At 46.0% G+C, this 114,589-nt stretch overlaps 5 protein-coding genes across 5 annotated transcripts; 2 read left to right on the top strand and 3 right to left on the bottom strand.

The window, feature by feature from the left end:
* Window positions 1-46,432: 46,432 nt before the first annotated feature.
* On the bottom strand, window positions 46,433-66,646 carry pax3b (paired box 3b). The gene is given in 13 exon segments (XM_067245720.1): window positions 46,433-46,467; window positions 47,565-47,844; window positions 50,863-51,010; window positions 51,012-51,037; window positions 51,039-51,076; window positions 51,347-51,512; window positions 52,778-52,810; window positions 52,812-52,978; window positions 59,706-59,714; window positions 64,719-64,862; window positions 65,306-65,435; window positions 65,644-65,879; window positions 66,511-66,646. Coding segments are annotated over 13 exon segments (1,497 nt in total). The 5' UTR covers window positions 66,596-66,646.
* A 6,119-nt stretch (window positions 66,647-72,765) lies between these two features.
* Window positions 72,766-74,313, bottom strand: LOC136952084 (RING finger protein 228). Its single transcript, XM_067246761.1, has one exon. It carries the CDS (start codon window positions 74,085-74,087, stop codon window positions 73,335-73,337), a length of 753 nt encoding a protein of 250 aa, XP_067102862.1. The 5' UTR covers window positions 74,088-74,313; the 3' UTR covers window positions 72,766-73,334.
* An 846-nt stretch (window positions 74,314-75,159) lies between these two features.
* Window positions 75,160-81,969, top strand: sgpp2 (sphingosine-1-phosphate phosphatase 2). Its single transcript, XM_067246192.1, has 5 exons — window positions 75,160-75,480; window positions 75,936-76,100; window positions 79,054-79,233; window positions 80,784-80,873; window positions 81,239-81,969. The coding sequence occupies exons 1-5, from the start codon at window positions 75,241-75,243 to the stop codon at window positions 81,782-81,784; spliced, it is 1,221 nt and encodes a 406-aa protein (XP_067102293.1). The 5' UTR covers window positions 75,160-75,240; the 3' UTR covers window positions 81,785-81,969.
* A 547-nt stretch (window positions 81,970-82,516) lies between these two features.
* On the bottom strand, window positions 82,517-89,496 carry farsb (phenylalanyl-tRNA synthetase subunit beta). Its single transcript, XM_067246191.1, has 17 exons — window positions 89,359-89,496; window positions 88,738-88,793; window positions 88,455-88,609; window positions 88,234-88,306; window positions 87,819-87,934; window positions 87,241-87,391; window positions 87,044-87,152; window positions 86,880-86,950; window positions 86,725-86,786; window positions 86,451-86,502; window positions 86,284-86,345; window positions 85,917-86,121; window positions 85,738-85,818; window positions 85,545-85,637; window positions 85,238-85,355; window positions 84,990-85,142; window positions 82,517-82,860 (listed from the first exon to the last, which is right to left on the bottom strand). Exons 1-17 carry the CDS (start codon window positions 89,414-89,416, stop codon window positions 82,709-82,711), a joined length of 1,767 nt encoding a protein of 588 aa, XP_067102292.1. The 5' UTR covers window positions 89,417-89,496; the 3' UTR covers window positions 82,517-82,708.
* A 3,604-nt stretch (window positions 89,497-93,100) lies between these two features.
* On the top strand, window positions 93,101-114,177 carry acsl3a (acyl-CoA synthetase long chain family member 3a). Its single transcript, XM_067246347.1, has 15 exons — window positions 93,101-93,235; window positions 96,799-97,416; window positions 99,287-99,464; window positions 102,467-102,576; window positions 103,061-103,199; window positions 104,618-104,768; window positions 105,515-105,638; window positions 105,945-106,016; window positions 107,800-107,939; window positions 108,296-108,468; window positions 109,441-109,515; window positions 109,893-110,084; window positions 110,635-110,749; window positions 110,981-111,138; window positions 111,446-114,177. The coding sequence occupies exons 2-15, from the start codon at window positions 97,045-97,047 to the stop codon at window positions 111,601-111,603; spliced, it is 2,157 nt and encodes a 718-aa protein (XP_067102448.1). The 5' UTR covers window positions 93,101-93,235; window positions 96,799-97,044; the 3' UTR covers window positions 111,604-114,177.
* Window positions 114,178-114,589: the final 412 nt, after the last annotated feature.

The raw sequence follows: 114,589 nt of genomic DNA, 5'->3' as shown, positions 1-114,589 counted from the left end.
CTTCTCGTCCATGATGCTCACCTCCTCCCACTGTGGGGAACACCCAGACTGTGTAGGAAACTGTCTAAGTCAACTTAGAGAAATATGGGATGTTGTTTACATTGGGGAGGCTGGTCTAGCAAAGAGAGAGATTTACTAGATTACACGAAAGGCCGTAAAAATTGCAAGACAAATCTGTCTCATTGGACCAATGAATTAACATGCATTTCAATTAATAATTCATATTAGTAGAATCTGCTTGCTTGTCAAATGCTTGTTGTGACGATGTAAATAATTGAGAGCACTAAGGGATCAAGCCTATTGGGACGATAAGAAATTTGAGTCGGCTTGTATGGAGTTTCATTAAAAGCTTTACAATAAAGAAACATGGCCTTAATATGTGACAAATCGAAATATCTTATCTATCCTTTTGTCCCAAAAAAACACTGTACTGGATCCACACTAGTCAACCAAACACTCTACTAAGAGACACAGATAGAAATAAGGGAAAGGAAATATGCTTAAAACTCAAAATGATTTACATGTGGGAACTTGTGTTATTACAATGAAATCATTTGAGAGGTTTCGATACATTGGGGACATGGTTTACGTTATGGAGGGTGGTGTGTCTTATTTTCAAAGGATTTATATTTATTTTACACACGATAAAGTTACCGTGTCACTAACTCAGAGAAGAAATCGTCATTGATTTGATTGCGTTGAAAACAAGAGAAAGACCAGCTTGGCGCTGTCTTATAGGCGATCTTGTTCTATTTAGAGAAGCGAGCTCAAATACAAAGATTGTAGTTACAACGGGAAAATATGGGGTGCTTTGAATTTGATTTAATGTGTTATCATAAGTAATCTTGAGTAAAACCCCTTTCCCTGGAGAGAGGAAGATAACACAAAACACGGCTGAAGCTACCATTTGAGAAAGTGTCTATCAGTCCCCGCTGCTCCATTCCGCTTTATTCTCCTTGCTTGGCCCTTTTATTGTGGAAATAAAACCGCGCCGTGATAAGGGCGCACCTTTCCCCCGATAGCGGAGAAAAGAGAGAATGGGGGCAATTGGTCGAAATGAGGAGGTGAATGCGGGCGTGGAAGCGTAGCCAAGACCCTGTCAATCACCCTCTCTGATGGCTGAAACGGGGACATGCGAGCAACACCCGTTAGCACGAGCCAAGTTCATATAACACCAGATGAACAAGAAAAAGACAGAGTGGAAAGTTTAAAGCCACTAGTTTTTCGTGTGCTGCTTTTTAGGCCGATACAAACGTCATGTAGTCAATGCACAGATAGTCCCTCATGCATAAATGCAAGCAACCATGTGAACATATGGTTGCCGCAGTGGCATGCATACTTAATTTTCTTAAACAATGATGGATCTGGATAATTACTCAGATGTCAGTTTGCTCCTTAACTCTGAGCCTATAGGAAGACGGACCTGCAATAATCTCAAGGCCCTTCGCGGCCATCCTCCGAACAGTCACACTCTGTTGCCTTATCAGCACTATAAATATCCCAATTAGACTGAGAATCACGCATTTAGTCCGACCGTTGTCCCTATATAGCCTATGCCAACCCAATCGTCCTACGGGCAAGGACTGAAACCCGCTGCCCTTTCCCCTCATTCATCCATTCCAGAGGGCCCTTTCTCCGCTGCCAAGTCCCTCTCCCCCTACGCCTCAATGGGGGAAAGGGATATAAAGTTTCTCCACAAAGAACGATTCAATTCGCCGTCTATTCAGGAAACCCGACGCCCGCTGCAGTATCGGCCTCGGATCGGACCATTACTGGCGAGTGGTTTGAGGGAGAGAAGCAAAGAGAGATTGGGAATGGAGGGGAAGGGGCCAGTGGTGGATGTAGCCTAAAAGACATCACTCATTTTTTACTTAACCGGGAACAACGTCCCAACGAGGAGCACTTACCCCTCCTTCTGTTGGGTTGGCGACCCATCCCAGCTCCCCCTGCACGGATCTGGAGTCCAGTAACGTCACTGAAAAACAAGAAGTAAAAGATGACCCCTCTTCATAAAGCGCAGGGCTCTGTAGGTTACAATAGCCTCTAATCAAGACATTGGCTACAGCTGTACCATTTTTGTGTTTTTGTTTCAAGTTAAGTGCTGTGAATGAGCTCAAAATGTAGGCATCCATACACTAGGCCTATACCTACATTTAATCTTCCTGTCCATAGGCCTGCACATATAGGTATGCATGTTGTGCATTTTATTTCATGCGAACTAAAACGATATTTTACGAGTCTCCTTTCCACAACTTACGAGCCCTGTGAAAATTATTTCTATTTATTCTAAAATTCGACAAAAAGTAGCCAAAAGCCTACTCCAGTGAGCATCTTGGACGTTCGAATAAATATTTAATATGTGATACTGCAGGTTCGTTTCCTCCTGTTGGACAACGATCAATCGAAGTCAATTAGAGAGCCACGGGCGTACGAACTTGGTAAAATAATGAAAAGGTATAGACTACAACAAATTGTTCCGCAGCAATCTGATATGCAAACCAGAAGCCTCAGTCCGCGATGGCAAATCACCTTCGAAAACGCTGAAATGCACACAGATTATTTTGATTAGCCCTTAAACGGTTTTTGTTGATGAATTAGAGACTGGCTAATTAATATACGATATTTTCGAAATGAGGCAGTCTGACAGAGCGCCCGAGCCTGTTGAAATAAATAATGTTATGGAATAATTATGGGATGCATTTAATATGTTCTATCAAGCTGTGACTTCAATACATGATGGTCCTCGAATCATGCTGTCTGAAGTGCCCTGGTAGACGGCATATAACACATTTTAGGCTGTTTTGTCTAAATTATGAGTATTTAATGTCACAAGTAAAACATTAAAAATTAGTCTATGTTTTGCTGTATGTTGATGAAATCGTGTAAATTGATAGTCTAAACTAAGATTTTGAAACAGGACACTTGCGCTCGCACCCCAAATGCGCCTGTTATCGGGCGCTCTAGGTTTTAGCGAAGCGCTCTTGTCAATTTCGCTTTTGCTACCCTACTAACGAACACGTAGGCTACGTATAATATTGTAATATAGTCTTTTTGAGTAGGCTATATAGCACATTGGTGGCATAATTCGGATTTTTCCTCCCATCGCCAAGTGCAGGTCTCTGCGCTATAGCCCATACGGGACAACGGGACTGGGGTTCCGTCGCACACACGGAGTGGACGAAGTCGAAGCTCCCCAAGAAAAGTCCAAGACAGGCTTCGCGGGTATTCCAAATCTTACCTTCGTTTGGGGGATAAATCCGTGCCGAAGAAACAAATGTGGAAATCCCAAGTAGAACAGAGGTCGCCGTAAACAAAATCCCAGCCATGAGTGCCATTTGTCGTTGCCGTTTGTCGTTCTCGTCGTTGTGCTCCTCACAGGTCCTGCTCTCTCTTTCCCTGTGGAATATGTGTTTGAAGCGGAGCGCATGGAACGCTCTGAACACACAGCCGGGAGGCGGGCCCGCGCGCTCTGACGAGGCAGTCAATCCAAATAGGAAATGCAGTGGACGGGAAGAGGGGCAAATAATCATTAACTGTCCCCATGTCCCCTAAAGCCTACATGAGTATTTTATTTCAGTGCAGTACAATGATTTGGCGTAGAAAAATACCTTGTGAAGTAATGTTTGCAGTCAAGTCTGGGCATCTTGTCACTTCCAAGAAGCACTTAGTTCCTTGTTCAGAAAGTTAGGAAAAATATAAATATAAGGACTAATAGCCTTTATCAAATTTTTATTGTTGTGTGTGTTGTAAATATGCTATTTTTAAATAACCTACGTGACAAAAATAAAGCCGTTTTTCAAATAGTCAACAAATAACAAAACGTAGTCATTCACTATATGGTCAGCAAAATCGAACAGTTTTGCCATAACGTTGAATGTCTGGCATTCTCCCAGAATAAAATGATGTGATCCCTGTGTGAATGTTGTCCAGAGCGGACGAGACGCTGTCCAAGGTGAATCGCTTTAGAGCAAGGTCGCCACCTGGCGGATTCAATTGCGGGTTTTCCGTCTCAAAATTGAATTATGAAACAAGAATAGACATGACCCGAGAATGCAACATGAAACACCACTTTGTGAAATTGATAATAACCATTTTGTCACAAATAGGCCTACTGGGCAGGCATCCCATGTTAGGCGAATTGGATTATTGTCTTTTGCTATTATTTTAATATTATCAAAGTTTATTGGAAATTGTGTCAAGTGTACAGTGCCTTTTATACATCAATAAACTACATTTACTTACACAAACACGTGCTAAAGGCTTTGGAGGTGAAATATATGATATATGATGAATCGACCGCGATTCAACTAAACAAAGAAAGCTTTATCCGGGTCGTTGAAAAACCCCACAGCTGTGTCCAAGTCTTTTTACGTCGGCTCGTACCTTCCCCTCCGTCCTCCTACACATAAGCAGGCCTTCTCTCCAACGCTCCATTTCTCCCGGGGATAAATCGAACTCGTCTGCCTGAGGCCAGACCTCTGTGAACCACGGAAGGAGACTCTTGTCAACTTGAAACACAATGTCAACACAATTGCCACAGAAGAAATAGATAGACAGGAAAAGGTAAATAGCCAATTTATTCTCCAAGCGTTCAACACGGCACTAATAAAGTCATCAATTATGCTTGTCCTTCGATGCTATGGTAGGAGTTAATCTGGGTTATGGGGCTTTTGTTTGTGGATAAACATGAGGGAAATAGTTTGAAATTTTGTTTCATTTGTCATTTTATCTCTCATACCACTAGCTTAAGTTTCTTCAGGTTTGGTTCATCCACATCATTTTGATGGAAAATAAATCTCACTATCCAAAGCCAACAAGAGTTTATTGCCAACTGCCATTTAAACGTTTTCTACTTCCCTAGTTGTTTTTACAAGTCCTCATACAACCCTCAGAGTCCCATGATTTTAGAGTATACCTCTTTTTTTTAATGATCTGGCTCAAACCTATAGGGCACATCACATAAGAAGTTTCTCCCTGAGGGTGTTCTCATTCTATCATAGGCCAGTCTTTGTCTTGTGTGTTTAGATCCAGACCCAGAGAGATTTAGGTTTCCCTCACAGATACCTCTCTCTCCTGAGAGAGAACACTGTTCTTTTCCATTACCAGACCATGAGGGCATCCATTGAGAGCTGCTCTTGGACCACTCAAGGAAATTGCATTAGACTAGGGGGGAAAGGTGCACTGTTTTAGGTATATTTGGGTAGAGGGAAGGCAAGGGGAGGGGTGTGGATATCGGCTTCATGGTTGGGGTCTCCAAAGACGCCATACTGCGCCTTTGTAGGGGTACCAATGACTCCGGTGAAAACATTTTGTAATGAGGGGGAAGACGCATCTGGTGCTCTCCCCAAGATGGCCACCTTTGCCCAACATCGATTGTTCCGATACCCATCAAGGTCTGAATGGCGCTTATTCCACCCCCCCTGACAAGTCACACTACCGCAGGGCCCAGAAGAACCATTGATGGACCACTTTTGCGGCAGCCCCGACCAATAGTAGCGAAGTTGGGGGTCCGCCAACAAGGGGAGTCTATTGACAAACAGGCGGGGCCGCGGGCTCGGATTGGATGTGTGGGCGTTGTGTTCCTTGTCTTCGTTCATTTGTGTCACAGTTTTTTTTTGATTGATTACACTCCGATCGTTCCCTTTATCCGCACATCAAACGCTAAGAGATGGGTTGTTGTTTTTTTTCTTCTCCGAAAAGTGGCAGCCCTCCTCCCTCTCCCTCTCCTCCACCCTCCCTCCTCCCTCCCCCTCTCCTCCACCCTCCCTCCTCCCTCCCCCTCTCCTCCACCCTCCCTCCTCCCCCCCCCCCTCTCCCCCCCCCTCCCCTCCCCCCTCTCCTCCCCCCTCCCTCCTTCCTCCCGTCTCCGCCATCCTTCTCTGGCTTTCTACAGATGGCACCTACTGCCCACACATCTGCATTGTGTGCCAATCATACACACAAACCTCAGCTTGCGCGCACACTCAAACACACACCAGCACACACACACACAGTCTGTCAACACAGGCTCCTTAGGTGGTGTGCTGCAGATTACTTTAATTGCCGACTGAACAATATCCTTCCAAAGGCCCAGTTCCTCCTTTCTCTCCTTACTCTCCCTTACCCCAGATCTTGTCATTGTCCTAGCCAGTTCAATACTGAGCCTTGCTTACTGGTTTAAGGAAGTCTTAAGTCCTGCAGTGTTGACCCCCAGGGTATGGGCCCTGCCTACCGCCTCCAGTGCCCAGCCTCATGTGGTGCTCCTTGGGCTAGCTGTCAGAGAGAGAACCCCTGGAGGTCAGGGTGTGTAGGAGTCTGTGAGACACAAGGAGGTAAAGGATGAAGAGATGAAAGCATGATTCGGAGAGAAGCTTTGAAACCACCCCGTAGTGGGTCAGTCACTGGGATAAGAATCCCCCAGTTGTCACTTACATCGTACACATTTAGGAATTGTATGTTTTACTTTCAACTGCAAACAAAGGATTTGGGGAAAGTCATCACACCTATTGGTTGTGTGGTGTCCAACAGATATATTCTGCTGGAATTTGAGCAGATTCGTAAATATTACAATTTGCCACCCACCAAACTACTTACCCTCCCACTCTCACTTTAAAGCCTTTTCAAAGACCACAAAATTGGCACCAAAGAATGTAAACAGACCCTACACGACTCCGAATTATATATTCTGCTCTTCATTGCACCAAAATTCCAGTCCCTCTCCTCTCTGCTACTCTCACCAGCGGTAGCGACTCGGCATGTGCCCCATGTTTCGGAGGCCTGCTGTGATCTAGCCTTTCTCTGCCCCCGACACATCGTCAAATCGATGAAATCAGACACACAGGCCTGCTGCGCACACACCCACACACGCCCTGCAGAGCAGTCCACGGTCGACCAGAGCCACCGCCGGCCTTGCGGTCAGACTCCGCGGGAGCCCTTCTCACTGGACTCCAGAGAGAACAGCAGAGCCGCCAGGAGCCTTTTCATGTGAGGTGTTCAGGTGTTTACGATGACCAGCTCCTCTGTGTTGTGTCTGCTTCGCTGTTATTTCTTTTTATATCAACGCCACAGGAACGAGACGGAGCGGGGGAGGCTCTTTCTCTGGAGGGAGAGCGAGTCCAGGAGACACAGGAAGTGAACAGAACTGCGTTCACTGCACCTCCTACTGCACCTCTCAGCATGCAAGATCCAGACAGAAAACGAGGAATCTCACGAGGTAATCGTGTTATGTCATGTGTAATGGCTGAAGCCACATATATACATGCACAGTAAATATTATAGATGTCAATATGTCTAAATACAGTATAAACAGATCTAAATATATACGTAAACTCTTGAGAGCAGTGCTTCTTGAAGACTGGAGTGTAAGAACGTTTCTCTACAACCCTTAAACATTGTTGCCCGGTCACAAATCACCCATCTTGTCCACGTTTTAAAACATACTAATCTGCCCGTTTGGTATTAGAAGTATCACATTGGGTTGTTTTCCAACGCAGAGTTAATGATCTGATAAATCTCTGCCGGGGCATGAGATAAAGAGCCTGTCTTTGGATAGTGTTTAAAAGTCTGTAGCTGCACATTCACTCGACGCTTAAAGCATCAACACAAACTACAAATCAGCCTTAACGCCAGGCAGCTTTTCAAGCTTTGCGTAAAAGATTACTTCGAAAAAGAGACGTTTGGCAGAGGCGTGAGGGGGGAACTTGCTCCGAAGGAGGTGATTTAAAGTGTCTGTGTGCGTTTTTATGGTGGATGTCAGACACTATGCTCCCTCTCTATCTGCAAATCGCTCAGAGGGAGTGAGAGGGGAGTTGGAGTGTGTGTGTGTGCCTGTGTGTAGTCGAGGGGTGTTTGACTGCGTGAATGCTCTGTTTGAGTGTGTGTGTGTGTGTACGTGCATCTGTGTGTCTGGTGATGTGTGTGTGTGTGTCTTCGTGGATTAGCTGCTCATTACTCATCTCACCATAGTTTCTCCATTGGAAGTGGAGTTCCAGGGTTGGAGCTTCTGTAGTGCTCGCTCCAGCGAAGTCAGACTTGGATGCCCGCTGTAAGCACCTCTCACTCACCACCTCCTGGTCCAACAGTCTGCGGTGACAGGAGTCACATGCTGTTCGGGTTGACGTCCGCCTCTCAGCGATGGGACTCCCGATTTCTCATCTCCTGATTTTCGTTGGGCTGTTTCCATCTCTCTCGTCATGGTTGGAGAGGAGTGGGAGGGTGATCAGAGATAAGCAGCGCGTGCTGCATCGTGAACCGTGAACCCCTCTCGATCACACGCTCAACGGTATTCTACTGTTCCTTCAAGCGAGAATTCCGAACAGATTCCGATGACCAGCTCGAACACAAGAGGAGCCTTGTGATGTGTTTTGAAGCGCTGCGTGTATCTGATGCCGGGGTGACAAAGCAGGGGATGAGGTGTTTCCTAAAACCTGATGGGGATTTGAAAAGGTTACAATAGTTTTGTGGGTATCGGCCTGTCTTTGGTTTCATCGCCCTCTTAGTCTGTCTTCTTTCACACTCTCTCTCATTCTCGCTCTTTCTCTCTCATTCCCTCTCTTACTCTCTCTTCTCATTCCCTCTCTTACTCTCTCTCTCATTCTCTCTGTGGTGTCGGTGGGCAGGGTGAGTCAGAGGGGGTCGAGGGAGAGTGGATGGGTAGGTGAGCTGGCGCTGTGCATGGTAATGACCCCAGGTGAGCTGATTGAAATTTATCAGGCGTTGCCATGGCGTCCCACTGCACCATGACAGCAGTGAGGGCTTATTGAGTTGCACAAAGGAGGAGAGAGCTGTCTCGAGCACTGACACGCACGGACCCAACGCACACGCACACACACGATCCCACAGACAATCACACACATACACGCGCACACTTGAGTTTGTGAAAAGCACTTGCATAGACCTTTCGTTAGAATAAACATATGCTCTCTCATTCTCTCACACATACACGCACACACACATACACGAACACGCACGCATACATTCAAACCGACGCAAGAAACACCTGCCAACACATTCTTTCAAAATAAACATACTCATAAACACACACCACACACTCTGACACAAAGTCTCAGAACACACACACACTCCTAACACACACACTCACATATAACCATACAGTAATGCGCCAGGGAGAACCATAACAAACACAGTGTGACAACACCAGTCTGATGAGCTTTGGTGCACAGATGCCGTCTCCCCCCTGACCCACACCAACACTAAGTGGTGGACGTGTGGGGCAAATAGAAGAGTGGTTTGGTATGGGCTAAACAGTCTCAGGCAGACAAACAACACACACACACTCTCATGCACACACAGACACAAAGGTAGCTCCTTGGTGCCAAATTAGCAATTACCAAGCTCACACAGTGAGATTGGAGCAACTCTGTTGACTAGCTCCCCTGAAGCCTGATCTGTTATTACTTATGTAAATATCGCGTAACAGTGTCTCTATCCAATTTAGAGGAGAATAGCTGAGTGTGTGCGTGTGTGTGTTTGTGTTTGTGACAGAGAGACTGAGGCTGGGCAAATGTCAATATCTCTCCACTGAAATTGGAAGGCTGGAAAACGTCGGACCTGAGTCTGGGAGCAGCGTGCTGTGCTTCAATTATTCACGCAAAAACAATTACGAGTCTAAAAAGAAGAAGGGTCAATAGAAAATGACGACATACCTTTCTTTTCTACAGGGAGTCGGAAAAGACTTGCAATGACGAGGCGCAAGAAAAAGAAGAACAAAAGAAAACACAAACCCAACAGGAGAAGTCCTTCCCTCGGCATTTTCAGTAGGTGCGAATAGTGTCAACGGAAAAACAATTGCCTTGGAGAATGATTGACAGCTCCTGTGTCCCAGCTTAGAGGTGTGAGTGATAAGCACTGATAAGACCTTTCCTCCCCACCTTGACCATGACCCCTACGCCCCCCCTCCCCACCCCCCTCCCCGCCACACACACACACACACCGTTCATGTGACAGCCATTAGAACAACCAGATGCGTGATGCCAATCCCATGATTGCTATTCTTGAACGAGCCTCCATCACGTTGTACCTGGGATGCACATGCATAGTGGTGGGACGACCAGGGAAATGCTAGCTGGAACACAACTGTGTGTTGGCTTGGCGTCCTGTGACTGTGGGAAACTTGCCATAGGAGTGTGTGTACCACAGTAACTTTGGTTGTGTATCTGTGCCCTCGTACACAGAGAACTGCGAGCCCTGAAAGTCTGGCAAATGTAAATATGATGCTATTAATGTGGGTTTGTGGGTTAGAAAGCTAGCCTAACCACAGTGTGTGTATTACAGTACCACCTCTAGGGTTGTTTCTTGGGACTCGTTAATCAGCTAAAAGTAGGTGGGACCCCCTTCCGCCCATATGAAGGGATATACCTCTAAGTAGTGTCCCCTGTGTCCTCTCACAATCCTCCCCCCTACACCACACCCCACCCTACCCCACCCGGCTCTCCTTGCTACTTTTGCACAGTAAAGGTTGCAGGTAAATGGGGGATAATCTGCTGGCCCATCGACCCCCCTCCTCTCTCTCTCTCTCTCTCTCTCTCTCTCTCTCTCTCTCTCTCTCTCTCTCTCTCTCTATGGGTCTCTGCATGATGAAATTCAAGCCCCCCCACCATGGCGTTTTGATCCCGCAAGCCTACTCATCTAGGGTCCACCACTCTTTCTTTCTCTCTCTTTCTCTCTCTCCCTCTCTCTACCCCTCCATATCTAATCACAGTCCATTAGTCGCCCCATTAAAATTCTTTTGTCCAATTTGGGAGGAATGCTACCCTCGTGGAAAAACAGAGCGCGGCCACAATAGGCCCTTTTCACGGCGCACTCGACTTTTATTACCTGAAGTCGGTGAGGAGCACCACCCACCACCACCCCAGCCCCTCCTCCCGTCTGTATCCCTGGGGTGTGTGTGTGTGAGTGAGTGAGTGTGTGGATGCATAGAGAGGCTCAACTCGAAGATCACTTTTCTTTTTTGAGTAGCAATGCCAGGGAAAAAAGCGAAAGTCGGTTTTGGTTCATCATATAGTTTTTTTTATGCCACAAATAAACAAGAAAAATGGTCTGTTAGTAAATTGTGCCATGTGTCTTTATCATCAAATGTATTTTCAGTTATGTGTTATTGTCTCCACTATCGTATTCCACCTTTATAACAGCCTGACCACCTGCCGGCCGTGTCTGATAACCTCATGTGGTGGATCTTGTGTTTAGCTTGCATACTTGCATATACGTGTATACGTATATACGTGTGTGTGTATGATTGTTCCAGATGAATGTGTGTTGTCTGTGCAGGTGGGTGCATGCGTATATGTTTGTGATCCGGGTGGGTGTATATCTAAGCAGGCATATCTGAATGCGTGAGTGCGTTTCTGAGTGTGTGTGTGTGTGTGTGTCTGTGTGTGTGTCTGAGTGTGTGCGTGTGTTATCGGGGAAGGGGTGGGGGCTCTGAGGAGGACCAGAGTGCTCCAGCTCTCTGAGGTACACAGGCACTCTTTGTCCCTGGTGGAGTGTGTTGAGTGGTGGGCTGGCTCCTGGCTGGGGCCCCACCTCCGCTCCCGACGAGGGGGACGTGGGAAGCTCTCGAAGGGGCTGAAGGGGTCTGAAAACACACCGACTTCACCCCCCCACCACCACCATCATCACCACACCCACACACTCAAGCGGGGGGGGGGGCGATCTCTGGAAAACAGATACACACTGACTCTTAATCATATAGACGGCCCCATGCCATGAAACATACACATGAACATACAAAAAACGAAGACAAGCACAAACAACACTGAATGCGTGTGTGGTAGAGAACAAACACATGGATACACACACACACAGGCAAGCATGAACACTCACATTCAGTCACACAAACTCATGTTCAGTCACACAAAAACACTCGTAACCTTATCGCACAGCATTCTGGGACAGGGGCTGGAGATGACAGGTAGGAATGGCAGGGTAGGACTTTCTTGTAACACATTCAGTACAACTGAAAGTCATTTTTCACGTTTAGCTGTGTGCGTGCGTGCATGTGAGTGTATGAGTGAGCAAGCACTACAAAGGCGAGACACGTGTGTAGTCACCAATAGGTGTTTGTGTGTCAAGTGTGTGTGTCTGTGTTTTAAAGGGGTTGGGCCACCGTTTACACACCTCTCACAGTGATATCTCAAATTAGGCCAATGCTTAAAGGGCCCTTTCCTCTGTTAATGCCCTAATAAGCAAATGGAGGGGCTGTGTGTATGAATGGCATTTAGGAGTGTTTAAGTGTGGGAGCCTAGGGCTGAGTGGTATGTTTGCTGTCTCACTAATGCTATACCTCCAGGTGTTTTGTTCCTTTGCAGCCAGTCATTAGCATAACATTAGCCAACATACACAGATTAGAACGAGTGGATACAAACAAGTGGAGTTGATCATTGTCTGCTACCTGTCTGTGTGTCTATGTGTGTGTGTGTGTGTGTGTGTGTGTGTGTGTCCGTGTACTGCATGTGTGTGTGTTTGTGTGTGTGGGCAGGCCTATCCATGTATGTGTGTGTTTGTGAGTGTCGGTGTGTGTGTGCTCATGTGTTCCTTCACTGTAACTTGGTGTAATCCAGTGCAGGAAACAGGCTGAACATAGGTGTTAAAGCTCCACTGCCTTCCTGAGACCCAGTCGATGACTGGTTCACTCAGGACTGGGTAATATGCTGCTGGGCTTGGGTTACACCTTAGCAGCCCTCTGCACGTCCCAAAACTTCAACACCAGCCACGAAACCAACCAACCATCCATTCAAGGTCACCTATCTTTGAGTCTGAGTTCAAATACCCAGGAAGGGCATGTTAGAAGGTTCCGGAAAAGTTTTTGCTCATCTTGCTTCCTTTGCTGAGTCACTGTCAAAAGACAAGCCAGGGCTTCTCAAAGCCTGCATCGTATGTCAAGACCTGCATCATAAATATCAGACGTTTGTCAGTGCACATTCTTTGACCCTCGTGGTCGTTAGTAGAAATATCTAATGGGGGCCTCCTCGCGGTTCATCAGACACCAAATGTTGAGTTATTTTGTGCTTCAGCATCTCTTGGCTCTGTCCCACATTCAGGGACAGTTTGCTGTTTCCTCCATGGGGATGGACAAGTTCCAAACTCACTCCAGAGGTGCAAAATCCTTTGAGGTTGGCGTTGTGGCATCCAGTAGATGCCTCACACAGCTTGCCAGAAGCGTGCGGATGTCTTAACACGGACGTAATCCACAGGTGTTTCTTTCTTCGCCCCGTCCTCTTCCTCTCTTCGTTCAGCTGTTGATTCTCGCCTCATCCCCCCCCCCCTCAACGCGACGCTAACACACAGCCACGAAACCTCACAGTTCAAATTGGCTGGTCTGGTGCGAGAGGTAGAGTCACATCTACTTACTGTGCCGTTAGTTCTTTCTTTTTGACGACCTCGCTCGTTTTCCCCCATCAGCGTCAAGCCATTGTCCTTCTGTTTGTAGCTACAGATGGGCTGTCCGTAGCGTCTCCCGCGGTTACGAGCCAAACGATGCCAGAACGATTAGCAGAGTTCTGATCGCCACGTGTTTATTGGATTTGGGGGGGGCGGAACTGGTCTCTACACTCTGATCTCAGTTCAGCCGAGAACATTCGAATCCATTGGTTTGAGAGTGGAGTTCAGAGAGAGGGGATCTGACTCTGGGTCAGCCCCCCAGGGCCAGATCCACCATGGGGTGTTTATTGGGAAGGGGAGGAGAGGAGAGGGAGGAGAAGAAAGGATGTTAAGCCCAGCCTTTTGAAGATCAGTGGGGGCTGATGGCTTTGTAACGAGCTGAGGACTGGAGGTGGAGCGAGCGTGTGAGCAGGAGGTGGAGAGGGCCCTGTCTCCTGTGCTGCAGACCAGCCTGAGGTGGGCCTGTGTGCGGGGGAAGCTGGGTGAAGTGTGAGGATGGGGTGGGCCAAAACCTTTGATTTTAGCCAATACACAGGAGCAGGATCGAGATGAAACAACGATTCATTTGAGGAAGGGATCGTTATGGAAAAGATGTCTAGGAAGACCTTTAGATTACTGGTCACCTCTGATCAGGAAATTAGATGCGGAAATAGTAGTTCTGCAAACACACAGACCACTCAGTCTATAGAACCAGTCAGCCAATAACCATCTTTGAATATCCATTCAGTGTGTGTGGTCAAGTAATTTATTGTAAGAGATTAAAAGTCAGAATGCTACTTTATTGAATACTGCAATTCTTTGCAGTATTCAATTGCGTAATTCTTTGTATTCCTGTCAGATTTATCTGCTCTTCCTTCTCAGGTTCTGTTTGTGTGTGTGTGTGTGTGTGTGTTTGTGTGTGTGTGTGTTACGCGAGAGGGGAAGTAGAGGATATTTTGCGAATTGTGCTTTCACCTCTGTGTCAGCACACATTCAGGCTTGGTGAGAGATGTCACGATAGGGGTTGGGGAGCACAAACACACGCACACACACACACACACACACACAGAGAGATGTGACCTGCTGCCTACATAGACCTCTCATCAAGACAATCTCTCGTATTTTGGCCAGGACAATCTAGGCCAAATCAACATTCCTCCTTGAAATGTTCCTTGTAAATGTTGTAAAATATGCTTTAAAATACCTTGTTTGGTCTAACCCAAAAGATTTGTTATAGAGACAACACTCATGTGCTAAAATATGCAATTGAAACAATGGAAACATGAGCAACAAGCCTTGACATTCACATTCTACTGTTGGAATGTTGGCCGAAAACAATAATACAGACATTAACTTTTTAAGACATTCAAAAAATCTGTGGATTGTGAAAGACGGGGTTGGATGTAAACAGCCACAGCTCGAAGCAGCCATCCCATCGTCATTGACGTTTTTCGGATGCAGTGCTCTGAGGCTTAGACTGTGGATTTTCAAATCAAGCTTTGTTATTTCAGCGGCCACGGGGAGAACAGATGCTTCATTCATTCAGTCATTCATGTCACGCTCCGACTCTGTCTCCGGAGTCTCTCTCTCCCTCCATTTTTCTTTCACTTCTTTCAATTCTTCTCTCCCTTTTCTCTCTCTCTGCTTTCTTTCACTTACTTTTTCTTACAATTTCCCTCTATCTCAATTTTTTTCACTCACAATTTCCTTCTTTTTCTCTCTCTTCTCCCTGTGGATCTTTCTCTCTCTTTAGCCCATCGTTGTGTCTGCTCGTGTACAGGGAAGGTGCATTTGAGTCTGCATGAGTGAATGAGGGATGTGAGTTGTGTGCGTGTGTGTCGCTAGGATGATGCAGTCAGGAGAGGGTGCTAATCTAACACAGGTGGCTTAGGACCCAGCGCTGGTGTCATGAATGTGACGACAAACTGCTAGAAGCCTCACACAGACCCCTCGAATGAGGAGGAAGTGTGTGTGTTTGCATGTGTTGATGGGAGTTTGCGATTTGTGTGTGAGTGTACGTGTGTGTGTGTGTGTCAGCAGCCACGGTAGCCCACCGTAGCTCACACACACACCAGGGTGATCAGGGTCCCTGCAGTGTGTCGGTGTGTGACAGAGGCCTGCTTACCTACCATGACGGATGGGAGTGGGGTCAACAGAGGGAGAGGAATCTCATCAACGCCATCTCTCTGACTATCCTCACCCACACACCTCCCAGATCCTCTCTCTCTCTCTCTATCCCCCTCTCTCTCTCTCTCTCTCTCTCTCTCTCTCTCTCTCTCTCTCTCTCTCTCTCTCTCTCTCTCTCTCTCTCTCTCTCTCTCTCTCTCTCTCTCTGCTTGTGTCCTCCACTGTTTCTCGACTGTTTCTCCCATTCTCTCCCTCCCTGTCTCTCTTTGTTTCTGTCTCTATGTCTCTCTGTCCTCTCTCTCTCTGTCTCTCGTTCTCTCGCTGTCTCTCTCTATGTAATTCTTGGTCTCTATCTCTCTCAGGCTCATTATGTACCCCTCTCTCTTTCTCTGTCTGTCTGTGTGTCTCTTTGTTTCTAACTCTCTTTTTATTTCTCTCCCTCCCTGTATCCACACAGTGGGGAACATAGCCCTTAATGGCCCCCAAACCCAACCCAATTTCTTGGGGAGTTTCTAATGTGCCCCAATCTAATTTAGTGGGGTGCTCCACTGTTCCCTCTCACAGCTGGGTCCCCCTCCACCCAGGCCGGGGGTGAAGGGGGGTGGGGGGTGAAGAGGTGAGAAGGTGAGGTCATTGTCTAAGACTCCCCCACACCTCTGAAACAATGAGGTAATTACTGGGGATTTTAAAGAGAGGAAGCCCTTCTAACCCCATCTAGCACACACCCAGACCCCCACCACAGCTGAACAAGTATACCCCCCCCACACACACACACACACACACACACACACACACACACAGACGCACAAGCAGAATTACGAAGAGACTGGAGGGAGTTAAACAATCCTGATTCTATTATGATTGAGAAGTCCCACTGATAAATCCCAACAACCCCGTCAACAGCTCTCCTCCCGTTTATCCACTAATAAGAGCTTTGGAGCGGACGCACAAACAGCGGTGACAGCCTCTGTCTTCCACCCAGCTGTCTGAAAACAAATCAATATGGCACTGTGAAATCCCTTCATGAGAACATGAACACAATTGTGTGGTATGACATGTATGAAATCAACAACAAAGCCGTGTTTTGTGAGCTTGTTTAATAGCAGTGACAGGCTGACACACAGGCAGGCAGGACTGGGGAGAGAGCTGGAGACAGAAAGAGAGAGATGGGTAAAATGATAGGAAATGCATGTAAGAAAAGAAATAAGGTATTACAGGGAGAAACACACTCTCTCAGACACACACACACAGACAGACACGGCAAGATGTTGCATTGACAGAATGCCAGTCGGTCATATATTCCATTATCGCTTTCCCTGTTCTCTACTACCTTAACACCTCCTCAGTGCAGCCTCAAAACTCCCACAGTGTTGCCTCAAATTTGCCACAGTGCTGCCTCAAATCTGCCACAGTGATGCCTCAACGCTGACACAACACTCCATAGACTCTCTCGGGATGGGATTTTGGCCTTGCCTGTCATCCCGGCTCATTCCTCACTGGCTCTAGGCCAGACGACATCCCTCACACACACACTGGAAGCAGTCCCCAGAACATGACCATTCATCACACTACAGCCCACAGTGGCTGACAGGACAGAAAATATTATTTCACTTTTTACAGCCTGGGAATTGTATGTGTGTACTCTATGAGTACATCTATACCCAACCAGCATACACCCCCATTTTCAGACCTGTTCTTGGCACATAGGTTAGTCTGGCAGTGTCCATCTGGTCCGTACTGGAGTGGCTGTGGGTGTCACTCGCATCTTCTGCCATAGGGGACCATCCTATGGACAGAGACAGATGACAATTACACACCACAGGAACTCATTGACTCAGCACGTGTGTGTGTGTTTGGGTCTGTGTGTGTGTGTATCTTCCACCCCAAGGACACCGCAAAGACAAAGGCCAAGATTCTCCGTGTCAGAAGGCCAACCGTTCCTCATTGACGTCTCCTCGTCCCTGCCTCCCCGTCTCACTTAGCATCAGAAAGGAGCCGGCGTCTTCAGTACACTAATCTAAGTCTAACGCTCCTAGGCCAGTTCCCAAACACTCCATCACCTCAACCCCCCCCCCCCCCCCCCCCCCCCCACACACACACACACAGACACACACGCAGATACACATACATAACACTGTCCCAAATCCCTAACCCCCCGTTTGAAAAATCCCCATTGTCAGCAGAGCCAAAAGGCTTCCAATCTTCCCAGAAAGAAATATGGGTCCTAAAGATACTGTAGCACTGTGTGTGTGTGTGTGTGTGTGTGTATACATGTGTGTGTACGTGTATGTGTGTGTAACAAGAGAACAGGCTGAGAACATCATCTGAGCAGTAATTAGTCTTAATTGGTTCAGTATGATGATTATTTATTATTTTTTCCTGAAACGCTTTATTCATGGAGCCTCTGGACACACACACAGGAAGTCCGGGCTAATTACTAATGGATGATTATAAAGGGTTGGGAAGGGGTCAGCCAAGGTGTGTGTGTGTGTTTGTGTGTGTGTGTGTGTGTGTGTGTGTGTGTGTATGTGTGTGTGTAAGTGTAGGTGTGTGTGTGTTTGTGTGCGTGTGTGTGAATTTAGCAAAACAGACTTCAGTCCCATGACAAAGCTCAGCTGTACACAAACTTTGACCCAAACCTTTCAAAGCCCATCGAACACACAATACAGAAATATGTGTCCACGTAGACATGACTAACCCTAACCCAAAACCCCATAGAGCAGAGCAACAGAACAAATCGTCGACAGAAACTCAATACGGACAGAAAAAAAGGAACAATTGTTCAGAGTATGTCGGATCAAGGAAAGCCAATCTAAGGGCGATCGTTGAGCTGCTCATTCATGTCTTTGTTTCAGTTCCAATCCTTTTCCCAAATGCCGTTAGCTAGAGCCCAAACCCTATGGTGCTGGGCCTTGCTTCAGGCAGGGTTGGAGCAGCTAAGGCCCTGGGAGACTTGGTTCCATTCACAAAGCCTCTCAGCTTACCAAGCCCACTGACCAGGATTAGCATACGGCTCTATTCACTGTCAACTCCTCCAGGTACACCCACGGGTCCTGCCGCTCACACACGCACGCACACGCACACTCACACACAAACAATGAATGCAGTCCTGTGGAGAAGTGGGTGGACAGTCTGGGCTGGGTGGAAGACAAGGAGAAGGGGGGGGGGGGGGGGGGGGGGGGTGGGGGGGTCAACCCCAAAAAGAAGCCTGGTTGAATTCTACAGGTCACCAGGAGACCCCCCCCCCCTCCTCCCCTTTCTCCTCCCCACAAAAGCCCCCCTCCTCCCCCCCTCTCCCTCAGTCCGCCAAGCGAAGACAAGAGAGGAGAGTCAGACCTGCCTATTGACCTGGCGTTGCTTCCTTCTCAGTGCACGTTTTGGTCTTCAGCTGTGTGTGTGGATTCCATTCATTCATGGAGATAAGAATGCCCCCCCCCCACACCCACACCCACTGCCTCCTCCCCCGACCCCCACCCCTAAAACATTCCCGGCCCCCTGCCTGTCCCCGAGGACGGTCGACGGTCTTCTGTCCCCCTGGAAATCACTCCACCCCTCCCTCTCCACCTTTCCTCCTTGTGGATTTGTCTTTTCTGTCCCTCTCTCTTTATCCTCCCCTCCCTCTGTCTGAGGTTTAGAGCCCACTTCTCTCTCTCTCTCTCTCTTTTCTGTCTTTCCTGCTCTCTTATTCCTGTCTCCCTCCCTCTCTCTCTCTCTCTCTCTCTCTCTCTCTCTCTCTCTCTCTGTCTCTCTCTCTTTCTCTTTCCATCTCTTTTTCTCTCCCTCTTTCTCTGTCTCTCTCCTTCATTAGTATTACAGTCACCTTGATCCTATGAGGCTGGATAAACACCATTTATCACAGGGGGTCCATGTTTGCACCGCAAACTCAAACAGGAAAGTCGGACACAGGTGACAAATAGCATTCCTCCCTCTCCCCTCGGCTGGGTGGTGTGTGTGTGTGTGTGTATTTGGGGGGGGGGGGTTACATGTGGCTGCCTTGCACCCATTCACACACACATACTCCCTCCAATGACCTTTGACCTCAGACACACACTCACCCAACACTCACACTGGCCCAAGACACGCATAAGCCTGTATGCACACACACACACACACGCACACAACACACAACCTCTGGCCCTGCATCCAGGTGCACCTTCTCCCACTGATAGAGTGGGAGCAGGTCAGACTGTGCCTAGATAGGCCTCACTCAGACTAATGAGAGGCCGGCTTGGTGGTTGTGGCAGGTGAAGTTAACATGAGAAGTCACACAGCTGAACATCTAAATATTTATATTTGGTGACTGCAGTCTATTGATCACTGTTAGTCTGCACATTTGATCAAAGGACACATTTAAAACCGGACAGAGAATTTGAAATACTACACTGAAATAACTTGAGAGCATGAAGATGTATATGTCTGTAGAACATGTGTGCTGGTTAACCAGACACACACTCTATCTAACACGGAGAACTTAGATCTAACATCTGCAGTGGCATGTTTTTCTTACGGCTCACTGAGGTAAGCTGATAGAGCAAGAGAAGCTTCCGCTGTGGTCAGAAAATCCAATCGCTCTTGTTCGATATTGAATCCTCGGGATTGGACCTTAACTTATGACTAAATCTGGGCACGAGTTTGTGCAACATTGCACCGTGGCAGATGGTCAACATTATCACACTGGAACAGGAACAGAGGCCTCCTCTCATGATAAATGTCCTTCACGGGTTCAGCAGTGTCGGCTAGCAGTGAATCATGATTGGGCGCTGAAGTTCATCAAACTGGGTCACAGGCAATCCTGCCCCTTTTCTGGAGGTCACCTGGTCATGCTCAGAGGTCAGAACACCTCTGGTTTAGAGGCACAGTGTGTGTGGACAGGTTTTGCCATTTCCTCTTGGGATTTATAACGTACCCACCTAGCTCCCTAGGTGCCGGGGTGATGGGCCTAGTGTGCATTCCATTGTGAAATTCTGTTTTTACAAGCCCAACACAGATATGTCTGGAATGCTTTCTGTGAAGGTTTTCCACGAGAGAGCACAACAGATGGGGAAGAACAGCAACGGTTTCATCATGTTAACACAGATGTCTTCAGAGTTTGGAGCTCCAGGAAAAGTGAGACAGAAGGTTGGTGGGTGGAGGGCATGATACGAACGTAACACCTCTGCCCCAAATGAAGACAGACCCTCTATGGACAGGCACATTCAAACCTGGGGCTTCAACTAGAACCTCTTTTAATCCACTACTGTTAGGCCCAAGTCCCGAAGGTGTGAAACCCTCACTGTCTGCTGGGACTGGATATTAGACCTGGATCTTAGACCCCCCCTGGTCTGACCAACGAGTAAATTGTAATTGTCTGGAATCTAGACTGCTGCTGCTCTTAAGTGGATCCCCCCTGTCAGTTGACGGGTGGGGAGGTGTGTGTGTGTGTGTGTGTGTGTGTGTGTGTGTGTGTGTGTGTGTGTGTGTGTGTGTGTGTGAGAGTGTGTGTGAGTGAGTGAAGGGGTGGGGCTTAGAGCCCCATTGTCAATAATATGGGAGATTCCAGGATGATCGTTCTATTGATTCGGCATGCGACATTATCTGAACCAGAGGCTCTCGTTCCGCTTGCGTTAGCCCCACGGCTTCCCCTGTCCAGCGATGGACAGCCAATCAATAGGACCCAGATCGATAAATCCCTGATCGGAGATAGCGAAGGATGGGGATTGCATCTTCGCCGGCGCTCCCTGGCATCGTCGTAAATCTGATTACCTAATGGGACCTGAGCTTCCACAGCTAAATCACTTTTATGTGAATCTGAAGCTGGATGTTTCCTCAGAACTTGGCAACAGCGGGCACCGAGAGCCGTAAAATAACTGTAAAACATTGCTTAAGCCGCGGAGGTTTATAAATAAATAATTAGCGCCACCCGGCAGGGAAGAGAGGGAAAGAAGAAGGGCTATAGTATTTATGGAGCTGGTGAAGAGGGGGGGAAGAGAAAGTGTGAAATATTGCCATGTCGACATTAGCCAAGGGCTATTCATTTGGTTAAGTGGGAGGAGAGTTGCGAATGAAATAGTGGCGGGAGTTCAACCGTCGGTGGCACGTCCAAAAGCCTTACCCACAATCCCCCCCTCCCCGGGTTGATTAAGGCGGTGCATCCCTTTTCATTCCATTAACGTGTGAACCAAGCAGCCAATTAGAAAGATTAAAATCATAAAGCCGGCCCACGGCCATTGCTCCTTTTGAAGGTTTAAGCAAAATGATGTTGACCATGGTGCAAATGTCCCCATTATATGATGATAACATTAAGCTCCTCTTCACCCCCTTCCTGCTGACGCTTCCCTCCTCGACATGCCGTCGTCTTTTCAAGGGGAACTTAGCCCCAGGCTTGTAAATGTAATCAGCCAAAATGCTTCTGGCCACCTCTTCCATTGGCATCACGTCCAAAACATCCTATTTGTCCAATTTGAAGTCACTGATTACATACTTTAAATTCTCCTTGCCCTTGAAAGCTAAACAAACCAGATTTACACATCGGCTATGTGTCAGCATTTCAAAACACATCAAATGCCAAAGCCACCACCGCTCGGCAGTACACTAGCAGCAGGCTCACCAAAATCCCATCTCCTCAGGGTACGCTCCAAAGAGAATAATTTTAATCTTTTATTCATGCTGTTTAATGTATCCCCTTTAATCTGGGGATCGGCCCAGGGGAGCTGTAATCTAGAAGCGGCTAGCGTTAGCCCTGGGCCCTCCTGTTTGTGTGTGTGAGTACACAAGTCCCTATTGTGGAGCCAATCAATCACACACTCATTACACCAGTGGGATGAATGCCAGGCTGTGCCCAGCTCTGCAGTATGCCCGTGAGGCCCTTCAACAGGCTTGTGTTGGCCTAACCCAGGTCCACACCAGGCCTAATCCAGGTCCACACCAGGCCTAACCTAGGTCCATACCAGGCCTTACCCAGGTCCACACCAGGCCTAATCCAGGTCCACACCAGGCCTAACCTAGGTCCATACCAGGCCTTACCCAGGTCCACACCAGGCCTAACCAAGGTCCATACCAGGCCTTACCCAGGTCCATAACAGGCCTAACCCAGCAACATCGCTGCCAACCAACCCCGCTACGATCCTGTGTCAACAGGCCGTCTGTGCTGAGTATAATAAATAGATGCATGGGTTGCCACTGGCATGCAGTTTGTGTGGGCATCGCCTCCCTATGTTCTGTCTGTGGTGATGACTTATCTGCTAGTTGTTGAAATTGACAACAAGCATGTATCGTACTTGTTTATTTGATGCGAGACATACACGTTGAACACTGCATTGATTTGTATTGCACAACTATTTGACCCAAAACAGCAATACAATAGCATTTACTCTTTTGTTACTTCACAAAGGTTTCTGCAGCTATGCTTTGGAAGGAGACATTTAGTCCCAATCTAAATATGTCAGTGTTCAGTGTAAGACAGGAGTGTTAAAACTCAACATGATGCTGTATTTTCTGTTTTGGTCCGTGAAGGATGCCAAATGTGGCCATACACACAGCACTGCCCCTTCTCTCTGCTCTTTTGTAAGAAGTTGAGTGACTCCTAGGTGCAGAGATGCTTTGTTCGGTAAAAGACAGGAGACAGGAGGTATGCTTCAGGGAGGGCTAGGAAGAGAAAGAGGTGATAGAAAATGGAATGGAGGGTGAGAGAACAGGGAGGAGAAGACCAAAGGAGGTGTTGGGGGGCCATTTGCAGCTACCTTTACCTCCCACGTCTGCCTAGTGATAACCTCTGACCTTGCTGCCTATTGGATTACTAGCAGTTGCTTGTGTGGACAATGATGGGGGGCAAATAGGGTGTCAACTTCTAGTTTTTGCAGCCAGTTTTAATGGAAATATTCCCCAAGTTCTGGCCTTTTTTCAAACACACCACACCCAATAATACACAAACACAACAATTGTGCTTTGATGTGTGTTATGATCACGAACAACTGTAGAGTGAAGAATTTCCATGACTGGACAATTTCGTATTAGCATTGTTACATTTATAATATACCACTGGATAGTTGGCATGTTTGGTAGAACAGGTTCAAACACTCAAAGCACAGTTATATATATGATAACCCCTTCACTGACCACTCTATCAATTGTATAAGTGTATATGCATGAACACAGATTTTCTAAAACAGCACAAAAGGTGCTGAGGAACATCAAAATACATATTTTTGACACTGCAAGTTTTTTTTTACTCTCTAAAATGTCTGCTCCGTTTAGATGTGTTTTGTTGTTACCACACAGCAAAATTACTCTCAGACATTTTTCACTTCACCCTTAACTGGCCTGGCAAGACTCCCAACAGTAAACTAAGAATACATGTGTATCTATTGAAGCAGCTATCAGTGAGCTAACTGCAGAGCACTTAACAACTAGACAAATTGTCCACCACAAACATAACAGTTCCAAATGTCATTTCTGCAGGAATCTTATGAAGGATTAAATGTGCCAATTTAGTTATTACATGTATTTCTATGTGGCCAATATAACAATAGTGGCCAGTTTTGTTTTCCTGAATGACTGTTGCCATGCTCTGAATTAGATTCTCCATAGTGTTGACTCTAATGGAGTGTCCCCAGAGCTAAGGTGACAGATGCTATTTGTGTCGCTGGCATGAGGCATGTTAAACATCTAATGTTCCATAGCATGTGGACATGCCATGGCCGGACAAAGTACATGTTGCATAGCAAAGGACATACAGAGTTTCAAAACATTAACTACATTTGATATGTGACTACTTTCTCATTATTGTATCTAAAGTAGGGTTGTCAAATAACTCAAATGATTGTCTATAGTTAATCGTAAAATAATCACACTTTTTTTAAATGTATTCAAAATGTATTGTAACGAGAAATGTTTTTAATACTCGAATCAACAAGGGAGTGGACAAAATAGTCTTTTTACATATGACTTTATAATATTGGAAATCAATAAACAACACAAAACAACCATCTAAGGTATAGGCTACTGCGTTTAAGAACATGTTCAAATCACAAAATGGCAAACTCAAGCCTACTAAATTTGACATGACTTAGGGCTCATGTGACTTAGTATCTCACAGTGTACTGTGTCTAGTTGAACCTCAAAGCAAGGTGTTTTCTCGACAATCTCTGAAAGACAAATAAGAAAAATAGGCTTCAAGTCCGGTTTTCTAAAACGTAGGCCTACCGCAAGTAGGCTTCAATGCGGGACATTGTCCTGCTATTGGTGACTTTCTCGCCCGCACCTGTCACAGGTGCCTTCGGGTCGGTCAGTGGTCAGATTTCGTACCTGGAAGTCGTTTTTGCGGCAGGCTTCTGGTTTCTTATTTCTTACGTTGCAAGTAACAAGCTGCTTTCTCTTGCCCACAGGCGCACAGTTTATTTCAGTGAGAATGAGGACATTAACTGCAGTTTTCGGGATCCACGAGTCCCATCATCACAATTCTGTCGCGAATGCACTCATGCCAGAGCGCCCCCTAATCACAGTGATCCATCAACCAATCCTATAAGCTTCCACCCTCTCCCCGGGCTGTTACACTCGCTGGTAGAAGCATGCGCGCTCATGAATGACATTACGATTAGGAACGTAGTTGTCGTCAAACTTTTGCAATCAGTCTTCTCACTCAAAGTTTTGAATAAGAATGGTTTGAAAATCAGTTCCGCTTTGATGTCTATTGAGTGGACTAACCTGAATGCCTACGTCTATTTCTTCAATATGGTGTTCGTTCTGAACCCGGGAAATGTGGCCATGCTGCCGGTTTATCACAACAAACAAATGGGCATCCATTTTCCGCTTAATTATTGCCACAACTTATCTGAAACCATATCAGAATTCTGCTATGAGGTGATATTTATGCAGGTTTACTGACAGATATATAACATCTGACTGAACGTCATGTAGACATCCCAGAAACAAAACACCTCCAGTCATAAATACTTGTCTCGTGATTCATTCTTAGGGCCTACTGGGGGAATAAGCAAACTTCAATATGGGCAGAACTACTGTATCTGGGTGTGTGTGAGAGAAAGAAAGAGAGAGAGCAAGATGGCTGGCTGGCCTGCTAGCTGGAATACTGATACACAACTTCTTGTTTTCTGTGACCGCTGCCCCTCTCTCAGGCTGCAGTAAGTAAGAACAGGTCACATGGTCAGACACATCCCCCAGTGTTTGTGTTTCCATAGCGAATTGCTTCATATTTTAGAAATGGGGGGTGATGCATCGAGAGTGATGAAACATTTATTGTTAGGTGATTTTTCATCAAGGCAACGAAAGAGCCTCCATCAATATTTCAATGTGCCCCTACCGAGGTGTGTGTGTGGTGTGTATAGTGTGTGTGTTCCCGCTGCAACACCATCCACCCAGCCAATCCTGCTCTTGAGGGTAGTGCGTGTGTGTAACATGTGGATGTGTTCCTACATTTTAAGAGTTTGTTTTGAGGGCAGTGGTAACAGAGAACTACCTCATCTGCTCATCTAACCTCATCTGCTCTCTCTCCTTTCTCTCTCCCTCCCTCCCTCCCTCCCTCTCTCTCTCTCTCTCCCTCCCTCCCCCTGTCTCCCTCTCTCTCCCTCTCTCTCTGTCTCTCTTTCTCTCTCCCTCTCTCTCTCTCTCTCTCTCTCTCTCCTTCCCTCTCTCGTCCCATCCCTCTTTCTGAACAGGTGTTTTGGTCTACATTAGAACACTGTTTAGTCTGTAGGTTTGCCTATACTGTAAGGGCCCCTTATCCCTCAAATCCCCCCGCTCTTCCTGTTGCTGGTCTCCGCGGTAACACGCTCCTCTCCGAGCAGTTCCAGCTGTCACACTCGTTCAGAGTTCACCGCGCTGGTTTTAGTCCGCCCATCAAATATTCATCACGGCGAAGGGGGGCGGCAGGTTCGCTCTGCGCTCTCCTGTCATTCATCTCCCTCCCTACTTCCGCTACCACCACACCCCGCCCACTCGTCCTCACCCTCTCGCCTCCCATGACGGCCCTCTCTTCCCTCATGTCCCCCGCTTCTCTCCCACCAACCACGCAGGTTAAGTTGCTGTTCTGCTCCGGAGGGAAGGGAAGACCGTGCCAAGGACGGCGGAGGGGTGGAGGGAGAGGAGGGAGTGATGCCGGGACTGACTGAAGATGACAGGGGAGGAAAACATGGAGGATGAAACTCAGGTTTTAGATCCACATCCCAGGCAGCCCTCTCCCAGCATAGGGAACACTCTCTCATACCATCTACACAGGGTTTCTATATGTTCCTTTTGTATGTACATGTGACTTGTAATTGGATGTAAATATGTAAGCTGTGTAATGTGGTTGGTTGTGGTTCAAATAGATCTGCAGGGGGGAAACACACACAGACCATTATTATCAAAGGCACGGGTCAGTGCATTCTGTAGCAGTACTGGGGATAAATAGAGAGCGAGTGAAGGAGGGAGGGAGTGATGAAAGACAAAAAATGGGAATTAGACTTGATGGACTGAGAAAGAGAGATAGAGAGAAAGGGTAGTAAAGGAGAGAGGGTCTGCAGGAAAAGAAAAGGGACCAAAGAAGAGGTAGAGGGCAAAAGAATTACGGAAGGAGAGCGAAAGACTGCATTGGACATGGAGGGAAAGGGAAAGGGAGGGAGGGAGAGATGAATATTTCATCCTGTGGAGGGAGGTGCCGTCCCAGAAGTCCTTGTGATCAGCGGGGCTGTAAAAATATTTACCTTCAACACCGCGCCGTGGAACATGAGAGCAGCTGGCGTCAGCGGAGTCAAGCGGGGCGGGGGGTGGGGGGGGGGGGTGGCAGAGGGGTAGCATGTGCCCCCCCACCCCCCACACACACGGCTAATCGCGGTGCGTGCAACGGTCGAACACGCACGGTCACGTCGCACCGGCCGACCCCACGCGTCCCAACACCGGCTAAGTGGGTCAACACCGCAGCTAGTCAACCCTGGGAATGGCAGGGGAGAGGAGAAGGAGACAAGGAGAGGGGGGCTAGGAAGCTGAGGACTGGGGGGTGCAGGTAAGAACCGCGGTGGAGACGGAAAGAGTGGGTGAGCGAAACTAAAGCGGACAAGGAGAGGGAACAGAGGCAGAGTAGGGGATGAACCAAACGTGAAGGACTGCTGTGAAGGAAGGCATTGTGGGAGGATGATATTGAAAAAAAGAGAGAGGGCATCAGGAAGAAAAAAGGGAGAGCGAAGAGGGAGGGAGGGAGGGAGGGAGGGAGGGAGGGAGGGAGGGAGGGAGGGAGGGAGGGAGGGAGGGAGGGAGGGAGGGAGGGAGGGAGGGAGGGAGGGAGGGAGGGAGGGAGATCATTTATGGGGTTTTATGTTTCCGCAGGACACTCGCGCTGCGAGGCCTGGAGCGGCGGGCCCTGGAAGGCTAGATGATGGAATGGAGGCCATTATGGTGTTTAAAGTGCTCTCTCCCCCTCCTCCCTCGCCCTCGCTCCATTATCTGTGGACGGACTGGGCCCCGCATACATCCACACGTTTATACGACTATCGCTTTGTTTACTTGTCGGGGGTGGGTGGGGGGGTGGGGGGGGGGGGTAGGTGTAAATGGGGTGGCTGGGGGGAGGGGGGGGTCTGCTGGGGGAGTGGGGAGGATGTATTTTAGAGTGTTAGTCTATTGGCAAACACGTGTATATGCCTGTGCCTGTGTGTGTGTGTGTGTTCGTGCTTGTCTGACAGGTACATCTCCATCGCTCATTCCATCTTCCCTAAGTGCCACTTCCAGAGCAGACTGACAGGAGAGCCAGACAGCATCATCCTAGATGAGAACATCTGACTTTTTTTCACCCCTGCTAAAACTTCAAAACCAAACCCGGCCTTTTCAAGTCTTTTTAGCTAGTGCGCATCAGCCTGCGCTCCGTCTGAGAGCGCCGTCACATCAAACGCTTGGCAGAGACAGCGCCACCGGTTGGCGCAGATGGCCGGAGTCAAACGGGACATTCTAATGAGGTACAAGGCAGGTATTAGCAGTCCGGGCAGGGATGCAGCACCGGGAGAGAGGAACACACAGGTGCACCATGGGATGCCAAGGTAGGTGCCAGATAAAATGAGGGAGGGAGGGGTTGGTGGTGAGGGGAGGGGGGACTTTTGCTTTGACAGCTCTATGGCAGCAGCAACAGTATATAGTGCAGCGCTGCATAGAACATGCTTACCACTCTGGGGATGGATTCTGGATGAGTCTGGATTGAATCAGGTGTTCCTATACGTTGTGGGTGCAAATGTGTGGAGAAAGTTGACCTCCTAATTGAGTTGCAGTCTTATACTGCCTTCTAGTGGCCGGACAGAATACTGTTCAGAAGACAGGCTTTCGGTAAGTTTATGAATGCTATCACGTGGATACAGGATCCTCAACAAGTTTACAAGTGAATACGAAAAGCCACTGACTTGTACACTAAACACTTACACTTTATCACTAAACAAGCCCGAAGTTCAATTCCACGCCCCGGTTATTTTGATTTTGTGTTATTTTAACATACTTTTCAAACTCGGAAGAATTGCAGTTATAGCAACATGTCAAAAGATGTCAGTGTTGAGCAGTGTTTCTATTTTGGCCATTACGTTCAGCGTGGACATCTGTTCCTGCGTCATGACGCACCATCTCGAGTAATAGGGAACCAAACGAACCAACCAAACCAAAGTAATAATACGCCTGATAATTTCGTGGTCGGATAAAGTGAAAAATCTAGATTTTATATATTTTTTTAATTCAAGCAAATAAGGAACCAAAGTTTTTTGTAAATGTATTGTTTTTCAGGACAAGCAGCACTATAACTTAAGGCAGCGCTACCTTCTTTTGGAGAGGTTTTTGAAACTCATTCTGAATCAAATACCGGCATTTAAATTGACACATAATAATATTGCCTAAATTACACATAACAACTAATGTAATAGCCTACACAATAACTAATGCTATACACAAACTTGTTAAACATTTTTACGTCTGACTTTTACGACTTTACGTTACGACTAACCAAGCCGGGTTTTGTTCGACAAGCCGTTTCAGCCCGATCCCTAGTTTACCAAATGTCCTTGTTTTAATGAGCAAAAAGTACTACAGGCAAAGATCTTGGATTTGTTTACACTAATTAATTAAATATTCGTAACTAATCAGGTAACTAATCACGTAGGCAACATCCGTTGAATCCACTGAAACGCATCGTCTCTTGTCTTGCACCTTTCAAGTTCGGGAATAAAAAATGTGACCCATATCATGTGACACAACAACAACAAAATTATATCTAGGCTAAATCAGAATGTCCATGGTAAAATACTTCAAGATGGACCAAAAACTGAGCTTAACGTATTTACAGTGTTTCGTTAGCGTAGATGATCATGGTTCATATTAATAAACCATTTACATGAATGTGTCCGACTGCATGAGTGTGAGCGTGTGTGTAGCCAACTGTGTATAATAATGCAGCCTAGGCCTACTACGAAGTCGGCAGTACAGTAGGGCAGCCTACATGAGAGCCTACATGAGCCAAGACCAATCGAAATTCCAAATGTGAAGGTCTATAACACTGCACGGCCTTGTCTTTAATGCATCAATAAAAGCTATCATGAGCTGGCAGCTTACTGCTCAAGGAAGAACATATGTTCATTTTGACACGTGGGCATACATTCCTCTCTCAGTTATCGTCCTTTTACTACTGACACTTGACTGCCTAACTGCCAAACCAAACGAATATCAAATATCGGTGTGTTTTCGTCAACGACCTTCAGCAAGAAACAACATGTTGAAATCCATAATTCTCCAACTCCATAAAGTCAGAATCATTTTTTGCGCTTCATCTCGTTTGTGGCTCATAAACTAGAATCATGTGGGTTCAATCTGGGTTGACTTGAATATCAGTCACAGAGTCTCGGTGACGTAACGCAAGCAGACAGGGACGATATGCTTGAGGAAACCATTCATTGCTCTAAAACCCTCACACTTTTAGGGGCAATTAAACAGTAACAAGGCCATAATGAAGATGAAATGGTGGTTACATTTTTACACAAAACGTTAATTATGCTGTATACTGAGTTTGTTATCTAAACCGTCTCCTACTGCTAAAAACATGTAATGTTCTTTTGTGTGTGTGTGGGCCCAGTGGATAGTTTTACATGAAATTCGCTAGCCTTTGCTGATATTATTGTATCATATAGTATGCAACCTGTGATTTGTGAGATCTAATTATTGTGGTAACATTTTCTGAAAGCCTCCAATTTGTGTAAGTGTGTGTGTCTGTGTGTCATTATGTGTGTGTCTGTTACTGAGTGTTTCTTTGTGTTTGGGTCCAAGTGTGTATATGTGTCACAGTGTGTGGGTGTGTGTGTGTGTATGTGTGGACGTGCGTGTGTGTGCGCGCATGTGTTCACACTGTGTGTTACCAGTGTGTGTGCAAGCATGAGTGTGTGTGTGTGTCCCATCACAGGTCTTTCACAGCAGGCACATCTGGCATGTGTGATAGTTGCTGCGTCACGGTGCTTCAGCCTGATTCATGGCCCTGGCCGGTCTCAGCTGGTATTCCACTTCAACCATTTTACATCACATACCTCCCAAAAACTATCCTCACCCACACACCTCCCAGATCCTCTCTCTCTATCTCTCTCTCTCTCTCTCTCTCTCTCTCTCTCTCTCTCTCTCTCTCTCTCTCTCTCTCTCTCTCTCTCTCTCTCTCTCTCTCTCTCTCTGTGTTTCTCTCTCTCTGTTTCTCTCTCTCTGTTTCTCTCTCTCTCTCTCTCTGGTTCCCTCCCTCTCTCCCTCTCTCTCTCTCTCTCTCTCTCTCTCTCTCTTTCTCTCTCTCTCTCTCTCTCTCTTTCTCGCTAACGTTCACGTCGATGGAATGTCTCAGTCCCTCTCTCCTTCCCCACTGAAATATACACACACACAAATAATGGTGTTTATAAGGTGGTAGAATGCATGTTGGTTAGGTAGATCATTTTGTTTCCTTATACCCTCAAGTCCGACAAATATTGTGCATGAAGGGGGAGGAGTTAAAAGGGAAATTGTTCCATAGCGGGTGTGTATGACAACGAACGGCACAGTTTCTTGATTTACAGTTTTTTCCAATTGCACTTTGTCAAAACAAAACACACAATTCAATTCACACAAGTAGCAGAACACCTCCAATCTTTTGCAAAATGAAACACTTCGTTAAAAACTATACAATCATGTATAAAAACCCAATTCTGTCACCGTATGCCACACACAGGGTTCATAAGATTGGACTCTGTTTGAACCAGTTACACACTGTTGTGCACAATTTAAAACATTTTGAAACTATTTTCTAATGATATAACCTGCTTGATTTTGTCAGAGATTTTGTTCCAGTAGAGTATGTAAAGTACATGAATATGTTGACCAAACACAACACACAAGACCAGTACTGCACACTTATGAAAACATGTACTGTACTCTCCACATTGTCTACGTAAAGGTTGCATTTTGTGCAGGAGATCAGAACATATTTCACATCAAATACTGTATAGTAGGCTACATACTGTAAACACAGCAAATACAATTGTGCATACAAGCATACAGCAAATGAAATACAGAACATTGTTTCAATCATGGACTGCAGTGAATGGATAAAAAAAGTGCTGATGTAGTGCATATAGTAGGCTACATTTTACTGTCGTGGAGACAGTAGAGAAACGTAGTTTTCACCTGTGCTCTTGTCGAAATGGCCAAATTACTGTTGCAACAGTATATCTGCTGAGGTTGGGCTGAACTCTCTGTCCAGCCTCTTTCAATGTTGCCCCATGGTTCACAACATGGTCAACCAATGTTGTTCAAATTTCATTAGATACTGTAAATTTGGCCCTATTCTTCCACGGCCTCCAGGTCTACCTCTCCCTCTCCCTACCGCTCTTCCTCCATGGCCTACCCCTCTCATCCTCCCTCTCCCTCTTCCTGAAACATTGCCTTCCATTTTTGATGAGGACAGGTACCTGTTGCCTTTTTATAGTGGTTACACCTGATTGGTATGTTTACAATTAAGCACTTTAGTTCTAGTACACCTGACGCCCGTGCTTGATCCATTCGTTCACATGTGTGGCATTTTACAAGGCAGTGTCCTGAAAAGGCAATTAAGTGACAATCTTATATTTCTGTGTCTAATGTAGAAAAGTGTGTTTAGCAATTTGCAAAACAATGTGTGTAGTATTTAGCAAATAGTGTGAAGCTGAGAATGTGCTTATAGTTGTCCAGATCTGGGCTGCTGTTTTGCTCCTTGAATGTTGCGTCTAAGCAATCAGAAAAAACTGTAATGAGGGTAAATAAAGCCAATACAGATCTTGTTTTACCAGCAACACACACAAAATGATGTATTGGACAGATATCTAGGCCCCAATCAACTTTCTCCTTTTTCTCGTCCCTGATCTCCCCCAAACTCCAAACAACTTACATCATCATTTGTCTTCTTCAACCACACCCTGTTTCAAAGGAAATTTTCCACAACATCTCTACTCTCCGTACATCTGTTTTCCATCTCCGCCTGCCTCCACTGGCTCCTCTCCTTCCTCTTCTCTGCTATCCAGTGTATTTAGCAGAGAGGAACACCATCGCTGCACAGCACAATTACATGGCTGCATTTGCTGCTGTGGCATTTCTATCTCAGAGCTCACCTCAAGCCTGAATGATGTAAGCAGTGTGGTGATGCAATATGCAGTCACAAAGCACTTACATAACATGAGTTATCGAGGAAGGTTTTCTCAAATAGTCCCAATGATATTTTAGGTCTAAAGTTACATAGGTCCATGCGTGAATTTATTCTTGTGAAATGTATGATTGATTAGTTGTGCTGTGTCTTGGTCGACTCTTAAATGGGGTGGAGGCTTTAAAGCCATGATTACAAACGAATAAAGTGTGAAAAAAGATTTGCCTTGGTTTTAAGCTGCAACAGCTTAAAGGACTGTGATGACATCAGTACTTCCCATTCTAGACCCGTCATTTCCCTGACAGACAGCCAAGACCCCTGACATGTTAGACCTGTGTGGGACTAGTTTACTGTCAGTCTTAGGTTTCAAGGTATCAAGGCAAATACAGCATATTATATCTGGGTCCAGTATTGTTCTTGATGTTAACAAAATTGAACGTTGCCATCTCGCATTTGCTGAAATGTGTAAGGTTGCATACGCTATCACAGTTGTGACACAGTGTGACTGTTTTAATGGTAGGTTCTTCCAGTTTTTCACAATTGTTAAAACACATTTCTTGAAACAGTCATCCATTTTCTCAAAACTGTAAACACAAAAACAAATCTTTTAACTCAATTTCCAAAACCTCTGACTTTTCTGGCAAAATCAAACACTCACCACTAAACCATTTAACTTGTGCTCAAAATCAAACAAGGCTTTCAGATCATAAACACAACAAATCAATATATAAACACTATGGAGAAATCATTCGACACAACACAAAAACACAGCATCCAGGGCATGTAGTTACATCTAAAGAAAAATGTGTTTATGTATACACAGTAAATGCATTTAGCAAAAAATGTAATCTTACAGTAACCATCACAAATTATTACTGTCAACAAAGAACAAATAAAAAATGGGGTAAAAACCCTCTGGTGTTCTGGATCCAGCCTTGAAAACACTCCACACCTATGTCGCCACAGGCCAATTCCTGTGCCTGTAGGAGATTTACCCTGGTATATGGGTTTCGGTCAGAGACCTGTGATTCAACACCCATCGACACTTTCCTGATGTATGACTATGTTTAGCCTGTGTTCTGCACCTCTCTTTCACCAACCATCTCTGGAGGAGGGAATCCCTCACTGAATTGCTCCTCCCAAGGTTTCTTAAATTTTTTCTCCTCTAGTGAGTTTTTTTCTGGGAGTTTTTTCTTGTCTTCCTTGAGGGTTGAGGTTGGCTGAGGGGCAGTTGTATGGGCGTATGTGAAGCACTCTGTGATATTGCTTGTAAAAAGGGTTATACAAATACAGTACATTTGATTTGATTTGAGACCTTCCACTGCCACACAGAGAAAAACTCTACAATTGGGTTGAGAAAAGGGTTGTATGGTGGAAGGCAAACATTTACAGTAAAAATTGCTGGTTGATGTTGAACTATTCTTGTATACGGACACCACGTTGGAAGCTCATATTGTCCCAAACCATCATTAGAAATAAGTGTGAACAATTGAGTCATTGTGTTTTACAGATGACAACTGTGTTGTAGCTGTGTTTACTGTTTGCTGCCTGTGTTTACCATTTTGCAGTACAAGTACATCACAGTGCAAAATGTTGTAAGTGAATGACAATGTGTTTAGAGTTTTGCCAAAAGAGTGTCTGATTCAACAAATGGGTTTAAGCCACTGAACATTTGATTCAGAGAATGGGGTTTAGTGTTTTAGCAATTGTGAAACTGTAAACTGTAAACAACTAATGTTGACTCAGTTTATGTAGCGGTGAAGTAGTGTCACACCTTGAATGTCCTTCAGAATCAATACGGTGAATTAAATATAATTCTCTACATAAACATTTAAATTGTCTCTCTTTCTGTATGCAATGGTTATTCATGCAGCATTTTTACAAATTACAGTTTTTCACAATTGCTAAAACAAATTTCTTGAAACGGTCACCCATTTTCTCAAAACTGAACACAAAACCAAATCTTCCAAACTACATTTCCAAAACCTCTGACTCTTCTGGCAAAATCAAACACTTGCCCCTCAACCATTTAACCTGTGCTCAAAATTTTACAATGCTTTCAGATCATAAACACAGCAAATCAATATATAAACACTATGGAGCACTCATTAGACACAACACAAAAATATGAAGAACATAGCATCCAGGGCATGTAGTTAAAGAAAAATATGTTCACTGTACATACTGCAGTGAACGCATTTCGCAATAAAGAAAGTAGAACAATCACAACTTACTGTAGTACTTTGAATCAATTGCATACTGTAAGTACTTTAAGTAATACAGTATTGTATGTCTTTATATTCTCCACTTGCATGAAAATACAGTAGTCCATCTGCAAAAACCCAAAAAACAAAGCAAACTACAGTACATTTAGTCATTTTTTACATTTACATTTAGTCAGTAAACGTACAGTAAAAGACAGTAAACTCAAATGTTGTGCAACTGCAGTCTGTATTCTGCTTCAGCATCACGTCTTTGTACTGGATCCGGCCAGAGGATCACATCATTAGAAACAAGTGTGAACAATTTTGAGTCATTGTGTTTTACAGATGACAACAATGTTGTAGATGTTTGTACTGTTTGCAGCCTGTGTTTACCATTTTACAAGGGGATCACAGTGCAAAATGTTTTTAGTGAGTGAGAATGAGTTTTGCCAAAAGTGTGTCTGATTCGACAAATGGGTTTAGGCCACTGAACATTAGATTCAGAGAATGAGGTTTAGTGTTTTAGAAATTCAGAAAAACTAAATCTTTGAGTTTGGGGTTGAGTACACTGTGGTTGTGTACTGCGTATTTGTGTGTGACTGAATACCTGCTCTGCATGTGTGACGTGTGTACCTTATTTCCTCACATAATTGAGTCTGCTTATTAGAATGCTTCCATCAGGAAGAAGTCTATTGTGTTTGTTGATATTCTAGTAACCTATTTGGCCCAATAACTCAAGATCTCCTTGGTAATCTCCATTGGAGAAACTTTTTTATACAACTGAACATGACAACATTGTGAATAGATCACTTGGATAAGACGTTGTTCTGGTAGGTGAAAGGTCAAATGTTTGAATCCATTCAGAAACTACATCTGGACAAAAGGTCAGCCTTCTGAACACTGGCCATATCTGATTCATACTTTGACAAGGAAAGTCAGCTCTGACAGTTAATTTAAAATTATATATTCCCAAAATGTCAGCCTTCTGAACACTGGCCAAGTTGAAATGCAAGTCTTTAGACAAATCCAAACTTCTATATTTCTACAACAGTTTCAAGTAATTGAGGCTGCAGGAAGTGCTCAAGATGAGCCGTGTGATATCACTTTTACAGTTCTGATCTCCCTTCAGTAATATAAATTTTCATTTGCATTACTAAAGGACCATGGGGACAAAGTTGCAAAGCTGCAATTTTATGGATGTATTGTAGATAAGGATATTAGAGCATAGAGAAGCATTTCTATACCTAGTTAAACACTTCTTCCAGTAAAGATTTACCATACAAGGTGGAAGCAGGTGTACGCAATTAGAGTAACATTTGAAAAACATACAGGCTTGTCCACTCAAACCAAATTAAATATTCTCCTGAAAGTAAAATAACCCTTATGTCAGTGGGTGGCTAACCAAAGCAAACTCATACCACTAATGGTTCAATCAAGTGAAGTTGAGCTGTCAATTTAAATGTAAGGACTTGTGACAATCCTGCATGTCAAACACCCAACAAGTTTAAAACAATGTCTGGCTAATAGTGTCTGATCAACATGTTACACAGAAGTGAATCCATAAAGTAAAAAGTCGTTGTAAAGTTGAGAATAATTTTAATAAGTGCAAATGCCAAGTTAAAACAACTACTTAAAATAATTGTTGAGTCACTTGCTATGAGTCCTCAGGAGCAGGTGGAGGAGGGAGGGCACCTGTGAGAACCAAACCCAGGAATCCTTCTCTGGTCCTCAACACCAGCAGTGGTGAAAACTTGGGGTACCTGCTGGAGCCGGTTTAACGCGACTAAAGGGAAGCATAGGCCTGGAACCTGTTGTACACTGGAGGGACCCTCTGCACCGTGTAAAGGGCAGCATCAACCGACCCAGGAGCTGCAGTAGCAGGTGGCTGCTGGGGATCAGTGGGTACAAATTTCGGAAATGGGGTACTGAGGGGACCCAGGGGAAGAGGGGTCGGGAAGCCCTGGCGTTGCACTTGTAGTGGCAGTTGCTGGAAATGATATGGGTAATAGAAGGAAGCCCGGGAATCAGGGGTGAAAAGGCAGCTGATAACTCAGAATCGGAAGTGTCTGCAGTGGTTGGGGCAGCCTTTCCTTGTAGTTGGAATTGAGGACAAGCGGGTGCAGCTCTCATAGTGGCCGTTGTTGGGAATAGTCTGGGAAACTAGGGGTGTGGAGGGAAGCCTGGGAACTGGGGGTATGGAGGCAGCTCTACAGACTCACAATCAAAAGAGTCTGCAGTAGTTGGGAATGGTATGGGGGAACCTGGCAGCCTGGGAAACTGAAGGGACCCTGGATGCTGAGGAGAGCCAGGGAAAGGAGGGTTAGGAAGGCCTCGAATCTGGGGATCAGTGGGTGCAGCTACTGGGAATGGTCTGGGGGACCCTGGCAGCCCGGGAAACTGGGGGGGACCGGGGAACCCTGGCAGCCCGGGAAACTGGGGGGGACCGGGGAACCCTGGCAGCCCGGGAAACTGAGGGGACCCTGGCAGCCCGGGAAACTGGGGGGGACCGGGGAACCCTGGCAGCCCGGGAAACTGGGGGGGACCAGGGGACCCTGGCAGCCCGGGAAACTGAGGGGACCCTGGCAGCCCGGGAAACTGAGGGGACCCTGGCAGCCCGGGAAACTGAGGCGGACCAGGGAACTCTGGATGCTGAGGGGCGTGGAAAGGGGGGTTAGGAAGGTCTGGAGTCTGGGGATCAGTGGGTGCAGCTACTGGGAATGGTCTGGGGGACCCTGGCAGCCCAGGAAACTGGGGGGGACCAGGGGACCCTGGCAGCCCAGGAAACTGGGGGGGACCAGGGAACCCTGGCAGCCCAGGAAACTGGGGGGGACCAGGGAACCCTGGCAGCCCAGGAAACTGGGGGGGACCAGGGAACCCTGGCAGCCCAGGAAACTGGGGGGGACCAGGGAACCCTGGCAGCCCAGGAAACTGGGGGGGACCAGGGAACCCTGGCAGCCCAGGAAACTGGGGGGGACCAGGGAACCCTGGCAGCCCAGGAAACTGGGGGGGACCAGGGAACCCTGGCAGCCCAGGAAACTGGGGGGACCCTGGAGAACCTGGCAGCCCAGGAAACTGGGGGGACCCTGGAGAACCTGGCAGCCCGGGAAACTGAGGGGACCCTGGAGAACCTGGCAGCCCGGGAAACTGAGGGGATACTGGAAACTGAGGGGGACCAGGGAACTGTGGATGCTGAGGAGGGCCAGGGAAATTGGGGTTAGGAATGTATGGAGTCTGGGGATCAGTGGGTGCAGCTACTGGGAAGTTAGGGTATGGAAGCAGCTCTACTGACTCAGAATTGGAAGTGCCTGCAGTAATTGGGAATGGTCTGGGGGACCCTGGAGACCGAGGGTAAGGAAGGTCTGGCGTCTGGGGATCAGTTGTTGCCGGAGCAGCAGGTGGATATGGGCAGGATACGCCAAACTCTTGGCCACTCATCAACAGGACAACATACGCCATCTCCTGTAAAAACACAAGCGTTAGTGGAAGACAGTTTACATATTTGTGATCATATTAATATCAGAATTTGGCACTAAACCTCCATCTTGACGCAGGGCTCTTTGTATGGAGCACTGATCAGCAATCTGCTAGAACGTGACACCACAGTAAATCCACAAAGTTGTCTGGATGACAGCAGGGGCTCCCATGCATTGGAAACTAAACACAAGTTATTCATTAGTACAAAATGATTGTCAAAGTACATTGCATTAAGTCCTTGATTGGCATTTTGCAAACTGATCAAGAAACTGTTGAAATTTACCTTTTACATAGATTGCATCTGCTGCAGCAAGTCTACCCATATTCAACACCATGCCATTCATGAGGCAGGAGACTAAAAGGTGAGGAGGTTCAAGGGGACAAGACATTTTCATGGATTCTCCCCACAGCTTTAGATGCAGTACATGATCACCACCCTGTTGGAAAAGTAGGCCACTTGGCTCAAAATCAACCAAATAGGTGTTTAGTCGCAATTCCTTCCATTATGAATTACCTGTTCAGTAACATGGCAGCCTTGGTATGTAGCTACAAATAGCACATCTCTGCGTGACCGTCTCACAGAGAAGCCACACTGAGAAGGCATCCGAGTCACGGGAACGAAAGTCCCGTCACCTGTAAAAAGCAGATCAAACTTTTCAGCCGTTTACACCGGAAATCCACAGAAATGCATAATTGATCTCACCATTGTCAACCAGAAAATGAGGAGTCTTCCCTCCCTTCACCCGCAAGGTCATAGCATCATCAGCACACTGCACCAAAGGGCCCATGCGTTTCAGTTTGGCATTCATCAATAGGTGCAGAGCTAAGACAGTAAAAGCAAGTTACATATAGTGGAGGAACTGCTAATACACCCGCTGGCCAACTTGAAGGATGGTGTGTATACGTACAATCAATGCTTAAGGTTTGGTTAGCCTCCTGGCCATCAGAATCAAAGGCAAGAGAGCCGTTTCTAGTTATGACCCCAGTCTGAGATCTGGGCTCATTTGCGTGACGAAGCAAGTCTCTTCCAAATTTAGTCCCAATTTCCATTGGATCGGTCTCTTCATTTGTTAACCTAAAAGTGCTCCCACCTCTAACACTTCCATATGAAACTGCTACAAAAGAGGTCAAAGTCTTCAGTACCCAGAAGCAAAAAAGAGAATTATTCCACAGCACCATGTTAGACAGCCTCTCAGTACCACCCTAGCCAACATAACACAAACACACATTTTACACAGCTTTAAGGTGCTTGCTCAAATTGGACGACCAATCAAATTTGAGTTTGGCAAACCTTCATACAAACGCACCTGAAGGGCAATTGGATCACGTGAAGTGACTTTTCAGTTGCTTTCCGAATAGATTTGTTCACGTGAGTCCTCCCAATTTTTTTTTCAATTTAGTGCAGATGAGCTGATATCAGTCCGACTCGGAAAAAGTACAATTACCTTCAACATGTAATTATTTCGTTCTGTTTTTGAACTCACCGTTTGCTTTTAAAATAGCTTATTTAGAATTTTAGATTACATTTGACTACGATGCTCATTATGTTTTACAGATTGCTTTCAGGCTGTCAAAAAGTTCAAGGATAAATCGACTATCAGATTCCGTTTTCACATCTCTCTAATAATGCTAGGAATATCTGTGTGTGTGTGCGCACGTGTGTGAGTGTGTTTTGTTGCCACAATCAACTCAAGAACCGGGCACTCTGCAAAGTTCTGAGGGGTGAAAGGGTTTCCTCTTTATTTGTGTGTTTCACTGACATCTTCAGCACCAACTGCATAACAGGCACTGCATAGTCATCCCCAATTTCGGGATCATCTCAAACCAGACCCGCCAGCACACGTGTGGCGAGCATGTATTTGTCCCACTACTTTTCAAAGTGGTAGGGCCCCGCCCCACCACTTTCGACTCAGCGGAGTATTGAACGCATTTACTATTAAAAACGACCAAATTTCAGCCCGTTTACTCTGTTGACTATAACGCACTACTTCAAACGCTGACTGCAACAAGTGAATGCACCTGTCAGTCACAGTGATCTCCTAGCTACATCCAACCCGGCCCCAGAGGCAGAGCATCGACCACCCCTCTCAACAACTCATTGCTGCTAACGCTATCGAGCATAGACTAATAAAAAACGAGTCAGTTGCAGATGGTTAGCGAAAACGTCGATTGTATTGGAAGGAAACATGTCAAACTTCCTCAACGTGTCCGTCACACCACACAATAAAATGATAATGCAGTATGCATTTTTAGCTACTACATGTTAACTAGAAAGCTAGCTTACATGACATTATTAGCTAGCGAGCTAGCTAGGTAGGTGGTATTATTTTAAACTCACTGATTACATTTGTTTGCCACAGGATATAGATGAAACGATAACCCAAACGATGACACATGACCCAAAGAGAAATACATCCAATCATAAATTTGGCATGTACTGTAGATTCATGTACTGTAACTATAATTTGTATGCCTTGTGTTTAAGTATCTACTAAGTTAATCAAATGTATGTGAATGTTTACCCATTGTCAATTAACAAAGAATACAAATAGGACACAGAAGTTGACTTGTTCATTAAACAAGTCCCGAAGAAAAGCCCCCGAAATGTCTAAAATTTAGCCTCTTTTGGACCTGTGCCACCTCTGCCTCAAATTACTTCCAGGCCAGCAAGTAAAATGGATATGGGGAACAAGTTTTAATATTCAACATTTGTATTTTAATAAAAGAGTCAGTAGTTCATAGTTTTAGGTAGGAAGGCAGATAGGATGTGTTCATCTTCATGTGCTCAAAGCACAAAATGAAGCAGATTACAAGATAAAAAATATGAAAATGTTACATTTAATTAATTTAGCAGACACTTTAATCCAAAGCAAACTGTGTAAAATACTGTATATCGTACATCAGAAAATCCAGGATAAGAAGTGCCAAGTTTTATAGTCAGTGGTCAGAGATTGTATTTACTGGCCACATCGCAAAGCAGACACACAGGATGATGCCAATTTTTTATTTTGTTTTTGTACAACTTTTTACTTGTTTTGTTTGTCCAACATAAATAACATTAGTCTTTATTGAGTTGCCACTGTCACATTTTTTTTATTTAATTTCTTTAATTCATGTTTTTAATTTACGTTAGAACAGCATCATAATTGTTGGTGCAAAAACAATCCCTTCAGTTCAGTACAGTGGACATTTTTATCATAAATGTTGACCAAATGAATGCCCCACAAGGAGTTAGCATGTTGGGGTGTGTACCAAAAAGTATCTGAACAGTACATTATTCGATGACAATATGTTGCACTGTGACAAAATAGCACAAGGGAAACATATTTTTGCCCACCCCAACAACAGCATTTGAGACTTGTGACAGCCCTGCAGTGGTTTCCCACCCCAGCAGTGGCAGCATGTCTTCAGGGGAGAAAGGTCTTGTTTACTTGCAGTCACATTGTTCCTGTTTTGGGATCTGTCTTTTCTTCAATGGACAGTGTTCTTCTCAGCTTCCCGAGACGATATCTTTCCTTCTGGTTTGTGTCACTGTCCATTTCCTCATTGCTCTCTGACAAAGGCAGACACACAAGGAGGGTGGCTATGTACACACACTGTAAACATGTGCAAACACTGCACACAAGCACTAATACTGTACACATGCACATATTGCTACACTTATTTTACACACACACATACACACACCCTCACCCCCTGCCTAGCCCCACAGACACACACTGACGCACACACGCCAACCATGTGAGGGAGGGATTGAGCCAAAGCGACCCCCAGTCTTCCATATTGATATTTAGCCTGGCTCCACCACTGTCAAAACATCTCTGGCTGCCTCCACATGTCAAGCCAACACCGGCGCTCTTCAAAGAGGGCGTTCAAGCAGACGTCAGACCAGCTGTAACAGAGCGGGCTCAGATAACCTACACACTGTACAACACAGTCAGGCACTGGCATACAAATCCACCATTCAATGATCTGTCATATTGTTCTACTACGAAAACATGAGGTAGGGGGACCAGCCTTTCTCTCTCCCTCCCTAACCATCTCTTTGAGCCCATCTCTCTCTCTGTCTCTCTCTCAGTCCTCACTTCCTGTCACTTCCACCTCCTTGGTGTCAGGGGGTTAAGTTCTCCCCAGTGTGGGTGAGAGGCCTGGTCAGGCCTCCTGGAAGCCTGTGATGAGAGACTGTGTGACTGCTAGAGGTGTCAGGAGGTTAAGTGGCTGGACAGGGGGGCCCTGGGGTGGGGGGTTGCCCAGACATCAAAAACAACGGAAAAAACACATCCGTGGATGTAATGAAAATCTAAACAGACAGGATAAACATGTTTTCGCCATGAGGCCTGAATGCCTACAGAAGACATTTGTGTAAATAAGCAGTTTTTTGTTTTGTTTTCTGCTGGCACACTCGGAAGAACAAGCGCAGGCTCACACACACATGATTGCACACCCATGAACACACACACAGTGTTGGGAGTGACAGTAGCAGCTGCTGCTGTGATCTTAGGGTCATGTTAGCTTGCCACCCTGAGTTGAAAAACTAATTTTCTGCCTTTGGGGGGTTAGGGTTGGTCTAAAGGTCCCGGAGATAAGTTACAGACAACAATGTTAAAAAAGTGCTGGATTAAAAAAGTTTATGTTTGGACCATTTCTTTTGGGGATTCATCTGGTTTTGATTGAAGGACTGAAACATAAAAATGTAGGTGCTTCCAGATCATTATATGTCTGAGAATGCGTGCCCACATATAGTACTTTGACACACACACAGGTGAGCACACGCACGCTGACGCACACATGAATACACATCCAAAAACACACACATTCTCACACACACAAACTCAAATGCACAGTATAGTCATGAAGATCATGTTTGCTTTCCTAATCAAGCGATGCCATTACCAAGACAAATCACTGTACCTGTAAACTCCCAGTCTAAGCCTCAACCACAGACATTACTTTTATTAATGAATCGTCCTCGTGAATAGAAAAAGGTTTATTTTTGTTAATGTTCCCCAGAGTGTAGTTATATGAAACTATTTTAATGACATTCACAGTGTGTGTGGGGGGCTGAGTGGTGTGTGTGAATGTGAGTATGAATGTGAGCGTGTGTGTGCCCTCATATTGGCCCGATTATTCAGGGTTAGCAAATAGAAGTGACATTGGTTTGATGATCCAGTCTTGTTGTTGACATAGTCTCTGTTTATGAAGCCTACAGTCTGGTCAGGCACAAGTACAGCAGCCCTTTAACCAGTGACAGGAGACTCAATTAATGAGACAAATGCTTTAATTAGGGCTGATATCCTCAGGGTGGACACACACATGGGCATACACAATTTGTTCTTACACACTAATATTCATACACTCATGCACATACACACAGAAGGCCCTGTGTGGGTGCCAAAGCTTGAGATGAGAATGTGTGTGTGTGTGTGTGTTTGGGGGTGGGTGGGGTTGTGCTTGCAAGGGGGAGTTTCTGTTTGTCCAAACGCTCTAAGGGCTATTCTCCTCATTTGAGAGCTTGTGAAACAAAGTGAGTTTGTTACACTAGTCAGGCCTGGTGAGTATTAATAGATCATGCAGATGTTTGAATGTCTCCAGCTATTTATAAGACTGTTGTGTTCAAATTCAAATGTCTGGGGCCTTTTCTGGACCTGCTATTTTTAAAAGGTTTTCGAGTTCAGATCAGTGTTCTGAAAAGTACATATTTGTTCGTCAGTTAGATCGAGATGAGTCACTTGCAACTTCGAGCCCTAGTCCTGATGGTCAAAATATCACACACAAAAACAGCATTCATACTTAATGAGTCTTAAACGCATTCATTTCAGATAAAAAAGAATGGGCTATTTTCAGGGTTGTATTTTCATTTTTTATTATAAATAGTAAGAGTACTGAGCTTGTATGCAAGGTCGTACACCATAACATTCTGTCAAATTATACAAAAAAATACATATAAAAAAAATGAACGGAACCGTTGTAATTGTAACCACTGTATTCCCCTCAGATACAGACATATGTACAATTTACCACTGAGTGCTCATTGAACAAAGGTTTGTTGAGAGATGCAGCTATCTTTAAGTGAACATAGAATTTCTAAATAATAGAAAATCTAATTGTAGTCTGTACAAAGTTACAGAAATGTTTTGAATAATGTTGTTGACATATATTTTAAAAGAATAAATACGCCCATGACAAAAAAAACTAATAGAGTTTATGTTTTTGCAAGACATACAAAAAAACACACTTGAGGAAAAAAAACTATTTGGCTTTATACTACATGTTTTTTAGTTGGCCTTTGTTTTTCCCTTGTATTAATTTTATCCACATGGTCTTTGAATAACTTCCAAGTCGTAATTACTTCAAAGATGGCAATGTGCAGACTACCTTCTCCTGTTCACAATGTTTTCTGTTTGTTTGGCCCACCATACCTTCAAAGGCACTTGTAATTCTTTTTTTGTGGGGCTGCAATGTGATTTTGCAATGTGATTTTTATGTGATTTAAATCCAATGTTGCTGAGACATACGATAGGGTTGGCTTCATGGAATTTAATTGCATGGTTGGCTGTTGGGTACGTGATGATATTGCACTTCTGGTCAGCTGACATCCTAGCTCTCTGGTTTCCATTGTGTCGAATCTCACTTCGTCGTGACCCAGTAACTCTTAGTTTTAAGGAATTGTTACTGGGTTCAGACCCCTTTTGTATTTTTTTTCATACCCCCGCAACACCAAAAACCACTTTGCCCCCCGCCCTCTCCTTTCTCATCTGTCACTTTCTTCAGTCACCTTTGACCTCTAAGGGAATCCTACTATACCCACAAAAGGTTAGAATCTTCCTTCTTCAATGTGACAGAGAGATCCATTCAGAGTTCACTGGAAGTCAGCTAACATCTGTAGTGTACGTTAAAGTTCTGTTTCTGCTACCTCAAAACATAGTTTGATTAATGGATTCCTTTTTTTTCATTTGTTCTTGTTTGCTTGTATCTATTTGTTTATATGTTGCCTATGGCTTAGATTTTGTTTCCTTTTCTCTCTGTGTGGTATGGAATCTTACAGGGAAAAAAAATCTATAAATGAAACGTCAAATAAAACAGGGCCTCTTTTTCCCTCATGTTGCTTTCTGAAATGAAATGGAATGCATCTGTATTTATTTGACCCCTTAAGCATGTAAACATGATTTAAGATCTAAAACTTTAGTCTGTGATTTATGTGTTGTTGTTGAGCTCCTCTGCAGGCCCTTGATGGTGAGATGTTCCCCAGTGAGGGTACTTGGCCCCTGGGGACTCTCTTGACTGATATGGGGTAGACGTGGTCCTGTTCCTGAATATAGTTGGTGATCAATGTGGGATAAACCACATCACAACCTAGGGAAAGCACCTAGAATATTCTCCACCATTCACCCAAACCATCCACACAGTTTGTTTGTTTGTTTGTTTGTTTGTTTTGGTCTTGCGTTGCCTCCTAATAGTCTCTTTTCATATCTTATCTTCCTCTCCTTACATCAAGTGAGAAGGAGTGTCAATGTCAGAGTGAATCTCAGGCCCGTTGGGATAGGTAGGGAGGGAAGTTGTCAATTTGGTCCGGGATACTCAAACACTTCCCTCAGCGTGGACAAACATACACGTTCCTGAAGCGAGGCCAGGGCAGGATGTGGGCGGAGCCCTCCACTCAGGTGATCTCTGGCCTCAGATAATGAAGGGAACCTGAAAGAACAACAAGGAACCATCAGATCACGTTCGCACGCTGGGAAATAAAGAGGGTGAGAGGACCGCTGAAAGAGCATCAGGCATGGTGTAAGGGTGGGGGTCCCAGCCAATCAGCAAGCAGTCCCAGCCCATAGTGTGTGGGGTCTGGAGAGGGGGGCAGGCGTACCAGAGTCTTGGGACATGGCTTGATGTAGCGCCTGGAGAATTGGAATCAGGACCAGCGATCGATACTGGCTCCCCAACTGACCTCTACCCAGCGCACCTGTTTCCAATAGCTGTCCTGCCAGAGGGTATTAGAATCCTTCCACCCCCAGAAAAAGAGCCCTCAGCCTTCAGTCCCAACCGCACATGGGTATCGAGTCTCAGTGATTAATGGCATCAAGATGTAGTCCCTCTGATGGGTGTGTGTGTGAGTGTGTGTGTGTGTGTTTGGTGTATGTTTGTGAGCTTGTGTGTGTGTGTGTGTGTGTGTGTGTGTGTCAGCTCACTTCTAAAAGGTGGTTCCTGTCTTTCTGTCCACTTAGATATTTCCCTGTGATATTTCATTAGACGTTCCTCCTCTTGGATATTAGGTTAGATATTCACTCGATACCTGCTGACCTTGCAAAGCCACACCATTCAGCAACTCCATGGCTTTGAAGGGCAACGTTTACCGAGAGGTTGCCGGGAGGTCGGCGGATGGGCCTAATTGTATGGCTTGTGTGATTCCCCCCTCCTACCGCTCCCTTCCCCCCCACAGGCCGAAATTGAAAACTACCCCCCCCCCCCCCCCCTCTTCCCCAATCATTGTAGATAGCTTGTGGACTACGTAACCTTAAAGTTACCTGTCAACGGTAACCTTAATCTGAACTGAGGGGCCTTGCTTTCCTTCAGAAGATCCCAGCATTGATTGTTGGATGGGAATTTACTCAGTGGTTAAACATTTTATCGAAATAGTTGGGTGTCTATTAACAGCTTCAACCTGCGGTTAAATCAAGTGTTGCTGTTCAAAATTCCCAAATCTTGTTACAAGCAATTATTCTAAGTGCGTTTGGTGCAAATAAACCCAGTCAAAACAGGGGGAAGGAAAAAAAACGAGAGGGTATTGACCTTACTTTGTCCATACTGCCCATACTGGTAGGATGCAACGTGGTCCACACTGTAGCCCGGCGAGCCGTAGGCGGTCGGGCAGTAGGACTGGGAGTTGGGCAGCGAGGGCAGTGAGGGCAGGCTGGGCACGCTGGACAGGCCCTCCAGGCCTTTGAGGTGCTCCAGGCGCTGGGAGCAGCTGGTGCCCAGGCCCCCGGGGGCCTCCAGGCCCCCCGTCAGAGGGGAGAGGGCGTAGTCGCTCTGGGGCTGGTGGGGGACCCCGCCCGGGTTCAGCAGTCCCATCACCTGGGGGGGGGGGGGGGAAGCAAGAGAGGGTGAGGGTGTTGGTGATGTCATAGGGTGGGTGGTTAGGGGAGGGGGTAACAGGGGTGAGCGTGTGGCAGGATGTGCAGGCTGGGGTGTTGGGTGGTTTAGACATGGTGAGTCTTAGACTGGGATGAGGCATTGTGGATGACATCTCTGGCTCTCCCTCTCTCTCTCAAACACACACACTCACTCACTTCTGCTCCACCCACTTATGGTCTGTTTAACTTAGTAAAGTTCCCTTTGGCTGACATCAAAAGGCTGAAGGCGAGCCTTCCCCAGACAGGGAGAGATAAGCGCGAGAGAGGAAGAATTAAGCAATTTGTCTGAGAACCACGACTCCACTTATTTCAGAAATTCCCCGTTGCCGCCTCTGTCAAAAAAGCATGGGGTGAGATAACGACTTATCTGCAAAGATACACCAACACAGATAACACACACACACACAAACACACAGACCACAGCAGTGAGAGTTGCAGATGTAGATACAGGATAGGCTTTGACCTGTTGTTGATTAGCGGCCAGATAATCAAATTTGGGGGAATATTTCTTGGCGAGCTTTGGACGGAAAAGTGCCATAGGGCATCATCTACCCCAACCAGGTTGTCAAAGCCCAACCTTACCCCGACACATCAATGTGACCCGTTTGGGACAAACTCGTCAAAATGTGTCTCCAAATGTTCAGTAAACATCTAATCTTTGCATTGAATCAGCATCACTGAGCTGGGAGCTTTGATGAACGCAAACACATCCAAACCTGGTGACTATGAACGCATCAAATCCTCTTTAAGCACAGACCTCGGGGCTCTCCTGGTGCTCTAATGAGAAGCAGGTATGCTGCACTTTGGGCTCCGCTGGCCTTATAAGTGACATATTATTCTACATCCAAACACACACATGGTCCCGCTTAAGTCATTTCCCAGGCAGGAGGACAGACGAGCCCATGTTGATTTTGAGAAGGGAGTTGTGTTCCCCTGTCCCCCAGTAACATTTTTCTAAAGAATTACCTGCTTTTGGTTGTGTTATGTTTAAATAGAATATGTATGTGGAGGGTTGCTGGGGTCTACCATTGGCTTTTCTCTCTCTCTCCCTCTCCCTCTCCCTCTCTCTCTCTCTCTCTCTCTCTCTCTCTCTCCCTCCCTCCCTCCATGTTGTCCTCTCTTCCATCGTCGCACTCTCTCACTGTCTCTCTCTGCCTTTCCTCCATGACCAGCTTCCTCCCTCTGGTTCTCTCCCCTATATCTCCCCTCCCTCCCTCCCTGGTCTCTTTAGCGTGACACAGACTCTCTGGCCAGGTCGGGCCGGGTGTTTCATGTTGGAAGGGAGCCGTCGCCAGCGGCATCGCACAGTCTGCCCAGGCGCAGCCAGCGAGCGGGAGACGAGCAGGACAAGGAATGTCGGAATGAGGGGGAGGGGGATCTGAGACAGGGCATTCCTGATCCCTCATAGACGTTATTTACTCATATATTAGGACATCACTTGAACCGGGAGGAATGTGGAGACAAACATGTTTAATCACGAGACGCCTCCCCAGTGGCTAGACAGTGTAAAGTAGTTTGGTGTGTTGGTGTGTATGTTTGTGTGTGAGTGTGTGTGTGTGTGTGTGTGTGTGTGTGTGTGTGTGTGTGTGTGTATGTGTGCGCATGAGTGTGTTTCTGAGTGCCAATGACAGCTGCACACAGACTAAAGGGGAGGAAGTGGATGACCCTACTCACACAAACACATGCCAGGGTCAAAAACACCCTATGTATCTGAGGAGAGGAGAGAGAGACATAGAGAGAGATGTAAAGAGAGAGAGAGAGAGAGAGAGAGAGAGAGAGAGAGAGAGAGAGAGAGAGAGAGAGAGAGAGAGAGAGAGAGAGAGAGAGAGAGAGAGAGAGAGAGAGAGAGAGAGAGAGAGAGAGAGAGAGAGAGAGAGAGAGAGAGAGAGAGAGCAAGTGAGTTGGACTTTTGTCTGTCGCTACTGTGTTAAACTTGTCGGAGTCAATAAAATGTAAAAGGTAATGATCAATATACAGTATATTTGGAAATCAATCCAAAGGTACGTCATTGTACAGGCACGCATACACACACAAAAATGTATATTGATTTGTGCTGCAGATGTGTAAATGTGTTTTATTGTTTTGTTTATCTATGGTGATTTGGAAACATTTCTATTGTTCACTTTATGTGTCCATAAAGTGTGATGGATTGAAAAGGACACATGTTGTAGTCCAGGCGGACTGACAATAACCATACAGAGTACCCACTAATTGATGACATAAACAATCTGCTAATAGTAAGAATAATTTCATGCAACGTAATTAAGCCTGTGTCAGTTACTCATCATCACGTATTCCTGAAATGACTCTCTGTGAAATAATTACTCCCTGGAACTGTGCTTATGTGTGTGTGTGTGTGCGTGTGTGTGTCCGCGTGTGTGTGTCCGCGTGTGTGTGGAACCCTTATCATGGCTCTGGAGCGTTTAACTCAGGGTAGCAGAAATCTCATTTTCTGCCTGTTAGGACAGCTCTTCATGTGTAGGTAGAGGGATGGGAGCTGTTCATGCCTGTCTAATTGACTGTAATTGTCTTTTCAGTTTCCATTTGTGTCATCGTCTCTTCAAGATCATTCCCCCGCTTCCTGTCCTTGTCCTTCCCCTCTCCCAATCAAGCGATTATCTGGAACTACATCTGTCCTTCAACCTTTTCATCCTGCATGGTGTGTGTGTGTATATGTATGTATGTGTGTGTGCGTGCGTGTATGTGTGTGAGCAGGGGCGTAGGTTTGTTTTCAAATATGGTTGGGGCAGCTTTTGTTAATAACTGAGGATGCGGCCGTTAAATATATTGATAAAAAGTGTGTGTGTGTGTGTGTGTGGGGGGGGGGGGGGGGGGGGGGTATTTGCAGTTTTCCAAAAGTGTCCGGAACATGTCCCATAATAGAAATCAATAAGTATCATGAAACCCATGCCCCTGTGTGTGCATACGTGTGCATGTGCGTGCACGGTAACACGTGTACCTGTGGAGAGAGGCCGTTGCCGAGGGCGGGGTTCATGGGGTTGTGCGGACCCCCTGGAGGGGCGAAGCTGTCCGAGTATCCTGAGAAGCCGTGCCGTCCGGAGGCCAGGCAGTACGCCGACCCCCCCCTCCTGGCCGCCCCCAGAGCCCTGGTGTCCGGAGGAGGGGGGAAGGGGGCTGGGGGCGGTGCACTGTGCTGGGCTGCTCGGACACCACTGCAGGGGCACGGAGAGCAGTTCAGAACCACAGACAAGGGCACACGGCTGGAGCTCATCACAACTCACTCTGTTTAGAAAGCAGTGTATCAAGGGGAATTCCCTTCCAATATTTTGCTACAAAGTGGCCAAACGAATTAGACGGTGAATTCCACAACAACAGACAAAGTGTTTGACTGGCTTGAACCGTGCTGGCGAGCGCTTTATTGAGGTGTAGGTAATTCACTTAGCATAACTGTTGTAGCCTGTTACTGACAGTAAATGACCCACCTTGTGATAGGGATGTGGGCGGGTATGAGGTGTCTGATAGCTGATAGGGTGGAATGCTGGACATGGCGGAGGGCGGGAACCCTCCTGGGATAAGGTGATTGAACGCCATAAGCTGATTGGCCCCTGCCTGTTTCCTCCATCTCGCTCTCCTGTTACTGAACCAGACCTGGAGGAGAAAGTATAGCAATGTTAGCATGTGTGTGTGTCTACTGTGTGTGTCTGCGAGTGTGTCGGTGTGTTGTCCGCGGCTGTTGAGAGAGTCATTTCCAAGCCATGGTAGCATCACTCTGATGTCATCCCTTTATGTGTGTGTCGATGTGTGTGTGTGTGTTTGAGTCATGTGGTTCCCTCCAGACTAGCTCATGTGACTGCCTCAGTCAACAAGGCCCTCTTTATCTGTAACTGTGCATCTACAAATCACACTCCCATAACAAGCACACACACACATCTACACACATATCTTCACACACATCTACACACAAATAAACACACATAAACACACGTACACCAAGTCATGAATGCCGCACATTATCTTTACTCTGTATATGAGACAAAATGCATACTGTACGTGTTACATTCAAATACAGTCACATTGAAAAGATGATAAAACCAGGAAATCCTTCCATCAAAACAAACATTTAATTACACATCCCACTCTTGAGAGTACAAATGATAAGAGTAACATGTTGATACTGCAATAATACACAGATATCGAGACAGCAACGCATTTTGAGGGGAAATGTATCTGACAAGGGAGGTTGTGGTTGGCTGCCTGTACTTTGAGGTTTGTGATTGGCAGGTGGTACCAAAGCTGTTTCCATGTGTAATGACCTCACACTGGGCCAGGAACACACTCCACATGGAAACCGTAGGGGAGAATTTGCTGGGCTGTAGATCAGAGCTGGGTCTGGAGATTGGGCCCCCGGGACTAGAGGATGAGAGGGGTCAAGAATGTATGTATGTGTGTGAGAGTGTGTGTGTGTGTGTGTGTGTGAGATAGAGAGTATGTATGTCTTTGTACATGTATGTGTGTGTGAGAGAGCGAGTTTGTGTGTCTGTGTGTGAGAGACCGTGTGTGCTTAAGAAAGGAGCTGGCGTTTTCAGGACACTGCTCTAAGTCTAACGCTCCTCGGTCAGTTCCAAAACGCTCCATCAACCCCCCCCCCCCCCCACACACACACACACACACACACACAATCACTCGCTGATACACACACATAACACTGCCCCAAATCTCTAACCCGTCCCTTTGAAAAAATACACATTGTCAGCAGAGCCAAGAGGCTTCCAATCTTCCCAGAAAGAAATATGGGTCATAAAGATACTGTAGCACTTTGTGCGTGAAAGAGTTTGTCTGTGTGTGTGTGTGTAGGTGACTGTGTGTGAAAGTGTGCGAGCGAGAGGATTCCACGTGCGAGTGTGTGTGTGTACCTGTACTCTGGCCTCGGTGAGCTTGGCCCTCTGGGGCCAGCTCCTCCCGGGTGTAGATGTCGGGGTAGTGCGTCCTCTCGAAGGCTCTCTCCAGCTCCTCCAGCTGCTCGGCCGTGAAGGTGGTGCGACTGCGCCGCTGCTTCCTCTTCAGGGGCAGGTCCGGCTCCGACTCCACATCCGAGCCCTCGTCTGAGTGGCTAGCTGGAGGGAGGAGGAGGAGAAGAATGTTCTCTTAGTGTTTCGGCCATGACACGCGCGCACAGGTGCGCAGGGAGCAGCGACGCCAGGAAAGAGACACGCACACACATGCAGGAAGTGTCTGCGGTAAGACGTTCTCGCCGTGCATCTATCCGGCCCTGCTGTTCTGCCATCAGAGTCAGTCAGGAGCAGAGGGGGGTTGAGGGAGATGGAACAGAGGGTCGGACAGGGCTATCCACACAATGCACGACTCTCAAAGGGCATTCGATCTGACATGAAGGCCAGGTAGAGGTTAAGGAAGATGGAGAAGGGTGACACTTGTTTTCGCATTGCGCTGTTTACTTAAACCCCTGCATGGGAGTACACCGCTCCCCCCCCCCCCACCACCATCCACCACCTATGCAAAGCCAACCCCCCCTCCCCTCTTTCCCCAAACCCCTCCGTTTTGTGCCCGAACAGACTTCCATTCACAGGGAATATTCGCTGCTTTTCCACCTAATCTCACAGGACAAGGTTTCCCGAGGCGCGCCAGTACGATTGGGAGGACTAAGTCGGACACAAAGGCCTAATTTGGAACTGCGAGACAGGGGGTGTGTGTGTGTGTTGGGGGGGGGGGGGGGGGGGGGGGGGGAGAAAGAGGAGGAACAAGTATTGGATCTCGTCTCCAGGCTTGCTGAAACTCCAATAGGATAGATGGCTGTCATGTCAGTCCTCTCCATTGCCACACCCCACTAGCCAGGTGCATGCTGGTCTCATTTGTAAGAGGTCATTCACCAGAAAAGGCAATGATATTATTTGATATTCACCTTCTCTGTGTTAGCCCTGTGGTTAGCCTAGGCCCACACTAAAATCCAGAGCTTCTCTTCTCAGCCTAGTGTGTCCAATATAAAGAAGCTTTAATTTGCTCTTCTTTGACCTTTGAGGCTGTTCGCAACAAACCACACACACTTACCGACACATACACATGCTGTTAAAAAGACACACTGAGAACCCCCCCACACACACACATACACACACACATCCCGTTTTTGGAAACAGTTTCGATCTATAAAAGGCCATGGTCAAAAACGTCCATTTTATTTGAATAAAATGGTTGAATAGCTCACAATATGGTAAACATATTTCAGGGTTAGCACATTAGCGTGATTGAGTTGCTGTAAAGTTACAAGTCTTGACAGCTTTTGTTGGGTCCACTCTTCATGTTTGGGTTGGATCACTTTAATACTATTGTGCACTCTGAGCTTATAGGCTGTGTTTATGTACCGAGGCTTTCGGCTACCTCAGAAGTTCATTGAGGGCGTCGCGCCGACTTTTTTTTGTGTTACACTTAATGAATTCCCTGGAGCGAAGGGGAAGTTTTTGTGCAACACTGTATTAGTTCCCCCCTTAGAAGCAACAATAAAATACAAGGAAACCCAAATAGCTCAGGGCTTCTCATGTGAAACTGATACGCTCCCCGGCAGGCTGGTCAGTGTCAGCATCCACAGAGCTGGGAGGAAACTTCAGACACATTAACAGTAAACTGGTTAAAAACTTTAAACAATGATAGAGAGGTGGAGAGAGAAAATATTTAGAAAGATTTTGCTTCAGTTCAAGGCGTTTTGGAGCTTTTTTTTTACACTTTTATTGAACGCTTAACATTTTTAACTAGGCCACACACAAATTCAACGTCCGACGCCGCAAAAAGTTAAAATGACCACAACAGTTAGTCCCCAATGAATGTTAAACTTTTACTACATCCATGAAATGTCCCCTAATAAATCTTCAAGTAAATACTAAACCCAAGTATGCCAAACTGTCAAATCACCACCAAATTTTTATCTTCAAACCACATCACTGTGAGAAAAAACAAGGACTTTAACGAGAATTTAACTGAGTGGTGTTTTAGCTGGTGTTTTAAAAGGAGGAATTTGGGATGTGTACTGTGGGTAGGAGGTTGGTGGGGGGGGGGGGGGGGGGGGGGGGTATTATTCGAAACAGGGTTTCGCAGAATAACAAGGGAAGAAGCTTTCTAGTCAAGCCTGTGGAGGGCCGTGTGGGAACCCTCATCTCCCTGGAGTCTGCGACCAGCATGCACGTTTCAAAGCATTTCACAGGGATTTGGACTCTGAGAATGCCGAAGTGGTAGGGAAAATCCTTAATCACTTTGGAATTACCTATAGGTTACGTCCCTACTGGTTTGGGAATCACTGGATTCCTCCTCTTCTCAGACGAGAAAAGCCTGGTACCAGTACCTTGGATCTGAACTCCCCATCCCATAAATTTCACAAATGTACTGTTTGTGATACCGTTTTTACGAGTAAAGAATGATATGCGTAAAAATAAAACGACTTTAATGGAAAGTTGTTGTAAAACTCTTCTCGCATCAAACTGGAATTCTCCAAAGAAACGACATCTCCATGTTGTGAAACAAAAAAAATGTTCAACAGCGCCCTCCCCTTTAACCAAACACCACCTACGCATACATCCTTCTCTGCCTCTCTCTTTCAACCCTCTCACCCATCTCTCTTTCTTTCAAAGTCCCCCTTTGTCTCCCTCCTCCACCAATCCCTCTCTTTTTTCCCCCGCATGTCTCTCTCTCTCTTTCTCTCTCCCCTATATTTCTCTCTTCCTTCTCTCCGTCTCTCTTTGTTGCTCTAAGGCCGGGCTCTTTGCTGGACGATTTGCACGCTCCATCTGTGGAATCCGTCATGGCTGCCATGGCCCTCACAGAGGGGCGAGGAGGGGGCCTGTCACCTGCCCCACGGGGGAGCAACGGGGGTAGCGGGGGGCACAATGAGGGCCAGAGAGGGGTGAGGGGTGGGCAGGCGTTCCGGTAGGGGGGAGGACAGGGGCGGGGGCGGGGCCGGGGGGGGGGGGGGGGGGGCACAGCTGGGGACTACCACCCCCCACAAGCTGCCTCGGCATGGAGGCACCTAAAGGTGTGTGTGTCGGTGTGTTTGTGTGCAGGCTAGCATACATGTGTGTGGACAAGCCGAAAATATGGGCAATGGAGAGAGAGAGATCACGGAAAGAGAGCAAAATAAAGAGTGGAGAGAGAGAGAGAGAGAGAGAGAGAGAGAGAGAGAGAGAGAGAGAGAGAGAGAGAGAGAGAGAGAGAGAGAGAGAGAGAGAGAGAAAGAGAAAGAAAGAGAAAGAGAGAGAGAGAGAGAGAGAGAGAGAGATATGGAAGTTGGGGCCAGAGAGCCAGGAGTCCAACACAGGGGGTTGAGGGGCAAAGGTGTAACCCCCAGAGATCACAGCGCCCCTGCCACCTGCAAACCGCTGCTGCACCACCACAGAGTAACACGCACACACACAGACACACAGAGTACACAGACATCTGCTGTTTCCCAGCCTGGGGTAAACCTCCCATGGAGTCTTGATCACTTCTAACACTTACATACACTGACATCAATCTTCACAGATTAACAATACATACAGCCAAGCTTTTGGCAACTGTAATAGTACAGACTAGCATTGTATTAGTCATTACCAACACACACCATATAGTACTCCATCGGTTAATAAGGCTCGTCAGACCAAAGACAGAAAGGGTTAGGGTTAGACCATAAAGACACACACTCTCTCACACTCATCTACACTTTCATCTTTCCAGAAATCCTAACCTCAAATGTTTTCATTTCAAATGTCCAAATTCAAGAGGACATGATCTTCCTTACACTCAAATCAACATACACAGAAGACATACAGTATGCAGAGTTCCAAAAATAAGCATGGCACCACGTTATTCATCACCAATCGGGGTTAAGAATAGTTTTGTGGGAAAAAAAAAATAAAAAAGTCAAACCGCTGGTTAGTTCAGATAGTAGAGTAGAAGGAGAGACGGAGGAAAGAGAAGCCATATATGTTACTGCTCCTCTGTACTGTAAACTTGTGGTCACTGAGTGCTACTTTAACTTGCTTTGCTACGCTATCCAACGATGCCCTTGCCTATATTTGGCACTGACAAATAGCATTTTCAATCAAATTACCGACCTGAATCCTGCATATCTCTTTCTGCGTGTATATATAAACCATATCTTAATATAGTCTCATTCATGCCCTTAGCTAAACATTCGTCTAAACTACATTTTTCCATGAATTTTTATCTCACCTCAGCTGTTAGCGAAACGTACAGTTTTTTTTTTCTAGTGGGGGTTGTTGGCGCAAACGCTTGGCAGTCTGTGGAACAAAACAACACTGAGTGAAATCTTTAAAAGGGTAAGTCTATCTGAGTGTCTAAGGCCCTGGAAAGTGGACCGCCTGGTAGCCGGAGAGCGCTGGCTTCTTTAAGCCACACAGAGCGAGGAGAGTAGCTGGGAGAAAAGAAACCTGTTTAATTTAACCAAACCCCAGCCCCTGAGAGGCACACAGCGCGAGTTAGCCTGCGCCAACACAACCTTCACAGAGCCAAAAAATACCCCAAATGGCTCACGCTATGCCATCATGAGGAGGAGGAGGAGGAAGGGGAAAGAAAAGAGGGTTTAACAGACTGTGGTCTTGGAAACTGTACAGCATATGGGTTTGTGTGTGTGTGTCTGCTGCAAGTGTTTGTGTGTTTGTATATATGTGTTGGGGGGGGGGCAAGGGTGTCCATCCAGGCAAGGCTAGATGAGTTGTAGTGGGTAGGGATTTTGGAGATCAAGTTTGTGTTGAGGGTGGTGGTGTGTGTGTGGGGGAGGGGGGGGGGGGAGTCTGAGACTGACCATATGTGTGCTGTTTACAAGGAGGAGGTTCGTGGGGGGTGGCGAAGGAGGAGGGTAATTGAGCCAATGACATGATCTCCCCCTCCCTCCTCACACAAACACACACACAAACACACACACACACATCGCCTCATACACATACGCACCCACCCCAAAAAAACAAAACAAAGGACAGAGGAGACAAATGACACGTTTATGTGTGGTGGGGAGGGAGCGACGCTGGTCCTTTTCAGGGAACTAGACGACTAAGTGACTGCCCGACTGCATTAAACAGTATATAGAAGCCAGGCAGATGCCTGCAGGATAATGGTTAACTGACAGCTTATGGGCCCATCTGCGCCTTGTGTTAAAAAACTAAGACCGGGGAGGAGGGGTGCTCACTTGACTTGCTAAAGAGGAGACTCGACCTCTACAGCTGCCCTGTAATTTAGTGAGTGTGTTTGTGAGAGAGGGGGAGAGGGAGAGAGGGGGAGAGGGAGATAGAGAGAGAGAGAGAGAGAGAGAGAGAGAGAGAGAGAGAGAGAGAGAGAGAGAGAGAGAGAGAGAGAGAGAGAGAGAGAGAGAGAGAGAGAGAGAGAGAGAGAGAGAGAGAGAGAGAGAGAGAGAGAGAGAAACTGTTTTTTTAAGCTCCGCTTCTTTGCACTGTCATCCTGGGGGTGTGAATGTGTGAGAAATGATGTTGCCCCAGATGGAAAACAGCTCATAAATCACAATATCATAAGAAAGAGACAGGGCAAAACTTGAATGGCAAGGCCAGTGGTTAGGCTGAAAGAGAATGATGCGAGACAGCTACCAGGAAGTAGTTACCTGTCATTTTCATCCAAATATGATTGTAACCCTGTTTCCTGTAGTACTGATGCAAAGTGACCCCGTGTTGCTCTCTGACCCCCGCTAAGCCTCATGGCAAAGGCAGGAGACAGGCTTTCGCTGCTGAGAAACATACTCACAGCAGTAGCATTGCTCAATCTGGCCAGCTTGTTTTAACTGTTCATGGTGCTACATGAACTTTGAATTCTGCTTCAGGAAAAGATGAATCGAAAAGTTTTGCTTGTAAAAACCCTGGTACACGATGCCTCAAAGGACTTCTATGTAAACATAGCTGTAAATCGATTAAACATGACTATGTCACTTTCAAGACAAACCGGGACATTGTAACTTTGGATTGAACTTTCAGAACTGTGAAGAAATCAATCGGGAACAACTCTGAATCTCTGAATGATCTCCGAACATCAATGCGTGTATATTTCTAGTTTATTTCTAGATTGTTCTCCCTAGAATTCTCTAGCCTCCTCTCCTGAGGGGCTATCCCTGTGTGACATGGGAGCAGGAGAGGTAATTAGTGAACAGGGCTCAATGTAAGTGTCAGACTCCATCAGTCAAGTGATTGACAACTCTCTGTCTGCCTTCCGTTGTTCAACCAGCACATTCAGTAGCCTTTGCCTAGCGTCTCTTCAACTCTGACACCCCTTATCCCCTTTCTGGTCACACACATACACTCACACACACACACACACACACTCGTGTATACACTCACACACACCCATAAAAACAACCTCTTTCTCTCTCTCTCTGTCTCTCTCTCCGTTAATCGTTGTGCCCGCCTTGGCGAATACTTCCATCAGATAAAGAGGGGCCTTATTCTAAGGCGGCCATTCTCCTTGACCTTCTCTGGGGCCTTTTCACTCTTTCTCTCACTTCAACCCGTCTGTGGGGCGCTCTCACTGAAGCTGAATGTGGCAAGTCCATCACTGGGTGACGCAAAGGGGTTGGGGGGGGGGGGTCTGGAGGGGGAAACCCCAAATTCTCTTTCCCCCTCCGCTCACCCCCAGTCCTCCTCACTTCAAAGTTGGGACTGCATTCATTAATTGCCCTTTGAATTGATATCAGAGGGTCACAATAGGGGTGTGGACGGCAAAATACCCTTTAATGAAGCATAGAGCCCCCATTCATTTGCAGATAACTATGTTTTTTATGCTTGGATAGTCGTCGCGCACGGCATCTTGCAGAAAAAATGAATTTGCGAGAGAGGGGAGAGTAGAGACAAGTTGGAGCTAGAGATAGAGACAGAATGGGACAGAGAGAGGGATAGTGAGGGGGATAGTGAGGGACAGAGACTGCCCCGGGGTAAATGGGAGAGATTTGGTGCTCTCCTTTGTGCCCCCTGTGCCCTTGTGCCCCCCATGCCCTTGTGCCCAGGGACAAAGTGAGTGACACATTCCGCAGAAGAAAAGCCACCCCTCTAACTGACATAAATCAAGATGTTCAGGCCGGTAGCCAGTTTGTCTTATCACAACAAGCACTTGACTATTATATTTCAATGCTGCCAACTTGAGCAAAACTAACAAGTATCCCTTAAATAGAAGTCTCAGAGCCTTTACGTTTTCAAGCAGATATTGTAGCATGTGCTATATACACTGGTTGACAATTTGAGCATGACTGCTCTGAAATACGTCAATTTGGCATCATCATTTTCACATTTTCGCTCACAAACTTTCAACTGTGAAAGTTTAGAAAATTGAAAAGGACATGCTTGTGTTAGATTACACATCTACACATCTTAACACATGCAATACATATCTTCCATCAGCACCCTTACACCTTATGAACCCTGTAACCCATTCTGGAACTGGGTTATATTCATAACAACTTTCTGTAAACATGTGTAAACTTTCACATGATCTGACATGTACCAACAAGACTCCCCTATATTGTGGGATGTCTTTAAGCATCACAAACAAACTGATGAAACCAAGACCTATCTCTGTAAACATTCATTACACTAAACACACAAACCCAGCCCCTTCACTCCGCCTCATCTTCTCAGCCCTCTTCCCTGCGTCTATACATTCCCTCCTTCCCTTACTTGTTCTCAACCCCTTTCTCTCCCTCTCTGTATCTCTGTCGCTCTCTCCATTTCTGTTACTATTTCTCTCCCTCTCTCCTCTCTCTCTCTCTCTCTCTCTCTCTCTCTGTCTTGCACACACACCACACCACACACACTCCCTCTCCTGGCATTACTCCAGTGTGTGCCCACATATTACATTCTATAGAACCCCATCCTGCGCCTGAGTAGCAGGGGACCCCAAGTTCCTCACTTTATTTACACAAACAAAGTCCTGCTCCGTTTCTGTGACAAAGGCAGCTAAATCTTTTGGGCCTTTCATGTTTTGTCAGCTCTTGATTCCCTTTTGTCCTCTGGCTATTGGCCGGGCCATTGACACAATGATGCCTGGAGAATGGCAGCAGATTGTAGGAATGCGCCTCAATAAACCTAATTATGACATGATGACTGCACTCACCATGGCAGGTTTTCAAAGATCCCAGGCTTATTCAATTAGCCCTTTCCAGGATTCTCTTTCACTAAATAAAGTTATCCCTTTGACTATTTTGTGTTTCAGAGGTGTGCATGTGTGTGTGTGTGTGTGTGTGTGTGTGTGTGTGTGTGTGTGTGTGTGTGTGTGTGTGTGTGTGTGTGTGTGTGTGTGTGTGTGTGTGTGTGTGTGTGTGTGTGTGTGTGTCCGTTTGTGAGTGTATATGTGTGTCCCCCTCCTATCGGAGGTAGATCTTAACAGCTTGTGTGTGTGTCACCCTAATGGTTTCTCTGTATAATTTGGTTAATTTTAATTAACAAAGTAAAGCTTAGAAATAGGCTATGGAGATATGTAAGGGGGTAGAAACATTGCATACATTGCATATAATTAGTTGATTCATATGAGTTCATTAACTCATTTTGGAAGTGTAGCACGCTGCCTGCCAAATATGCAAAGTGCCAACTATTTACTTGCACGCGTTATTGCAGGAGCTGTGGCCAATTGCTACCAACACAAAACAAAAAAATAGTGAAAGTATTCTCAAACGATTGCAAAATACACAGAATACAAAATATGAAAAACTATTAATAAATTGAATCATTTTAAATATGCACTGTAGCCCACAAGCGCCAATACAAAAGCAACGTATGGTTGGAATTTGGAATGGCGCACGTTCAGATGACTTTCCAAGGGTAGGCTATATCCTTCCTTGAGCACCTCAAGTTGCTTTTCCCAGACAAATAAATCTAAACGAGCAGCCTTTGATCGGGACACTGGGGGAAACGACAATGAATTCTTAACATCTAGGGGATGAACCAGTGCTCCTCCTACGCACAACAATGGTCTCAACAAACATCTACTTAATCTATGTTTGACCTGCTTGACTGAAAAAGAGTCTCTTTCACATTTTAATTCGTGGCTGTAAACTAAAGCAACAGCTTCGTGTTGAGACATCACATCATTAACTAAAACTGGATATTAGCGACGACCAAATGTATTATGTTTGAACAGCACTTGTGGGATATTGCTATAGGCAGAGAGACATTGCAGTCAACAGACAAACAAAATTACATTTCATACCATAATGTGGACGGGAATTTGCGTATATGAAGACCATTCACATTTAGGCCTAATCGTGAATAAAGCAAATGCCAGTGCGTCCGGGGTAACTTTTAAAAAGAACACTGAAACTAAACTTAAGTTTGTTTCTATTTCACCCACTTTTATAACAATGAAGCAACGTGGAACATTTATTGGATATCTACAGATGGGCTAAATAAAGTAGTAGCCTCTCTATTGGGTTAACCTGGAATTTAATTAGAAACGTTCCCACAACCGACTGACTTTCTTTTGTTTGCTGGTGGATGGACCAGATATATTAAACGAATGCGCGCCGCAGGCATAGCGGGTGAGAAGGAAACAGAGGGAGAGGGCGGGCTCACCCTCCAGATGAAAGTAAATTGAAATAAAGGGCTCGATTTAATCCGCTTGAAGAGATTTTGAGAGCGCGAGGGGGTGAGCACGATGGGTGAGTTTTGGAGCTATGCGCATGACGAGTGGCAAGGGCCATTGTGACTGGCGCTCGAGGCCAGGCGCGCCTCTCAGGGGAGAACATTGGTCCCCATTCACCAAAGCACTATTTAATACTCTCTCTAGATCATTAAATGTGACACAGCGCTATATCAGAATCATTTAGAAGACATTATTAATGTTCGAGAGGGCAAGACCGGGTTGCATCAAAGAGGGTAATAATAGATCATGTCGAGGCCTTCTGAGATAGTTAACAATGCTACGGATTTTAGAGGTAGAAATTCATCATAACCATTTTAGGTTGTCGTCATTCGTCAAGACAACATCATACTATCTATAAATGAATGCATAGACATGGTCGGTGGTACCAACATTTTGGCCTTTATTCTAAACTACTTGCAAATGGCAATGGTCTTAAAATGCAGTAGCCTAGCTCATGCAATTTGCCAAATGAACAAAACAGACATTTTAAATTGTTTTGGGACCATTCATATTTCTGTGTGAAGTACCCTATATAGCCTGATCATTAGATCGTATTATACATTATCAACTACGTAGGTTTTCATACTTTTTATTTCGATTTATGGGCCTATGTGATTATGTGCCACATAGCCTAGAACACGAAAAATACCTTAGGAGCTGAAGCAACAGGTAAACATGTGGTTTCGTCCATTATTTTTGCATTATTTGCCTTTGTGTGCGTGTGTGTGTGTGTGCGCGCGCGCGTGCGTGTGTAAGAGAAATTGAGGGGGTTTCAGATGCTTCAATTGTTACTCTGAATAGTAGTCGGCTTCTTTAGACGACTAAAAAGACTCAAAAAGAAACATTTTGTAGGTGAAAACGGCCATTTTTCCATGGTGAACAGTCTCTAAGCCTAGGCGCATAGCAGCTATAGCGGACGCTGAATAATTCATCCTTCATTGCTGGCTCATAATGTCTTTTCTTGGGCTTTTGTTGCAAAGCTCCCTCTCCCTTTCTGACTGAATTATAAACAGGTTGCCTTCTTTTATTGCGGCCAAGCTGCTGCGAAGCTTGGCTTTTGTCCGCGCGTAACCGAAGCGTGAGTCTCAATGGACTCTCGCTCCTTTGTCTCCCAAGTTCATCCTCAAGTGTCCGATTGTGTGCGCAAGGCCTGGCTTTGTGAAGGATGGAACTGTTATACAAATGTTTGATCAACTCATTTGGCACGTTTTGTCTCGTCAAACTCCCCGTCTTTTTCCTCCAATTCGTTTTACTGTCCTGAGATTTACAGTATACGGACGGAAAGTGAACAAACTGGCGTATTGGGATGTAAATTGGAATTCATTTATTTAAAATACCAATAAGTTAGTCTACGAGGGGGAAAAGTTGGGAGATTTCTTTGTTTGATAGCCTACAGCCAAAACCATATTCACAACCTGTTACATTAAACATAGCCTTGGAGGCAGAGTTTCTCAAACAATAAGTATTATTCAGCTGATTAGCTAGGCATTTTGAATATTGTCGCACATATATTAAGAAGCCTATATTAATTAAGCATGCGCAATAGAATAGACCAGAAAAGTAACGGAGCAATTGAACAACATAGCATATTAATGTAGACTATATCCAAACAACTTCCTGGATTATTTTTTTTATCAAACATTTCATGTTGACAAAGAAACTTTTTATAACACGATGAGTTTTTATGTTGTCATATAATATTTCATTTCACTTTCATTGTTAGGTTGTAATCATTAGCCTATGTGCAAAGCCATAACGTATCTCTCTCATTCTCTCTCTCACACACACGCGCGCGCGCACGATCCTCCTTTCCCACAAAAGCTATCACCTGCTGTTTGATTTACGGTAAGGCCTCATGGGAAAACCATTAGCCGGACAGATATGATCGATAAAGAATTGAAAACAAACGCAAGCACTTTGTGACTATGCCGACAAATGAGAACACACTTCCCCTTGTGCTGTGCATATTAAACTGCCTCCCAAGAACTACATAACAGTCACTCATTGCAGATCAAATAAAAAGTTCAACAACTGTTTCGGTCTTTAAAATATAGGTTAAATATGTGTGTGTATGTGTGTGTGTTTTTTTTTTACTGTAGGTCATCCCAGGCTAAACAAACGCTATTTTTATACAAAATGTCAACAGAGCAAGGAGTAGGCTTTATCACAAGTGAATAATACCCAGATTCAACATGAAACCACGTCGGCGAATTTGAAAATATTAAAACTTACAGCGATCTCCCAAGATGCCTTCGATACTGTGTTTGGCCCGTCGTTCGTTGTCCTCTAATTCCTTTTTCTCGATTTCGTCTTCATCATCATCATCGTCTCCCTTTCCTCCAAATTTACTCCTCATGATGCGACTTATTGAACTGACTATGATAAAAGAAGTTAAATATGAAATTAGCAGTTGGTATAGCTGCTATCAAAGTTGTAACTCTAATTTAAATAATTAAATAGCCATTTAATTAGTTTTGTTATCAACAAATAGTTTATCAAACAAAAATACTTTTTTAATAATACTTAAATTAGACTATAGGTGCTATACTGAGCAGATTTGTTTCTATCAGGTGTTAGGGTCAAGTTTACCAAATAAAATCTGATAATATAATTACATTGTTTTTACTTCAAAATACTGTGAAGAAAGCAAATTATGAGAACAATTATATGATTCTGGTAATATGCTACCCTAAGCCAAAGTGGTGATGGCGATGATGAGAAGGATATGGTGGTGATGACGATTGATAATCTTTCTATGCCTCTCTGCACCCATTTGATGGCAAACAAGTATAGCAAAGTGTATTTCTGTTTCCTTTTACCTGAAGGAACGGTGTTCCGGTCACATATGCCATCCTTCAGTAATTTATCTCGAATCTCCCAGCTAAACATACCCGGGTTATCTCGCTTGTACTCCTCTATTCTCCTCTCCACATCCGGCGTTGTCCCCTGCTTTAGAAACAACACAATGTGTAATTAGTAGGACTCTTAATAGGACTAATCACTTCAAGTAAAAGTGTCTGCTTAGTGAATACATTAATAGCGGTATGAAGGCTTTAGGCCTCACTCAATATTTTTGAGCCAACCTGTTGAGGAGGCTTCAGCCTATGTAAAAGAGAAAGAGGCAGTTAAGAATTCCCTCCTTTTCCTTTTCCCTTACCTTGGGTTTGCTGCCTCCAATGGCTCCGGGTCGGATAGACCCGGTTTCCTGGTACCGGCACAGTATTTTGGATACACAACCATGAGAGACCCGTAGTTGACGAGAGATCACACATGGTCTGATGCCATGGTGTGCCATTTCAACAATTTTATGTCGGATATGGTTGGGCAGTGGTCTGCCATTGATGAATACTCCCCCGAGTTGGTTCACTCTGCCTTGCCCCAAAGGGGTAGAGACTGTTAGAGAAAGCAAAAAGTTCACCACCACATTAGTTTAGTATGTTAATATGAAACAATAACATCACTACAATTCTATGGAATTATTAACATATAGGCCTATTATTTAAACTATTTATATTCATATTCATGCATTTTATTATGTAATAAGAGGTCAATTGTTGCATTAAAATAACTGTTGCTTAAGCTGAAAGGTTTGAAAATCTAATAATCACCAAGTATTTTAAATGACAATGTAAGGTTGCTCTCTTTCAGATGTTGTTTGTTCATTTCGGTAAATGACCTGTCTCATCTATGAAAATACAAAACATAGGCCCTGTCCTAACCAAAACCTCTTCTTTTTTTTGGACTGATAATTACATCAAAACAAAGCACACACATCAACTAAGTATTATTCGGCATATTTTGCATTCATGCATTGCCTTCGAGAATTGAAATGTCTTCATGTCTATCCCCTGTACTACTCATATAATGTAACCCTGCAAACAAAGGTTAGTTCACAGAGTTAAAGGAAGCCTATAGGAAACGGCCCATTAGGCGACACAGTATTCGCACCAAGATGACATGAAATGTAAGCACATCGAAGTTAACATCGCCACACATACAGTTCAATTGTAACTTTGGATTTTACCTTCCAGTGGGAAACCACTGCGGGGGTAGTTCTGAGCCAGCGTGGGGCGCATCATCCTGGGTACAGCCCCCGCCAACGCAGTCATACCTCCACAACCCTACGCGCTCTGAAAACCTCCCGCCGGAGAGGAGGAAGATGAACAACCGGCGATTAAACTCAACGAACTGCGGGTATTTGGACAATAAATGCTTTGTATTCCAGTTTCTGTAAGATTGATTCGAGTAAATTAGCCACTGCAGCAGCCAGGCACTGTTGTGTCCCGGGAGAGAGAGAAAGCACTCCCGCCTCCCCAAGAAAAAGCTCAAGGGAAAAGTTTATTATGAATCTGCCGTTGTTTCTTCAGCCAACATGATGTGTTCGGTTCAGCGAAGTCATGAAGGTAAGAACTTCGCCGTGATGTCCCTGCAGCTGTTGTTGTTGACACACGTTCAAAGAGAGAAGATGGTCAAAACTACAGCATCATTTATTAGTTGTGCTGCACTTCTTTCCCCATCAGTGTTCCGCCTTGTGTGATTGGTTTAGAGGAAGTACACCCGGTCCTCGCAAGTGCTCAATGATTGGCTGACGCAAACAACTTTACCCTGAAAGTTACCACCAGGGACCGTGCTCCAGGACAGTGTAGATATCTTGAATGACGACTTTGACTGATGTTTAGTCGTAAATTTACGCATACGCTGATGGTGAAACATAACAATAAAGATGATTCAGATATCTCACAGATTGTATCATAAAAGGGACTTTTTAGAACATGTCGTTTTTTGGTTCTATTTTTGTTTCCCATCAAACCATTTGTCCACGTTCTATGATCTCAAACATAAAGCAAATGTTACACAAGTTGTGTCTTGAGGAATTTATTGTCCCTTTAGATTGCGCACTATACCAAGCCCCCAAACCGTCCAGGGGGACGTGCGCCACAGCAGGGTACGACGCCAGGAGAGTAGTAAAGAGTCTATTGCACCGGCTACACATGTGCCGTAGCACTTATTTACCACTAGACAGTTTTGTTCAAATGTAGAAATTCTCTCAGAATTATTGCCTGCATTCGATGACACAAACAGGTTGGCTAGTGGCGTTAACCGTGTGTGCGTATGTGTGTGCCGACGAAGAAGGTCAAGCAACCTTGTTATTTACAATCAATCAAAGGAGCTATGATCCGTCCCCACCTTTGAATTCGCACAAAAGCTCTCTTCCCTCCACTGTCCACCCAAAACAACCGACTGGCCTCTTGGACACGTTTGCTTTGAAGTTTCACTAAAGGCCTTGGCAACAAAGTAAGCCAAGGCATATAGCTATTAACAGATCTTGTGAAAAGTCATAAAGGCCCCTTTGTGTTGAGATGTTAAAAATCACTTAGTTTCATGGCCTATTTTATAAACAAGTTTGCCTATTAAATAAACATAGGCCTAAACGACATAAAACGAGAATATGGGCAGGGTTTTCTCATTCATGCCAACATTTGCTCGGTAACCTACCTTGTGCACTAACCAAATCGTAATCAATTCGTTATTTCAAATCGCTTTACGTTTGAGATGAATCACTCATGGTGCGCAAGGCACTTCAGACGAACATAATTACAGAGCAGCCGTTACCCCATCCAGGTGATCCTAACCGGATTACCTCGCGCATCTTGGCAATAGCTGAACTTTTGCCGGAGGAGAAAATCCCACGTTTACGACCTAAACTGTCACTGAAGCAATGCACTGTAATTATAGCACCCATGCATTTTTTATATTGGCTAATAATAATTATTTAAAGTCTCACACATTTCATGTTTGGAGCCTCAAAACCACTGTTGGATTACATGGATCCTCGAAGAGCAGAGTGATTGGGATACAGAAGTTAAAAACTCATGTGTAAAACATTTTTTTTATATGTTTTCAATTGCTAAGCAACTGGCCTCATTCCCTACCAGCCATATGTATGTCGCTTACCTCAAGTAAGCACCTGATGCTAAAAAGGCCTTTTCATCCTTAGCCTACTTCAGTTCTGAAGAAAGGGAGCAGCGGGGAAATCTGAACGTGAGTACCTTCATACACCTCTATTTACGCGGAAAAGAGGTATCCCACTGGCTAAGTTGGAGTCAATTAACATTTACCTCTTTTGTGAGTTTGAAAAGAAACTTCAAATGTTGTCTTTCTGTCGGAACGCACGCGGACAATGAAAAATAGGCTAGTGGGGAAGAAAATAAGCAAGGGAAACGGGGGTCCTTTCACGAGCTAAATAGACAATTACTCTCCTCCATTGAAAGGATTATATTATTCCCCAAAAGTAATCATCTTAAATAAATCTCATGATAAAACGTAAATTAATAGGACTATTGCTATAGGTATAACACCATAAAGCTTTGCTATGGAAAAACTAAAATCTAGTAGCTATTTTAAATTGTAAAATTAGGCAATTTGACTTTATTGGCGATATTGAGGACACTCGTAACAGCTTCTGTTTGAACTAATAGAAGTCGAAGAAACATTACATTTTAATAATAAAATGGAGACAAATTATGTTGATGGTAATTATGATTCTTTTCATATAGCCTAGAATTTGTTGATAAAGATATCACCTGCTTTATTGTTTTAAAATGATCAAATGTAGCCTATTGTGCTCTATAATGTTGTATCCAATATTCAGGTATTCAGATGAATACGATTCTTGAGACCGGGCTTGACTTGTTAAAAATAATAGCAGAACTTTCTTTTTCACATTTTTAGCTTCACTCATTCACACTTCAGTCATTCCTTTCGGTCATTCAAGAAAAAAGTTGCATCAATCTTATATTTACGAACGTGGCGATTTAAAGGGTCAATGAACTTATTGAAATAGGATATTACACCCCAAGAAAACAGAAAGAACGAAGAAAAACAGAACGAAGCTAGATGCATACCTCGGCGACCTTAAAAGCGACACAGAATCCCCGTATCTAATCCATTACCGGGGATGAAATTCAAAGTCAGAAATTTCTCTTGATGAGAAATAAATTAGTTGCATCAGATAAAACGTCATCACATCTATGTACACATCTGTGAAGTTATATTGTAATTTAGAACTAATATATTAATATTCACAGCTAAATAAAAGGTTTCTTAATTTACAGCCAAATGTATCTCCTTTGAATATCTTTTTTGTGCCTTATATGCCATATTATATTACAGAATTGTCTATTTGTGTTTTAAAATTGTAATAAAAGAATTGCACATTATTCCTTAATTATAATGATCTGATATGGAAGAAAAGAAGATATTTCGAAACTAGAGACTAAATATTCCTAAAGGAAACCATGTGTGTGCATAAGGTGAATACGGGGCACCCATCTGTTCCACAATGCCTCCAGGTGATTATATGAGTTGGTAGGTATATTAAAACATACGGGAGACCTCCCAGCCTCATCTTCTCAGGCATCTTAGCCTCCTCTACCCTGGCCTCATCTCCCAAGGCAGGCCTCATACACCTCCCCTCATTCTCATCTCATCCCAGCCTAATCTCCCCAGGCCTCCCAGCCTCATCTCTTTCCAACCTCCTCTCCTCCCAGCCTCCTCCTCCCAGCCTCATCTCCTCCCAACCTCCTCTCCTCCCAGCTTCCTCCTCCCAGCCTCTTCTCCTCCCAGCCTCTTCTCCTCCCAGCCTCATCTCCCCATGCAGCCCACATCCCCGAGGCTCCCAGCATCCTCTGACCAGGGCTCATCTCCCCAGGCCTCCCAGCATCCTCTGACCAGGGCTCATCTCTCCAGGCCTCCCAGCCACCTCTACCCCTCCCAGCCTCTACTAAGGCCTACCCGCCTCCTCTCCCCAGGAACCCAGTCTATGAGTCCTGCACTCAGGTGTCACCTTCCCACCACCCCCCCCTCCCCCTTTGACAGTGATGGTTCGCCTACAGCCAGTTACAGATTAACCGGCCCCCTATGTGTTTTTCTTTCAGAAAGGGGGTTATAGTATTAGGAACTAGGCAGGGGAATGGTATTGATGTAAGAGAATGTGTGTGGGTGTACTTGTGTGTGTGTTTGAATATGTGGGTGGGTGTGACTGTGTGGGTGGGTGAATATGTGGGTGTGTGTGTGTCCAGTAACCCAATACTGGACCTGTTAATGTGAAAATACTCATATGAGGTTTTACCATGAGTGCCAGTGTGTACTCATGGAATCTACTGTGTTGTAGTTAATGCTAAGGGGGAGAACATGGGAGAAGTTCAAAACGTCTTCCCAGGACTAGCGCATACTTTATAGATTATAGTGATTTTGGAGATAAGAGCTATAAATATTTGTCTCGCTTCAGCCACCAGTCATTTCATAAACATGCCATGCAAGTGAACAGGCGTCATATGGGGGAGCATGTATGATGAAAAATTAAAATGTCTAATGGTTCTGACCATACTGTCCAGGTAAATGCAGGTCCTTGATGCTCATATTTGGATTTTCGCTAATCCTCAACGTTTCTTAAGAAAAAAGAAATAGGTTGGTTCTTCTAACCTGTTCATAAAGTTTTTCTGGCATACTCAGTCAGCTGATTTACTTTGTAACAGAATTTTTTTTATTTTTAAATAAGCCACCTACAGACGTTTACTCGGCGAATAAATAATACACTTTGAGATCAGACATTTAGATAAATGGAGATGAACTATTCCTAGTTTTTGGATCCCCACATGTTGAGCAGTGCTTTCAGACAGTGTGATGGATCTTGTGTCTTCCACTAGAGGGCATGTCTGACTCCAGTGCTGTCAAAGTGTGTTACATTAGTTGAGTCAAATGATGATGTAGCCGACATAGCACCCCATATTTATCATATGTAGTACAGTCTCCTGTTTTATTGTGAAAAATTTAATGTTAATAAAAAAATACATGAATGAGTGAGAAAGTCAATACACATGCAACACATTGAATATTTACTTTATTACTGAAATGTGTTATGTATGTAAAACGCCACATACAGAACAGTTCTCTGTGCAAATACATTTAGATAAATTGACAACAATCATTTCATCATAAAAATCAATACCCTCACAATTCTAGTTCCTATGAAATAAATACAATAATACTCTAGTCAGATACCCTTTACCTCAAATAAAGGGTGAAAGTGCATCTTCTAATGTTGATGAAAACCAGACTGATTAAAGCAGGAGGAAGATTGTTTAGCACAGTTCCATCCTTACTTGTTGATTAGATTGCAGTCCCTAAAGAGAGGCATAGTTACAGGTAATGTGCAAATGAGATAAACCTTGGATCCCTCCTATCTCCATCTATGCCCTGTTTAATGTTGGTTTTTGTATTCTATGCCAAAATGATTGTGGTCTATAGATGACTTCTTAGTGCTATTTCCCCTCCACAGTCTCAATATCCTACTGCAAAAGATTAAAAAAGGAATTTATAAACATAAGTAACTGCTATAAAGCTTTATTGTTCTATGTACATTTTTAAGTAAAACTTACGGATATTTTTGTTACCTGCAGTTTAAGTTTTAGTAAGTGTAAAACTGTGGTTGTTTTTGGTAGCAGAGTGTAGCAACAGCTAATTGCAGTGTACTTGTACTGTATACAGTAACGTATATGTCTGAGGGTTTGATCAAATCTATCCGATTACTGAATCTATTTTCTTCATTGGTATTCACAGAGTGGTCTCCAGACTGTTACATCTTGAAATACACACTGAACTTGTGAAGTGCATGAGGTTACTGCTGAACCTAAGGAGACAACTGAGCACGTTCACTTCTTGGCCAGCCTGTTTCCCCTAGGCAGGATTTTTGTTTTTCTAGAATTTCTAGTTTTCCATGTTGCATCATGATATTCCCATGATGAGGACCCTCACTGAAACCAATATGGATGGCTCCTTCCTATTTCTGTCAGAACCAGGAATATCAGTTGACAGGAAGAGGGAGGAAGAGGGAGAGCGAAATATGATCAGGGAGCAGGAGAGGGAGGACTATAGGATGGTTTTGATCAGACAGCACTGCTAGGAGAGGGGGGCTGGACAAACGAGTGTATCGAGTTGATTCACTTGTCTTTCGGGTGTGTTTGATTTGCCTCGATTGAGACTGTTTCCATTGGTTTTGTTCCATTGCAAGGGTAAACAAAATCAAGCAAGCACCCAGGCATTTGTAAATATTTGTCCCAGGACTCGGGTGAAGACAATGACTTGAATGTATGAATAAAGGCAGTTTTCTCTTTTCTCCTGTTCTAGACCTATATTCTCAGTTTAACCTAAACATGCATATTTAAATAGTGACACCTATTTAATTATCACATCAATTATGTGAGATATGTACAAATATGTTGATAGATTATTTACATTTCCATACTTATATAGGAAAGCTTTCTGAACAATTAATATATTATTACTATTATTAAAGGCTTATAACCCTTGTATTTCTGCAAAAGCCTTCAACTATAAATAGACATGACATGGTGAAATAGGCTGTACAGTGTAGTAAGTGCTTGGGATACAGAAGAGAATGAATCTCAACATACAGTAAGAGGCATAGTGAGATAGGCTAGGGGCATCCTTTGGCAGAGTACTGGCACTGCACTCCACATTCAGTCCACAACCAGGCAAAACCAGATACAAACCAATTTGAGTATCCAGAGAGGTCAATCGTGTCAGGTTTACACTCACAAATCCTCTCTCTCAATACAGTGCATAATATGACTATCAGTGGTGGCCTGTATGCAAGACCATTGTTCAGTGAACACATGAAGGCCCTTTAGGTGTTTGCCATACTGCTAAAAGGCCATGTTTTCATTACAAAAAAAGTAAAGGGAGTGGGGTGTCAGTTGACAAGAATATATGTACATAAATCTCTCACACCATTGACCACAATAATCACTGTTATCATTATCATCATCAGGCGTTTCTCCGGGAATTACTGGTGGCAGAGGATCGGCCTGTCTCGTGATCCGGTCGGTATTTTAACCAGCAGATAAGCCACGTGACGACCACCGAAAACATGGCTAAAATACTGGCTATCGACAGGCAGATAGGTCCTGCTGGCGAGGGTGGGCTGTGGACGAAGATTAAACCCATGAACAGCAGAACTAACATGGACAGAAAAGAGAATATCACGCACACGCAACCTGTGGTTAACGCCACTCGTTTACAACTTTGACAGCTGTCGTAGCGCACGGAGTCCTGCGAAAGGGTTGTGGCGGTGGACACGGTCGTGGACGGGGTCGCTTGACTCGTTGACGCCCCCGTTTCCTCACGTCTGAGCGCGACTAGCGCGGGGTGCAATGGTGGAGGATACGGAGGCAAAGCATCTTGAGGCAAGGGGTCTGAGTCAATGTAGAGCGGAAAATCTTCCGTCACTTTTGTATTGTTGGGCAGGTTCTGTATCCGATAGTCGGGTACGGGCGTCCTGTGGCGGCAAATAGGACAGCTTACGCGCCATGGACGCTCTTCACGGAGGTGGAGCGTGTTCAAGCACTCCTCGCAAAATGTGTGCAAGCATTCCAATATCTTGGGAGCGCGACGGTCAAGGTCGAAATAATTGTAACAAATTTTGCATTCATACTCCTCGTAGGGGAATGCTGTCGCCACGCCCGGGGGCTCTGCTCCGTTTGATGCCAAGTCTACCTCTGCCATGTCATCTTTCGCCATTCACATTCTCCGTAAACACAAAGGAGAGGACAGACTGATGCTGATGACGGTGCACGCCCCCGTTAACAAAAGCGTTAGCTCTCCGTTGAATTGTCTACTTTGTTGATAGGCTAGACTATATTTTCCAAAATCCTCACGACGTCCCGTTGTAAAAATCCAGCTGTGGCATCTCTCCCGTGGCTTTAATTTTCGGATCCTCCCTTAAAATATTCAACGGTTCTCATTTTACGCTTCGGGAGTGGGATTCGATGATGTAATGCGACTTCAGTGCGAGGTTAATCCAGCGAAGTGATCTGTGCACATCCAGTAAAGAGGCGCACCAAGACAAGGAGGCGGCGGTCGGCACATAGATCACGCGCGTTGTTTACCGATTGACCAAAATTCACCCCGGTAGAGAGAAACATTGTTTTCCGTTCAGAGAAATGGGAGAAGTTAAGGTCTCATGCTCTGACTGTCGCCATCACACTAACGTCACATACACAAAAGGGTGCGCTAATTAAATCAAAGCGGTTTAGGTCAAATTACAAGGTCAACATTGAACTCAACTGTGATGTACAATATCCTATAGCCTAGTACATTATTTTCAATTTATATCATATAGGCCTACATAGCCTTCATAAAGGCTAGGTCTATGCTATGTAAGGACTATTCTTTTAGATTAATGTGGCCTAAATTAGCCGAAATTAGTTATTTATATGAAAAATGTACTGTGTTATGCCTAAAAGGTCTATAGGCCTATCGCACGTCACAGTTTAACAATTGAAATTTGACCTTTCCACAAAGCCGAAAACGAAAAACTCATTTTTCAAACTGACGAATCGATTACAAAATAGACACACAATAGCAAATAGCCAGTTACCTCTATAAAGATAGGCAAGATAGAATATGTGGCACGACTGACATTTAATGTGTGGAAAAGGTACAAACCAGCGTCCCTTACTTATTCACAAAGGCACACACCCTAACAGGAATGTCCAGGTCTCATAAAAGGGCGGGCGTTACGTCGAAGTCATGTGCTTCTCTCACACACCTGTCAGACCTCACCTGTACGGCGCTTTTTACTTCAGTGGGATGGCGCTGGGCAGACAACTGTCATAAACGAGACCTAGACTATAGTATGTTATTCTGAAACACCTAGTTTAGTTAAGTTACCATGTGTGAAATTGTCGCATACTTGTATGATTCCGAACTTGTCGCAAAGTTCCAGAGAAGATGCGGTTTGTTCCTCGTCGAAGCTCACCCAAAGACGGATAACCCACTTCAAGACACGGATGATACAGAGATACACGTGCGAAAGCGTTGCAGAAGGCTCAATGGACACTCTGTTATAACCAAAGAAAAATTGGACAATAATTCAAATGACGAATTCGAGAAAAATGAATTTACCTCTAATGTAAGTGACGTTCTGCTAGAAATGAGTGACAGAATATGACAAAGTAGACAACAACTGGCTTTTCTTGTTGGGTGTCATGTCTGAAGGCAGATCAGGTGTCTCCGCCTTTACATTCATTTTAATGTCGTTTCACATTTGTCATTAGGCAAAAGCAAAAAAGGCAGCTTGTATTAGAGGCCAACTCAATGAGCTTGCTTGATTCTGAGAATGCAGATCAGAATCTTCAAAACTTGAAACTCATTCCTAGACAAAGCAACACTGCAGACTTTAGGAATGCCACAATAGAACAATTGTCACTCTATAGCCTAGAAAAGCTAAATATAATTAATCATAGACAGTCGACTCCGCCTCTAATGAAGGTATTTTACTGTGTTACTGTTAGTCACCCTAACCATGGGTCATTATTGTGTTACTGTATACCATGGGTCATCATTGTGTTACTGTACACACCACAGGCCCAGGTCCTGCAGCAGGGATACGAGGTCCGGAACTGGTTGCTCCATATCCTCTTCCTGGTTTCGGCGAGTCTAGGACATGAAATCTTCTACATCACCTTCTTGCCCTGCCTCCACTGGAACCTGGACCCCTTCCTGTGCCGACGCCTTGTCAACATGTGGGCTGTAAGTCACAGGCTTCTCAGCTAGTCCCAGTGCATCCTGTTAGATAAAGAGGCCTTCTAAACTTCCTTAGTGGGGATTAGCACAGTCTCCGGCGGCAATGATCAAATTGCATTACCTGCAACACTGAAGTGTGTGTGTGTATCAGAATGTGTTTGGTGTTTGAGTGTGTGCCACTGTGTGTGCGTGCTCAAACGAATACGTGTTTTGTTGATCGTGTGTGTGTGCGTGCGTGCGGGAGGTCACAGACAGCCACCTCTGTAGAACACAACCTCCACGTCACGTCACTGTCTGTGTGACAATGGAGTCCCCCCACCCCCCTCCCCCTCTCCTCGTTAGACCCACACATTCTTTCATCCTGCCCTGAACACACCCACCCCCCACCCCCTCTGCCCTGGGTGACCTGTCTCTAACACAACCCTCCCAGACCATGAGATCCAGGCCCAGCCAGGCTGACCGGAGCCCCAAATAGGAGGAGGGAACACGAGGGGGTCAAGCCTGAACACTTAGAAGTTTAGTTTTCAAGGGGTCCGGTCTCATGATTGGAAAGAGGACTTGACAAGCTCACACATCCAGGTTCTACATCGGTCCAGTGAATGGTAGCCCAGGTGCACGGCACACACTTAGAATTTTGACAACTGCATTTTGACGAAATTACAAACACACACACACAGTGTCAGTGTGTTTGTGTGCCCTGCATGCCTGTCCTCTCCTCCAGTGCGTGGCATGTGTCCTCTGACTGAACTCCTTATTATGGCCCTCAGGGGGTCTTCAGACACTTGTATGATTCAACACTGGCTCTCTTCCACACACCCACACACACACACACACACTCACACCCACACACACACACCCACTCACACACACTCACACCCACACACACACACACACACACACACCCACACACACACTCACAGTGGCCAGAGGCAGGCTGTAATTACTCTGAGTTAGACATTACAAGCTCAGTTGTCCATTCTGCACTTCCAAGTCTCGCCAGGCTGGTTTATTGACCTCCTCATTGCTTTGAGGTTGTCCCCTCCATAGGCCCATTTGGCCTGTCTGGCCCCGGGGTAAATTGCATTGCACTTCTAAAGCCCTGTTCCCTATTGTGGAGATGAAGTTATCTAGAGTTCACACCATGCCTTTACACACACACACACACACACACACTGAGCCACTCACAAACACAGAAGCTTTCTCTCCCTCTGACTCACATACAAACAAACACATACACTTCCCTTTAATACTGTCCTAAAATACAGGCGATAACAACCTCTAGACTGGAGCACTCACTGAATGTAAGAATTGAGTTAGCCAATTTTTCTTCTGAGTAACGAAAACACACTGTTAAGTCAACAGCCTAATTAAACAGTTAACCTTTGAATTACATTTGACAAACCAAAAATGCTGTACGAGCTGAATGACACACTTATTAGACATGACGAGATACATACACAAACACCCTCCCCCACACTATATTTGTTGACAGACCAAAGTCCAAACACATTCTGGGCTCGATCAATACACGCATTCATGGGAAGTTTCTCTCTCCATGGCCATTCACTGTGTCCTGGGCTAAGCCAGCAATATCGCCTATAAACCTTCCTTCATCTCGTATAAAGATTTCCTTCATTTCCGCCTTGTTGCTGTCTGTGTGCCAGTGCCCGAATGTACAACAGCAGGATAAGCTAATATTGCGGTTGTCAACGATTGACATCATTAAAGTAAAGGAAGGCTGAACCAACTTCAGTACATGTGATCAAAAAAAGAAAGAGAAACTAAAGCCAACGTAACATGCTGGTTATGAAAGAGACACAAGGCTCTTTTCTTTCTGTTTCTCTCTTTCTCTCTCTCTTTCTCTCTTTTTATCTCTTTCTCTCTCTCTTTCTCTTACAGTATATATTCATGTAAAGTACATGCACACACATCTCACTGTCTTTATCTCTTTCTTTCTGATTCTATTTGATCATCTCGGGTTGCTATGCTCACTATGAGGATAAAAATCAGAGAACAATTTTATCTCTCGTTTGCCATGGTAACACTCACCCATTACCCAATCCCACACTATGTCCATGACAACAGAAATAACTCTCTCTTTCTCTGTCTCCCTCTCCCTCTCTCTCTCTCTCTCTCTCTCTCTCTCTCTCTCTCTCTCTCTCTCTCCCTCTCCCTCTCTCTCTCTCTCCATCTACATTACTATCCTTATTTTAACAGCATGGCCTCCCCGTTGAAAAATACCTCCCCTCTACTCCCTTGCAACGACAGCCATTAAAGACGCATAAAATATACAGGTCCAAGCTCTAAATAAATCCCTGTCTGCGACGTCTGCCCCTGTGGATCCCTATGGAGATGGCTCTATTAGAATGACCCAGACACTGTCTCTGCACACACACATGACAAATTCCATAACTGCTCAGGTCTGTAGTGTGTGTGTGGCTGTGACTCTGCAACAGAGGAAGAGTGATTGAGTACTGTATGTGGCTGTGAGAAAGATAGTGTGTGTCACAGATTCGCTCCAGACTTCCAATTGGAGACAGATTCAGCAGAGCAGCCTGGTTCGTAGCTTGTGTTACTGTGTAACTACATGCAGGCTGTTCTAGCAGCCCCAGTCTCGCGGGGGGAACGGTTTTGGTGTGGACCATAATGACTTATTTAGAGGAGACTCGGTGCGCCTGAGAGCAGGAGAATAGTAGACAATCAGGCTTTGAACTGTTATTTTGAAGTTCTCTTCGTTTCTCCTCTGCTCACGTGGCCGAGAAGATGGAGAGATACAGGCATGGAATATCATGTGTGTGATGACATTTGCCGATATTGTGTCGGGCTCCAGTCTACTGCTAACTGCACAGTGCTTATTTGAATATTTAAAACATGGCGCCAGGATGCATGGTCAGTTCACCACTGTTTAATCCCTCCTCCCCCCCCCCCCCCCCCCCCTGCCCCCCCCCCCCCCCCCCAGCTGGTGATGTACATCGGCCAGGTCCTGAAGGACGTGCTGAAGCTGCCCCGCCCCCTGTCGCCCCCCGTGGTGAAGCTGGAGAGCCGCGTGGACGTGGAGTACGGCCTGCCCTCCACCCACGCCATCGCCGCCACGTCCATCTTCTTCACCCTGCTCCTCAGTGCCCCGTCCAGGGTGCAGGTAGGTGGGAACGCACACTCACGCACTCCAAAACACCATCTGGCGTTTCCAGCGCTCCAGGAAACAGTGAAATGTCCACCGCAGCTTCAGGTTTACTGGTTGGCTCTTGTTGTGGTGCCAGTGGGGTTGCCGTAGCTTGGGAGGGTTTTGCCCCAGTGTTTGAGGCCTGCACGTTTCTGTTTTGTCCGTTTATCTGGGCTCTAGTTGAGTAGGATAACACAGTCTTGCAGTGTATGTATGTACACGTTTTAATGGTAGGTTGAGGTTTTAACTTTAAGACTACATAGAGGACAGTCCACGTAAATCTTCTAAAACAGCGAGAAGGATGGCTTTCCCTTCATAGAGGAGGGTGTGTCAATGCTGTCTTACTTGAGTCCTAGCTCACCAGTTGGACAATGAACTGGGAGGGGCGGAGTCGCCAGTCATCATCAGTCACCATTAGTCACCATTAGCCACACCCACCCAGCTGCTGTTTGTTCCTCTGATAGACTGTCTTGAGTAAATGACTGTCACTCTCTCTCTCTAGTTCAATTTCTCCGTCCTTCCATCTCCCTCTCTCTCATTCTGTTTTACTCTCTGTATCTCCCTCTCTTTTTCTATCTTTCCTTGTCTTTTTCTTGCTTTCCTTCCCCATCTCTTCCTCCCTCTCACTCCTTCCTTTCTCTGTCTCTGGGCCAACAGCAGAGAACTCAAGAAGTGACCCAAACACTGCATTTGACTTAATCACAGAGTTGTCTCCTAAATGAGACTTTCACTCCATTCCAGTTCAACCTCATTTCTCACAACCCCAAATTGAATATTTCCAACTTCAAGACAAAAGGCACATCCCAAATACAGTTAATTCACTCCACAGAAACTCCACTGACATGAGTCTGTGAATGGAAACAAACACCTATAGATCTGTAGTAAACTTCAACAGTGGTCTGAAAAGGCCTCGGGGCGACTTTTAGGTTTTTTAAGCAGCGGGGGTGTCAAAGGTCAGGACAGTCAATCACACAGCGCCCCCCCCTCCACCCCAGGATCCTTTGTGCCCATTTCGAGGGCCTCCCTTCATGAACTCTCTCTCTGAAAAGGCTTCCAGCTGCAAAGACAGGAACAGACACAGGGAAAGAGAGAGAGAAGGAGGGATGGAGGGGGGGAGGGAGGGAGGGAGGGGGGGAGGGTCAATGAATAAACACACACTCTCCTCTCACTGTCATTGAAATGGAGGGAAGACAAAACCACCAATAGGTGGATGATAGAAAAGGAGGGATCAGGGAAGGGGAGATGGACGGACAGATGAGTAAAAAGGAGGGATGGCCTGGAGACAGTCCATGCATCAAACCGGTCTAATAAAGGATTGGCACACAGAAGATGTAGTGGCCTTAGCTTGAGGGGCTTGATTAATGGATGGCTTGATCCCAGAAACAAAAGTAGGGATATTTAATTGTCTAAAAAAGGAAAAGAGAGATGTTTTGAGTTTAGGATGAAATGGAGGATATCCTAGGAAATGTCTTGTGTGTGTGTGTGTGTGTGTGTGTGTGTGTGTGTGTGTGTGTGGTGTGTCCCAGTTCCAGTTTGAGGTGGGTCTGCTGGTGGCAGTGGTGCTGTCTGGACTGGTGTGTCTGAGCCGCCTCTACACCGGCATGCACTCAGCTCTGGTGAGTCCCCTCTCTCTCTCCTCTGCTCTCCATAGACAACTGGATGAAACATTCAAGCCCATGGCGGATTTATTATTCATGCTATGTCTGGCTGGCGGGCTGGAAGTCTAAAGCAGGGCAACCCACCACCTATTTTGACATCCACTCCACAGAGAGATGACATCAGGGTCTGGGCTGAAGGAAAACTGGGTTAGAAGTGTCCTGAGAACACAGTGCTCAATATTCTTCTTTCATTCGTTTGGTTATGTTAACTGTGGATAGTTTCTATTGGGTAGTGTTTAGTTGTTTGTGGATAGTATCTAGTTATACTCAGAGCAACGTCATGGTATTCCGGTGGTAATGTGTGACTCCCTTTCTGGGTTTAGGATGTGATCTGTGGTGTCCTGATCTCTGCTGGGGTGATGCTGATCACCTACCCATACTGGGAAACCTTCGAAGTTCTCCAGCTCACCAGCCCGTTCTCCCCCGTCATAGCGTTGGCACTGCCTCTGTTCCTGTGCTACACATACCCCGAGCTGGACCATTACAGCACCACACGGGGGGACACCACCACCATCTTTGGATCGGCCGCTGGCTGCTCTGTGGGTTACTGGGTCAACGAGCAGCTGGGGGAGACTTTTGAACCCCAGGGGGTTTTGCCCGTACCCCTGCCCGACCTGACCCTAGCTGGCCTGGCAACGGGCACCGCCCGTTTCACGCTGGGCGTGGCTGCATTGGTCGTCACACGCCAAGCAGCGAAAACAGGGAGTTTGAGGGTGCTGTGTTCATGGTACAGAGTGGCTGTTAACGACAGAGAAGCCAGAAGAAGAAAAGAAATCGAAGTTCCGTATAAATTTGTCACCTACACTTTGGTCGGCCTGGTGAACAGCATTGTGGTCAATAGGGTTTTTAGACTGCTAGGGTTGCTATGACACTAGTTTAGAGACCTTACAAAACAGCTTCTAGATAGTTTGTTATAAAAAAGTACCATATATTTATCACTGTGTAACAAGAATATACAGTTTTTAAGGGGACTATATTATACCTGTAATGATGTTTTATACTGGCCTTTTCTTTTTTTTTTTACAAATAAAGTTTTTAACTAAAAAGTGTCAAAGGAAAAGAGCACTTTTATCTGCAAGCTACAAACCTTTCAGCAAGCGTGCATGCTACAAAACTGTCACTTCTTTACATAAGAATGACAGAGCATTACACACATACAGCATGTCAAAGTTCTGCCTCTAACCTTACGCCGCCAGCCTCACCCCACAACCCGATCTGTTGACAGAAAACAGCTCCTAACTACATCTTAATGACGCAGTCATAGACAAAATAAACCCTATTCTGTAAACCTGCCAAAGCACAGCTTGGTGTCTTCAGTTGGAAATGTCTCTATGTCCTGTAGTCTGCCTTGAGGAATGCAGATCCACCAGTCAAACCCCTTTGCTGAATATTTACTGCTTCCTGCAATTTGACCCACTTGGAAGGGTGAATACATCACGTATTTTCAGAGCCATCCTAACTTGATATAAAACGTCTAAATTCCAAAAACTGAACCTAAAACACAAAGTTGTACACAGTTGTAGGACCCCTGAACACTGGACTTAATATCATTCTTTACCCAGTTGAGTGACTAATCCAAATGACGCACTGCAAAGGATGAATCGCAGGCCATGTGTCATTCAGTTTAATGGCGGTACATATCGTGACAGATCGCTGGGCCGGGTTATGACATCACAGACTGGGCATGAGTTGAGACTATTAGATGAGTGCATGAACTGCTGAAGTTTCATCAGACCAGGTTTGAATGTGTGTGTGTGTGTGTGTGTGTGTTAGAGGGGGGCGCGGGGAGGACGTCACAGGAAGGGCTCGATGTCGATGTCCAGGGCAGAGCAGGGCATGGTGAGCTCGAAGCGGTTGATGACGTCAGGGTGCAGGACCCCGAGGCGTCCGATGCTCTTCCCACACGCAAAGATCTCGGCGCAGCGTCCTGGGAAGAAGGTGGAGTCTGCGGGGCCAAAACAATGACGGACGACACGTTAGATGAGTCGCCAGACAGCCGTCTGTGATACACGTCATTGAGAGAGCCAAATGTTTGAACGATAAGACCAAACGATGTGTAGAGATGGCGATGACTTTCGAGCCGTACTGACGTGGTAGGAACAAAACCACAGTACAAGCACACAGACGGGAAACTGTAGACTCCAGGTTGCCATGACTCCAGATACAGTGTATATCGATGTGCTATACTCCCAGTGCATCTCCTCTTCCCACTCAAGCACACCATTCAGATGTTTTGCTCATTGCCATGAAAAATGAAATGCGTCCAACATTCTCAGACTACTGTGTGTGTGTGTGTTTGCTCACGCGCACATGGGAAGGCATCTTCCACTAAGCATTTACATTTACATTTAGTCATTTAGCAGATGCTCTTATCCAGAGCGACTTACAGTAAGTACAGGGACATTCCCCCGAGGGAAGTAGGGTGAAGTGCCTTGCCCAAGGACACAACGTCATGTGGCATGGCCGGGAATCGAATCAGCGACCTTCTGGTTACTAGCCCGATTCTCTAACCGCTCAGCCACCTGACTCCCAAAGCAAAAAGTAATCTTCTGTGTGTGTGTGTGTGTGTGTATAATACCTAATGGGATTGTGCACATCTCCATAGCCAAAGGTAAACAGAGACAATATGAGCAGGTCTGTAACAGCACTGGGGAAGAGCTCCCATTTGACACAGTTGTTAAGTGAAACCTGGGCATCTGTTTCTTAAAAGGCTCCTTCCTCCCTCTAATCCCCTCAGCCTCTTCCCTCAGCCTCTTAGCTCTGTATTTGCCCTTGAGAAACAGAGAGAAGGTGTGTGTCTGTGTGTGTTGGGGAGGCTCTCAGTGACAGCTTGGCTATTCCCTCTGCGGGTCTCCCAGCCACTCTCCATCAGAGCTCCAGTCCTGCCCCCCCCCCCCCCCCCCCCCTGCCCAGCCAGGCTCACTCTAGCCTGGGTGGCAGATACAGTGAGGGTGGGTGGGAAAGGAGCAGGGGGAACATTGCCATTTCACCCTCCTGGTGTGCATGTCCTGGGGGATGTGTGGGTGTGTGTGTGTGTGTGCAGAGGGAGTGCTGGGACAGGGATGCACAGGTGACCTCTTAGGAGCAATGACCCTGTGTCAGGGTCAAGGACACTGACATATGGTGCTAATGGTGCGTGAAGGCTCCTGAGTGTGTTTGAGAGTGATAAGTGTGTTCTGGGAATGAGCGCGTGCGTGTGTGAGCACACTTCATGGCCTAAGTGCCCGTGTGAGCGCGCTACGGAAAAGAAGGGTGCGGGTGTGTGCGAGTGCAAAGGAGCGGGCCAAGTCTGCCGTTGTGCGAGCGCGAGTTTCCTCTCTGCTGCAGTAGAGGACGTGACTCACATGCAGCCTCTCACTGCAGACCCTGCACACTCCCTGCACCCCCACCCCTTCTGTCTCTCACCCTCCTTCCCCGAGCCCTCTCACACCTTCCTTCCTTTCCTTCTCCCTTGTACTTTCCCCTTCCCTCTCTCTCTCTCTCCAGCCCTCCCTCCCTCGCTCTTGTTCTGTGATACCCAAGCCCATTGATTAGCTCGTGTCTGAGGAGGGGACACCAGAGCTCCAGCCTGACTGTGGTGTGACCTTGGAGAGAGGGAAGGAGACGAAGGGGGAGAGGGGAGGGGCGGGGAGGAAGGGAGAAGGGGGACTCTGAAGCTCTGACATCACCACTCCATGGACATTTTGTTTCTTACGTATCGCACCCCCAAATATGTGCTGGTCTATTCAATAGGGAAACCCTGTTGTCTTAGAAAAGCAAGCTAACAAAACGTTACCGTCGATATATCTACGTCTTGGAAGATAACCGCAGCAATAGGTGTGTAGTATATGCTCGGACATGTCGAGACACATCGGTGTCCTTATTGAGACAATAGGCTGGGAGCAGGGACCTGTTCCAACACAGTGCCCCTCCAGAGCCCCCTGAACACTAAAGCTCTTTACGAGACAGACCTCCGGACATTCAACTGCTACGTGGGAAACTAGCCCAGAGGCAAAAGCTATTTAACAGCACGAGGGGGGCCATACTATTGTTAGAAATCTGTGTGTGTGTGTGTGTGTGTGTGGGTGTCCTCACCGTCCGCTGCCTGGATGTGGTAGCCCTGGTCCTGGCCCGGCAGGACCTCCAGCAGCTGCATGACCCGGTCCAGCAGCCCGTGGATCACCTCGAACCCGGGGCTCTTGTTGTAGTACACGGCACACAGGCGCCGGTTGTTCCTGGCGCCCACGTCTGGGCGAAGAGCATGAGGAGGAGTAGAGGTCAGGACACAGAGGCCTTGTGAGTGTCGCAGGGGTTGCAAGAACACAGGAGGCACACACACACACCTTTGGTTTCGTCTTTCAGCACCACATCAGAGATCTCAAACAGCTTGAGGGGCAGAGGCATCTTCCTGTTGGCAGCCAGGGTCTTCAGCAGGCCTGACAGGAGGGTGGTGCGCGCCACCTGGTGGACGAGAGAGAGAGAGAGAGACGCAGTTGACGACAGGCCCGGCATCTGACTCGTGCGGCATTGTCGCGCGCCCCCTAGGGAGACAACCCTGAATGACAGGGAATTCCAGAATTCCCTGTAGAACTTCATCCCAACCACATGGGGAAGGACACGACAGGCAAGTTGAGCCGCTGTGTGTCTCACCTGGAACTCAGCGGTCTTGGGGTTGGCGATGTGTGCTGCCTTGGTCTCACTGATCTTCTTCCCCAACTTGTCGGAGATGTCCTCTTGTGAACACTGCAAAAGAATGGAGATGGAGAGAGGAGCGGATTTCAGAGTGAAATAAAGAGAAACTGACTGTGTAGAGTGTGTGTGTGTGTGTGGTGGGGGTCTTTACCAGGGCAAAGGTGAGAGCTTCGGTGAATCCAGCATTAGCCAGGTCCTGCCTCAGCAACTCTGTCAGTTTGTTGATTGGAAGCTAAACACACCAGAGCAAGCCCATGTACATGAATACGCACAATACCACAATCCCAATCCACACACATACAGGCACCCGCAGGCTCCCCCCTCTCTCACCTGATTGGCTACGGTGTAGGTGCGTGGCGTGGTGCGGACGATGTTGTTGAAGCCGTATGCCATGGCGGCGTCCTCCATGATGTCACACGCGTGGATGACGTCGGAGCGGGTGGGTGGGATCTCCACCTCGATCTCGCCCTCGCCCGTGACCTCCGAGAGCAGGCACATCCGGGTCAGCAGCTGGGCGATGCTCTCTGTTGTCTCACTGGAAGGGGGGGGGGGGGGGAGAGAGAGAGAGAGAGAGAGAGAGAGAGTGTGAGAGAGACAGTGTGAGAGGGAGAGAGAGAGTCCCCGTTATACAAGGTGTTCCAATCGTAATATTTAAATATTAATATTTCAAACTTTTGCACACTCCTATTTCACTCACTTGATGCCCACTTTGCGGTTGATGAAATCTCCAGATATCCTTTCCTTCCTGTAAGCCAGCTCCTGAAGACCCAACGACGCATGATGAGTTTGACGGAAAAGCACACGGTGTAAACCTGTGGTCAATAAGGCTGCGTTCTAAGTGGTTCCCTACAGTGTGGACCTTACCGGGTACATGCAGGCCCTGCCGTCAGCATAGACCACCTCAGCCTCCTCCACCCTGAGACAGAGAGAGACAGAGAGACAAAGACAGAGAGAGAGACAGAGAAAAACAGAGATAACAGAAGGGGCAGGTGTGAGAGAGAAGAGGAGACAGAAGGGGAGCAAGCGATGAATGCAAGAGTGAGATTTTTTTCCTCTTCAAGTCACACATTGAGTTCAAGGCCGTTTAAACGCAGTGCAGGAACTTTAGAGCCAAACTGCATTTTGAAAGTTGACTCACGTGAACGGTTCGGCGCAATATTCAGAGAACATCGTCACAACCATGTCCAACACAATTTTTGCCTGTGAATAAAAGTGAATAAACATTAGGACAAGTCCCTTTAAATAAACACAATGATAAACATGGTCGTTGTATCCCCCCCTCCCCAACTTCACCTTGGTGAGATCTGTTGCTGTGCACTCGATGAAAACATTCTTTGTGTTTAGAGAGATTTTGGAATGGTCTCCTGAAAGAGAAAGAACATATTCGTTTTGTTAATACATTTCTCAAGCAGGTAGCGTGCTTCCATCTCATGTGTACGTGTGGCAGGTGTGCTAACCGTTGATAATGGGAGGCATAGACAGGACAACGCCATTGCTGTCATAGATGACGGGGTATACAGGCTTGTCTTCAATTATGTGCAGGTAGTGTTTCATGTGGCTGTCCGCCTGCAAGGGACAAAAACAAAAATACTATTTAAAGCCTCTCAAGCCAATTACAAGTCATCTTACAGACGCTCACCCAATTGCTGCTAACCTTGTAAAGACTCATGAGTTGGGTGGCGGTGTATTCCTTGGTCTGGTTGAGGGGTTTGAAGCGGATGTGCCCAGGAGGTTTGGCAGTGTAGGTGAAGGGACCGGAGAGGGTGTCAAGATCGTGAGTTCCGATGGCTACCAGTGTCCTTTTTCTGCCCCCCCCCCCCAAAACAAACCCTCCTTAATAACTGTTAACACGTACACCGGGGAACAGACTATGTTGAACCTCAATTCATCACAACATCCATACAATATGGCTCCTTAGAAGACAGCTTCTTCTAATGCCGTAATCAAAGTCCAGGTGGCTTGACAGTGTTTTGTGGATTTTGGAAGCTTGTCACTTGAAGTTGCAGGTCAGTTGCTGTGAGCCTCGAGGTGGGGGGCTGGTGGGTTAACTATAAGGGGTCGTCATCTGGTGCAACCGGAGCTAGCTCAGAAAATATATTGACAGTGGACCTCATCCCTACTCCCATTGAAATGAATCCCTCAGTAGTCCCTAACAAACGTCTTCTGGCTGTGGGTGTGTGTGTGTGTGTGTGTGTGTGTGTGTGTGTGTGTGTGTGTGTGTGGAAGGCTGACCTGCAGACGTTCTGGTGCAGCTTCTCCTGCAGCTCGATGAAGCTGTCGTAGCGCTCCTTGGTGAAGGTGATGTTGCGCAGCACTGCGGCCACGGCGTGGGGGCGCACCGCTGCAGTCTGGACGGCCAACAGAGAGGGCAACACATCTGATTCAGACCGGAGCAATACGAATCTACCCTTGTCATTCTTTAAATTAAAATTCAACCATTTTGAAGGTGACACAAAAACCAATGTGAAATATATGTGGATGCTTAGGTAGCGTCTAATAATGGTAGCTAGTGTCTAATAATAATGGAGCCTACTATTATTACCACGACTACTAATAAATGTATGTTAACCTCAGCAGAATACACCTTTAAATCTGTTTATTTTGGACTGATGTGTCATTCCTGAGCTGTGCTCCTGACTCCACCCACCTCCTCTGTGATGAGCAGCCTCTGGGGCTCACCGCTGGCTGGACTCACACGTCTGTAACGAGGGGCTTCGATCCTGGAGGGCGGGCCAGCCGGAAAACACACACACACAGGCATCAATGAGAAAGTGACCAACTTTAACACAATAATATTAGTTAGCATTTTAGGCTAACACAAAACAACAAGGGGAAATGCTAATCTGTTTCTTCTGGTCTTTGACGCACCTTTTCATGAACACCTGCAGGCCTCTGACGAGCCCTTCCAAACACAGCAGGTCATAGCGGTTAGCTGGGACGTCTATCTTGTACAGGATAACATCCGATGCGCCCTCCGCCTTGGCGTCCCCCTGCTCACGGCTGATGATGTCCTTCTCCGAGGTCTGGAAGAGGAGAAGGGATTCAGGCAACTCACCAGCTACACTAAATCATCAAATGTGCAAAGTGTGCATTAAGTAACCGAGTTGTGATAATTGAACTGTGAGGTATAGCTTTATTAATTTACACTTACAATTTCATCGAGCTCCAGACCAAACTCGAAACATAGCTCATCAAACTGTTCGTCAGCTACAAAAAGAAGGAAAGAGAATGTATTCTGTTACTATTCATCTTATTTAATAAATTGATTTATAAATAGTATTGGATCATCAACCAAGATGGCTACTACTAGTCATCTATACTATACAATCTAGGGTCAACCTTAAGGGACTTGTTCCTAAAATAATTCCTTGGTGAAGTGATTGACAGTAGTCATCACTCATATTAATCTAGCATTACAGGCTAGCTAGCTACAGCATTGCTGCTGCAAGGAAATGATGCAATAGCCCTGAAATTAGACTACAGACTAGTTTCGCAGACAGCTGTCAGAGCAACTTTTCATTCACCGTACAGCCAAATGATAGAAAATCAATACTAGCAATGAGAACATTTCATTAAAATGAACTAAACAGAGAAAACTGCATTCAGGATGCAGTGAGCTAGCTAGCGAGTAGCAGTTTATACTGATACTATTAGCTAGCCAGCTAGCTAAGATAGCACATGTCGCTAACTATCTTCAACACTCTTAACAGACCAAGATATCCGTAAGACAGACTGAGTTTCCATTACAATAGGCACAAACATGTCTACTTACTGTAAGTTCTGCCCAAAGCCTCAAAGAGAAGATCTCTTTTAACGCTGACAGTCGGCATGATGTTAGTTGCTACTGACTGTCCACTGCTAGCCGCTAATACTTCTCGTCTGTAAGGACCCCAACAAGCCGGGAACAGCTGTCTAAGATTTTGCCTGTGGTGAATTATATTTATTTATAATTCATCGTTTATAATTATTTATACACGTTTAAATATATAGTCATGTGTATATATAAATGTGTTTACTAGGAAAAAAATACAGAGAATGTTACGCCAGTTAGAATTTAAACACCTAGGCAATAATCTTGCTTGCAAAAATATTGTGGTGCTGAAAATGTTACCGTTGATTGGCTCATGTTTTAGCTCAACATCTGTTTCATCCATTAAGGTTTGAGTCCAAGGCTACTTTAGACTAGGTCTGCTTTACTGTATTACTGGACGGGTTTATACCACAAGATGGTGCAGTAATGACAGAAAATGGGACTGTTATCCCCATCTGTAGTTAACCAATCAGAGCTAGCTCAGAAAATGTCATGACAGTTGACCTCATCCCTACTCACATTTAAATTAACCCTTCAGTAGTCCCTAGCGAACTTATTCTGGCTGTGGGGTGTTGTGTATGTGCGTGTGTGTGTGTGTATATGTGTGTGTGTATATGTGTGAGTGTGTGTGTGTGTGTCTGTGTCTCTGTGTGTGTGTGTGTGTGTGTGTGTGTGTGTGTGTGTGTGTGTGTGTGTGTGTGTGTGTGTGTGTGTGTCTGTGTCTGTGTGGTGTTTAACCAGTGAGGAGTGTGACCATACTTTTGTTGTTTGATCTGGTTTGAAGTTGCAGCTTGGATATTGGTCTTATACTGCTGATAAAAACAGATGTACAAATACGATTTGATTGGATTTGAAGTGACATTGCTTGGTAGAGTTCAGTGTGGCAGCAGCTGGCTCTTTGCCTGAGGAGAAGAGAATGGAAAGGACAAGACGAGTGGATTCTGCTTGACCACTGCCATCCATGGTCAATGGTCGCATTGCAACAACTGTGATCTCATATTCATTTTACTGTAGTACTAGGATACTCTTTTGTTTCCTCTCATTTGTGTCTCTCCTTCCTCTTCAGTTAAACCACCCAGTCCCACACTACATTAGACTACAATGAGATTTGAAATGTTCTCTGTTTAAAAGAGATTTTATCTGTATAAAAAAAAAAAAAACGGTTTCGATTTCATAGCCTGTATGTAAAACTGTCTACCAGACACTGTACTGTAGGTAGACAGTTAGTTTTGTGGACAACAGAAATAAGCCTAAGCACTGTTTTCAAAACTCTAAACACAATCAGCACAACATCTGTTGTGGACCATGCCAGTAACACAATTCATGTTGTTTTCACAGAATGTTCAGTCAATTAACACGTTTCGAAAATGCTTAAATGTTGTTTACATACCAGCTTACCCAATTCAATACCAATACTAATAGTTTAGATAGATAGTGCTTTAGCCATCAGAAAAAAACGGTATATGTGAGTTCAAGGAACCCAGGCACCAATATGTCCAGGTGAATGTAAACAGCTCATCTAAACAGTGTCACACGTAGCACTGCACGTCCAGGACATGAAGAAGACAGCTGACTTCCTATAGTGCCTGGTTCTCGATACTGTAATAGAACCACAGACACACAGACAAACACATGCAAGGTGATTCCTAGAATTATAGTTTGGTATTGCAAAAAAACATACACATTTCACAATCATCCCCCCAAAATTAGTTGTTCACAGTAAAAGGAAACTGAATGATAGAAAAGACAATAAATGTCATGTTGTCTTTTGTATGCAGATATAAATGAAACATGAAATGTTTTTGTAATGTAATCAACTGTTAATCTTTTGAAGTTGTACTGTATGGCTAATTGTGTAATGAAGGTGTGTTGCAATGTTAAGAGTTTAGAAAATGTACTGTATAGGTAATCGTTTGGTAACAGTTGTGCCTGGAGCTTCATGGATCTGGCAAAGACTGATGTGACAAACTCAAATACAATCAACCACACTGGTCGGATCCTTTGATGTTTAGGATTAAGGGTTCAGCTGTATCAGAACAATGACAACTGTTGATAACAGAACCATAGTGTGTACGATTTGTACTAAGTTATTTTAGGTATAAACATTTGTTTTTAAAATCAATTAAAGGTTTAGATTGGCCAATAGGGATTGTCATGATGAACAGGACCAAATAATTCCAATGTACTTATAATATCTCTACTGTTACAAATGTCAAATAAACTTGTTACTGAACTTCAAACTGCTCTACCTGTTTCAAATACTAGTAAGAATATTTTAAATTAACTGGACCTCCAAACCCTGTCACACATTTTGTTTTAAATCTACTGTATGTGTACCAGCTCCTATAGGAGGTCATCTCTCACTCGAAGAAGAGCTGGAGATGTGTTTGTAAACCAAGAGAGTGGGCAATGGGTCGATCATTGTGATTGGTTGAGGAGGCAGCCTCTGAAGATTAGGACTGGTAGTCTCTTCCTGGAGGCGCCCAACAGAAAACCTTTTGACAAGGTTCCCTCAATGGTGGATAAACCTCCATTCTTCTGTGCTTCATGAGCGTATAGGGACTGGACTGTCCAACCTAGCCAAATACACTGAGTACAAGCTGTACACACAAACCTCACCTACATTCGAAGGTGCAAGGGTCTTATTAACATAGATAAGAGTCAACAAGTCTACCTAGCGTCTAGTAAATGTTCACTAGGTTTGGTAAAAACGCCCAATTGGACGTTGTTACCAAGCAGCAACAGTGCAACAAGGTCATGTCACGTTGTACCCTACGTGATGGAGAATGTCGTGTGGCATGCATGGTTTGCGTTCTCGTCTTTGTGAACTTGGGGATTGTGGGTCAGGTTTCTGTCCCCAGTGTCTGCTTCTATGCCTGGGAGGTACAGCTCTCAGATGCTAAAAAAGAGGAGCCATCTGAGTCATGTGACGTCAGGGTTAAATTTAAACCGTGCTGTTAGCAGGGAGCTGTGCCGAAGATGCTCGAAAGAAGTGTTGTTGTGCTACTGTGATGCTATGATGACATGTTTTTAATAGAGTGTTTCTTTGTATTGTGACATTTCTCAGAGCATTAATATGGGTGAGCTTTTGTGTAAGCAACATGTGGGTACGGGGGATTAAACAGATTGCATTGAGAAATGTGATTAGGATTTCATTGCAGGGGAATTGGAGATTTTATGGCTGGAGAATGTGTTATTTTTTTTAAAGTGGCTCACCCAATGGCTGTATATTGTAGTCAACCATTGTGTAATATACTGCAAATAGATATTAAATGGTCAGACATGAATCGATCAATTGTATTTTATAGTGCTATTCAAGATGTTTTCTACTTTTTTCAGATGTATTTGTATGTGCTTATTATGCATTTGACTGATGTGCAAACTCACTGATTCACCCATGACAGGAGTAGACAAGTGATAGACAGCCGACGTTATTTTAGTCTACATTAAGATTTTTTATGTGTTTGACTCTTGTATGTATGTGACAGTAACATTTCTCAAAGACCTTACTTTCCATGACTTTGTGATTCTTTCAATGAGACTATTAAGTGGTACAGTGTGCTCCAGGTCTGAACGCCAGTAACCTCATAATTTCATCACGGACACGCCCCCACCACGCGCCACCCCAACGAGCCCAATCAAAACTCAAGGATCGCCCCCTGTGAAATAATGCCATGACGACGTGCCTGTCACTTCCGGATGGAAAGCGGCGACCAATATCAGCCGACAGACTCCAATGCGGGAATTCAATTGCAAACTGTGCAATTGTGCATCAAAATAAAAAAAGTTAAATAGGCGCTTTTCTATGGCCATTGACAACAAACACAGTACGTCTAAGGTAAGTTACTTATGCATGAATTGCTCTTCGTGTGCTGCTGTTTATAATGCTCCTGCCCAGATGTGCGAGATAGTCGAAGGCGTGTTAACGCAGTCAGAATGCCATAGATGTAGACTAAAGCGTCTCTAGCTAATGTCAGACAAAATAGTTAACTTCTGACAAGTATTTCTTCAAATTGTGTTAAGTTTTGTTACTTAAACATTCTGCATGTGTATTGGTTAACCGGTTTTACAAGTAGATTTTTATTCACGCTTTGAGAGGCAAATACCATGTCTGAAATTGAGACATGGAGCTCAATCAAAATAATAATTATTGTTGGTTTATTTCATACTTAAACCTAATCTCATTGAAATTGCAGTTGTGATACACATACACGAAGACAAAAATAAATAAATCAAACTGGCTTAACTATACTTCACAACTGGCCTATGACAAGGAGCTTACACTTCATGTCAGACAGGCTGTGTCTGTGTGCAGCCTACTGCCCATGGCAACTGCAATCAAATCAGGATGGTCTATTAGGAAGCGCCTGCCTATACGTACACAGAGCAACTATTGTCTCTGGAGGGTGGTGCGATGCCACTTGAGCACACAGACATGCTGTGTCTCAACTATATTGAGCCATGTTTCTATGTGCATTGTGATGTCTTTGGTAGGGCAGAAGTTGGCTTTTGACATAGTGGAGATCTTGACAGTAATACATTTTGGTTCTTGAGACTAGATCAGTGGAGTGAAGTTAGTGGTTACTTAGAACAGCATGGTAATTGTTCCTTTAACAGCGGTAGGGCTAGCCAATATCAACACAGAACAATGACTGAGATCAACACCACAAAAAAATTAGGAAAAGGGAAGAACATCTCTGGTTTGGCAGGTTTGTAAAAGAATGTCACTCAGATGTCAGGCTGGCTGTGTGCTTTCTCACATCCTCCATGCTGCAAATCAAGACCAAGAAAGACATCAAACTGTTGTGGACCGAGCGCCACAGTCCAAGGTATAGTGTTCTGTGTGCCCTCTCAGTGAAGTCATGCTTACTTCAGCAATGTTTTCAAAAGGGAAAGCACACGTGCTTGCAAACCCACAGTCCCACTACACACACACACACATGGGCAACGCCACACGCACACTCCAGAGCCAGTCGTCCTGGCGATGGCCCTGTGTCGTGTGTTGCTGCGTGCTGCTCTGTCACAATAGCAACGTTGAGCGGCTCTCCAGGAGGCTTTAGCGAGGGCGTGAGCGGTGGCTTCACCGCACAATAGGACCCATTCACAATCCCTTAAGGAAGCAGTGATTCCCTCTTACTGCCAGCCTGCCCGCCTGCCTACCCAACCATGGTGAGGGCATGGCAGATATTACTCAATTAATCCACTGTGTGGACGCCATTTTCCAAAGTCCAGGCTTGCTTCACAAAGCTCTATTGAGCAACAACTGCATTGCTTTCCCTTGTTGTTTCTCCTCTTTGGGTTTGTTCTTTTGGCTTTGCCAACCTCGTGCCGTAATGGACTTATCAGTAAGCTTCCGCTTGCGAGCCAGGTGTGAATTCTGTGATAAAGTTCACAACCTGTTGCAGCCTCGCCCATCAACTGTAGAGAAGGGGAAGATTGGAGAGAGCAGTTTGACCTGCTTGGCAGGTTTCTCAAATGAGCCGGTTTTGCAGTGAATCCCACTTCTGTCAATATGTCAGGTAGTCTAGGTCCACAATGGCTCAGTCATTAATAATCAGTGTTCTGAGGAAAGATGATTCCTATTGTTACCTGTATCCCACGACACTGAAAGAATAGGTAATTAGAAGTTATCTAGTGTGGTGGAAGGGTGCATTTTCACGGTGAGCCAAGCCGTTCTTGAGAACAAAGGAGCCCACACCTTTGGTGGAGAGGCATTAAGAGGAATAGTCGGGCCTACTTACCTACTAGCCCTATAGTTTTGCAGCTTCTCTGTTCCTTCAGCTGCTGAGGGAAGGAGACACTGAGATAAGGTCACTTCAGATTATCGGGCTGCCCTCTCGATCAGCAGAAATGCAACAAAAACATACTTTGACGGTAAGAGTCATAAAAATGTAGGAGTACTGTGGGCCTATATGCCAAATGTGGTCGAGGAAACTGTCTTCAATTGGCAGCTTTGTTTGCTCCTATAATCTCTCCTCTGGTTTCTTATCAGCTTCCTTCAGAAACGCTGTGCTGTAGTATTCTGATAGGGGAGGAGAAGATACTGGGAGATTTTGGCAGGCTGGCAGCAGTGTTGGTGTGTAACCTGTTGGTTTATTCATGACTCATTTTTGCAGGAGTGTTGGAGGTGTGTGTAGTGTGTGTGTGTGTGTGGGGGGGGGGGCTGTAGGATGGCATGCTGTTTGGAGGAAGTTGAGCTGCTCTTCGAAATGAATAATAAATCACTTCTAAAATAGTCTCTAAGGGCACCTAATTCGGGCGTGTGTTTCATTGTTTTCTATGAAGGTTGCTTGTGTGGCCTTGATGGAGTAGAGCTAGAGTGAAAGTGTGGCTGAACTTCAAAACTGTACCGTGGAACAGCCGCTTGTGAAATGAGCCGCATAATTAGCTGTGGGCTGTGAACTGGGCTGCACGACAAACATTAGCACAAACCTGCGAGGGGGAACAGAATATCCATGCTAGCACATTTTGGTTAGCTTTGACTACCAATCCCCTTGCTGTATAACAAACCAATAGGGATTAGTTTTGGGCCGTCAGCACCATGGACAGTTCCCCGACACTGCACATTGTCAGGTGTTACAGGAGATTGCACATTGGGTATTAGTGGCATTAGCCTTAGGCTGAATTGTAATGAAATGCAAGGCTTTCTCAGAAACGTGGACCCAGAGATCTCCAGTCTGGGCCTATAGAATGTGTAGAATCTTATACAGCCCCTATTACCAAGGATTTAGGCCTGTGTGGAAATCCACCCAGAGAACATTCCATCCTGGAAACACATTGTAAACACTTGTTTTCTAGAATCTGACATTCCTTCTTTCCCCCCCCGTTCCCTTTCTCTCTATTTTATCCTTTACTTACTTGCATCTTGTAGCTCTCTCCAGTCGTTCACAGTGTTAGGCTCTCTAGGTACACCTCCACACTCTCCCTGCTGCTCTCTCCTTCTCATTCTTTCTCATCCCCTGTCATCCTCATGATCTCACCCTCGGTCTTTGTCGTCTATTTTCTCTCTCCGTCTCTCGCTCTGTCTCTCCTATCCTCTCCTATCCTAAAGATGAGTGGTCAGAGCGCTAGCTTTGGGCAGGGAGTGGGGGGGACAAGTACTCAGCCACAGATGCAGCCGAGACCTCCGTCTTATTTAGGCCAGCCAATCAGGTCTCACTCTCAGCAGGCACGCTGCCCTCCTATTGGTGAGTGGCGGGATAAACCTGGATGGAGATTGGCTGTGTCTCATGGGGGATCCATTAACGGGTCAGTTGAGAAGAGTGCCTTTATGAGTGATGGGCTGACAAGCTCGAGAGGCAGGAAGCAAGGCATATTTTGTTGGTGGTGTTGGGCTGTATTTTCAGAAAGGGGCTGACTGTTGCTGATGTTACTGTATGCTTTGGTCCTCGTGTTTCCCAGGAGTGAGGGGGTGACAGACAGACGGAAGGAGATCTGACAGAAGGCCACTACCTCCCAGGCTGCCGTTCCTGTCGGCAAACTAAAACAAGAAGAAGAAGGGAGATTGAAAGAGGAACTCTGAGAGATAGAGAACGAGAGAAAGAAACAGTTCTAGCACCTTCTTTTGCCTGTGGTCGAGTAGCACAACGCTCCCTACCACCCACCCCTACCACCAGCCCCCCCCCCACACACACACACACACACAGGATGAAGCTGAAGGAAGACCTCAACCCGATCCTCCTGCTGCTCTTCCAGCTGACGGTGTGGCTGTACTCTCTGCTCACCTTCCTCCCCTCCTTCCTGCTCAGCTCCGTCTCCGATCAGGACAAGGGCTTCGGCTCGGAGCAGGAGCGGGCCCTGAGGCTGAAGGCCCAGTCTGGGTCCGGCGACCCCGCCGGGCCGTACCGGGACATGAGGGCCACCAAGAGGCTGATGTCGTCACTGCGCCCGGGGATGGACTCGCTGGACAAGGTGTTTGAGGATGCGGCCAAGAGGTTCCCCAAAAGAGACCTTCTGGGCACCAGGGAGCTTGTTAAGGAAGAGGATGAGAGCCAAGTCAACGGCAAGGTGTTCAAGAAGGTGAGGAGGAGGAGGGGGAATGGAGGGATGGAGAAAGGGGAATGAGAGATGCAGAGGGACTTTATGAGAGGAAGGCCAGAGGCAAGCTGTTAAAGGAGGGGAGGAGAGAAAGATGGAGGGATGGGAAGAGAAGGGGGAGGGAAGGATAGAACTGATGAGGAGGGATGAGACGGGGTGTTCACAGGTATTGCAAGTCAATGGTGGAATTTGTATGTGTATCACAAATACACAAAGTTTTTGTTTGTTAACAGTTAACAGTGTAATATCCCCCCAGGGATTCCTAATGCTCCACTGTACTAAGAAGAGTACATCGTCCATCGGACGTTTTAAGTACATGTAAAGGATAATTGTTTTTTACAGACTTTATTAAGCACATTCTTACAAATGTGCTTAAGTTTTCACATGGACTATGTACCTCTGTGTCACATTTTGTAGGTGTATTTGTAAAATGTAAATAGTCAGCATTGACTTGCAACACTTTTGACAACACCCTAATTACCTTGCTAATCCCGACATGTTAATCTCCTAAATCTACTTACACTTCTGTTGAAACACATGTTACACAAAACATATTTTGTCATCATCCTTGACTATACGTCATGGGGCTGCAGAAAACAGAAAGAAAATCCACTTTCTTTGTGTTTGTATATTATATATATATATGTCCACTAGCCTAGGAATCCGGTTCTGGTTTATTTGCTCAGGCAGATGGGTCTAGCACATAGACCTATTATCAAGGAAACCAAGCATCAAAGCTGTTTAAAATGGAGTCCGGTTAGTTTCTATGTAAAGTGTTCAGAGGCGCATTGAAGCTTCCAGAAGCTTCCAGAAGCGAGATATGGTCTGTGCCATGTGGATCTTCCTGCTGGTCTGGTGTGACTGGCTGTGCTCCTTGCTCAGTATTAGGTCTGTGCCTTCTTTGACATAAGGAAGAACAAAAATGGGGTGCTAGTTTCTCAGATTTGCTTCAAACTAATTCCCAAAGTTCCCAAAAAAGATTCTGTAAAAAAACTATTATTTTTCAGCCAGGTTCGACAACAAAAAATTGAGCTGGGGTGAGGGCTTGGTCTGGCCAACCTCCCATTCAAACTGATTTCCCTCCGGCATGTGAAGTGCCAGGCCAATCACAGCACATGGAATATGGGTCTGGTTTAATACGATGACTGACGGTCAGAGAGGAGCCGCGTTGAGACATTTTTGTAAACAACCAAGATTACATTTTGTTGCTCTGATTGGTTGCTATACAATTGTGTCCAGAGGCATTTTGGTCGGCACCCGTCAATAATGCCCCTAGGAAATGGAAATTGGAACTCAGAGGTTCCAGAATAATATGCATTTGCTGCTATTCAGTCTGACAATGCCAGGCTATATGTTCACAGCCTCTTTCCTGCAATAGCAACAATGCACCAGTAGAGGACAGTGTTTCATCACAGGTTGTGTGTGTGTGTGTGTGTGTGTGTGTGTGTGTGTGTGTGTGTGTGTGTGTGTGTGTGTGTGTGTGTGTGTGTGTGTGTGTGTGTGTGTGTGTGTGTGTGTGTGTGTGTGTGTGTGTGTGTGTTAGAGTTAACTCAGAAGAGATCATGCATCATCATGCTCGAGGCTTTAGTCAATTTGATGAAATACCAGCAAGCTTTAACAGTAGGTCCTCAAGGCTGCACAAACACATGACTTACTATCTCCATCGCTCTCAAAACTACCCCCCACCCCCACACCCAAATGTCCTTAATTCACACAATTGCACCTGATCTTGCTGGTCTCTCAATTCCTTATCACAGCATCTTTTTCCCTCCATATCCTCTGCCTCCCCCCTCTGCCTCCCTCCCCCCCCTGCCTCCCCCCTCTGCCTCCCCCCCCTGCCTCCCCCCTGCAGGTGGTCCTGGGGGAGTACCGCTGGCTGTCCTATGAGCAGACCCACAGAGCAGCCTCCAGGTTTGGCTGTGGCCTGGCCGCGCTGGGACAGAGGCCCCACAACAACATCGCAATCTTCTGTGAGACCAGGGCGCAGTGGTTCATCGCAGCCCAGGCTTGCTTCATGAACAATTTCCCCCGTGAGTAGGAGTAGGACACACACACAGCGCACACACACACACATACTGTAGTGAGTGTGTGCTCACATGCACATATGCGTGGGGGAGACGTAGGAATTGAGGCAGCTTTTAGAAATATGCAGAGCCCAGCTGAGCAAGAAGGTCAGTTTGTCCCTCTCTGCTCTTTCTGCTGTTATGCAAGTGTCCCGCTTCCCCTCGCTCCTGTCCCCTCCTCCTGTCCCTTCCTCCTGTCCCCTCCTCCTGTCCCCTCTTCCTGTCCCCTGTTCCCTCCTCCTGTCCCCTCCTTCTGTCCCATCGCTCCTGTCCCATCGCTCCTGTCCCATCGCTCCTGTCCCCTCCTCCTGTCCCCTCCTCCTGTCCCCTGTTCCCTCCTCCTGTCCCCTCCTCCTGTTCCCTCCTCCTGTTCCCTCCTCTTCTCCCCTCGTCCTGTCCCCTCCTCCTGTCCCCTTTCCCCTGTTCCATCCTCCTGTCCCCTGTTCCCTCCTCCTGTCCCCTCCTCCTGTCCCCTCCTGTCCCCTCCTCCTGTCCCCTGTTCCTGTCCCCTGTTCCCTGTTCCTGTTCCCTCCTCCTGTTCCCTGTTCCTGTCCCCTCCTCCTGTCCCCTGTTCCCTGTTCCTGTTCCCTCCTCCTGTTCCCTGTTCCTGTCCCCTCCTCCTGTTTCCTGTTCCTGGCAGCCTGACGCCTGTGGAGTCCCCTCTCCTCCGCATGCAGACGTGCACACTGTCAGTGTCCCACCACAGCTAAGCCTGGCTGTAAACACACACAGACACACGCACACACACAGAATACTATACATATGCGCGCACGCATCCCTACACACTGTTCATGGATGCGCTCGCACGGGCCATTGAACATGCAGCCATGCTCGCTCGCATAAACCCAGCGGGCACACCGTACACGACGACAGAAGTCCCCCGTCACCTCTGTTGCACTCACGGCCCTTCCGCTACGGTGCAAAGTCTGTGCGCACGTGCATGTCCATGTTCGACGAAGGTCTGTTTTCACGGGCACATAATGCATGCACGCTGAGCGTCGCTCACGTACTCATTCACACACGCGCGCACACACACACACCCTGTGAGAGAGGTTGTGTATATATACAAGGCCTTTGGCTAACCCCCTGATGCTTCTGTCAACATCAGACACTCACGTAGAGCCTCTTCTGTCTCCCTCTGACAGCCCTCCCTCTTTCCCGCCCTCCGTTCCCCTTCGATACCTTCATCGCCCCGCTTCTCCCTGTTCTCTCTTTTCCCATCTCTCTCCCACCCTCTTGTTCCTTTTCTTTTTCCGGAATCTTCTTTTCTCTCTCTCAGCGGTCCTCCCTCTGTTTGGCTTCCACTCCCAGGTGTGTTGTGGCTGTTGGTAGGGTCTCCCCCGAACCCGAGCCTGTCGTTCAGCAGCCTCGTACGTCTGCTCACCCGAACCCCCCCCAGCACCTCCTGACGCGAGGCGCAGGAGGAACTACTCATCCCTTAGTGATGCTGGACGATACTGGATACGTTTCTAGACCTGCAAGGGGGAAATGAACCCTGTGTGTGCGCGTGTGTGCGTGTGTGTGGATGAGACGTGTCCAACTCCCAGCCTGTTTGGATCTCACGCCGAGGTGTCACGCCCCTTGTCCTCACCCTGCAGGATGTCTCCGACGCCATGACGCAAAGGAATGATGTCACTGGCCCCGGTCCCAAAACTCTCTGGGCTCACCCCTGGTTCGAGCGACCTCGCTTGAACTCTCTCTCTCTCTCTCTCTCTCTCTCTCTCTCTCTCTCTCTCTCTCTCTCTCTCTCTCTCTCTCTCTCTCTCTCTCTCTCCCCCCCACCCCAGTGAGGACCTATTGGTTCTCCTCCCCCTCTTGTGTTTTGTCAGAGGTTGTGTGTGTGTGTGTGTGTGGATTCTGGCCAGGGTGACATGACCCCTGCTGGCTTCTGCTCTAACCTCCTCACAGCCCTGCTGCTACTGTCCGCGTGGCGCGCCGGGGACCACGCACGCACGCACACAGACGTCTCAGTGTGTGCTGTATTTGAGTCTACATACACAAACACACACACACACACACACACACAAGAGTTCCCTCCCACATGTACACGTGACACACAAACAAACACGCATACATGCACACACACACTCAGGTAGTTGATCATTTTTGCATCCCAGAAACAGACAGTTCACAAAGGTTTAGACGTCTGGATCTTTGCTAAGAGCCTGTCTGCACTTATGTAGGATTCCAGGAAGGGGCAACAAACCAAATGTTGTTTTTGAGAGGCAGATTGTGTGGTCTGCCAAATAAGTTAGTGTCAGTTTAGGCTGGTATTAGTGTCATCCACAATGGATTCCTGGGAAACATTCAAAATATGTGGACAGAAAGGCTCTGGGAAAGGTCCCACTGCTTGGAACACAACTACACACACACACACACAGGCAGACACACACACAGGCAGACGCACTTACACACACACAGGCAGACACACACACACATGCAGACACACACACACATGCAGACACACACACACATGCAGACACACACACACAGGCAGACAGACACACACATGCAGACACACACACACATGCAGACACACACACAGGCAGACAGACACACACAGGCAGACACACACACACACACACACACACACATGCATATCAGTCTGATACCCAGGCTTACCAGTCTGACACTAATTTAATTTCGACGGGCCTGGCTAAGCCCTGTCCCAGAGCTAAACACACAGGGTCACACAACAGTCTGTTGTTGTTGTTGCTGACGTCGTCATAGCAGCAGGATAAAAACAACTCTACCTCAAGGGGTTCTTTTATTTATGACCTCAATCAAAAAGGAAACGTCATGTGTATTTTGTATCTTTTAGATGGAAGATTTGTGAAGGACAAGGTCATTTCGATTTTTTGGTGTATATCACTTAGAACAGATTGGAATCAGACATTACAAATGGCCTTGTTACGTAAATATACATTTCACAGAGTATGTGTGTGTGTGTGTGTTTGTTTCGGATGCAGTGGTCACCCTGTACTCCACTCTGGGTGGTCCGGCCATTGCTCACGGGCTCAATGAGACAGAGGTCACACACATTATCATCAGCAGGGAGCTGCTGGAGACCCGACTGAAGGTATGGACCACACACACACACACTGACTTTTCCTTCCAACAATCCTTTTGTCAAGAGGATTCCGTTCAAAATAATTGGAAGCGAGGGAACCAAAGCGGTTATTAACGGAAAGGAGGACCGCGGGGAAGACGAGTGTGGATGGAGAGCATGGGAGGAGAGGAGAGGAGGGGTGCAAGGGACGGGCTCACATGGAGATTGGTCGGAGTGAACATACCCGTACACGTATCAGTTTGTGACGCACAAGCACACACACACACACACACACACAATCAGCCATTGGATGCCTCTCCGCTCTCTCCCTCTCTTTCGCCGAGTCACTTGTGATAAATATTGATGTGTAACGGGAGTTATGTTGACTTAAACCTCCTGCGGGCGATGATAAGCTGTCTGTGGACTGTTCACATGTGTCTCTCTCTCTGTATCTCCCTCTCTCTCTTTCTCCCTCTCTCCCCCTCTCTTTTTCTTTCTCTTGTTTTCCGGTCAGGCCATTCTGCTGGAGGTCCCCAGGCTCAGGCACATCATTGTCGTGGATGACACGCCCACCAAGTGGCCTGGCTACCCACGAGGCATCAGTGTTCACAATATGGCCGCCGTTCAGGAGCTGGGCACCGAGCCAGAGAATGGTAAAAAAAAAAAAATCCCTGTTTGTGAAATAAAACCCCTGTTTGTGCCATGCGTCTGTAAAAGACCTTTACCCAGAACCTGTTTGACCCGTCAGCCACACATTCACTGTGATTCCCTTCAAATGATGGCCTGTACAACTGTTCAGCCATGCAACAGTTGTAAAGGCATCTTATCAAGTCTTGACTTGGGGCAGCTTGTCGTGCTGGCTTGTTGACTAGATACAGCACACTCATCTGTTGTTGGTGGAGGTCTTCATGGTTCCTGGGGCTCAGTAGGGTCATGTGAATGAGGAAGTGAACACATCTGTGTCAGATTATGGTCAGATTGGGGGGGGGATTAAGATTGAGGAAACCCTCCTACTCCACAACCCCTCCCCCCCTTCTTTACTGCCTCTTAAACTGCCCTTTTTCTCTCCTCTCTTTTCCTGACATTTTTTTTCCAGCTGTCACTGGACCTTGGTACCCTTTCACCCGAAACAATTAAGTTCCATGACATTATGTGTGTGTGTGTGCGTGCGCGCCCGCGCAGGTCCTCCTTCGCGACAACATTGGGCGGACATGCCGTTGGGATTGGGGAGGGTCCTGTTTACGCAGGCGCAACCTAACTTCACATGACATCAGCTCGCATTACAGAGCCCTCGCCTCTTCTGTCGGAGTGTGAGTGTGTGTGTGTGTGTGTGTCTGAGTCCACGTCAGGCCAGGACCCCTCCCCTCGGGTACAGTTACGCTCGTCTCCTCCCAGTAACGTGTTTCTCCCCATCTGATCTGTCCCTCGGCCCAGAGAGAGACATAGAGAGAGAGAGTGAGAGAGTGATTGGGCTGCCTTCCGTGTTCCAGGCCTCGCTGTGAATGTCCTGGAAATGTTCCACACAACACTAATGCCCCGTCACACACTCACACACGAGTTCATGTCTTTCTCACACGAGAACCAATACAATATCATTTAGTTCTCGGTATATATTTTTAGGAACCTTCCACAGTGTTCCGTATTCTTCTGTGTAAGGTGTGAGACGTGTTACAGCACTTACTTGCCAGCCATTGGGAACCTATGAGAGGGAGAGAGGGAGAGAGGGAGAGAGGGAGGAAAAGAGGAGAGAGAAATGGAGACAGAGAGAGGGGGAACGTTGATGGTGTGTTTGGCAGCTCTCAGACTCTCTCCATTTGTAAGTGCCCAGCAGTGTTAGTAGGTTTACTGAAGGGTGCTGGGCTTGTTTAATATGTAGCTGGCTGTTTTTCCATGGCTTCAGCCTGCTGACCTTCACCAGACAGCGTTGTGCCCTCTGTTCCACCACAACCCCACAGCCCGCAAGACAGGCTCTTCTCTGCATCCTCTCCTTCCGTTCCCAGGACATGGATGCAGTCTTAACAATTATTGTGTCTGTCTGTGTGTGTGTGTGTGTGTGTGTGTACCTGTCCAGTGGCCCGAGGTCGGACACAGCCCCTCCCCTCGGACATTGCCGTCATCATGTACACCAGTGGCTCCACAGGCATGCCCAAGGGCGTCATGATCTCCCATAGCAACATCATCGCCAGCATCACAGGCATGGCAGCGAGGATACCCAACCTGGGGTAGGTGTCCCTAACCCCTAAAGGAAGTCACAAATATTTGGATATATTTTGCACATAAAAGTATTTAAAAAGTCAAACAAGTACTTGGTTTGGTTGTATTTTGTTGTTTTGGTTGAGCTCTGATGCCTTGGCGGTATAATGCACGGTACAGTGGCAGGGTTAAAGTCACATGATGCTGGCGGAAACTGGCAGAGTGATCTGTGACCTCACAGAGGGGCCTCAGCATCAACTGAGCACGTGCAGAGGCACGCGGGGTCCAAGTTCTTCCTAGCAACAGCTCGGCACCATCTCATTGGTCCTCGCAGCGGATTTGTTTTGGTTAAACTCCCATATCTTCACGGGGAGAAAGGGGGGGGGGAGGGAAAAATGGAAAGAGGAATGGAGGGAAAGAAACACTCACTGCCATCTTGATTAGACTCACAATGAAAATGATGGCCGTTCTTTGTTTGTTTAGTTCTGGCGTAAATGTTCTGGGATGTAAACAACAACTGGTAATGGGTTCTCTCTCCCTGAAATGTTCCTGTTTCTACGGTTGGATATCTTGCACGTCACACACTGTCCCATGTCTCTGAAAATATATCTCCAATTCCTTTTACAATCTTAACAAAACATTTCTCCCTGATTTACCACAGGCGTTTTCCTGCCAGGAAATTCCCAACATTTGCCTTCTGCTCAACCCTCCACACCCCCACGCTCTATGAACAACCATGCTAACCATGCCCTGTGTGTGTTCTCTGTTCTGGCAGCGAGGAGGACACCTATATTGGGTACCTTCCACTGGCCCACGTACTGGAGCTGAGCGCTGAGCTGGTGTGTGTGGCGCACGGCTGTCGTATCGGTTACTCCTCCCCCCAGACTCTGGCGGACCAGGTCAGACCCCCCCCCCCCCCACACACACACACACACACACACTGACACACACATCACTGTAATGACCGTAGGACTAAACACTCATACACGTCTCACAAAGATTATGTCAACAACTGACTGATTGACTGACTGACAGACTGACAGACAGTCTAGCTGGCTGGGTGGGTGACCCGCTTCCAAAATGAACAACTATCTGTGGCTGTTTCTGTGGAGTCCTGGTGTGAAGACCTGATGTCCAAACAGGACTGTATGCACCAGAAGCCATCTGACTGTTGTACTCTCTACGGCCTCTTTCTTTCCCACCAGTCGACCAAGATCAAAAGAGGCACCAAAGGAGACACCAGCATGTTACAGCCCACCCTCATGGCCGCTGTTCCGGTAAGACACCACCCCCACCCAGCAAACGTATCATTTAGACGGGAAATTGGGAACATTTTAAAGTGTTGAATTCCATTTTATGCACGTTCGTTTTCCGGACTGTGTCCGGAATACCCAGAATGATGTGTAATAGAGACCTAAACAAGTCTGTCAGAGACGTGTGTGTAGTGTTGTGTTAGTTCCATGTGTGACATATTGTCCTGGCCTGTGCCATCTCACTGTCTTCCCTAATGGACTCCTGTTCGACTGGGTTCCATCAAACCCAGCTCTGGTGTTGGACTAGGGTACCAGTGACACACACCATTAAGGCGTCCACTCACTCGAGCTTTGCATTTCAGCGTGGCGCCGGCCGGCCCACACAAGCCCATGCATTTTAATGACTCACCCCTCCATGTCCCCCCTCCCTCTCCCCTCCCTCCCCTGTGTGAAAGCCACGGGTCAGTGAGAAAGCCTTTATCTCTCTCTCTCTGTCTCTCTCTCTCTCTCTCTCTCTCTCTGTGAGAAGAGCACCCCCCCACCCCCCACCATCTCTTCCCCCATGAGGACCCCCTCTCCCCCTCCCAGGGTCATGAGTCCAGGGGTCAGAGGGCTCCAGTGTCTGGAACCATTCACAGCTGGAAACAGAACGTGAGAAAGCCCTGTGTGGTTTTCCCCATGACATACACACACACACAGTCCGCAAAACACACACACACACGCACATGAAATGCGTGTGTAGTTCTCTTTGACATTGTCAACAGGCTGCATGAGTCCCACGTCTGCTTCCTTTCTCAGTAGTGTATCACAAACACACACACACACCAGCTGCTGTTTATTGTTTGTTGTTTGTGCCCTTTACCCTATTGAGACTTGGACCCCGGTTCTAAGAACACAGTGATCGGTTCAATAATGAAGTGTTCTTGGTCGGAGTGCGGTTTTGAACAAAGTCTCTTTCTCCACAACCCTAGTGTAGGTAGGAAACAGACATCACTCAGTCTCACACACACACAAAACACACACACACACACACAGGGGTCACTGGGGTCACGACTAGCAAACGATGCCAGCTTGATCGCCCTCAACGGAAAATCTGGACAAACTGGAACACTTGATTAGCGCACTTTTATATTAAAACCCTTACTTCTTATTCTTTTGCTCCAACTCTCCCGATCCTCACCACCACTTTTTCCTGTTTGGTTTCTTTTGTCTATCTTTATATCAATCTCTGTGGGATTGAGATCACTTATTTTCCATGCCGGCAGCATTGGACTACCCCTCCCAGAGTCTATCAATGATTCGGGAGAATTTGTGTTTGTCTGGGTGCATGGGCTAACACCGTTATGCAACGGTAACTTGCCATATGTTTTGGATTTACCAATCCCATTAGTTCTTACACAGTGAAACTTGGTATTGGACGGGTTGGGCTGAGGTATTTACCCCTATTTTCCATCCCCTCCCTGTCTCTCACCTCCTATCTCTTCCTTTCACTCTTTCACCCATTCTTTTTCTCTCTTTTCACCTCTCTGTCCTGCCCTCTCTCTCTCTTTCTCCCTGTTTCCTGTACACTCTCTCTCTGTTTCTGTCTCTCTCTCTGTTTCTCTCTTTCTTTGTGTCTGTCTCTCTCTCTCTCTCTTTCTTTGTGTCTCTCTCTCTGTCTCTCTCTCTGTCTCTGTCTCTCTCTCTCTTTCTTTGTGTCTCTCTCTCTCTCTCTGTCTCTCTCTCTGTCTCTCTCTCTGTCTCTCTCTCTCTCTCTCTCTCTCTCTCTCTCTCTCTCTCTCTGTCCCCTCCTGCCTCCCTCCTGCAGGAGATCATGGATCGTATCTATAAGAATGTGATGACCAAGGTGGAGGAGATGAGCTGTCTCCAGCGGACCCTCTTCATCCTGGCCTACAACTACAAGCTGGAGCAGCTGTCCAAAGGCTACAGCACGCCGCTGTGTGACAAGTAGGAACACACACACACACCACACACACACACACACACGTATCTACATGCATGCAAACAAGTAGGAGCACACACACCACACACACACACGTATATACATGCATGCAAACAAATGCTTGTGAACACAAATTCATCCTTATGCAAACTCCTCATTAATCCGTCACAACATCTCGATTTGTGAGCATGGACACGCGCATGTGTGCGCACACACAGTGTCTCTCTCACACTCACCCTTGTGCACAAACAAACGGGCTATTTAAGCACAGTTAATCCGCCTATGGTGTAAACACATTTTTTCCCATAGTAGATTAATAACCTTCCCCTCTCTCCCCCCGCCCCCCACCCCCACCCCCCAGCCTGGTGTTCAGGAAGGTGCGTGCTCTGCTGGGGGGCCGCACGCGGGTGCTGCTTTCGGGCGGGGCACCCCTCTCGGCCGCCACTCAGCGCTTCATGAACGTGTGTTTCTGCTGCCCCGTGGGCCAGGGCTACGGGCTGACGGAGACCTGCGGCGCCGGGACCATCAGCGAGAGTAAGGGGGGGGGGGGGGGGAATGGAGGGAAAGAACGGAGGGGAGGAACAGAGGGTTAGATTGAAAGACTAGGAGGAAGAGGTCAAGAGTGGAAGAGAGGGGCAGGAAGGAAGGAAGAACAAATTGGTAAGGGAGAGAATGAAGGTTGTGGGAGGGAGGAAGAGCGAGTTAGATTGAAATACTAAGGGAGGGAGAGGTCGAGAGGGGGCGAGAGAGGCCGGTTGTGGAGGGGGGGGAGAGGGTAAACGAGGGAGAAACATAGAGCATTGCTTGGCATCTTGGAATGTTCTAATAGCATTTTACAGGCAATTATTTCCTCAGAATGGTCTGAATACCTGTGTTTGGTGCTGGGCTAGCACCAACTACTTAAAGTGAAAGTTAACATGACTGAATTAAACTGAAGTCCAATATACCAGACCATTTTGAACATTTAACGGAGATCATATTCTAAAATGTATAATACTATAACGCATTATAACGGTTGTGATGGCTATCATACTTTGAATATCATTGCCATAGTTGCAGCTAGACTGTTTTCCTGCCAGCCTTACGATGGAGTGACTGAGGGGAGTGGAGAGAGAGAGGAAGAGGATGAGTAGAACATGAATCTTATTTACTATCCAAACAATGTATTGAGAAATAAGGCCATATTTGGTGTTATGCAAGGATATAATCCTAGTCATTTTCCTAAACAGTTCCGTCTGCACGGTGGCCCATTGCCCACCGCTGTCAGCAACTGGACCAACCGAACATCCTTAGCATTCTCTTTTAGTCCCTGCTTTGAGATGGGTCCAGCAGCATTGCCATAGCGAGGGGATAAGTGAGGTCAGGTTGCTACGGTAACCAGGGGTTTCTCTGACGGGATGCGGGTGACTCTTGTGATGGTGAGCCGCTTTGATGTGTGTGTGTGTGACGACAGGGGCCCCTGGCATCTTGTAATTGTGTGTGTGTGTGTGTGTGTGTGTGTTCCAGTGTGGGACTACAGCACTGGCAGAGTGGGAGGCCCGCTGGTGTGCTCTGAGATCAGGCTGAAGGACTGGATGGAAGGTGAGTAGGCCACACTTCTTCTCTCACACACACACACACTTATGAAAACAATGTCGCTGTGTTTATCAATCCATCCCCGGTATGTCCACACATGGCCTAACTAACATGAATGATGGACAGCATATGAGGGGAAAGATCCCCCCCCCCCAGAGCCTTGTAGGGATGAACCTCTCTCCCTCCTCCATGTTCTCTTCACTCTGTTTTTCTTTTTTAATCCATCACACGCTCTATTATTTCTCTGTGGCTATCTTGTCATCTAATCGAGTTCAGTTTATTCTTGTTCCCCCCCACAGAATGACTGCAGATTATATCTGTCCTTTATGGGATTTCGATTCCGACTGACTCTCGACTGGGTTTTTATTGGCCCTCTTCTCCAGGTGGGTACAGCAGCACGGACACGCCCCATCCCCGAGGAGAGATCCTGATTGGCGGGCCCAACGTAACCATGGGCTACTACAAAAACGAGGCGAAGAACCAGGAGGACTTCTTCGTGGACGGGGACGGTCAGCGGTGGTTCTGCACCGGGGACATCGGAGAGTTCCAGCCCGACGGCTGCCTCAAGATCATCGGTGAGGACCGCCGACGCGCTCTACGATGGGACGCGTCCGAGTTCAGAGCGGTGAACAGGAGACCAGCAAAACGCGGGGGGACTTTTTTTTAATGCTGGAAACCTCAGAGTATTATCTCACCAATCTTACCATGAGGCTAGTTCCAGCGAAAGACTGGACTTCTCACACAAACTACGGTTGTAAACTAGCCGTACTTCAGAGCTTCTCCCTCAAGTGTCTGAGAACTGACTTCAGCTGCCCTTTTCTTTTTGTAACTGTACAAATGTCAACATTGTGCCCTCAGCTCTCCCACATCCTTATCAACTCTGCTCTCTTACCTGCCATCATTTAGTCTAGCTTGTCAGAATCACAATTTCATAACCACTTCCCAGAATTCCTCTCCAGTTTGTGTATTGTGGTCAGCCAAAAAACCCTTCTCTTTTATCTCTGTCTGCCCAGATATAGCAATGCAGTGGAAAATGTGCCGCTGTTCCAGTCTCTGCCTTGTGGGTGTTTGACACACACACACACACACTCATCCAGTCTACCCTGGTGTCTCTGTTTTCTCCAGACCGTAAGAAGGACCTGGTGAAGCTGCAGGCAGGAGAGTATGTGTCACTGGGCAAGGTGGAAGCCATGTTGAAGAACTGCTCTCTCATCGATAACATCTGTGCCTACGCCAACAGGTGTGTGTGGAGTATGAGTATTCAATAATCCCACCAGTTTCCCCACAACACAGCCTCTACTTCATTACCATCGTCCTGTGTTTCGTCCGTGCTCTCACTAGAAACGTCTTTTCAAAAGCTCTCGGCCCTACCTTTTGTTTGTGGTCTTAGACAGACGTACGTGGACACGCGAGAACGTTGTCAGGATCTCCAGTAAAGTAACTATGTGAGCTCCTCTACCCTCCCCTGCAGCGACGAGACCTACGTGATTGGCTTCGTGGTGCCCAATCAGAAGCAGCTGCTGGCGCTGGCGGACCAGTACCGTATCCGGGGCTCGTTCGAGGAGCTGTGTGAAAACCTGGCTATGGAGGAGGTGGTCCTGACGGTCATCACGGAGGCTGCCCTTGCAGGTCAGACATCTCCTAGGTTACAATCACCCGAGCTGAGGTGAGGTGGGACTCAGAAGTGTTTTAAAGACGGGTAGAACAGATTTAGATATTGACATGGGCATAACCACGTCAGTGGAAGATTCTTGGATCGACTCGGGTCAGCCGTTGTTCCGCACACGCTTACGACTCCTCTAACAGTTCCGTGTTTCCATGTTCCAGTGACTCAGCTTCACGCCAGGTACCACGTGCTGCACACGTGTCGCACTCGTCCTTATTCGAGAGCTGCCGATGATGCGTTTCCTCTTCCTGTGCCGTTTGGTTTCCGCAGCCCAGCTGGAGCGCTTCGAGATCCCGCGGAAGATCTGTCTGAGCCCCGAGCCCTGGACCCCGGAGACGGGCCTGGTCACGGACGCCTTCAAGCTCAAACGCAAGGAGCTGAAGACGCACTACCTGAGCGACATCGAGAGGATGTACGGCGGGAAATAGCGTGGCGAGAAAGAGTGTTTGTGTGTGTGTGTTTTACGTAGGTCCGTGTGTCCATGTGTGTGACACCTGAGTCAAATGTTTGTCCAAGCACAGAGCCAGCACCTGCCTCAAAGCCCCCCCCCCCCTCTCCATCTGCCTATCCCTGAAAAGACAACCCTGTTAAACCATCATTACTTGAATCTGTTTTGTTCTCCTGAGACCAAAAAAAGAAAATACAGAATGAGCAGGAACTATTTCAATCAGGAGAGACCAGTGAAGGAAGAAGATATAATTGATTATTCAACAAGCAATATGTGGTGATTAGACTGGGTTTGGCGGTAAGACACTATGGGGAGATTTGGTAATCGAGGGGCCTCTGCCCTGAGCAACAGCAAGATGAACCCCCCCTTAGAGTCCAGACACTGGTGGTGATGGCTGATGACTCTGCTGAATGGAAGGTGGAGCTGGTGAGTCCTTGAAGACTGGTGGCGTTGGGGAGGTGGAGGGGCGTGCACAACAGCACTTGAACGGAGCGAAGGCAGAGAGAGAAACCTATTTAACGAGACGGCAGCAAGACAATTGGCCAGTAGTGAAGGTGTGTCGCTGTGCTATTGGGTAGATGTGACCAGCTGATATCCCAGTTGACAGCCTAGGCATCGACAGCGAGGAAAATACAAGTGAGCGTTTGAGAGGTGTGAATAGGATAGTATGAGAAATAACGGGCCGAAGCATGTAGAGGTCTGAACTTTCGCTCGAGCTTCATTACTGTACCAGAAAAAGGAGGCCGTTGTTGCAATGTCGTATCTGTTGATACCTTACCTTTACCTATCTAGATAATACTTTCTCTCCAAATAATAGTAAGTAGATATGTCTGTCTGAAAAGAGTTTGGAAAGATACGGTTGATTTATCCCTGCCTGTCTTTGCCTAGCCCATTTCACCGGAAACATTTCAGATATGAGACAGGATGCTGTGTTAGCCCTAAACGAAGCACAACAGGAAGTAGTTTGATATGATACAACATCGGTTTGCTTGTTTTGTTTTCCATATTTCTCCTGTAGTCGTTATTTTCTCCTGTTACGGTTTCTTGAGTTGTTTTTTTCTTTTTTTCTTTTTTTATAATAGCTGTCCAGGGCTATCATTGGCTGATTCTCTTGCCATGTCCTATAACCAGTAGCATCCACTTGCGATGTCCAGATTTTAATCCCAAATCCAGGGATTTCTATTGGGTTATATATCTAGTGTACTGCCTTCCTGGCGACTAGGCATACTTCCTGCAGGACAGGAACTATTAGCATTTGTTTTCTTTGTTAAATTTGTTTTGAATCTTCAGTTTCTTTTTTGGGATTTCCACCCAAAATCTTTTGGCTTTTATTCACGTGAGATCTTCCTCAGACTGTGTCATCATCTTAGATCCTTCAAGCGCTAGAACTGACAGGGCTACATTAGTGTCAAAACATACCAGAAACCCCCTGCACAGTGAAATAGTGCCATTTTAACACCTTAGAAAAATACATAAAATTGATATCTTTATGATTGTTTCTAAAATTGTGCCCGGTTTAAGGGTGTAGTGTAGGGTGTGGTTAGTACATATTTGCAGTATAGGACATGTTTGTAAACTCTTGTAGGATTCTGTATGTGTGCACTTACAGATACTCAGCTCTTGTTGTTATTACCATGAAACTGAACACTGCAATATATTTACATGTAGTCATTTAGCAGACGCTCTTATCCAGAGCGACTTACAGTAAGTACAGGGACATTACCCCGAGGCAAGTAGGGTGAAGTGCCTTGCCCAAGGACACAACGTCATTTTGGCACGGCCGGGAATAGAACCAGCGACCTTCTGATTACTAGCCCGATTCTCTAACCGCTCAGCCACCTGACTCCCTGATATATGACGTTTGAGTCCAAACAAGGCCCCTTTTTTAGATTTAAGAACGAGGTACACACTTGTGTATGGTGGATGATCACATTTCTTAGAATGTGTGTGTGGTTGTGTAGCGTCTTTATATCCAACCTTTATTGAAAAAGATTGTCATCAGTCATACTGTATCTGGTTATGTAATAATCGTGGATGTGTGTGTATTTATGCAAACACGTGTGTCTGGATGTGGCCTCTCCCTATGCTTCGATAGATATCTAAGACACCAAGCATATATGGCATCCAAACTCTCTCCTTGACACAAACCGTGTTCTATACATTCACAGTTGACACGTTGCCTTTATGTGATTTCTAATTATTTCGACATTAACCACCATGTAAATCCTTTCATATGATACTACACAGCAATGATAGTGTTTCTTGAGAGAATGTGTGGTACTTTCCCCTGAAATAACATGCCTTTTTAAGTACAGAATACTTTCTTTGTACTGTACATATGTTGGTGGGCAATGGTCAATGGATAAAGCAAATGTAAAATCTCTATTTTGAATCTATTTAAGATATTACATAGACCAGTTTTGGAGCTCCTTTCCCATATTTGTGGGGAGACCTGCCTTGTATTATAAGTGCATCCAACTATATTTATTTGTAATTTGCCTTGAATGATTAAGTAAAGATTGTGTTTGGTCTAGAAACCCTGCCTTGTGTTATTATTTTAGTCAGGGAAGTAGGCCTATCCACAGTAATAACAATGATTAGATTATCAACCGAATTTCGGCAGACTGGTGATGGAGTTTACGGTCTGCAAGAGGACGAACTGTTTCAACTGGGTTTATTTAATAAGCACAGTCTCGACCACACCTAAAATTTAACAAGGTCTGCCATCACCGACGCTCATATTTCTAATGACGATATTATCCTGTTTCCGTTCCGCACAGAGTATTACTGATTTTGTCAACTAACTCAATTAAGTAGGCCTATGAGCCTAACTAAACTGAATTGTAGCCCCCACACACTAATTTATACACGCTAAATAATAAGTTAGTTCAAATCTAGGGCCACATGCACTGTGCATTTTCATTAACTGCAGAAGTGGATCCAGATTTGGGTACCATGGTTTTAGG

The sequence above is a fragment of the Osmerus mordax genome, chromosome 11 (assembly GCF_038355195.1).
Source record: "Osmerus mordax isolate fOsmMor3 chromosome 11, fOsmMor3.pri, whole genome shotgun sequence".
NCBI lineage: Eukaryota > Metazoa > Chordata > Actinopteri > Osmeriformes > Osmeridae > Osmerus > Osmerus mordax.
The sequence above is the reverse complement of the archived record's forward strand: the minus strand, read 5'-3'. Positions and strand labels throughout refer to the sequence as shown.

Bases quoted from the DNA above. Each gene is read 5' to 3' on its own strand.
- LOC136952084 (XM_067246761.1), bottom strand. From the start codon at position 74,087: ATGGCGAAAGATGACATGGCAGAGGTAGACTTGGCATCAAACGGAGCA.
- sgpp2 (XM_067246192.1), top strand. From the start codon at position 75,241: ATGTGTGAAATTGTCGCATACTTGTATGATTCCGAACTTGTCGCAAAG. The intron at 75,481-75,935 runs GTAAGTGACGTT...TACACACCACAG, and splicing joins AAAATGAATTTACCTCTAAT to GCCCAGGTCCTGCAGCAGGG. The intron at 76,101-79,053 runs GTAAGTCACAGG...CCCCCCCCCCAG, and splicing joins GCCTTGTCAACATGTGGGCT to CTGGTGATGTACATCGGCCA.
- farsb (XM_067246191.1), bottom strand. From the start codon at position 89,416: ATGCCGACTGTCAGCGTTAAAAGAGATCTTCTCTTTGAGGCTTTGGGC. The intron at 88,610-88,737 runs GTAAGTGTAAAT...CTCCTCTTCCAG, and splicing joins GTCTGGAGCTCGATGAAATT to ACCTCGGAGAAGGACATCAT. The intron at 87,153-87,240 runs GTTAGCAGCAAT...TGTCCCTTGCAG, and splicing joins AACTCATGAGTCTTTACAAG to GCGGACAGCCACATGAAACA.
- acsl3a (XM_067246347.1), top strand. From the start codon at position 97,045: ATGAAGCTGAAGGAAGACCTCAACCCGATCCTCCTGCTGCTCTTCCAG. The intron at 97,417-99,286 runs GTGAGGAGGAGG...TCCCCCCTGCAG, and splicing joins ACGGCAAGGTGTTCAAGAAG to GTGGTCCTGGGGGAGTACCG. The intron at 110,085-110,634 runs GTGAGGACCGCC...TGTTTTCTCCAG, and splicing joins CGGCTGCCTCAAGATCATCG to ACCGTAAGAAGGACCTGGTG.